This window comes from Zingiber officinale, chromosome 10A (assembly GCF_018446385.1).
Source record: "Zingiber officinale cultivar Zhangliang chromosome 10A, Zo_v1.1, whole genome shotgun sequence".
In the NCBI taxonomy this organism is placed as follows: domain Eukaryota; kingdom Viridiplantae; phylum Streptophyta; class Magnoliopsida; order Zingiberales; family Zingiberaceae; genus Zingiber; species Zingiber officinale.
The window spans coordinates 602,452-742,259 of record NC_056004.1 but is presented as its reverse complement, the minus strand read 5'-3'; the positions used below and the strand labels follow the sequence as shown (position 1 = coordinate 742,259).

The following is a 139,808-nucleotide window of genomic DNA, read 5'->3' as shown; positions in this document are numbered from 1 at the left end:
TGGATCCGTCCGACTCCGAAACCACCGTTGAGCCGATCCCGAGAGAGTTGTAAGGAAGACGCGGCACTTTACTCCATCTGTATATTGATGGAGTGTAGCTGTGTTATCAAACTTACCCAGATGATCATCCGGGTCCGTTGTTCCGTTGTACTCGCCGATCGTCGGAGGCACGTAGTGCTTGGGTAGAGGGTCTCGTAGAATAGCCTCCGAGAATTGGCGATTGATCCGCTCGGGAGATGAGTCCGCCCGGGGAGCTTTTCCTTTTCTGTCATCCCGCCTTGGCATTGCTTCAGGGGTGCGAAATAAGGCCCGTGGAATGCGACGGTGGCGGAGGTGCTTCCGCTCGGCCACCTGACGCAGATGTTGCATGTTGCTCAGGCCGCTCGGCTGCTGCTTTCTGTTTTTGCTCCACAAGTTTGGCGGCCCTTATCTCGACTAGAGCTTCGAGTTCTTCCGTCGAAAGCGCCACCGTGTGTTGTCGTCCAGCCTCGTCCATCGTTCTTGTTCGGATGCAGGTGCGTTCCCACAGACGGCGCCAATTTGATCCTGTCCGAACCAGGAGTCAACGGACACTTGGCACGTGGCGCTCTCTGCTGGATCCTTGAGCGCTCCGACGAACCTGCAGTAAAATCGAGCCGGGAGGGGTGTCCCGGCGACGGCCCTCCGACGCTCAAGTCAGGCGAGGAATAACGAATAGGTGGCCTCAAGATGAAGATTTTTGCATACCTCCGGTGAAGAAATGGAGGCCTTATATAGACCTCTCGAAGAAGCTTGGGCGCGTCAGTCGAAGCAACCACCTGCCTTTGACCATGCCCAGGTATGGGTCTGTCAGAAGGGCCATCCCCAAATATGGATCTGTCAGGCAGACGTCCATGAGACCATACTGCTACTGTATCAACCTTTCCATGATGTGACGGCAAGATCCTCTATCGTGCGATCTTGTGTACGGCCTAATCATCCTTCTGCTGATATCCCATATCCCGAGCTGAGCGCATAGGCCGCTCGGCCACCTTTGTACCCTCGCCCGTATTTTGGCCGAACGGACAACCCGCTCGGCCCTCTGGCCCCTGCCGAGCGGACTACCGCTCGGCCCTTCGATCCTCATACCTTGGCGTCGGAAACCCAAGCCCCTGGATGGGTTATCTCTAGCTCCGCTCGGACCTACCCATCTGCTTGGCGCGGATGTTAACCGCTTAGTCAGCCCTTCATCGGTCCTCAAGCTGAGACCCTTCAGGAAGTGGGTCCCCCATTCTTACTGCCGGATCAATTGTGAATGTTGACATTTTAATTTATTCTGTTACTTGAATTTTGTGTCATATAATTATTTTATGTGATTCTATGTTTTGATTGTTACTATATTTTTATTTTTAAGGATGGTAAAAAAGGACTTGTAAAGTAAAAATGCAAATGCAAGTGCAAGTGCAAGTAAGACGAATAATCAGTGTTTGAAATAAAGTAATGTATCATGTTTATTTGAACCAATATAATATAGGCAATAGAATTAGTGGAACCTTTATTACACATGCATTTGAAAAAAATTTCAATGAATTGAAAGTAAACTTTTCTGACAAATATATCTATAAGGTCAAGATTCAAAATGCGTGAAATAAAATATCATATTAGATCATAATTTTTATTGATGTCATTATATTTATTTATTTACCCTACTTTTATTTTCCCTCGTAGCACCGCCTCTATCGCTCGCCTCCTTTCCTTCCCTCATTGTAGTAGCAAACTTCTTCCCTCTCTGTAGCACCGCCTCCATCGCGTGCCCCCTTTCCTTCCCTCTCTACAATAGCAAGTTTCTTTCCTCTCCGCAACAAGCTTCTTCATCTCTGCAGCAAGCAAGGAGGAGCTCTATGTTGCATGGATACAGGTACGAGTATCATATCAAATATGATACGGATATGGCGATACGATAACTTTAAAAAATATAAGATACGGTAAGGATATATGATTATCATATCTTCTTATATTTTTTAAAGTTATCGTATCGCCATATCCGTATCATATTTGATATGATACCCTATATATATATATATATGATTATCATATCCTAGTCTTATTGTATCTTATATTTTTTAAAGTTATCGTATCACCATATCCGTATTATATTTGATACGATACTCATACCTGTATCCATGCAACATAGAGCTTCTCCTTGCTTGCTGCAGAGATGAAGAAACTTGTTGCGGAGAGGGAAGAAACTTACTATATGCTGCGAACCATGGCTTGCGGATTCCATATTTTTTTAAAAAAAAAAATTTGAGCTCCCGGTTATGTCAATTTGACTTTTTTATTTTAGGGTTTAGGAGTTTGATTATAGTATTAAGCACAAAAAATATCAAATTAAAAAAATATTTTGCTCAGAGTATGCATGGTAAAGTCCTTAGGATAACATTACTCTCTCTCTTTTTCTCTCTATATATAAGGCTTATATTTAAATTTCTAAATCAAATCTTTTTAACAAAATGATTAAGGTTTAAGCACTTTAAAGGAATGAAGTAGAATCAAAAATAATAATTTAGGACTTACATGTCAAACAGCGGCAGAAAGGGAAGCAAACAAAAAAAAAATTAGGGTTTAGAGTTTAAAATACCATAATTCAATTCATTTTTATTAATTATTTTCTAATTAGTCTTAGAAATTTTCAATTTTTTTCAATTAACCCCTAAATTTTTTTAAATATTTATAATTTTACCCAAACGTATCCAAAAAAATGTATCTTAGCCATATCCTTGTTGTGCACTTGCCCTTGTCCAAAATGTATCCGGCTAGTCAAACCTCAAAAAGTCCACATCACGTTTTTGGCCTTATCCGATATGCGTATTTGTGTATCGTATCCATGTCCGATACTTGAAAAAAAAAATTGGAGTATCCGTGCTATATAGGAGGAGCTCAAAGGTAATCCTAAATTTTTATTTCTCGCTAAAATAGAATCCCATCGAGCGTTAACCGTGTGAACGACGAATCGATTGCCTACCGGCCACCTAGCGAGGTAGGCAAGTAGCAGCACCCTCGTTTGCTCACACACGAAGCTACTCATTTAGTGGAGATGGTGGACAAGAATGTGATTTACTTCTCCTATGGCTGATTTTTGGAACATGATGTTGGTTTCTCTTTGTAATACTGGAATGTGCTTTGCTATTGAGCCGCATGGTATATTTATTTGGGTTCTCTGGTGGAAATTCTTAGCAAAGATGTAGCTTGGAAAAATACTACTATCTGTTTATGCTAACGTATTAGTGAAATCTATGTTTTGGAAAATAGAATATTTTATGCAAATACTTTGCTTGGTCTTGGGTATACCTTAATTCATCATCATCACAAGTCTTTTTCTTTTCCCGATTATTTGCCACTGGAGTGGAGGCCCTTAAATAGTTTGCTTTCGATTAGTTGTTTTTTGAAACTACATTAGGTAACTCTCACTTTCTTAGAACTTTTGCTATATAGTTCTCATTTTAAATATAAGTTCTCATTATTTTGCAATACATAAATGACGAAGCCCGTCAACCTCTTTCTAGGAAAGTATTATTTCACCTTCTAAGATATTGTTTATAGTTCTCATTATCGAATCACAAATATTGTCCGCAATGCATATATTTTATGGTTATTATCTATAATATGTGAGATATAGTTTGCTATTTCTAGGATGCTGGATTAGTTCCCCAAGTGGTTCCCTATGAATCGTGAAACCTAGCTCGGCGGACTATCCATAAGATAACCAATGCTAACACAAATTGGTAATTCTTGTTATTCTTGTTTACTTTGTATTTTCATTATTTTATTTCACTTATACGAATATATGCACTATATTTGTATGTGATAGATAGCTGAACTAAAAAAATATTATGATCATGAGTTATTAATTCAATTTTTTTTACAACAAAGAGATGAAAGAGCTCATGCAAAGTAATATATGAGATTTGTTGTTCTCTTTTGGACTTTCATGTAGATTGGTTGTTCTGTTTTGATCAAAAATTTATTTGATTCGATAAAAATTATGACAAAAAGGAGTGCTATATAGTATGGATACAAATATTATAGTAGGGAGACACACACTAGGACTAAATTGGTGTGAAATACAAGTACTAATTCTTCTAAGTGGAAAAAAAGGTGATTCGCTCACCTCCAGCACTCCTGCCAATCTGTTCTTAGGCCAATACGGAGGAGGTAAACCATGAATGACTACTAGCCATTAGTGCATGTGGCTAAGGCATGGGGGAGTCAAGTACTATTTATTCTAGAACCATAAGAGAATTTAATTGAACCTTATGATCTTTTATAAAGGTTTGAATATATACTTGGGGGAATGATAAATTAGACTTATCATCTGGTATGATTTTAACTTTTTAGTGAAATATTATTAATTTTTTATATTTATTGTGCTATTAAATTTTAAAACAAATATGAAATATATTTACAATTGATAATAAGTGAAGACTACTATTAGTGGATATGAAATAATACTTTATCTGTTTCTCATTTAGTATGATATTAAATCTTTTAAATTATTTTTATTAATTTTATATTTTCATTATTCATTTTACTTATACAAATAAATGCATTGTAGATGATAAATACTTGGATTGAGCTTATAATACGATGATTGAAGATAATTCATAGTAAATTAGTTGAGTTTTTATTTATTAAAACTTTGTAAATTCTAAAACTTAAAATTTTGAGTGCAGTTTATTAGTATATAGCTAGTTTTTATTGGTGCAGAGAGCACCAGATAATCTAATATGATTTTGATAATGACAAAGGTTTAAAGATAAGTTATGTTGTGATCTAACAAGGTTGATTAAATGCACAGGTAGCTCAACTAAGAAAGCCCTAGTAGGTTAAGCTCACTGGATATTAGCCAAGTAAAAATCCTAGTGGGTCAGTTGGATCAAATACTAGGCGGAAGTCTTAACAGATCGAGGACACTAGAATGGAAGTCTTGACGGGCTAGTGGACCGAACGTCTAACAAGTCGATGAGTTAGCGAGGACCAGACATCGAAAGGAAGCCCTGGGGTCGGATGCCAAGTAGGAAGTCCAAACAGATCTAAAGGACCGGATGTTTAATAAGTCAAGTAAACTCTCTTGAGAGGAGAGTGGGTAAGGTTGCTTTCCCTTGAAAGGAATAGTAGGAGTCAGACCGACGTAAGATTTCACTAGAAATCCAAAAGTAAAAATCGGACAGTTGTAAGACTATCACTATTTAGATTTATATATTATGTCTGTTTTATTAACTTTGTGATGTAGGAATTTGAAATTGAAAGTGGTTGGAACAGTGTACTCAGAGCAACCGAAGAGTTTCCAGGGGCCTGAAGATTCAGGCAACTGAATGGGGTCCACGTGTTCAGATGGCTCAAACACAAGCTAGATGAGGTGACACACTTTGATTGGTTAGAGCACGTTAGCATCCAGGCACTCGAAAGGGATTCAAATGTCCGGGAAGGGGAAACCTCGATATAGAAGAGGTAAGATTGAGGTTTTCCCTATGCAAAGTCACTGATGGTATTGTATCAGATAAGTTCAGCTGGAGGCGCCCGAGGCTGGTACAGGTGCCTGAAATGCTCAATAAAAGAGCCTTCGTACAATAGCCTTCGAATAGATTTTCCAACTCCTCTTCAAAGTGCTACATGTTCCGAAAAGCTATTACAACACCAAAATGCTTCTATGAGATTGACACTCAACTTTGATATCATTTTCTTGTTGGTATAATTAATTGTTTACTTAACTTTTTGTTCGTTCGTGCTTTAAACGGTAAGGAACGATAAACGTGTTACCGTTCCTCAAATATTTGTAAACACCGAACCTTTGCCTACGAATCGCTATTCGAATGAGAAGGCGTTTAGTGGATTGCCCATTGAAAGTGGTGAACGGTCGCAGGCCTTGGATTAGTAGTCGCTGAATTGTAAACCAAGTAAAATCAAAGTTATGTTTGTGTTGTGTTTTGTTTTCTTATCTATCTCCGTTGCTATGTTTGATAAAACAAAACAATTTTTTCCCTCTTGTGCGCTTTCACAATCCTACAATTTTGGAATCAATACTTTTACATAAGTATTATATTTATAAATTTGACTCAAATAATTTTTAAATGAATAAAAATTCATTGACAGTAGTGGATGAATTGTGATGGTATGGTAGATAAATTAGATGTAAATTTTTTCTATTCTACGTGGCGGGTGAATTATGATGTTGTGTAAATTTTGAATTAAGATTATATATTCTGCACAAATATTAGTGATAATTTTTAAGATCTTTATAAATTATTATAACTAACATTTAATAGTGTTAATATAGATTAATTCTATATTAAGGTGACCATGTAAACTGACATCATAAATGATTTTTTTGAATTTTTTATTGTTAACATATATCTAAAATTAAGACATTTTGAAATTAGCATAGATATTTTATAATAATATTATAAAAATATCAGGAATTCCAAAAAACCTAAGATAAAATTACATTTCAATATATATATATTTTTTTATAATGTTTTAGTATCACTAAAAGTATATTATAATTATTAGTATACTATAATAATGTTTATGTGTACCTTTAAAGAACATTATTCTAGTAGTGAATTGAGGTGCATTTCATGACATTCATTTGAATTTTCTCTTGTGATATTATCTATGAATAAATGTTTGATAGAATTATATTATAACTTGTAGATAAAATCAGAAGCGAATGGAAGATAGTCTATTCAAAATTATAAGAAGTTAGCTCAAGGATATGGCAAAAGATAAGATTACGAGACAATGTGAGCAAAAGAGAAGAGCTAACATGGAAGTGGAAAATAAGGTTAGTGGAATTCATTTTGATACTTATTGATGAAGTTGTATTTATAATATCTCAATAAGAAAACTATTTGGAAAATTCAAATGTAATTAATAAGGATGCCACGTACGATTAGAGCACACAAGCGTGCTCCTAAGCAAATTTAGCAAAGCGTGGGTCCTGGTGTTTAAGGAGGCAGCAGCCTTCTAATTCCGGCCTTCTGCTCCGGACTAAGCCTCGCCGGGAATTTGATATCGAACTTGATCCTCAGCTTGCCTTTCTTGGTTGGATCCTTGGGCAATGGCATGCCTTCGCCAGGAACAACCTCCTCGTAAACAGGATGAATCACGTTGTTTATAGGAATCGTGAGGCTTCTGCCATCCAACGTCGTCAAATCGACAGTGTAACCGGTTAATGCTTCGACGAGGGAGAGCGTTTGCACCGCAACAAGGTCGTTCCCTTCCCTCGTAAACACAGGGTGCGGCTTCTCGTCGATGATGAAGATGATGTCAGCGGGGATCATATTGGGGCGCTCGTTTCCTTTCTCCGGGAACGTAATCTTAGTGCCTTTCTTCCAACCGGGCTTTATCTTGATAGTGAGGATTTCCTCGATCGGTAGAGTTTTCCTGGATCAATTGGAGACGTTTGAGAAAATGAAACATGGCAATTCAAGTCGGATTGAAAGAGGACGGTGTCGACGGACTCACCCACTTGCGTCGGCGATCTCTCTGGAGATCTTCATCTTCTTGGAGGTGCCTTTGTACAACTCCTCCAGGCTGCAGGGGAGTATGTTCTCGATCGAAGCCGCCTTCTGCGGGCGACGGGAGTTCATCGGTCCCTCCGCCGCGCCAAACGCCGCCGAACCGAAGAGGTCGTCGCCGAAGAAGGAGTTGGAGAATCGCGTCCCCCCGACACGGACGCCCCCGTTGCTTGCTCCTCCACCACCCATGCCACCGAACGGGCTCGAGAAGCCGAAGAACTCCGCGAATATATCGTCAGCGTTCCTGGGGTTGAACCGGAAGACAGTGGGGCCGCCGCCGCCGTTGCCGGAGAAGAAGGAGGCGTTCCCAGAACCATCGGCCCCTGGCGGCGGAAACTCCCCCTTCAGGCCTTCTTCCCCGTATTGGTCGTAGATTGCGCGCTTCTGAGGATCGCTTAGAACCTGCAGGAAGAGTAAGGTTATAGATGTGATTTCGAAGACGAAAATAGGTTAAAAATCAGATCTTAAAGCCACAATTCTCTTACAAAATCACAATGATTCAGCTATCGAAAAAAAAAAAACAATCACCTCGTAGGCCTCGGAGATCTGCTTAAATTTTTCCTCGGCTTCCTTCTTGTTGTTAGGATTCTTGTCCGGGTGCCACTTCATGGCGAGTTTCCGGTAGGCCTTCTTGAGGTCGTCCTCCTTGGCGCTCTTGTCGACGCCCATAATCTTGTAGTAGTCGACGCCCATTTTTCCAAATTGCTTCTTCTTCTTCTTCTTCTTCTCTTCTGCTTCCTCCTTGCTCTCTCTATTGCTTAACTCGATCGGCGAGGTTGTGAGAATAAATCAGCGGCGCTCGGTATAAGAGAAAGCTGGACGAAGAGTCTGGAGCAGAGGAGGTTGGGATATTGTAGAACCTTCCAGAAAAGCCGAAGCTTCTGCGAATTTTCATATTGGCCCCTTTAAGCTTACGTACTTGGAAATTTTGAATTATTACCATATTCACGAGAGCCCCTTCCATATTCACCTATTCATCCATATCATCGATTTACCCAACGTATCAATGACGTGGCTGGCATTCCATGTCTGCTAATAATCTCCATAATAACACTAAATATTTTTTCCATAATAACATTAAATATTTCTTCCCAAATATTCATAATCACTGTCCATATAATTAAATATCTTATTTCTCAAATATTTTAAATTTCATAATTAAATATCTCCTCAATTAAATATTCATGAATCTCATCTATCAAATATTTTACTCTCAAATATCTCAAATTATATAATAAAATATTTCAATAATATAATCATTACCCTTTGAGACCCACTTACATACCACCTAAAATAAAATAATTTCTATTCACCTTTTAAATATCCCACCCAATTAGAAATGCCCTTACTGTTTTTCCATCAAGTAAATTAAAATATTATTAATAATTAAAATAAAAGTATTAGAGATAGTCTCATTATTCTAAAACTTTTAAATATTTAACAAAAAAATATTACCCAATATCAATTTGGGCTTAATAAAATACTAGTAAAACATTATCTGTGGGCTGAATACGGTTTCAATTTACTTCATAAGTTTTTGTTATTTCAAAATATCCTTTATAATTAAAATACAATTTGTAAAAATAGTTTAGTCTTTTTTTTTTATTAAACTAACTATAGTAATTCCAAAAAAATCGTTTTTAAGAACATAACTTATCCATATTCTATCTCAAATATCCAAATGTAAATCTAGTCGAGGTAAATGTCTTCCTAGTCATTATTCTAAAGGTTAGTAGTCGTCCGTGATTTACCTCCTCCGTGTTTGCCCTGGGACGGGTTGACGGAGACACTGGGGCGAACGTATTCACCTTTTTACCATCATGATCTCTCTCGTATTTTGATTTTTTTATCTCTTATTAATTCTCTCATATTTCATTATTCGATTAATTAAAAACTAGATTAATATCATTGACACATCACCTATGACATAAAAACAAGCCTTATAATTCGAACTAAGAGGGTGTTTGACTGAACTTGTAAGCTCTCTAAAATAGTTTATAAGTTATTTTGGAACTTATAAACTCTTCAAATTTATTTGATAATTTTTTTTTCAAACAGCTTATAAGCTGTTAAAATAAGTTGTTTTGGAGTTTATAAGCTGTTTTTTAAAAAGTATGGAAAACCCTACTTTTTTAAAAAAAAAGATCTTATTTTAATAATTTTTTCTCTAAAATATCCTTTTATAATTTCATAAATCCTCATTTTATCCTCTATAAATTTTTATAAACCGAATACCTTTCTATCTATGTCGACTTCTCTTTCAGCGTTGTGTCATCTTCTCCGCCAATGCCTCTTTCCAATTTTCTCTCCCTCGGTGCAGAAATTCGCCTAAAACCCTCTATTAATAATTTAATATAAAGCCCAAAACCCTTTATTAATAGTATTATATCCTTTTTGGTAATTTTATTAATAAAAAGATCTTATAATACCAAACACATTAGTACCTTTAAGTTTATTGTAATAAGTTCACCCAAATACTTTAACAGTTTATTTTTAAAATAAGATCTAACAACTTATAAGTTCCTAAAACAACTTATAAATTATACAAACTTATAAGTTTTTTTTAATAAGTTTAGCCAAACACCCTCTAAACTATAAATTATTGTTCCAAACTTAACTCGCAAGATCGATAATATGTTACATGTTTATATTTTTTTTTATGGGCTATTGACTAAAGACCAAAGATTTTACAGGTCAACTAACAATTATTTTTGGTATATCATGGATTTTTATGACAACAAAGCAACAATCATTATCTATATTTTTGGATTGTGTCTCCACAGATGATGTGATGGTTGACATATAAGATATTTATTGGAACCCCAAGGTTATTTTGGTGTGATCAACAAGTTAAATTAGATCCTGTATGTTTTTAACCTGGTGTCTAAGTGTGCAGGAGCTTAGGAGCACAGGTAGTCGAGTGGAAGACGCAGCTAGCGAGAAGGACGGCACGCGGTGCGCCCGAGGGACGAGGTGCTGCGGAAGAGTACATCGCCGGACGAGAAGGAAGCGTGCAGTGGTTCCGAGGGACGAGAAGCCGGAGCGGAAGACTGCTCGGGGAGCAAGAGACGCAGCTAGCGAGAAGGTCGGCACGGGGTGCGGCTGAGGGACGAAGATTGCGGATGAATATGCTGGCGGACGAGAAGGAAGCACGCGACGATTCCGAGGGACGAGAAACGGGAGTGCAAGCCTGCTCAAGAAGACCGAAAGTTGGGTTCGAGTGAGCCCTATTTCGGATGGCAGGGATCACCCAAGCGAATGGAATCGGAGTGAAAGACCCGAACTGAGGCGAGCGAACCCGGAGCAGAGGGGCCCGGACCGAAAAAGTCAACTCCTATTGACTTTGGGCTTCCGGGCGCCCGGAACCCTTCCGAGTGCCCGGACCAAAATTATATCCAGATCTCGATCAAACCAAGATCTGTGCATTGGGGATAAAGTTTTATCCCCCCAGAGCACCCGGAACACTTCGGGGCGCCCCGACCAAGGCTATAAATACAGACTTGGTCCAGAAACTTAATAATCAACTCAAGCAATTCATTTTCAACACTTGTACGCTTCATTTCTAGATTAACTTCGTTGTTTTTGCGCTTCACTGCTGTAAGAGGCTTCTCCGCCTGAAGGAGTATTTAGTACTACACTTTCCTTAGATTAACAACTTCCTCAGTTGTAAACAAGTAAAAATCCTTTTGTCTCTTTTTTCTGTTATGTTTAGTTAATTTATTTTGCAAGTGTTAGTTTAAGAAAAGTCTAGAAGGGTTGTGTTTTTATTTTTGTAGGCTATTCAACCCCCCTTCTAGTCGGTCGCCGCAATCTAACAAGTAGTATCAGAGCCAAGGCGCTTCAAGAGGACTAACCACCGAACGAAGCAACGAAATAATGGTCGGACCAAACATCTACCAGCCCAAGTTCGAAGGGAAATTCGCTAGCTGGAAAAAGTGAATGTAGGTATTTTTTTTAAAATCGATTTTGATTTAATGTTAATTATGGAATTCGAATTTACAGCACCGGAAGGTAAGGAGAAATACCACTGGACGAAGAAGGAGCAGACTGACTACGTGGCAAACGGCAAAGCAGAGTACCATCTACTAACCGTTCTTCCGCCACAAGAAGTCAATCGAATCGGCAACTACGTACGTCCCCGCGAATGAACTTTGGGAGAAGTTCCTTGAGCTGCACAAAGGAACGTCCGAAGCTAAACTCGTAAAACGAGATTTACTCTGCAACCAGCTCACCAGCCTGCGACTTGGGGAAGACGAGACAGTTGCGCATCTGCACTCAAGAATTAAGGAAATCATCACCGAACTCTCGAATCTCGGAGAAAAGATAAGTAACCGAGATTCGCTAAGGTACACCCTCAATTCATTTCCTAGAAATACAAAATGGACATCACTAGTAGATGCCTTTTACATTTCAAAATATTTAGAAAAAATTACAGTAGAAGAATTTTTTTCCCACATTTGAAGTGCATGAATCAAGATGTACAGGTACGAAGGAGCCCAAGCACAACATTACCCTCAAAGTATCGAGAGACGAACCTGAGTCAGAGTCCTCTCTCGACGACAAGGAAATGGTAATGATGGTAAGGCGATTTAAGAAGTTATGTAACTCTAGAAAGACTAACCATCTGCAGGGTAGAAAGAAAAGGACGATCCGCTGCTACCACTGCAATGAAGAAGGGCACGTCAAGGACAACTGCCCCAAACTGAGAAATAAGGGCATGGATAAAGGTAAGAAGCATGTTAAAAAACGTAATGCATTAAAAGTGACGTGGGACGATACGTCGTCCGAATCGGAAGTCGAAGTCTTCTCTGGACTTACACTAATGGTAAGTCATGAAAACGACGACTGCGAGTCAAACTCTTCCGAAATGAGCATCGGGAGCATCGATGAAGGGGGAGTCACGTCGGAAGATAGCAACTTGACAACAACTAAGGCAATGATCCTCCCCCCAAAAATCTAAGTGAGAAATGATCAGGAGCTTGGTTGAGTGGTATGCATGGTTGCCTTCTTTTAACATGTTTGCCTTGAGGAGTATTGAGCAATGAATGATCTGACATAAAGTCGTAAGCATATAGACGTTGAGTTTGTCGTAAATCAAAGTACCTGATTCAGGACTTGTGGTTCCCAACATATCCTAGAGCTAAGTTGTTGGTTGGAGTTAAGAGTTCAGAGCCTATCATAAGGCTGAAATAGAGGGGGTGTCAGCAACTGAGGTTACAGTATAAATGATATTAAGGATCTGAGACCAAGCAAAGCAATGTCATGATTTGAACTAGGACATGGAGGTGGGCCATTGAGGCCTAGTCCGAGTAGGTACCTCATTTCCTGGCAAACCTCATTCCTTGGACTAAGTTGCTAGCATAGGGCTAGAAGTTCCAGACCCATTGTATGGCTCAGATTTGTGTGACAATTTTTAATAGAGGGTGTATTCTGAATTGAAATTATACAAAATAAATCTCTAGACTTTTCTATCATAACAACTTAAGCGGATAATCTCAAGGTGTCAAGTAGGGACAAATGAATTGCTTGAAAAAACCATGTTGCCTTGTATGGCAAGGCTGAGATGTCCCTGGTCGAGCCTATCATAACGCTAAATCGCTAGCTCGGGGCTAGGAGTTATGAGTCTATCGTAAGGCAAAGCCATTAGCGAGTGGTTCTAAGAGGAGAAGCAGGGTCTCATTCGCTAACGTGATGACAAGTTTTTCGAGCCTATCGTAAGGTGGAGTCGTTAACAAGTGGGGTAACAAGGGCGGACAGAGTCTCAGTCGATAGCACGGTGTTAGATTTTCCTGGCTTATCGTAAGACAGACTCATTAGCAAGTGGAGCTAAGAGAGCATACAAAATCTTAGTTGCTAACATGATGCTAGATTTTCCTGGCTTGTCGTAAGGCTGAGCCATTAGTGAGTGGGGATAAGAGGGTAGACAGTCTCAGTCACCAGTGTGATGCTAGATTTTACTAGTCTGTCATAAGGCAGAGCCATTAGCGAGTATGGTTAAGAGGGCAGACAGAATCTCAATCGCTAGCACGATGCTAAATTTTCCTGGCCTATCGTAAAGTGGATCCATATACAAGTGGGGTTAAGAGGGCTAGCAGAGTTTTAATCGCTAGTGTGATGCTAGGTTTTCCTGACCTATTGTAAGGCAGAGTTATTAGCGAGTGAGGTTAAGATGTCAAGCAAAGTCTACCGCTAGCACAATGCTAGGTTTTTCTAGCTCATCATAAGGCAAACCCATTAGCGAGTAGGGCTAAGAGGACAGACATAGTTTCGGTCGCTAACTGATACTAGGATTTTCTACCCTGTCGTAAGGCAGAGCTATTAGCGAGTGGGGCTAAGAGGGAAAGCAGAATTTTAGTCGCTAGCACGATGCTAGATTTTCCTAGCCTATCATAAAGCAGAGTCATTAGCGAGAGGGGATAAGAGGATACGCAAAGTCTCAGTCGCTAGCGCGATACTAGGTTTCCTTGACCTATTGTAATGAGGTGGACCTGACACGCACTTCAATAGTCAAACTGGCATTGAGGAGTCCCGACAGACCATTCCGAGTCTCAAATTAGAGTTTGCTTAATATAGTATGCAAGAAGGAGAAGGTGGAGCAGAAGGATCGGACCAAGTGGAGTCCCAGAATGGGGAAGAAGAAGTCCTTTGTCTTTACCTTCTTTAGAGTATATATACTGTCAAAAGAGCATCTCCCCATTTGATGATGTAGAGGCAACATGCTTCTCCTTCATCCTCGTAAGAGCCAATGAGGGGGCCAGATTCGACAACTATTAATTATCTCACCACTCACCAAACGCCACGTGTTTGTAAGAGAGCATCTAGGAGACCAGATCTAACAATCTCGTAACAGTTTCTCCATTCATATACTGCCACATGTTCTTGGATATTCCCAGGGAGATAGTCTATTTGATGAGGCTATTATAGGCCAAGTAGGGTGTATGCCTAACACGAGGATAAGGAAATGGAGTGTATGTCAGGAGACCTTATGTATAGATGAAGTCGACAATTGAAACTGAGACAAGATGTCGAGATCCAAGGCTGAGACTGAGCCATAGAGGATGTCAACAACTGAGGCCGAGATGGATTGCTAGGAGCCAAGACTGAGACAAAGACATGGAGGAGGCTGGTAGCCGAGGCCAAGCCATGATGTTGGGATCTATGATTGAGTGATAGAGGATGTCGGCAGCTGAGGCCGAGACGAAATGTTGGGATTCAAGATTGAAACGGAGCCATGGAGAATGTGGGTAGTTAAGGCTAAGACAGGATGCTGGAATTCAAGATTGAGATTGAGTCATGGAGGATGTCTATAGTTGAGGCCAAGACAGAATGCTAGAATCTGAGACTGAGACTAAGTCATAGAGGTTATCAGCAGGTGAGGCAGAATGTTGGAATTTGAAACTGAGACTAAGTCACCGAAGATGTCGGTAGCTGAGGCTAAGACAAGTTGTTGGAATTCGAGACTAAGATTGAGTCATGAAGGATATCGACAATTGAGGTCGAGACAAAATATTGGGATCTGAAATTAAGATTTGTCTTTTAGCAAACCTTATTTAAGAAGGTATTTTGAACTGATTCGATCAGACCCTAACCTCATCTATACTAGGTTTGATTCCCTTTGGATCACGCTTAACTTACCTTAAGTGGCAGCTCAGTAAAATTTTCTATTCCACAGAATATACATGAGTAGGGCAGGATTTCACCAGATCACTGACAATGAGTCAAAACTCGTAAGAAAGTAACATGAACTAAATTATAACATGCATCTTTGATGCATTGTAAACTTTTTAAATTTTAAACCAGAGTTTGCTTACAATCTTTAATCTAGAAATGCGTAAGTTGATTTCTTTAAAAAATGAAAGTATCTACATATAAGCAGGCACACTTCGGATCACAGCTTATCTTTCTACGAGAAACTCCTTTTTGATTTGCCGGCAAAGAATATCAATTTATATATATTACAGCTCTCTCCCACCTTAACATTTGAAGCCGCATGAAATTATAAAAGAAATGGTTCATTCTTTTATATCATTGATAAATTCTCCATTTACTTTAAAAAAACGGGTTAGTAAAACAAAAGCAGCATTAATATTAAAGTGGTGTCGATGCCAACAGTTGTCTGGCGAGAAGAGGTCCCGGCATATAGAGACCATAGAAAAAGAAGTTGTTTGGTTACCATATTTGGTTAGACATCTCAGAACACCAAGCTAAAAGATACAGCGTGACGCAGCAAGGCACTGAAGTGAAGCCACGTAGATGAGCAGCAAATTTGGTCATCTCTTTTCAGTCCTCATCAGTGTGTCATACACGCAACTTATGAGACAGCGACCTCTGATTCTGATCACTGCCCGGTCGACTTCTCAAACAGCCCAAGCCTGTCGTCGCTCAGCCTTGATCCGTAAGCAGCCTTCTTGTACTCCTCCCATGTGAACTCCCTGTAGCGGCTCTGCTCCCCCATCCTCATCGCCTGTGGCAATGGTGCAATCCTCTCCCCCAGCGCTGGCCCGAAGAAGTAGATCATGGACACCCTGGACTCCCTCCCATCCGCCGCCACCCTATGCCTCACACTCCGGAATCTCCCATTTGTCAGAACCTGTACCCATCCATTTTGTCAATTACTGGCCTGATAAATATTTTAACTTTAATTTAGTTAGTTAACGGCGAGGACCTGTAGGGCATCGCCGACGTTGATGAAGAAGGATTCCTCGTCGGGGAGGATCGGAATCCAGCTTCCTTCCTTGAGTGAAATCTGCAAGCCTGAGGTGTTGTTTGATCGCAGAATAGAGATGACCTGCGGATCGGTGTGCTCGCCGAAGCCAGTCAAGCAAGAATTAAACTCATGGAGCAACTGCAACGGGCAGGGAGGGTAGTGGTTGAGCCTAAAGAGCCCGTCACTCTGCTCACCCATCACTAACTTACTCAACGCGTCTCGCGGCTGGATCGCTAGCCCTTCTGCCATTAGCTCCAGCACCCGCTGAGCCAGCTTCCTGATGGCGGATAAGTACTCCCTCAACGTAGAGCTGCATGCACACCATTGAAAACTTAATCACCGATGAGATGAGAGATGAGATGAGCGCCGCGCCTAAAACAGAGGCTGCGAATCGATTGCTCCCGCGTAACGGACCTGAATGGGTATTGCTTCGGAGTGACCGCGAAGAGGAGGTACTCGAGCCAGCCGACGTCTCCATTAGCACCGATGCTTTTGTTTCCGTAGCCACCGAAAGAATGGGGAAGGCATGACCTCTGCTTCTCGAACAGAGGCAAGGAGAAGAAACTCACGGCCTCCGCTTCGAGCCTCCGCATAAGCTCCAAGGAAACGCCGTGGTTGGTGACCTTGAACAGCCCCAAGTCTTGGCACGCCTTGACGATGAGCCGGGCCGCCGTGTCGTCTGGCTTCGAGAGGTCTATGGCGGGGACGACCGAGAAGGAACCAGCGGCGGCGGCGGCCTTAGGGGCTCGGATGAGCGGTATTTGATCCAGCGAGGGACTGGATAAGACGACCATCGTTGAAGGGAAGATGGAATATATAGAAACAGAGAAGAGCAGCCGCTTATATAGTGGCATGGCCAAGATTGTAACACTCTTTCTCATAATAAAATTTATTACGCTTAATTTAGAATCCCCTGGTTAATCATTTCCGGGACACTAAACTTTCGATCCACTATCAAAAGTATCCACGTCAGATCCAGCTCAGTCAGTCACATCCGTTAAGGTACAACTAACTCGACCATGTTGGTCTGGATTTGACCGAGACACCAGTTCACCATCCTTACCCTTGCTTCACATTTTATTTCCGACGTGGCAGACAATAATACGTCGGTATCAGACGACGTTGATAATTGGCCTTCTTTAAAAAACTTGTCAAATTGATCTGGAACAGGAGTTCCAAAGCAGCGAGACATGGTCGTCTCTGGCATTCGGTCCACTAGCCTGCCCCAAGACTGAATCCCTCGACACGAGTGCATACTGCGGCAGGTGGGTCCCCACGACATCCTCAGCGATTCAGTGCATGACATTACCCGGAAAATAAACCATGAAATTTATGTAACTCGGTACGTGCACATACGATTTATTATTATTATTTTCGTTATGAAATTATTGAATATCTAACTATAATAATATAGAATTATAGAGATCGAGAGATCTTTTTCTACCTGAAGGACGTGCTCAGTATCAAAACATGAAATGCGGTGTCGATTCTTTATTAAAGTGGAGAGATGGTGAGCTGTTGGACCAAAAAGAAGGATGCATAGAGGGGTAGTGGATAAGGATCTAACCAACTCTAATCATTGGATCGGCAGCGAAGAACGCAAGAGGATAGCGTACGGAGATCTGGAGGAATGGGAGTGCAGTGAGCTAGTGAGCTGGTTTGGTCATCTATCACCACCGAAATAATAAAGGGATAAGGTTCTGAGAAGTGAAGCAAGTTAAGCAGGAATAGGCGCAATAAACGAGAGTAGAACTGAAGTTTTGACAGCGAATCTACTTCGTTGCTCGATCGCAGTGCATTGAAGGAGGACGTGGACTCTTTCTTACACGTTGCCTGGCCCGGCCCTTTGATGGATCAGATTTGCGTACACATGGATGTTGTTGCTTGGACCAGCTGAGAATAACCCTATCGTATAGCCTTAGGAGAAGGACAATCTACCCGTGCTCTGCGTAGAACTGTGGATCAATCACTAATCTTGGATATGTCCAAGTCAACTTTGTTAAAGGAATCAATCAAATCAAGCAGGCAACTAATGACTCACTTCTGTAGCATAATACGCGTCAAATTATATTTTTAACTTGTGATCGGATACCAGAGTGATTGAAAACATGAGGTTGCTCTTTCGCATAGGTGGGTTGATCTCCAAATACTAAAGAAAACTAAGCAAAACTCGATACCACTAACATCACACTTGCTCTCGTACGATATTGAGAGCTAAGACGATCACACGGAGTAATTTCATCAAACACCGGAGCAGCAAATCGGTTGAGACTTGGCTTCGACAGCTTGCTCTGCAATCGACGGGTATTCAGGCTGTTACCACCATGAGTACAGTGACGAGCAGACTGAGAAGAGACGCGGCGCAAGCGCGCGTCAAAGTGACCGTGCTGGAGACGCCCCAAACCCTGACGTCGTCCACAACGGGGCCGCAGAGCGAGCTGTGGTCATCGCTCCTAGTGTTGTAGTAGACGCTGTAGAAGGCAATGCGCGTGCGTTCGGCGCGCGCCGTGAAGGTGATATTGGCCAGCTGGCTAGTGGCGTTGCCCGTGGGGGCGTAGTGGAAGTTCTGCGCCTGGTCGCTGGCGAAGGCCATGACCGCTAGCGGCGCTTGGCAGGAGTCTCCGGCGGCGCCGACGGTGAAGGTGAGGCTGTACTGCTTGTCGGGAGTCGTCTCCACCATCTGCGAGATGATGCCTTCCTTGCCGGAGAGAAGCTCGACGGCGCGCTTTCCTTGAGGAACGACGAAGTGGTTAGAGTCAATGTACCGCACCGCGCGATTGGACTCCACCAACCAGCCCGGGAGAGCCGACATGGCCTCCTCGAGGTTTGTGGGAAGAAGAACGCCGAGGCTGGCGTTTTGGAACATCCACGGACCTTCCTCAAAGTCCCCGTTCACGACGGCGTTGTCTGAGAAACAGAACAATTAATGGCCACGCTGATCCAAGGCAACACAATGACAATTGAACAGGAAAAGATCGGCACCTTTGGGTCTTTCGGGAGTGAAGAGCTTCTTAATGGCGATGCTGTCGATGATAGGGCCGCAAGTGGGATCGTCTTCCATTCCCGGATTCTTAAAGCTTAGCAGTGAGTCGGTGCCGTCGTCGGCCTCGGCCTGGAAAGCCCAGGCGTAGGCGTCCCACCCCTCGACGCTGTACAGCGTCTGCAGGTCCACCGTCGACGCTGCTGGAAACACCGACACGTTAAGCGACTCCAGTTGCGCGCATGTCCGCGCGGCGCTAAACGTGACCGCGTACGACGCCCCTTTCTCCAGCTGCAGACCCTGCGATATCTGCGCCTCGTTGCCCAGCCGCAGCGCACGCGATCCTGCATCGCCAAAGATTACAGTCAAGTAGAAAACAGAGCAAAACTTCGTAAACAGTGCCGTCGATCATCAAATCAGCAAATTTATGTAAGTAATTACCTTCAGGAACGATAAGAATCATGCCGCCTTGCTTTTGGCCTGACTCCACGAGCTCGACGGTGCCATTGACGGTCCAACCTGGAAGGGAGGTAATTCCTTCGCCCAGGTCACTGCCGGCGGTCCCGCCCGAAGGCGCTGGCGTAGTCTCGAAATCCCCGTTGCTAATCAAGCCTGCGCATCATTTAATCGCTGTAAAAATTGTCCAGGAACAAAGAAAGGGATCGAAGCCCACCCTCCACACTGTTCATTGTTCATCATACCGTAGTCAGGTAGCAATAGCATGCAGCATTATGAGCTACAATGGCATGGCGATGCCAGTGGCAGACCAAAAACACAAAAGAGCATGGGGAAGTGCGCTATTAGCCAAGCGCAGACGAATAGGCATTGCAACAAGTCCAACATTGCCTACTTTCTCAGTTACACGATGCAGAAGATAAAGACTATTTCTTTGTTTAATCTTCATCTCGATCGGCGTCAAGCTTTTGCTTTTTCTAAAGTTCACATTGTTTACATTGGTTAACCGGCAAGTGATACGAGTAGCTAAAGTTTGCTGCTTTTATGTAAAAAAAAGGATCACTTGAAACCCTGTTCTATGTTTACAAAACAAATGAAGGAACCATATCCGTAGGGCAGGCATGTCATTACCATTTCTTCAAACGCCAGATACGTCGCGGTTAATTAATAATGACACTCAGTATATGACAAAATGGTTTAGAGTAAATGCACATGAAGTAGAAATTAAAAGAGTAGTTGCAACTCAAGCGGAATACAATGGAACAATACATAATTATTATATATCAACAACTCCAGCTGCAGAGCTGCAACATCTCACGAAGTAGGTAAAGCAAGAGGACAAGAAGCAAGAGGGTTTGATGCTTTCAGAGCTACAAGAGATAATTGCAGGGATGGGCGAGCTGAAAATAATTTATGTAGCGAGTTAAGAAAGGTAAAAGGTACTGTGAATGCGAGGAGAGTTTATCGGACCGCAGAGTAAATAAGCTCGCGTTGTTATCAAACTGCTAATTGTTTCTTGTTCAGGAGCTGGAAAACGAATGATAACCAACCTATTCAACAACATCATCCTGAAATCCAAATAACCTTATCCTTCAGAAGTTCCGCAAACCAATCCAAGGAAATCTAAGACAAAAGATGAACTCACAACAATTGCATCAATGACACAGGGGGAAAGGAGGCATACCATCTTCCACTGCAGCTGAAACACAATGAGTGAGGAGGTAGAGGACAGTGAGATGTGGAAGACGAGCGAGTGGATTCATCTCCGGGAGACAGCAAAGTGAAGTGATCAGCAGACCAGGCACAGGACTCGGCCGGGGAGGTTCTTCCCCCCTTCGCTCTCTTCCTGCAGTTCCAAGGAGTGGAGTGGACACACACACCAGTTGGTTGGCTCAATGGCAGGCCTTTTATTACCACGGATTCCATTTCCTTTGGCACTATGTTGGCCAGTGTGAATACTTTAATTTATTTATCCTAGAAAAGTTTTTGTTTATTTTTATTTTTTTTTATTGCAAAAAAAAGGAGTTAGAAATATAAAGCAGAGTGAGTAAGATTGGAAGGAAAAATTAAATAAAAAGTGAAAAAAAAAATTCAGTAGTACTGGTGGCGACACTCCCAGTTTTCCGTACTGACTATAGACCCACCACTTTTTGTACCCAATGTCAAATCAGGGATTGTCTTTTCTTTATAATACAAACTTATGAAAAGGTTAAAAACAAAGAGCGCTGTCATGGGAAAAAAAGAAAACCTCCGGTCTATTGTTTTTTTTTTAAATATAATATTTTAATTTATGAGTAATGAAAAAAAGTTTGTGTGAGAGAGAAAGGCGACGGCGAGCAATGGGCTATTGATCACGCGGAATCACAGCTTCGATGGCGCACAGTTGTGACGCACTCTTCTTGAGGCTCGATATGGGTTCCACCTTTTAATTATTACAATGCTGTCTGCGGTGCATCTCATTTATCTGCCACTCCGCATTTGATGGATTTACTATTTCAGGATTTTTGTGCAAAAATTGAAGATTTTGGATCCTTCTGTTCATAATCCGGTTGGTCTGGCCAAAATGTTTTGTATAGAAATATCGGGTCTATTTTAACAGACATTTTTTATATTTACCGTACCCTATAAAATATTAATAAATAATAATAATTACGATTAATAAGCATCATTAAATGAAATAAAGCATCTTAAAAAATAGTTATTGATATTGATATATCAACAGAGTCAAGAGTCATATTAAGCTGTAAATTAAAATTAGGTAGGTCAAACTTGATTGAATCTGGTCAAGCTTGGTCAAGGATGAGCCCAAGGTAAGTTGAGTTAACTCAACCAGCTTAGTCCAAGGAACTTAGACCCAAGCGAGTCAAATGGACCTCCAATCCAGTTAGACTAAACCCCACCTCTTCAACTCGGTCACGTCCAACCTCTTCAACTCAAGCACATCTGGCCTCTTCAGTTTAGTCACGTCCGACCTCTTTAGCCCGGCCACAGTTGACCCCTTTAGCTTGATCATGTCCGGCCTCTTTAGCTCGTCCACGTTCGGCCTCTTCAGCCCAGCCATGTTCGACCTCTTTAGCCCGGCCATGGTTGACTGCTTTAGCTTGGTCACGTTTGACACCTTTAGTTCCATCACGTTCAACCCTTTCAGCTTGGGCACATCCGAGCCTTTTAGCTTGACCACGTCTGACCTCTTCAATTCGGTCAAGTCTGACCCATTTTGAGCACCTCTAGAGGTGGTCGCCAACTTCCTCCCTTTAATAATGGAGAACGTGGGTACTGTAATAAGCGAGGAATGTGTGGCGACTAGGGAAGTCAAGTAGGTCAAGGTTAATCGGATACTTAACGATGTTGGAAGTCCAATGAAAAATTAGCAAGGGAGGTTCAAGTGGTTCAAGAAGGTCTGATTACTTGACAATTGGATATCCAACAGGAAGTTGTCAAGAGAAAAGTCTAAGTGAGTTACGGAGGATCAAACACTTGGTAATCGAAAATTCAATGAAAAGTTGGCAAGGAAAAAATCCAAATAAAACCAAAGCTTGAACCAACCTGAGCTTGGTCAACCTTAACCCGAGGTCAATTGCACCAACAATCTTCTCCATTTTGATATTAACAATATATTTAAGTTAGGCTAATTCATTATCCCAACTTCCTTCTTCTCATGTCAAAATATGAATAAGAGTTTCCTTACTTAAATTCTGCATTCTCCCTCTTTTGGCATACATCAAAAATTTTCTCTCAAGATTCATTCATCTTATCCTTCAAACATTACAATGGAGTTCCCTTACCTTCCATTTTCCCCAATGCTCAACCTTGAACATTCATCCATTAACTTTCAAGATTACTCCTTTCTTATCCAAATCATGTCTTTAAGGAGAACCTCTCCTCAAATAATTCCCCAACAATGATTTGGAGTTCTTAAAATTTTAGAAAATCTCAAACTTTAAGTCATGAAGTTAAGAATTCAACCTTGAATCAAAAATCTCCTCCTCAGTTTCACATTATTCTCCTTTAACAATCACCTTATGATTTTTATCAAGAAAATTACAAGCCCCCCAAGCTCTGGTGCAGCGGCAGAGCATCCAAGTTGTCACCTAGGCATCCACGATTCGAGCCCCAGCTATGATGAATTTGCAAGAATTTTTTCTCCAAATGGAGCACGTAACTAAAAGATGTTGGGCCCCTAGGCTACCTACTACGAGCGTTTCCTGATTTACCTTGGTGGCTGGTGGGAAGGGTCAGACTGGTCACCCCAGACTCGACGTTACCTAGCCTGATTAATCATTTTTTTTATCAAGAAAATTACACATAAATGTTGATCCAAGGATTTCAAAGAGTTAGGAATAGTCAAATTACCTAAACTCCACTTAATTGATTGAAATAAACACATTTTAGTCCAAATCAACAACTATCAATCAATTGGTATTAGTTATCAATCGATTCCATCATTTGTTAATCGATTGGTGCTAGCTTCCTATTGATTACCACACGTATTAATCAATTGATAAATGATATCAATCGATTGTATTGGTGCAATTTTTCTCAGGTCGAGGTTAACCAGTTTGATAATACGTGAGAGATAAGTTAGGTAGGTCAAGGGAAGACCAGACACTTAACTAGGAAAGTCCTAACTAAAAGTTAGACAATGAAAAATCTTAATTGGAGATTAGGTATCAGAATGTTTAGTGGGGCTAGGCAGTGAAGATCTAGTTGGAAATTAGACAGTGAAAGTCCTTGCGAGGCTAAGCAATGAATACCTAGTTAGGAACTAGGCAATGAAAGTCTTAGCGGGGCTAGGCGATGGAAGACTTAGTTGAGAACTAGGCAAGGGAAAGTCCGAGCGGGGCTAGACAAGGGAAAGTCCAAGTGAGTCAAAGGTTGACTAGCCACTTGGTGATCTAAAATCCAACGAGAAGTTGGCACGATATAGAAAGTCCGAGTGAGTCAAAGGTTGACCTAATACTTAGTGAAGAAACCCTTGTAGATTAAGATTGACCAGATGCTAGCAACGAGAAGTCCCAACAAGTCACGGATGACTTTGGGATTGGGCAAAGGAATCCTAAACTTAGGTCAATTTAAGGGTTGAGCAATCGATTAAAGTAATCAATTGGGCCCAAAGTAATTGATTAGAGTAATTAATTAGGAGTTTTTCGCGAGAGCACAGTAGGGTGAGAAATCGATTGGGTAATGGATTGGCTTATGGTAATCGATTAGGATAATCTATTAGATATGTCATCACAAGAGCACAAAAGGTGCTGGAATCGATTGGACAATCAATTTCGATAATGTCAATCGATTAGGTCAATCAATTAGGCTATGTTTCTCTATAGAACGCCTTGAATTGATTGTGGCAATCGATTAAGATAAATGCCAATCGATTAGGTAGTGTTTTCGCGAGAACAGAAATTTTCTGAATTGATTGAGGCAATCGATTAGAAACTGTCGAATTGATGGGTGCGACTCATCAATCAATTAGATGAGCGAAAAAGAGTCATTCAATAGGTTTTGAATGGTCAAGCTGATGTGCCAATCGATTAGGGATAAGCCAATCGATTAGGAGGCATCAAAGTTATCCTAGAAAAGGGGTTTTTACGAAAATTTGAGGAACACTTGTTTCGGCCGATTATTAGAAGTTTTGGAGCAAAGAATTGTTGCATTTCCATCCATTAAGAGGTAATCCAAAGTAAGAAAAGAGCAAGTAATGCAAAGTTCCTCATTGTAAACCCTAACAGTCGTTCTTGATTGTATTTGGTGTTTGTGTTCTTGATTTCTTGTTGTATTCTCATGTTTGACCTTGTACGAGGCTTCTACCTTTGGGATGGAAGTTTTCATAGTGCATCTGTGAGAGTGAGAAATGGATCCTTGGATTGGTCACCTCAATGAGGTGGATACCAAGTAAAATCAAGGTGTTATCATTGCTTCAAGTTTTTCGATGCAAATCATCTTCAAAGAAGCAAGCGAAACTATTCACCCACCCCTCTAGCTCTCTACATATCTTAGCATATTAGAGTATATGAATTTCAAACTCTAATTCAGATCGAATTTTAGAAATTCATAAATAATTCTATGATTTAAAAAAATTATGAAATTTCATGTAGGCATTACTTATGTCACATACTATCGTAGAAAAATAGTTTTCTATAAAAATATATTTTATTTTTAAAGAAAATGATATAAAATTAGAAATAATTGAAAACTTTAATATTTTATTATAACTTTGTACCGAACTAATCAATGTTGATTTCTATCAATAAATAGACTTCACCAAGATTTTCCAAAATACTTTTGAAATTTTTCAAAATTAATTTCAAATTATGATTTATAGACTAAATGCATATGACTTGTATATTAGCTTTCCTCATGATTGGCTAACGTAAAAATGCATTTATTTTGATGAACGTAACTAAAATAGATTTATTTAATCAACATCTTGAGGTTTACTTATTATCATAATATCTCACTTATATCTAATGTATCTCAATACACACACAAGTCATCCTATACTCTTTGTGAGATATAAAATTGGTATTTCCCTAAAACTATGGGATCTTGCATCTTTAACTAAGGATTTTAAATTTGATCATCCTACCTACGATGTCAGCTAACATCATTATCCTTAATTAAGAAGAATTAAAAATTATGAATGTAAATGAATGACATAAATCAAATGCATAACTTTCAAACTAAAATCTATCATAACTTAATGATGCATGGATGACATGACATGTATCATTTTTTATGAAAAATATGAATGTATGATATGATATCATGGCATATGATTGGGCACACAAGTATGATATCTATCATAGCTTCGATCACTTTCCGTCATTGCTTTATATTCGTCGTTGAATGCGCAAAGAAACCTTGCTTCAAACTCGACTCAACATGTGCAACACCTTGGTTTACTTTGGTATCCACCTCCAAAGTAACTAATCCAAGGGTACACACTAACGATCTTCTTTCACTGTGAACTCTTTTTTTTTCGAAAATTTTCTCAAGGTGGAGAAGCCTCTACAAACTCATTCTTATAAGAACACACCAAGAAACAAAAAAAGTAAAAATCAAACACAATCGAAAATAATTTTACAATCAAAACTTTACTTGTTTGATCTCTTGTTGCTCGAACATACCTCTTGTTAACTTGGAAATGCAATAGCACTTGGCTTCAAAATCTTCAAAAATCGACGACAAAAATCCTCCTCGAAATCCCCTTTATATGGATGCTTTTAGAGTTGATTTCCGCTTAGCAATTGATTGACCTTACTAACCAATCAAGTGCCACATCAAATCCAACTGCTCAAACCTGAAAATGACTACTTTTCGCTCGATCAATCGATTGACTCAATTGATTCTGAGCCCTTATGTTCTCTCGAGAAGATTAGGCCAATTGATTTGTCTCAATTGATTGCATTAGCCTTTAATGACTTGTTGGGATTTTTCGTTTTTTAGCATCTGACCAATTTTGACCTGTTAGAGTTTCTTCACCAAGTGTTTGATCCTTCTTGACCCACTTAGACTTTCCTCTTTCTAACCTTCCTGTTAGAATTTTGACCACCAAATATTCGGTTCTCTTTGACTCACTTGGATTTTCCTCTTACCAACTTCCCGTTGAACTTTCAATCACTAAGTGTCCGGTCCTTCTTGATCTATTTCGATTTTTTTCTTACCAACTTTCTATTGGAATTCCGATTACCAAATATCTAGTCCTTCATGATTTACTTGGACTTTTTTCTTACCAATTTCCCATTGCACTTTCGATTGTCAAATATCTGATCCTCCTTAACTCATTTGGAATTCCCTTGTTAATTTCTCATTGGACTTTCAACATCGTCAGGTATCTAGTTAATATTTACCTACTTAACTTATTTCTCAAACTTAGTTAACTTAGTTAACCTTGATCCGAGATTGATTACACCAATACCAACCTCTCGACCTGAATGTAGAATTCATATCTCCCTTCGGGAAGACGGTATAAAAGGGGACCTGAATGTATAAAAGGTGCACAGACTCGAATAGGCTAGATCATTTTCTTTCTATTTGCTAACTTCCTGACCAATGGATGAACTATCGTCTCCACTGACCCTTTGGAGCCACACCTCCATTTTCGACGTATTCTCTGGTTGCTCTTTAGCTAGCATCTCATGTCATGCCAACGACACTTTTAATAATAAATGGCATTTAGGGATTGTGCAATTGCCGCACTTGATGTTCATTTACTACAGAAAGACAGAATATATACGGAAATGCAAACGCTTTTATAGCATCTTTAATTTATATGACCATCTTATTAAATCTCTATTTGATTATATTTAAAACACCAATCTACAAATATGAATAATAGATACTCGAATTATTATCAACTTTAGATATGTATTAACCAAAACTGCTAAAATTTAAATCACAACATTAAAATTATACAAGATTAATTGATCGAGCTGACTAGTGGTCGGTGATCATGTGCATGGTCGCGTGGTGTTTTATTAAAACTCTAATTAATGTGTGTTTGGTTGCTTATTAATTGCCGATCGAGATTTCAATGCCGAAGCTTATAAAAAAGGCATCAGCAAGTATATATAATACAGAATTACAGATGTTGGTTCTTATAATTAATAGAGTTGCTGTAAATTAAATTAATGAAGCCCCAACGATTCTTCACGTGTAATCGCGAACAACTCCAACAATTCCACTTCCACCAAAACCAACCGATCATATCGAAACTGATGTGTCGCAGTGAAGCTTCACCGAACCAGCTAGCTGTTGGTTTCATTGAATTGCACCAACAGTAAAAGTTTAAATGCAACGTAAACAAGTTTTGTTGCATGACAGACAACGGCCCAATCGGGCAGGATAGACCGCCATCAATCGTCGTCCGTGTTAATTTTGGGATGAGTTGACAGGGACATTAAAGGCGAACGTATTTATTTTTTACCATCCGGATAGGATAGACCGCCCGTCAATGAACAGTTAAACATTGTTTTCGATATGATTTTTCTGATTAAGATTTTGGACATTTTATTAAAATTAAATAGACGTTTAACAAGTTTAATTTGCCTCTCGGTTCATGGTAACGTAAATTTAATTTAATCATTTCTTAAACGAAGGGCATTACGAATCTTGAACAATGACTACGTTTTTTAAATTAATAAATCATACGAATTAGTCTCGCAATTCCTTTATCATACGGGAAGTAACGAATGTGAGGCAAGCGACGGCATCGGTGTTTATTGCTTTGGTATCATCGATGAGGATGATCGCCCACGTGATGATTGAATTTTGAATTAAGTTAAGGGACTGATTAATTAATGGCTAAACAGTGACTTTAATTTGTGTTCTACGTAAATATTAAACACAAAATTGACTTGAAATATATTTTTTTAAGGCAAATTAGGTGTTTAATTTCTTTCAATCTGAGATGGTTAAGTTTGAAGGGTCATACTTTTAAGTTCACGCGATATTATTGCACATAAATTTATTTGTATGTCAACTTGTAAGATATATATATATATATTTATAAATTGTTTTACTAATTAAAAACTCATTTAATTATTTTGCAAAATTTAAAACTTGTTAGCCTGCTTATTGAGCATCTCGACATCATGTCGTTACTTAACGATACTGTACATAAATGTAGGGTCTGATGATGTCAAACAATCAGAATTCAAAAGAATATGACAATCAGAATTTAAAAGAACATGACAGATAGAAATCAAGGGGATATGACAGTCAAGGTTAGTCAGAAGTCAAGAGCATGTGACAGTTAGCAGATAGAAGAGGAAAGAAGGAGTTAGGTCGCATGACGTCGTCAGCCGCATAATTCCCGGTCAGATATTGACAGATCAGGGTCGTCCCAGATATGAGACACAATTTGTAGCTTGGAGTAATGTTTGACCTACCCCGACTAGTCTGGTTTCCTCAACTCTGACCGTATAGCCAGGCTTGGCACTTTAAGTAAGACAACTCTTGGTCGGTCGGTAATCCAAGCATGAAAGGTGGGACTCTCACCACAGCTCGTCTCCCTCGTTTAGACTCGAGTCAGGGTGTACATCCCGAGCAGACCGTAGCCAAACTCGGGCGAAATAGAAAGCTCTATGCGACAATGATGTCAGGGAATCATAACCTCCTGTCAGAGAATAATTGTCATACATCAAGAAATGTTCCAATGATCTCTTATCATTCGTAAATGTAACCTTCTTTCAACCAATGAGAGGGCACCACGTATCCTCCATCATCTGACAAGTTTCAACACACGACATTCTCTGACAGCGGTTAAGCTCTAGAGGTACGCATTCTCATAGAAAAAGGGGGGGGGGGGGGTCCTCTCCCTTAGCCAGGTACGTGCATATTCGCACTCGTCTTCTACGATTTTTTTTCTTCGTACACGGTTCTTATGAGGAAAAGGTATATGACTTGAGCGTCGGAGCGCCTGCGCCGAAGACTTTTTCCCTGGTTTCTTGTCTCTAACGGTCTGTGTGATTTTCTGAGTGTGTGCAGAGCTTAGTACCACCGGTTTCATCACCACTATTCTTAAGCTCCATTTAGGATCCGTCTTTTTTGATGCACATATATTGAGTGTGTCCAAATCATCTATCTATCAATATTGATGTTATCTTAATCGATCTTCATCTCATTCAGATTTTGAATAAGATCATCTGATTTATTTATTAATTTAAAGATATGTTTTTTTATCATCCTTACTATGTTTGTATCGGCATAAGTTTATTCGTTTAAAATTAAAAATTTATGTAAAATTGGAGGTAACTTAAAAAAAGTCTTTTATGTGTCAGTTGATTAGCTATTAAAGTTGAATTTTGTTTTTTGATAGACTTGGAAACTAGTGGTAATTTAATTAAAAAATGTGGTTGATGTGACTTTGATAAATAAATAAATAAATAAACTAATAAGAAATTAGTTGAGCATGACTTGTAAAAAAAAGGGCAAGAGTTAGATAAAGCAAATTATTTCATGATTATAATTAATACGGTGATGAAGAGGGTCATTAAAATTGAGTTAAAGTAGGAAAGAGTGATTATCGTGGAGATTAAAATTAAGATAATAAAAAGTTCAAATCCATTGATTGGGTGAAGTTGAGGTTGATCGACCGTTCGAATGACCATCTTTTAAAAATGTGTAACTGGAGTTAAGTTTGAACAGTCATAAATTCTTCGACCTAACGTCCCCGTCGAGTAGACGACGTGTTCAATCGGACAAAAGGCTCCAACAACCAAATAGTTGAGTGAAGGAAAACAACTCTATTTAGTACGATCGAGCTGAGACGCCCCTGCAGAGCGGTGTTTGATAGGCCTATAGTGAGACCCCCTATATATTTAATCGTACCCTTTTAAGATTTGTGTTATTGATAACATAACATATCAAGTAGGTAAATCATATTTTAAAAACTTTCAACCTATCACATCAATGATTTATATGCTTCTTCAAGGAAAAATGTTAGAAATATTTTTTGACATATATTTTTCTAAGGGGCTTTACAAAATATACATATACTTTAAAATACATGCGTAAATACTATAATAATACTATAAAAAAAGATTTACATCCCCAAATAAAGGCATGCGAAATTTTATTTTCAATTAGGGAGTCTCTATCAAATTAACTGCAGAGTCATCTTTTTCTGTTTTTCATTTTCAGACGGGACCAGTAATGAAAACAGAATGGAAAAAAAAACATATACATTGCATACTCGAGTAGAAAGGTAGGAAAATGAAAGACGAAGCAGAGTTTTCAAGAAAGCAAATTATTGTTTTTGACTCTGGTTTAGAATGAATCGACGTCGCTAGACACAAATCCAGTGACACCTCTCGTTAGAAGTTCTCATCATACAAATTACAAATTATTCCCCAAAGAAACTCTTAATTACTACTCTGCTGAGGCAGCACACGGTACAAATTTCCCCCCAACACAATGGAAATAAATACAGTTAAGCAAACAAATGCACAATTAAACAATCAATGCCTACATTACTCGCTTGAAACAAAACAGAGAAGAAACTAAACCAACTGCAGTTCACAATTAATACATCGCTTCCCTCGGCATGCACTTCTGCATTATATTCTTCTGTCAGCAGAGCAATTCTTTCTCTGGAGCAGCGACGGCGACGACAGGTTCGGAAGCTGCTGTTCTTTTATGATTTTTATCCAGATTTTGCTCCTCGTACACTTGCCTTAGTCGCTCAATCTCCTTCTTCAACGCTTCCTGATGCGCTGCAGCCAGCGTATACATATAAATATAAAAAAACACCTACATTAAGCTTAATTTAATACGATTAGGAGTTACTGACCGTCCTTGAAAATTCTGTCCTGCGCCAGCGCCGCAATCCGCTGCTTGAGATGGCTGTTGCCCATTGTCAGAATGGAGCGCTGGTGATCGAGGAACGCCACCCGAGGAGACAGCGCCGAAACTTCACTCTGCGAGATTTTACAATTAGATTCGCCGTCGAATCTTAATGAATTGTACAGATTTGCAAATTATACGTGCTTGTAACGACGTCACGCTGCGCTCCAGCTCGGAAATGTACTGAAGCTTGCGCACTCGCGACCTCTGCGCCGACTGCCTGTTTGCTAAAATCCTGATCCATTGACCCCATCGTACGTGAACTCATGAATTTCGTCGATCGATCGATTGCGAATTAATTAAGATCAATCGGAATTCTGGTACCTCTTTACTCTCTTGGGGTCCACGGCCGGGTGCTCAGATCCGGCGGTCTCGCTCTCCGTTTTGCAGAGGCTCTGCGCCTCCTCGGTCCCCGCCGCCGGCGCCGCCGTCTTCTCCTCGTTGACGCTGTTGTGGTCCGACGGCGCAGTGCTGGAAGACGTTTGCGGCGCCGGGACCAGCTCGTCGGAGAACATGGACATCAGCTGGTCCTCGTCGACGAGGCGGTCGTCGAATCCTCCAGCCTCGTCGACGAGGAAGGCGACGGAGTCGTCGCTGGCGGAGCGGCGGCGGTGGCCGCGCCGCGCCGCGGAGAAGTCGAGGAACTCGTCGACGACCCAGGCGGGAGGCTGCTGCGCAGCCGCCAGCATTGCGGCCGAAGAAGGGACGTCGTGGCGAGGCAAGTAATTGGGCGCGGCGGCCGCGGTTGGCGATTTCGGCGGGAGCTGCGCGGCGGATCTCCGCACGTACATGCTGTTTCAGAAGCGGCGGCGGCGGCGGCGGCGGCGGAGGATAATTGACAACAGACACTTAACTCGTCGATTAGGTTTTTGTATTTGAAGCAATGCTGAGGGAGGAGGAATTGATGAGGGAGACAGCTAGCAACAGCTGTGAGGAAGTGGAGGGAGTCTGAGGAGAGGGGATCGACGGTGGCCGGTGAGCGACAGTTAAAATTTAAGCGCGACGCAGGCAGGAATCTGCCACCACGTGCCGCTGATGTGACCCAATTTGTTGCATTGCCTCATCATATATATCCACATAAATCTCCCTTTCATTTTCATATTATTATTGATAATTAATTAATTAATTTTCCTAAGAATTTTAATCAAATTTACGATTGACGCGATGAACAGATTGATCGATGAGGAGGAGGGTGGGGATGAGCTGTTTCAAATAATACTCGCTTTCAATGCAATAAAATACAATAAAATAAAATAATAAAATAAAAAAGAATAGAATTCGCAAGTTGGGAAGGGAGATTAAAATGATGGGGGTGTGCATGTGCAGTGTTTGTTCGCGTGCTGTGCCCACACTCCTCCTCGCTTTGTCGATCACATGTACCGCCCCAATTTGTCTCCTTTCCTTTCATTTCCTTTCCTTTCCTTTCCTTTCCTTTATTCATTATATATCTTCCTTTTGCTTTTATTTATTTATTTATTTAATTTTTCCTCCGATTAATATCTCTTTTGTCTGCTTTTATTTAATCTTGATGCATGGCCTTCTTGATTCGGCCGATGCAATTAAATTGGCTTCCGTCGCTGGAATTAGTAGATTGGGCGACACCCATTTATTTGCCGATGGCCGGCGGTTAAATGCCAACGTGGCACCGGGCTTGACCCGGCGTCCGCCGTGGCAAACCTCACGTTCATGGCATGGTTCAATTTTGCTTCAGCTCATGTTAGACTTAAGTCAAGACTATGTTATACACGGTTCGACTTGAGCCCGACAATCTTCTTAATTGGCACATCCCATATCGAACACCTCTAACACGGAGCCATGCTGAGAGCCCAAACTCCGGGCCTTTAACCTAACGAATGACTAGGCCTTGAATACGGGCCGAAATTCTATTCGTGGGCCCATTAATCTGTCCCTGCGCTATGTCTCTATAATTTACTACTGTCACTTACAGCCTTAATCTTCGTTATATTTGTAAAAATCAAGGAGCTTACTTTTAAAAAATTATTTTATACGATTATTTTTTCTAAGAAAATATATAACACACTCTATTTTTTTTTTTTTTAAAAAAAAAGCTGTAACTCGTTGACATTGGATAGCAACCTAAAGCTACTAAAATAAAGTTAGATTTGACAATATTTGATGATGACGATCGAGTTGTCCTTTTTGATTCTCCAATCCATTAATTTTGTCATTGTCCCATTAAAACTAAATATGAAATTAAGAATTATTGAATCCAAAATAATTTTATGAATTATATCCGCATAAAAAACCACCCATTAATTATTTACCTAACGTGTCGTGCACAGCAATTGAGCAGCAGCAAATGAGGGGAAAATTTAATCATAATATACAAAATAATTATTTGGCGAAATTTTATTGAACACTGTTACGGTTGAATCACAATCTGTCCAGATTAGACGGCAAATCTTCTGTTGATTCTTCCGGCGACCGCCGGCTCGACGACGACCGGCTCCGGCTCACCATCCTCTTCAGCGACGCGCTCAAAGCAAACCGCGACGACGCCGACCCGCCCTCCTTCGCTCCCGACGGCCCCGCCGCGGCCGCCGACAGCGAAGGTTCTCCGACTTCCACCACCTCGGCGTTGGCCGTAATCGGCTCCACCGTCGCGCGGCAAACCGGGCAGGTAACGTGCGATGCCAGCCACATGTCGACGCAGCCCACGTGGAACACGTGCTTGCACGCCGGAAGCCGCCGCACCATCTCCCCTTCCTCCACCGCGCTGAGGCACACCGCGCACTCTGCTCCGCCGCCCGCGGCCTCCTCCTCCACCTCCTCCCCGGGGGGCGTCTTCCGGTAGGGGAAGGACGGGAGGGCGGCGATGGCAGCGGGATCGAGCCCCGCGGCGTCCGGGTGCTGGTCGATGCCGGCGATGACTGCGTGGAAGCGGAACAGGTCGACGGCGGTGAGGCGGCGGCGGCTGCCGCCGCCACGGGGAATCTGGCGGCGGAGGACGTGGCGCACGTAGATGTGGAGGAAGACGAGGACGGCCAGGACGAGCGCCAGAGAGATGAAGCCGGTGGCGAGGATGCCGGTGCTCATGTTGTAGGAGTTGTTGCGGTCCTGGTCGGGCGGCCTCCTCCACTGGATTGGCGGCGGCATCGAATCGGACATGGCGGCGGTCGGAGATAGATAGATTCAGGGCGGAAAGAGGATATATAATCGAATCGCCGTCTGTAAATCTAGTGGGAATTGGGATCTCTTCAGAAATTTATCATTCAACATAAACGCAGAATCGTCAAGAATGTTGACTTAATCCCTTAGTTTTTTTATTTATTAAAACATTAATTGAAAATTGAACAAAAGTAAAGGGCAAATTAAAAACCGGCATGTTGGATGTTCACACGATTAATCGAGAGAATTGGGTCGGCACCGTCCCGAGTTCTGCTTGACTGACAGGCCCGTCTACCTTCAAACTTAACTCGACCAAATTTAAACATCTAAATTAATAATAATAATAATAATAATAATTATTATTATTATTATTATTATTATTATAATTATTGGAGGTGGATCAATCAGTCACTTTGCCAAGGAGAATGATGCGTCTAAAAGGAGGTTCACTCACTTTTTGCTCTGCTCACTGTTGAAACAGATGCTTGCCTGCCGGGATGGACACTGGATACGACACATGCCTGGCAACTTAATCAGGAGGGCACTAAAGGTGAAAGAGACTGTATCGGTTTCAATCATGGATGATATTTTCAGAATTGTGTGGCCACTTAATTCACAATTTGCCAAACTTACTGTGGACTCCGGCAACGAAAAACATAGCTAAAACGAAACTGAAGCAGCTCATTCGACTCTCGTGTAATTCGACGTGTATAAGATTTAGAAGATCCCTCCTTTTAATTAAACAATATTCGATAACTAACTAGCTCAGGCCCTCATTCCACACATACCTCCAACTTGCATTACAAAGCACTTTGATAAACTAATCTTAATCTTAAAATGAACACAACTACGTTTTCCACTTCAGGCAAACTAAACCAGTAAAATTGGTCAATTTAATGATTAAATACACCTAGAGACAAAAAAGTATACACACGATACCTAAGAAACCAATCTCTCTACTTTTTAATTTGGCCTCTTCCTCGTAATATAATCCTGTCTGTGAAAAAATAAAATTGAATGCGCATCCACCTGAGCACTGTAGATCCGAATGCACCTTAAATTAGTTCATAAACGATCGAGGTTGTCCTTAAATTCTTAATCAACAGAATGTATCACTATCTGGAGATCGAGTGCATCGACCCCATTCGACCAATTATTATATGTTAACTCTTGACACATTAAATATACATTAGTTGAATGAAGGGATTCTCTGAGAATACAAACGATGCGCGACTAGCTAGCTACATATATGATCTCTCTACTACTCTATAAATACAAACCTACCTAGTTCCCAGGCCTTACTGAATTATGATGAGAGCGGTGGTGGTGCCCTCCTTGCTCATACTCGTATTTACTGCAGCAGCATTCATGGCAGTGGCGATCACAGGTGCTGCTGCAGGAGCTGCAGGAAGTAGCCCACGAGTTTGGAAGTCAGAGCAAAAGCTAATACTACAGTCACAGTCACGCTCACGCCCACATAAACAGAGCTCCGAATTTTACGAACCTCGAGGGTTCGGCAAGAGAGCAGTGCCAGGAGGGCCAGATCCTCAGCACCACTTCTAGCTAGCTTTTTCCTTGCACTATCGATTCATCGCTTAAAACTAAATCCAGTCGCATCACGCTTTATATGCATGGAGGAATTGTGATATATACATGTGCTTTAAGAATTATATAATACTTCCTGCCGCATGCGTTCAAATAAATACAGAATTGAATGATTAATAGCTAGCTAATGGTGCATAACACATAAAATTGCTAATCTTGCAAGACACTTGATTTTCAAGCGGTTTGTTCCGATTAGGGCGTAAAAGCTGAGCCAAATTTTATAATATTCAGTCTTACTTGATAAGATAATTAATTCAAGCTAAGCGAAACCTAAAATAAATAAAGTCGTTAAAATGATTGTTCAAATTAGCTTAGTTTATTTAAATGTTAATTCAACTCTCAATTCAAGTTTATTTGATTGCTTCAAATTTTTACATTTTAAACTTATAGAATTAGTTATTGAGTTTGATAATAAATTTTTTTTTTCTCATTTTGAACATTTCTTTATTAATTTAGCGAGTTGATAAGAATTTTATTCACGAACATAGTTCAAGATATATGTATTCAAATTTATTCTTTTAGTTAAAAGAGTTATTCAAGGTTGTTCATTTAATTGATCTTGTATATATTGAATAAACATAAAAAAAAATTTATCAAACCGAACACTAAATTTATTCAAAAACTTTCAGTTCATTTACATCTCTAATTTCAGTCAAATACCATAGATGATCAAGTAATCAATCAATGAACAAGCTGACGCGTGAGTTCTTCGGAGATCATAAGTAAAGAGGATGAATGAACCCAAGCTACACTCCAAAAGAGGGTTAGAATGACGTTAGGGATGGATCCCGATAGGCCACTCCAAGTTTAGGGTTTAAGTTAGAGTTTGCGTGAGATAGTATGATGAATGAAGAAGACGGAGAAGAAGTATATAACTTGGTGGAGTCCTAGAATGGGGAAAAAGTCTTCATGAGTGCTTATATAGTTGTCATAGGCTCATAAGAGCATTTTCATGCTACAAAGATAGCATGCTCCTCCATCATCCTTGTATGTGTCGGTGAGGGGATAAATACGATTGCCATTAGTTGCTTCTTTGGCTCTCCATTCATTAAATATCATGTATTTGAAGGAGCACATTTAGGAAATCAGATTTGACATCTCTGATGCATTCATCCTATGACATGTGTCATAGAATATTTACAATCATTATCTATCTTTTTTTTTTTAGGAAAAACTATCTTATCTAGGCCCCGCATAGAGGAGATTCGATCCAAAGACGGATGAAGAAATAATGTTGATGTTGAGTGGTCTTAAGAGTAGATGATGTCGGTGAGGCCTAAACTGGGATGATGCCAGCGATTGAGTGAAGATTGAGACGTGGGAACATTGAGATCAGGAGCTAAGCCAGGAGGGAATATTGGCGAGTGGCGACTGAGACCGAGACATAAATGATATTGAAATCCGAGACACGAAGGATGTCGGTGATCTAGGTCGAGTCCTAGATGATGTCAAGATAGAATACTGAGTTGGAGGGGATGTTGGTGACTAAGGCCAAACATAGGTGATATTGGGATCCAAAACATGGTGGATGTCAACAACCTAGACTGAGACATGGATAATGTCAGGATATGAGATCGAGTCGGAGGAGATATCAACAACTAAGACAAAAACATAGGTGATACCGTGATCTAAAACGTGGAGGACATCGGCAACCTGAGGGCATAGATGATACCTTTGAGATGAGTGTATTAAATAAGTTTAATTAGACCTGAATCCCTTTAGGTTGAGTTTGACCTTAATTATCAAATTTATTTCATATTAATTTTGATCGACAGTTCAATATGATTTCTAGCCACCTGCTGGAACAGTTGAGGAGGGTATAATTATGCAACATCACGGTATACTTCATGCTAGAATGTAGAATCCCATGTCGTCATATCGAGTGATTGATTTCCATGTGCATTTCGAAAGGACCAATTACATTTAGTTGACCATTACAGCGAGATTGTTAAACTGTTGCATTTGATGATTGATTGCTAAGAGATTCTGTTTCCATAACTTTCAATAGGGGCATTGATGTGTCGGATTTCGAGTCCTCTTAGTAATAAATAAAATTATAATATCTATATAATATTATCTCAGATATTGCGAGTCCTCTTAATAGAAAAGTGAAATTATGCTTTCTCAAAAAATTTCTTCAGGATTTGTGAGGTATGGGGCCGTTAGGAGTAAGATCAGTCACTATAAAAAATTATCCTATCTTAGTTTTGTTGAAACTATTTATCCCAAGTGATAAGTATGGAGATATGTGTTGTCTTCAAAAAATTTCGATAGGTTTTTTTTTTTTTTTTTTTTTTTTTTGATATGGGACCATTTCAATGGTGGGATCGATTTAAGGGTTTTTTGATATGGAGCCGTTTCGACGATGGAATCGATCACTATAAAAAATTTACTTGGATAATTTTTTTTTGTCCCCGGAGCTATAATGTTGTAGTAGGATATCCAGATTGACACCTAGGCAGAACCCCAACTATGACGTATTTATAAGAATTTTTCTTCTAAATGAGAGATGCAACAAAAGGATTTTGGATTTCTAGATTGGTCGTCACTTGCGCTTCTCGATTTATCTTGGTGGTCAGTGAAAAATTTCTATGGGATCAGACTGATCATTTTAAAAATAATCAATGAAATTAACTGAAATTATTATTATTATTATTATTATTATTATTAGTTGCGGTAGCAGGGGGCATCGAACAAGTTTGATGAGCAATATTTTCTTGTTTTTTTACACTGATTTAAATCAAGGTGGCACACTGATTTAAATCAAATGAGAATGAAACATCGATCGAGCCCATTTATAAATATGAGCCTGATTACGAGCCCTGCTCTGCATTTAAAATTTTGACCAAAATTTTAACAAAAAAAAATGGTGAAAGTCGATAAGATTGGGTTTCATCAACCGAGGGGTCTCTCTTTTCAAATGGAACAGTTTGAAATTTGACTTATCGATATGTTTTTATTAATTCAATTCATGGATTGAAGGTCTGAAGGCATAGATTTAATCAGATTCCAAGAACAGTAATTCTTTTAATTAGACAATGATGATGAGAGGCTGCCCAGTGAGAGCTCCCCTCCACTAATTGTGTGTCTGTGTTAGCTTGCAAAGGGATTTCCCATGTGAGCCACCACCTTTCTCCATCTCTCTAATTATCTCTACCAATCGGTTCCCTCTATTATTTATTAAAACATCATTTCTTTTCTATATTCCTTTGTTAATTCTAATTTTATAAAACATGCATTTAATCTCTTGATTCCTGTGCAGTATAACACAAGCGAGGAAATGATTTGAGATTACCATGTGAAGTTTGAAAACCAAATTAACAGGATAATTAAATACTCGAATTTAAAATAAAATAGGATCCATGGATAATTAACGAACTAACGATCGATTTTTAATGCTCAAAGATCACTAGTGATATTTCAGGAGACCTCGGAAATGCTCTCCAAGTGCGGCCGCCACACCGCCGCCCTTCCCCTGCGCCGCCCTTCCGGCGCCGCCCTCTCCGACATGATCTCCGATAAGTACCTCTCGTTCACCAGCAGCAGCCTCGCCTTCTCGCCCTCCCCATTCACGTCGCCGCCGAGGGCCGCTTCCTTCTTCTTCCTCCGCCGCCGCCTGGTTCCGGTCCCGCCGGCCTTCTTCGCCGGCGGCGGCGGCGGCGGCGCGGGAACCAAGAAATAGATTTTGCCCCTGTGCAGGTCGGCGGTGGGCGGCAGCGTGACGGCGGCGTTGGGAGAAGCAGAGGAGGCGGAGGCGAGCATGCGGAGGACGTGATTCGGATGGGCCCGCATCACATCGGCGGCGGTGGCGGCGCCGACGATCTGGTCGACCCGACCGTCGGCGTGGACGACGCGGACGACGTCGAGGGCGCCACAGGGGAGGATGCAGGAGATGCAGCAACGGATCGTTTCCTTCATACTTCTCTTCTTCTTCTTCTTCGATTATATTTGATTTTCCTTCCTTGAAAGGAAAGGAGCAAAGGGAAGGAAGGGAAGAGAATTATTAAGCGAGTGGGAGAATGAATGAAAGTATAAAGATCGCTGGATTAGAATTATAAATTGTCAAATAATTAAGACAGTGAGATAAATAAACATGCATGCTTCTCGGAAACATGGCATCATCATATTCATACCTTTCTTTTGCTGATGGTGGATCAGTGGAAGGATGATGTGACTAGCTAGGAACATATAATTTTCTCTATCTATCCAATGACCCTATCTTTTCCTTTTAGTTATATGTAGATTCGCTAGTTCAAAAGAGATGGGTCTCTCAAGAGAATAGTAATTGAAAGTATATCAATTTTCAAGTGAGCCAATCCAATAAGTACAGACACGTCAATTTTATAAACTGTACAAGTACAACAGTGCTTGGAATTCTCCCAAAACACATGTCAAGTGATGCAAGCAACTTTAGTCGAATTGTGACCGTGCCTTGGCCTAAATTTTGTCTTAGGGCTTCAGTTACCCATCGCCCTCCCTTCTCTAACTCCTTAATAAAGTTTCACGAAAATCAAGTAGCACAATACTTAACTTTTTAATTACTGTGTAGGGTTCGTTAATTGTGATCCGGCCATGTGATGCGAATGTGGTCGATGCTAATCCAATCGAACAGAGGTAATAGGAGTTGTCCGATGAGAACCATACAACCAAATGATATCGACTTTTCATCATCCATGTGTTATGTTTGGTATATGCCCGCCTTCATTTGATGCCTTTATATCTTACATTAATTTGTTTTAATGGTTTGGTTTCTTTTAGTTGTCCATTTCTCTCAGAAATTTAAGCATTCAGGAGAAAATTAATAAATTTTAAAAATAAAATAAAATAAAGAACCAAGCAAAGCAAAATCATTACAAACGGCCAAATTGAAACTTCACGCTATTTTTATTAATTTATTTTAATTATTTATAATGTTTTTTTTAAAAAATTGATAATGAAATGGTTCATAATTTTTATTTATAAGAATTAATCCGATCATAAATAAATTATTATAAAATCAAACGATAAACTTATTTATAAATATTTAAGTTATTCATGATTCAACCTTCTGTGTGTCGACACCTTAACGACACCCACTCGCGGAGTCCTACTCACCCTTCCGAAACGTGGCGGGCGAGGCGATCTATATCTCGCTGGGAGCGCTCCCACGTCACGTGCTGCGCGCGGGGCCTTTTGCGGGGAAAGGCTCCCCACCTAACGAGCGCGTTGGCTTGCGATGGACAATGCGGGCGCCACGTCATCCGTTCGCTGAACCTAGCCAGCCGCATCCCCCGCCGTTTCGGTTACTGACACTCGATCTTTTGTCCCCCTCCCATTCATTCCACCATTTCGTAACGCATCCCTTCGTTCCCAACTGACAACGAGCCTAACTAAACCGTGAGCTAGCGATCGAACCCACCCACCGGATGCTGATTGCTGATGCATCCGGCCGCCACATCGACGACCAATGGCAATCGTAGATAAACCTGGTTGGAGACGGAGCTGGAGCAGCTAGCGGATTCCGGTCCTGTACTTTAATGAAATAAGAAATGGAGTAAGAAAATAGGGAAAAGGGGGTGCGGTTCCGAGGGAGGGTGGCCCACGGACACGCCTTGTCTTGTCGCCATGCGCAGCCTAAAGGCTGACGGTTTATAAATTAGATGGGCCAGGCGAAGTGGGAATGGAACGATAAGGATCGAATCGATGCCATGCCTCTGTTGCCGAGCCCGGTGGCGGCGAGCCCTGCGACGCAGGAGGTGGTGCGGCGGTACCACTGCCGGCGGACGGCGCCGGGGCAGTGTAGCTCCGTGAACGTGCAGTACGCGGCGGCGCCGGTGCCGGTGGTGTGGTCGCTGGTGCGCCGCTTCGATCGGCCGCAGGACTACAAGCAGTTCCTGCGCGACTGCGACCTGCGCGCGGGCGACGGCGGCGTCGGCAGCGTCCGGGAGGTCACCGTCGTGTCCGGGCTCCCCGCGGAGACCAGCACGGAGCGGCTGGACGCTCTGGACGAGGAGCGGCACCTGATGAGCTTCACGGTGCTCGGCGGGGACCATCGCCTGGCCAACTACCGGTCCACCATCACGCTGCACGGACGGGGAGAGGGCACCGTGGTGGTGGAGTCCTACGTGGTGGACGTGCCGCAGGGGAACACCGGGGAGGAGACCTGCTTCTTCGCCGACACCATCGTGCGATGCAACCTCAAGGCCCTCGCCAGCATCGCCGAGGAGATGAACCGAGGAGCCGCCTCCTCATCTAGAGCCGACGGCTTGAGACGCCTCTTCTCTTGATTAACCAAGTACAAGTAGTCTTTTATGCATGTGTTTACTGTTTAGTATATATGTAAATATTCGTAGCTGGAGCAGACGATCGAGAAACACATCGCCTCAGTGTTGATATTATAATTATAGCTCGCTAGCTAAAGGTTTTAGTGATTCTGTCAGTGCTAGCTCTATATATGTAAATGGAGAGATGGATCATATGCATATATAAAATAGCGTATAGACTACAGAAGCAGGGTGACACAAAATGAAAATATAGCTATCTGTGTTGTGAGATGCCACATTCATGATCAGTTTGAATTGCATAGGGCGGAGATGGAGATATAATAGGTAAGGCAGTACAGTTGTTTGATTGATTAAAGTAGGCGAGGAGTGTAAATTGGCAGGAAACCAAACAGGGATACGGAGCGAGGGGAAGGAAGCCAGTCGGATAAAGCACGCAGCATGCATTGGGGATTGGGAAGCAGCATCCGAGAGTTCGCCACTCGTCGACTGCTGGAGACGTCGACGAGCGTGGGCAGATTGGAAGGTTTGTCATGCACGCAGGCAGCCAGGTCACCCAGGGGCATGCATGACTTTGCTCATATATCTATCAATCAATTCAAGAATTACTTAGATAATAATTCGTTTTCCCACCCGGCTCAGCCTGGATTTAATTTGAAGATAAATCTAATCTAAGTCTAACCCCACCGAGTAGAATCGATTTTAAAGTTTACTTATTTATTTTAAAATATTACAAAATCTGTTATTGCAGCCAAGGTACCACTTGGAGACAATGTGAGTTTCTCTCCCTTCCTTCGGGTATCTTTAAGACAAGTTAGAGGAGATGCTGCAGCAACACAAATATAGAATGAGTCAAGGGCACGTTTTCATACAGAAGATGATGGACCATTTCATATACGAAGACTTCATTCCTTAACAAGCTAAGTAATGAATGAGACAAAAAAGTACCATGAAAACGGAACTCCAGAAAAAACCAATTACGATTTTGGTGGAAAGTATATGGTTTCAAAAATATATCACAACTGAGAACTGTAGGCCTGAGTTTCTGTATGTCTTCATTGGGTATTTTCTAATCTTACTGAAAGTTTACCAATATAAGTTCCTGTTTTCTATATATTAAGATCTTATATAATTGATCAATATGGTTAACCACGCTTTTGTTATCTATCAACGCTAGAAGATAGCTAATCTTGTGGATTGCAACAAGATCTTGCGGAATCAACCATGTCAGCTTCGAAAAAGCTAACTAAGAAGCTATTCCACAATATCATCGATCTCAGACAACTAGCATGGTCCTTCCCCCATCACGAAACACATTTCTGGGTTGGCCATATTATAATTGTTTTATCAAGGTAGAGCCATGAGCAAACTGCAAAGTATGCCCAAGCTTGATGATAGAAGTGGAGATTCTAACTTCTAAGTCCCTCAGAACCTAACTCTCAGACTCCTTTCAAGGACAACTATAATCCTACCATCACTTTATTCACATGGTTAATTCAGAAATATCAGCTTTTTTTCCCCAGATTTTTAGTCCTGGTTAATAATGTGTTGTTAAACTGACTGTTTGAGAAATAGCAGATTGGAAAACTCTGCAACTATACAGACTGGTAGGATTAAAGAAAATGATTTTCACATAACCATTAGGTCTCATTCCATAGTGAAAACATCTCCAGTATCGCTAGGATTATGGCGGTGTCAAAATCCTAATTAGTGTGTATGTGATTTTGCAAGTTGTAGTTAATTTATAAAGATCCAACACTACTAGTTTGCTCATCCTTCTACAGGTTGCTAGTTGAGCATAGATCTGCATGTGATTTAAAGTAAACCACTGCCTCAATTAACTTTATTTAGTACTTCTCAGTTCTCAGTAAAGAAATTATAATTTTTAAGCCTTTTCAACACATCTATAAATCAAAACCATGAAGCCAAAAAAAACTGGGTACTGAGAAATTATAATTTTTAAGCCTTTTCAACACATCTATAAATCAAAACCATGAAGCCAAAAAAAAAAAAAAAAAAACTGGGTATCACTGTGTATTAACAAAAAAAAAAACAACCAAGTTTGAGATCGATAATGGGGCCTGCTCTCATTGTTTGGTCAGAGGTAAAAACTCCTGAGCTTCCTTTTCCAGTAGTTGATTTAAGGACCTTCCATCAAGAGTCAAAAAGAAAAATAAATGTACCAACTTCATCCACCTCCACAATGGTAATACACAAGCATAGTTACCTATGGAAAGTGAAACCAACTCTGAGCCACACAAAAGAACTAATAGGCCAACATTTCAATCCAATAACACTGATTTAGTTTCCCATTCCGCCACACATATAGGTTAATTGTGCCAGTTCAAAAAGGCCTAATGGGAACCATCATCGACATAAAAATAAGCATTTTGTCACATGGTTTATGCAGTGATTCTCTTATCATGCCTGTGGTTACACAGCAACTCTTCATATATATAACCAAATAATGATGTTTAGCAATCTAACAGTTTAGCTTGGACATACGTATGAGACTTGTGAGTTAACTTGGAGAATGAAACAAGAATAACTAACTATTAACCTTTAGCAAATGACTGAGGTGTTGGGCGGGACTTCCTTGTTGCATTAGACTCATTTCGCCATATCAATTTTGAAAATGATGCAATGGTTGAGAATGTAACAGGGACAACCTTTGAGAGGATTGTTCCAACTAAAGATCTACTCCTATCCTCTGAAAGCCTGAATAGCAACATACAAGCAATTACCCAAAAAAACTATTGAAATATCCTAATCCACCATAAGCAAAATTAAGTCGAGCATACCTATATGCAGAAATCACAGAATCATTCCCAATGGTAATCGCACAATAGAAACGCTGACTTGACTGCCCAGTAATAAAGACAGCTGAATTCAATATCGGAATCAACTCAGGCAACTTCCAGCACAGTTCACATAATATGGTGGGAAACCTTTATTGAAAAATGCTAGAAAGGATGATGCTTCACCTGGAGCTCCAAGAGTGGCGGTGGCATTATGCTTGTGATAGCTGCATCAACACAACTTCCAAACTTGCCAACATTCCAAACCTGAAAAGGTATCCTCCCATATGAAGTCTCATCATCCTCTGACTCCAATTTATTAAGCCTATTCTCCCACATTCCTGTTTCGGACTTTTGAAACCATGTATGAAGTAAACTCTGCAAAGTGAAAGTTGAATTGTAGATATATGGGGGAAAAAACCCTCGGAGAAATCGTTTTATCAAAATGAACTCAACTGAAGGTGCAAAAATCATAATGACATAATTAAAATGATCAGTCAACAGAGGAAGCTTGTACTTTAGTTCGAAGTTAGGGTAAGAGAGAATTTCTACCCGTATATCAGAACCATCAAAGCGGGCAACCACGCCAGGCAATACCACACAAAGTTCCTCAGAAATGGAAGCTTCTCCAATTCCATCTGCTTTTGCAGTTTGGCGAAATCTAAGCCTCAATATATGCCCAGTATGAACAAGCTACGAGACAAAAAAAATGTCAGGCCGTGGACAAATCAGAAGGCAAACAAATAACCAAATCAATCCTGAATAAGATCGAGGAGATAAAGGATAAAATGGAACTCCGTTGACCTGCTTGTGGATCAGATCGCCTCCAACAGAGTAGATGAGGAGGAGTCCGGCAGAGGTGCCGAGTGCTAGAGCGAGGACGTCACCGAAGGGAAGCCACTCGAGGGCGGTAATACGGCCTTCGTATGGAGACAACACCGGGTGAATCTTGATTGGGTCTCGGACAGCGGAGGAGGAGAATCGATGATAGTGGTCCCAACCAAGGACTAGGGCAATCGGGCGAGTGGCGGAGGCAAGAGCGAGGGAGTGGTGGTGGAGAGCGGCGAGGAGGGAGGGATCATCGAGCCACCCCTCTCTCTCGCCTGCGCCGACTTCCGACAGCTCGTCGCAGGCGATGCACCCGATCTCCGTCAGATGTGATCGCCTCGCCATTGCTTTTCTTCGATTTCGCTTGCAAGAAAGAATACAACTAATTAAATTCTCCTCGCGTATAAAAAAAAACATGCGTTTGGGCTTCTAAAAGATCCATGGGCCGCCTCCCAAATCAAGTCTCCATTTGTGTTTTTTTAAAAGAAAATTAATGAAAATAAATATTTAATAAAAAAACATAGTTTTTTAGAAAAAATATATAAACATAAAATAATTCGGTATTTAACTTTTCAAACATATATATGTGTGTATATTCAAAAGAACAGATTTCTTCATTTGATTTTTTTTAAAGAATTTTAATATTCGAGCTTTGTCCAACTAATTCTAAAAATAGATACTTATGAAATAAATTCATAACACCACTTGCTACGAGAAGAAGTTGAGCAAAAAACCAAAGTTAAATATAGCCATTTACTTCCATGTCAAGGAAAACGACATCAAACAGATGGAAAAGAGTCATCTTCATCGATAGTCACGGCAAGACGCAGTTGAAGGATAATACAGAGAGTTTCTCCTCGACCCGACAACAAGATAATGACAAGAAGACAAGAAGAGCAAAAGCTAAATTGACTAGCAGCTACAGCCTCAAGGCAACCTACATCAGAATAAATTTTTAAGAAACGGTTGTTATTCACAGGCAAATTTTGTACCAAAACTGGTAAGTTAGATAGCAAATGCCTGCAAGGCTGAGAATGTTAACAGTAGTCCACGGTGACAATGCCATCTAGGATCTTGTCTACCATCGGGAGTCCATTCAAGCACCAGAGGCGCAAGTTCATCATCATTATCATGATCATCTTCATAGCCATGTGTGTGCCAACCACGCAGGGTCAGTTATATGAATCTCATCACCTCTATGCAAGACTATATTACTAGTAAAACAACACATGGGCGAGACCCTTACAACGATACTGGTCTGGTCTGTAGCTGTAAAACTCTTGCAAAATATATTCACACAAATCATATAACAAAGCAGATATACATGACTCCGGGCACTACTACATACTAGGTCTAAACAAACAAACGCACAAAAAAACATACAGACCTACATCATAATATACATGAATCATGCAAATATCCGGGAAATGGATGAGGACTGTTTGATCATAGAGAAAAGGTTAACTCGATGACTATTTGCTCCTTCACGAGCAATGAGAATGAAGAAAATTGCAAACAATCTCTTGCAATCTAAACATAATGCAGCAAATGCTTTGACAGGGGAGTCCTACCTCTTTGTTGGCTTCATGATTCAAGCAGATTCATCAAGTTAATCATGCTTATTCCAATTCGAGCCAAATGCAAAAATTGAAAGATAAAAGATTGCACAATAAAGAGTACCATCCTCAACTATTGTATTGTAGCTGTTGATAAAATGAGAGGTAGGGGTTTGAATATCATTGTTTTGACTTTTGAAGAACAATTAGCAATATCTACACAAGCTTTGCACGCCAAGTAACAATCAGAAACCAGTGATGTCGGTGGCGCTCCAGTAAAATTTTGGCATAACAAATAGTGGTGCTTTCAGATCAAGAATCCTACAGAACAAATAAAAAAAGAAAAAGAGAGAACAAGACATTAAACACAATCAGAATAAAACATTGTAATCTGAAACAATAATGTTGTTTTTTGCTAAGATGAGATAGCAACATTGTTATCCTTTATATCCATTCCCAGCTAGAATTTGTATTAATAAACATGACACTGACTTGGCAACTGCCTCTCAAGCACAAGAGATTTGGACTCCAAAGCCTAAATAAGAATTTCCACATTTTTTTAGTGCACGAGTTCATGTATTCAATACGCATGCCATGAATAAAGAAAGAAGATAAATTATAACCCACCTCTCCTATCAATTCAGCTTGTACTCTTCTATCAAAAAGCCTACCAACATTACAGAAGATGTTCTGATGCTCAGCCATCAAAAAACATAGAAACCTGGTTGCACAATTGTTTGTTAGATAAGATAACAGAAATAATGAATTAAACCAGGTAAATAGAAAAATCTACGAATTACCAATATTACAGAACATATATATCCCTGATGTGCTCAGTCATTGTAAAACATCATAACCTGGTTTCCTATTGCATTTTTTAATTTTTTTTATAAGATAGTGGACATCATAAAAGATTAACCAGGTGCTTATTGCACTTGTAATGCAATGAGAGTGGAAATGGTAAAGATGGAATTTTGATTTATCTATTTTTTCCAAATATCTGCTCTAGCTCTAATGAAGCCAATCTACTTTTTCCGATCTCTATCCTTCTAACACTTCACATCAAGCATTTTGAATCTTTTCAGTCTGGTTTTGCAATGAGAACTACCAACCAACTAAATTTGGAATGCAAAATATCTAAATCAAAGTAAGTTCCCTTCAAATTGATACTTGCAACAAAGAGAAAGGACAATACTTTTTACAAAGTTAATTCATGATCAGGACCCAATAATCCGCCATGCCCACAAGAGTAAATTGAGACCTTCATGAGATATTCTAATTCAGAATTACCTAAAACAAATGTGTACATGTATCAAATAAAATAGAATACTAAGTTTTAAAGGCTGCTGTTGAAGACTATTGTTCATAATGCTTAATTCATTGAAGGATAATTGCGCGGACACACACATACACATATACATATGTAATTTAGCACAAAAAAATCATCATAAAATCTAAAACTTTCATATATGACACTTAGTATATGCTCCTTAGAATATAACATAGATAACTTGCTCCTTCAAATCAAAGTGTAGAGATTGATAAGAACCGAGAGCATCATACAGCAAATTGCTAGCCACGATAATAGTTGAACTAAAAAATCATAGAAGGACCAAGAGCATCATATAACAAATCAGTGACCCTGAATTCTATTGAACTATTAATCATGGACGAATACATAACTGCCAAAATTGAAAACGGAGAATTTTTGCGATGGTTTTAACCAATGCATCAACCATCATGAAGGTGGTGTGCTCAAAATATAAAAATAAAAAGGAAAGGCAAAAAAAAAAAAAAATCGAGATCTTACTGCACTACATTTGCCTATCCAGTGCTGGTACTGGCTTTTGCGACGGGTGGTGACTCATAGACTAGATCTTTCAAGCCAGTCTTCAGCTCATTGATGCAGAATTCTTCGTACTCCTTTCCATCCCCAGCTTTCTTTTTCACTTCAACCACCACCATTGAAGGGGTTAGCTCATATATCTCCACACCAATCGTCAACGGGCCCTTCTCCCCCTCCCTTGTTCCTTCCAAGAAGATTCTGCAATCCTTCATCCTTACCTTAAAGTTTGCAGCTTTCGCAATCTCCTCTAGCTTGGATAAAATAGTGGACGTAGGCTCCTTGGAAAGAAACCTGGTCATATCCCCAGTTTCTTCAAACAGTCCGGAGAGGTCAAACCCCTTGGAAAACGATATGATATCAAAGGCTGTAAGGCTCGGCGGCCTCGGCAGCCCTAGCGGCTCACGAAGATCGTCCGAGAAAGTAGCTGGACAGGAAGCAACTGAGCAGTCCGACTCAGACCCCGATTCGTATGGCTCATCCGCCCGACTAGGTTCATCAACATTCCGCAATTGGTCATCTTCTGGTTCAGTTATGCTATGCAGCTCATTGTCTTCAATATAGAATCGAATGTGGCGGAACCCTTTCTTGAACCAGGGATTCTCCATTATCTCGGGGATGGTGATCCGAGTTTGGGGATTAACATCGAGAAGACGGTGTAGGAGGTCGATGAGTTCCTGCGAGAACCATCGGGGACACCTGAATACGCCCTTATAGATCTTGCGATACATGGCCACGACGCTTCGGTCGTAAAAGGGTAGATGGCCGGCCATGAGCACGAAGAGAATGACGCCGCAAGACCAAATGTCAACTTTGGCGCCGTCATAGCCTCGCTGGGAGAGGACCTCGGGCGCGACGTATGCCGGGGTTCCGCAGAAGGTGTGGAAAAGGCCGTCGCTTCGAATCTGGCTGGCGACTGCGGAAAGCCCAAAGTCGGAGACCTTTAGGTCACCTTTCTCGTCCAAAAGGAGGTTCTCTGGCTTTAGATCGCGGTGGTAGACACCGCGGGCGTGGCAAAAGGCCACGGCGGAGATGAGCTGCTGGAAGTAGCGTCGGGCGGTGTCCTCAAGGAGGCGGCCCTTGGAGACCCGGGAGAAGAGCTCGCCGCCGCGGACGTACTCCATGACGAAGTAAATCTTAGTCTTCGTAGCCATGACCTCGAACAGCTCGACGATGTAGGGGTGGCGCACGCGGCGGAGGATGGAGATCTCACGCTTGATGTGAGGCACGAGGCCTCCCTTGAGGATGGCTTCCTTGTCGAGGGCTTTGATGGCGACGAGCTCGTCGGTCCGCACGTTGCGGGCGACATAGACCTTGGCAAAGGTGCCGGCGCCGAGGAGCTTCCCGACTTCGAATCGCCCAAGAAGGAGCCCTTTGCCTCTTCCGCCGCCGCCTTTCTTGGCCTTCGCATCCTGCTCGGCCGCCGCCTTCGTTGCGGCCAGCTCCGCCATTGGGGATTGGAGGGATTCCAATTACGCTTCTTTCCAATTCTCGGCCTCCAAGAATTAAATTTGGGGGCGCCCAATCGCTCGCTCGCTGTTCCAAATCGCGATCGTCTATGGAAACAAAATAAATTAAGATTTGGGCGTCGGTGGGCGACGTGACGGCGAAGCTGTTGCCTTATTACGGCTCCTCTCTTCTTCTACTTTCCAACCGTGGTTGCCCTGTCACTATTTTTATTTTTTTAAATAAAAACACTTTTTTAATCACATCATTCGCTTTTAAAATAAGATCAAATAAAATAAAAATAAAGGATACCGTTTTGCGAATCCTAATGCATCAAGGATTGATCCCGTCCCTAGAAACGCATGGGACCCACTAACATCCGCATCGGCGGTGCTTGCGTGGCACCTAATAGTCGACCAGCAGCCCGCCCGTTTGTCATCCCTGCGTGCATTTCGGCGCTGACGTGGGTCTCACGATTGCTTTCCAACCTTAGGCGGGGTGTTTGTGGCAGGTAGATTTAAAACTATTTGTAATTAATTAATTAATTAATTTAAAGAAATACATATTTAATTAATTTGTAAATAATTTCCTAATACTCTCTCTTCTGTAGTGACGATACTAAAAAAGACATCGAAGGACGTTTCCGTTTTGTAAGGATGTGATATCTACTGGTCAAAGAAGAGTTTCCGTTCCGTTTTCTTCGGACGGAACCCGCCAGGATAATCACCCAAATTGTTCCGGCTGTTTGACCGAATAATCAACGATTCGTGCCCGGCTTATTCCACGCGTGACTCACGTAAGTAGTATTAAGCTTTTAGGCATCATAATTTGATTTTGTCAAAGTCAAAGCTGGGAGTTAAGCATTTCTATCTGCCAGCTATTTGATTTCGAGGTGGCAAAACATGTGATCGAAAGGCTTAATTTCGAAGAAAGTTGTGCTCAATAGCATGATGTCAATGCGCTCAATTATATCTATTCAGTGATGTGATGGCTGAAATAGGCACACTTTGGCAACGAAAACTCGGGTGCCTGCCATGCAATTGTAAATGGCATCACGAGGATACAAACCAATATTTTAGTTAAAAATAATGTGAGGGGCCATTCGGAAATATAATTTAGGTCCTCCTCCATCTAACTCTAGCTCTAATCTAGCAAGCTCATGGAGAGCTGGATTCTCTTTTGGTGGGTTGTAAACTGCTGTGTAAAGGATATATAAACAATAGTTCTGTCTCGCCACCACGTACATTACATATCTGACTTTCAAACTTCTAAACAGGGTTAGGTTTATCAACTTCTTAGAGCTTTCTTCTGGACTGGCAGTTATAGGGGAATTGGCCTGCAATGCATTGTCGTTCCACTCTGGCAACACCCCTTGTAACAACATTAGAAAAATACCGGGAGACAACTATATTGGGGCATTGGATTCTCCAGTTCACAAACCTTTTTAGTTACCTTCAAATGCAAAAGGTTGAGCGACTTCAACGGAACTGACAAGAGAATGAAACTCTTGCTGCATGAGATCCCTGGTGACAGAGATGGAAAGTTAATTTGTTAGCATGAAGAGCAATGGTTGGCTGAAATTAGATATAAAGAAATGCAGGTTCTTGCTTTGATTATAATTAAGGCTGACTATTGTTATTGTGTACATTTATATCGAGACACTCTTTGGATATTGTATGGATAATTATTTTATAAAAATAAATATTTATTATTAATTATTTATTTTTTATACGTATAAGATTAATAAAAAAGTTTGACGAATTAATAAGTATATTAATCTAAAAATAATTTTTGATTAGATAGATATCTAAATCAACACTGAATATAACTAGGTCGAGAAAGATAGAGAGATGGATATCTAAGTTATACTTAGGATATTTTGAGTTTAAATATACACTGAACATGATCTATTTGATCGATCACGTATTAAGCATCATTGGTCGTTCCTCTTATGAATGAGTGTAACTGATCTTTTGATTTGAGACGTTCATTTATTCTATGCATGGAGTTATGTGTTTTGACACCGTTAAAAGCAGTCTTTAATTGAATTATGAATAATACGACTACTGAATGTATGACAAAACGTAAAAAGAATAGTGTTGAGTTATTATAGTATTCATCACTCTTTTAGATTAGGGAGTTAACATCTTGCCGCTTGATAGAGCTATTAGTGACCCGAAATTCATGGTTATAAGAGGAATGATTTATCATTTAAGAGGAGTCTATTATATCTTAGAAATCAAGTAAAATAATTAATTAAGTTATGATGCATAGTACACCGAATTAATTGACATATAGGCTTAGATGAAGAGATTGAATTACATAATAATTGGTTCACGGTGATTTATATATAGTTTATGACTAATATTTTTCACGTTGGGTGACTAAAAACTATTGCTAGACGATTACCTTAGTCTATGTATAAATTTACACTACCTTCGTGTATAAAATCGAAAGGGTCGTATACATAGTACAGAGACATGAACATTATATATAAATAATTATTTTAGTGGATACTAAAATTAATCAATTTACTATTCCAGAATTACAATTAGTTAAATTATTAATTAATTCTAAAATATCGGAAGCTGGAATACATTAAGATCAAATTATTTGATCCAAACAAGAGAGAATTTCAATAATCACAATCATGATGATTAATAGAGAATTTAAACAACCATAATCATGATAATTGATACGACGATTGAGGTGGGGCCCCCAAGTCGAGTCAAAGTCAAGGAAGCTAACTGACATGCCAGTCAAAGAAGGGTCAACCTTTGAAGCTAGCACAGTCGATCATCACTGCCGAGAAGTTATTCGATTGGACCATTGGGCAGGTTGAATGGCGAGTCTATCAGGTTATTCAACCTGACCATTGGGGTGGTCGAACGCTGAATCCCTAAATATTGATGAATAATTCAAGACGAGTTAGCACTCCCCAAAGCCAAGACTTGTTTGCCACTTGAAGATAACATGATTAACTAATCTGGTCGAGTAGTCCAACCGATCGGAACTATAGTCCAATCGGACAAAATAGATGCCCAGTCTGATTGAACCCTTTGGCTAAACAAATAGGCCGAGTGAAGGATGAGTTCTCGACAACACTATATACATCCGATCGGCTAGTCCTTATGAGCCATTATCGAGTGGGTCAAGGGGAAACTCTATCAGCTGGCCATGTAAGCATATTATGGGCTCCTTAATCCAATGACCTTATATTATTTTTTGATGTTTTGTGCCATGGAGGACAGAGAATATTCTCTCAACAAATTGTACATTAGAAGCTTCCTCTCTACCAAACGCAGAGATTGCAAGTCCATTTTGGGAAAGGTGTCAGAGCAACTTTAGGATTTATCATTTTTTGGACATGCTTTGAGATTCGTGCAAATATAAACAGGAATATTATAAAAGGGGTCTCCATCTACATACAGAAGTATGCGATGCTATGCAGTTTTACACACTCATAGCTAATGTTCATCTACTTGACTCGATCACTGATTTGAGCATCGGAGGGCCTACATTGGAACCCCTTTCCTGGCCCGGTCACTAACACTCCATTTGACATGCAGGACTATTGGGAGCCACTTTTTCCTAAATCATAGTCTGTAGGTAGTCAATATCAGAGTTACCTTCCCAGTTAGCCATCGTCTCCACTTTCCAATGATATCAATGATTAATGGATAATTTGAACAACCACAATTATAATGATTAATGGAGAATTTGAACAATCATAATCAAGATTATTAATGGAGAATTTGAACAGTCATGCCTCTTCATCTTCCTTGGAGGATATTAGTAATCGTCCTTAGAAAATTCTTCATGGAACTCTCACTCCACTTCTCCCTTGAAAACATCTTCTTCCCTTACTTCTATCAAAAGAGATCTATAGTGCTTCCAAAAGATTTTATTGTGCATGGATACCGCTAGAGGAGTCACGCGTGAGACCCTCATTTGTTTGTGATATCGTTCATGTCTATCGAGTACTATGAGGTATGTTTTATTTCATATTATTTTGTTTAAAACTATATGTGTTAGTGCAGTTGACACTAATAATTAAACTTTGATTTTGATAAATAACAAATGTTTAAAATTAAATCCTAGATTCAGGAGCATCTGGGCGCTTGGATAGAGGTTTAAAATTAAATCTAAGCAGCTGAGTTGGTGCGCTGGGATTGGCCGACACACATTAGCATTTGGGCGCCCAAGAGTGGATAGAGGCTACTAGATAAAAATTCGCCATGGTAAGGCCACATTAGCAGTCCAAGTACCCGGAGGTGGAAAAATCGACGATCAAGCAAGATTAGATAGGTCTCGATCCAGGAACTTGGGGGTCGTCCAAGCGCCCGAAAACACCTATAAAAAGAGCCTCAACTAGCAACCTCAATATAACTTTGAAAGATCCGACAAACACTAATCCTTGATCGTCCAGTTGCTCCAACAATGTTCTCATGCTCTACTTCACCCGATCATTGTCGAAAGATTAACAACAACACACGAGCACATTCAGATCTCCATCTTTAGTGTTGGTAATGAATTTTCTATTGTTTTTTTTATCATACTTGCTTAAAAGAAGTGTAGATTGTTATGTTATCCTATATTTTTGGCGTACTCGATTACTTTACCCGGAGTTTACCGGTAAAGAATTTAGTGGATTGTCATCGATAGGTGTAAGTACTTCGAGATAATTTTGATGTGATCAACCAAGTTAAGTTAGATCCTGTTGTGGTTTAACCCCTGTGTCTAAGTGTGCAGAAACTTATGAGCATAGGAATTCGAATGAAAGACGCAGCTCGCGAGAAGGACGACACAGGAGAGAGAGACGATAGGCTCAGTGTGTCTGCGGAATAAGGTGCTACTGAAGAGTATGCGGGCGGATGAGAAGGAGGCCGCAACGTTTCCGAGGGACAAGAAGTCGGAGCGGAAAGTTGCTCATGAAAGCCGGAAAAAGGATTTGGGTGAGCCCTATTCCGGATGGCCAAAATCACCCAAGCAAGTGGAACCGGAGCGGGACACCCAGACCAATACGAGCAGAACCAGAGCGGAAGACCTGACCAATGTGAGTGGAACTGGAGTCGAAGACCGGGACTGAAGTCAACAAAATGTCAACTTTTCGATCCAGGTGTCCGGACCCCCGGGATAGCCCAGGGATGCCTCGACTCTACGGAGTCGCGGATGGCAGTTCAACTCGGCCCGGATGCCCAGACTAGAAACTTTTTCAAAACACGATGTGGCACAATCCGTTCTGACGGGGATAAAATTTTGTCCCTCTCCAAACGCTTGAAACCCTTCCAAGCACCCCGATCAGGGCTATAAATACATCCCTGATCCCAGTAGCTTAGTACAATCACTTGTAATTAATTCCTTTGTCTGTTATACTACTGTGTGAGCTATTAACACTGTAAGAGGCTTCTCCGCTTGAAGGTGACTTTGATAGTGAGATTTAATTGCATTGGATTAGCAATCATCTGATTGTAAACCAAGTAATCTCTATATTGCTCTTCTTTCTTTATAATCAGTTTGTTAATTACTTTTTATGCAAGTGTTAGTTTAATAAAACTGTAAAGTTCAAGAAGCGTTTTTATTTTTTTTTAATTTTTGTGTAGAGCTATTCACCCCATCTAACTGGCTGCCAAGGGGCTAACAATTGGTATCAGAGTCAGGACGCTTCAAGAGGACTAACCGCCGACTGAACTACAAGAGATGACCGGACTAAGCATCTATCTACCTATGTTTGAGGGGGAATTCGCGATTTGGAAAAGAAAGATGGAGGTATTCTTCAAAATGGACTTTGATTTATTACTACTATTGAAATATGGTTTTGTAGAACCAAAGGACAAAGAAGAGTATCAATGTACTAAGAAGGAGCAAACAGACTTTGTAGAAAATGGATGAGCTGAATTTCATCTACTGAGTGTGCTACCTCCACAAGAAGTCAACATAATCGGCACCTGCGAATCAGCAAAGGAGCTTTGGGAAAAACTCTTAGAACTACATGAAGGTAACCAACCGAGATTCACTAAGGCACGCGCTTACCGCCTTTCCTGAGAATTTTGAATGGGTATCCTTAGTATATGCTTATTATATCTCTAAGGATCTAGGGGTAAGTACTTTAGAAGAGTTTCAACATTTGAAGTTTATGAAACAAGATGTGCAGATATAACGAAGGAGCTCAAGCACAACATTGCCTTAAAGGTAAAAATGGATGAACTGAATTTCGAAACTTCTCTCGATGATGACGAAACGATATTCATGACAAGTAAATTTAAAAAGTTATTTAAAACTAATAAATTTAATCAAGTGCAGGGTAAAAGAAGGAAAAGAAAGATAAGATGCTACCATTACAATGAAGAAGGGCATGTGAAATATAACTACCCAAAATTGAAGAACGATGACAAGGAAAATAACAAGAAGCCAACTGATAACCATGATTTTGGCTATATTATGTTGATTCATAATGCATGTTTTTAATGATATTTTCATAGCTTAAATTCATATTTACTCTACATTTCATAATTTTATTTTATCTTGGACCTAATTGCAAATTAGTCTAATTTCATGGTATTTGATGCTAATATTTGTTTATTATTTTGTAGGCATCAAAAGGGTCATGGACTCGATCAGATCAGACCGCATTTGGGCTCAAATCAAGGGCTTAACGAGGCGATCAAGCTTTGGAGCATTCTGGACCGCCCATTGAAGATCAAGTATATCTGAGCCATTCGTTGAAGATCCGGCTCATCCAACCTAATGAGCAGTAGATCTGGACCATAGATGAAGATCGATACTGTTGGATCGGATTTTAGGCTATTTTCCACCGTTGATCAAGATCCGATGATTCTGAACCGTCCGATCAGATTGAAGATGATTTAAAAGCTTCGTGGGAAGCTACAGTGCGGTGAACTTGGCTCGCGATTTTTCCACTGTTCCTGCTTCTTCTCCTCCGTGACGCTGACGTTCCCATTCCCGATTCCAGATCCAGATATTCTTCTTCAACGACGGCGATTCTGAGCTTCCGGCGTCCATCTTCCGGTGATCAGAGAGTGTCGAGGGAGGTTTCTCGGTGAGTCTCGGCTCTGTTCCACCGCCGCGATCTTGTTTGAGGGAGGTTTCTCGGACAACGATTTTCGCATCCAACTGAGGTCAGAGGGAGGTTTCTTTGAGTCTTAGATCCGTTTCCGTTCTCCATTCCACAGCAAAACTTGGATGAATTGGCCATTTGATCCGGTTTGCACATTCACAGAGTTAAGCTCTATTTTCTTCGGTTGTTGGGATTATCAGGTGATTAGGAGTTTGAGGGGAGGTTTCCAAGGACGATGAGCATCTACTGGTAATAGTTGGAAGTTTGGTGATAGCTGTTGGGTGTTGAGGGGAGGTTTCCGATGCACCTTTGTTTTCACATCAGAGTTAAGAAGATAAGATCAGGGATTTGGTTGAGGAATGTTTTAGGGTTTTTGTTTTCATTTGAATGTTACTGAATTTGCCATGTCTATGCTCAGATCTATAGATCTGATAATTTCCTTTGCAATTTGAATTTCTGTTTGAGATTTTGTGTGTCTGATTTCAGTTTCTTGCTTTCAAACCCCAAATCTTAGATCTAATTTCTGATTAATTTAGTAATACTGATACTAACTGTTTGTAGGGTTTTGTGATTTAGTTAGCAAATTAATCTTTGTGACTATGATCTTGACTAAGAGTAGGATGCTTAATTTGATGTTTAGATTTTACTACCTTTGTTCAATGCTTTTGGGACTGAATTCTTGAGCTTGACTGATGAAATGGTTGTAATTGAGAATTGTATGTAGTTTGGTTTATTAAATGGGGTCAAAGCCTTGAGTTTAATTGTTACTGTAATGGTTAGTTGAAGAAATTGATTCCACGATGCTTGATAGATGAGAATGCTTAATAAACTTTGTTGAAGTGAGAAATCAATGTGAATTAATTCTAGAACACTCACACACTTACTAGTTAACCTTGGAAAAATACGACTTGGGACTCCTTACTACACATGTTATTTTAGTTTACAAATGGGTTCGAATCTTTATTAATTTGATGTGCCACGTGACATGTAAAATGGCTAACACCACCAACCCAGACCAAGTATAGAAATCTAAAGGTGACATTGGATGAAACGTCGTCCGAATCAAGGATCGAAGCTCTCGCCATACTTGCACTAGTGGCAAGTCACCAAGAAAATGAAGACAAAGCAAGCTCATCCAAAATGAGCATCGAGAGCATCGATGAAGAGAGAACAACATCAGAAGGAAGCAACACTTCAGGGGAAGCTTCAGATTATGGTATCGACAAACTAAGTCAGGTACGGTCTCTACCTCCTGATAAATTATTTTAGTTTATAAAAATATTATAAAAAAATTCTGTAAATAAAAAAAAAGAAAATGATAAATTAAAAGAAATTCTAGCAACATCTTGTCGATTAGAAGATTTAAACAAGATAAAAATGAAAAATGAAAAATAAAAAAATTGAAAGTAGAAATAGAAGATTTGAAAAATCGTGCATGCTCCCATATTTAACAAGTTAGAAAATATAATGGACTGAATTGTCAGTTTAGATACCATAAGGGCTAAATTAGAAGAATATCATAGAAGTATCTTCTTAGACAATTTTTGATTAATCTGGTAGGAAGGAATTTGTTTTAGGTTCCAAAGTCATGTTTAAAGTAAATTATCTTTTTGTGCATGCCGTATTTTTTAAAAGGTGGACCTAGGGCTTTTAGAAAAAATTAAATATTTAATTTCTTTAAGTGACTTTGTCTAAAAGTGGTTGTTGCTCCAATAATTAAGAATGCTTAGTGTCTCCCCACAGCTTGAAAGCTAATTACTGAAATGAATGTTTAATTGACTAACTTTAAGCATTTAACTATTATAAAATTATCAAATGCTTTAAAAAAATTGTTTTATAAAATTTATGATTGAAATAAATTTGATCTTAATTTTTTTGGAGAAAGAAGAGTTCAATTTTAAAATATTTTTCAAAATTCACTGTAAGAATCTAGATTTTCCGAAATTTATATTTTCCTAAGTTTCTGGATAATAGTCATTTTAGACTTTGTTTCCCTTAGACTTGATTTTAGTTTTATTTCCAGTCATTTTTAAAATACCTCATTTTTAATGTGATCAAAGAAAAAATTAGAGGTGAGTCGAGGGGAGATTTATTTATTTATTTTTGCATATTTTTCGTAAATGCAAAATATCTCTATTATTTATTTTTTTTTTACTATAACTTAACTTGGATTGCTCGCATCAAAAAGGGGGAGATTGTAAGTACCCCGAAATAATTTTGATATGATCAATTAAGTTAAGTTAGGTCCTGTTGTTATTTAACCTCTGTGTCTAAATATGCAGAAACTTAGAAGTACAGGAAGTTGAGAGAGTTAATGCATCATAATTATAATACTAACTAGATCAGGAGGAGAAAAAGAATCTTAAATAGAGTTAATACATCATAATACAAAGTTAACATTTCTTATAAAACTTCTAATTTAAATCTATGATCTAAAGCAAATGCAATTAAATAAATTTCAGGAATAAAATAAAAATATATTTTTTTCCTATTTTGCTTATAATTAATATACAAGAAGATAAAGATTCATTATTAATATGTTTATTTAAAACTAATACTATACTATAAAAATTTTCTAAAACTATATGAGTAGTAGGATAATAACATCAGAAAGTTGTTCGGTTGCATTGTTTTATATATATATGTGTGTGTGTGTGTGTGAGTATTAGTATTTTGTTCAAAAAATGAATATAATAATTCTTTATATTGAAATGAATCCTGTAATAATTGATATATTGAATTCTAACGTATTGGTACATCACATAGAAATTTTTTAGGTATTATTTCATTAGTTTTACAAAACCTATCTCACTATTTCATTATAGATGGATGCAATCATAAATAAAAAATTACAATTCTAATTGGTTTAATATGATTTTCTAAAATTTTTAATCCATATTGAACACATAAATTTAAAACATGACATACATAACCAATATGAAAAAAATAAACCACCAATAATAGGTTGACAAATAAATTTTAGATCTTCAATATAAATAGTATTAGAACTAACATTATCTAATGATATTAATAATATTTTATAAGTTAATCTATATTCTTCTAAAATTAGACATAATAAAGAGTTATCAACCCAATGGAAATTCATACTCATATACTAATTATAGGATCGAAAAGAAAAGGACCATAGGCTTCCCACGTCCGATCCTCGACCCACCAGGTCTTCCTGCCCCTCGGTCTACCCGACCTACTAGGACTTCCTGCCCCTCGGTCCACCCGACCTACTAACCCACCAGGTCTTCCTGCCCCTCGGTCCACCCGACCTACTAGGACTTTCCTTGCCTAACCGCAACTAGGACTTCCTGCCTGGTGTCTGGTCATCTTGATCCGAACATAGGAGCCCCCACTTTCTTTGTTCGAGGTCAATATTGTACTCACATGGTTCAATCAGACCATAGCTCTTGTGCATAGTCGGTGGTTAAACCTTCTGGCAGTCCGAGCTCTGATACCACTTGTAGGATCGAAAAGAATTTAGATATCTCCACAATGACATGATATTGTCCACTTTGGGCCTAAGCCCTCATGGTTTTGCTCTTGGGCTCTACCCAAAAGGCCTCATGCCAATGGAAATATCTTTTCTCTTATAAACCCATGATCTTTCCCATGTGTTTCCAATATGGGACTATGTTTGCAACCTTGCAACCCCAACACAAACGTGTTCGCCAATGATCACTCGAAATATCATAATATAAAGAAACTTTATTATTTAATCTACTAAACTCATCAATTAAATTTTTTTCCTTGTTTACTAATTTTTTAATTATACAAGTGTAGTCTTAGGAAAACGTTTAACACATAGATTAAGAGATTTTTTTATAAAAATCTTCATTTAGATCTAAAATAAAAATAAGGATGTTATACGGAAATAAATTTAACTAAGGATTCTCTTAATTTATTATCAAAGTATAAAAATAAATCAGAATCAGTACTACTGTTAGTTGAAGACAATCTAGATAATTGTGTTTGAGAGCGGTCAAGTCTATATTCCATCGGGTGCTTCATTTCTACGTGTTGTCTCAATGACCTATAGTTGTCGCCGACTTAGAATTTGTAGGAAGCATTACAGTGTTTTCCTTTTGCATGTAATTCTTCCGATGGAAGAATAACCTTCTCAAAATGTTTAGTGAAATTAGAAGATTTTAGAAGAATTTCCTGAACTTTAAAATTAATTATATCTGTACTTTCTTATGTTTTTGCCATTGGAAGATGCTCGGTCTCATCATTTGTGGATTGAATGTTGGGTACTCGTGCGGATTCACTATTTCTTTTCTCTTCTGAGATCGAGATAATGAACCTTCACAGCCTCCTTCCATTGTAGTTGAATGTTGGAAATGAAAGTGCATGGAAATGGAGACTTAGACTCGAAAATGTGTAGTGAATGAGAAATTGAGAATGAGAGTAAAGATGTGTATGAAAAATGATCCAGTGGGGTGATGTTTGTTGTAGTAATCAGCTATACGTTTCTAAAAAACTTGATCCTTTTGGTCATTACCAATGATTGCATCAGTGCTTATAGTTGCCCATGACTTCGCATGGACCACATCTTCATCGAGAGACCAAAATCTTCGTTTTGATTCATTTTCCTCTAGCTCAACTTCATGCTCCTCTTGTGATGAGTGTGGTGGCAACTGAGTTGCAGGAACAAATGATGGTGTTAGAGATTCTTTGTCGCTGATAAATGGATCAATAGTTGTCCTTCTAGATTCATTCGAATGTATGACAGGTGGTTGAGTAGGAGAAAATACGTAAGGATAATACATCCCAAGTTGGCTACCCATTGCTGACCAATCTTGGGATGGATATATACCAAATGGAGCTAGGGCGACGTTACTTGGATTCCAAGTCTGCAAAAATTTTGAGAACTTTGGGAATTTGAAAAATTTGGAGAATATTGTGGAACATATGAAATATTTTGAACATTTGGAGGATATTGTGGGTGAGAGAAAATATGAGGATATTGGATATTTGGAGGAGTGCGAGTATTTTGAGAAGATGTATTTCCTTCTGTATTTGAAGAATTCAAAAGATTCGTAAAGGAAGTATTGAGATTTTCATCCATCTCGAATACAAATAGGGAATGAAAGGAAGAAATGAGTTGAGAGCAAAGATTACAATGAAATTGATCCCATATTATAGATTTTTTTATATATTAAATAATGGAATAGACATGCTCTGTAAATTAACCGTTGCTCTCTTGTCCTTTTTTTTAATTATTAAAAAAATTTAAATATAAAAAAAATTAAAAACCACAAAGAAGCGGCTCTGTATCATGCGAGTGAAAAACCTCCCTCCCACTTTGGGAGGGAGGTTTCTCATTTATGCCACGTAACAGTGGGAGCTCCGAAGGAGCTCCCACTGTGGATGTTCTAATAGATATTAAATCATAGTCATTGATTAAAAAATGATCAATTAATCTTAACTGTTGAAAAAAATACTCAAAAAAATCATCCCCAACTTCCCCAAAAAAAATTGAATCAGCGAGTTGAATCGGGAGTTAATCGGTGGTCCGCCAATTTTAGAGGGTCTAGAACCGTAATTGACTTGGTATCAATTTAGCCCAACGACCAATATTAATGGACAACTGACCCATTGATCCAATTATGGACTCGGGCCAGATCTGACCCGGAATCAAGCCTAGCCGAGGTATACAATTACTTCACTATTATCGTTCACGTAAATTTTCATATCCTTGGCCTTAATGTCATATTCAATAATAATAGGATAATACTAAATGACTAAAATATGATCAACTAGAATATTTTTTTTTAATAATTTTTAAAATTATTATTAAGGATGTCCAATAAATATCATATTTTATGAGTTAATTGTATTTTTCTCATCTCTATTTTTATATATTCTTTAAAAAATAATATCTAATTTATTTTTATTAATAATATTTAATTATTTTTAAGATAGATAAATTTATTTTTTAACTGGTCAAATACGGGCGAACAAAATTTATAATATTAATAATAATAATAATAAATTGATTTGACATGTATATAGATCTTTGTCCTTGCACAAGGACACATTTAGACGATTCCGTATAAAGTTCCAACACGTCCATAAATGTTGATCCTATTCACCCCCATTTATGATTGCTTCTAAAAATGAGGCATCTGGATTTCAAACGAAGTGATTCATTTTATATGCATTCATGGGATTGCCATTCGCCCACACCATATTGTTTCAAAAATCAAATAGAAAAATAAATTGTTTATCTCTTTATTTTATTATTATTATTTTTTAAAACGCAACAAAATTAATTCATCTAAATTTTATTTACTAATCAGAATAAATCGAGAGGCCCAAGCCCATATGGCCCACCTGCCTCACCCAATACCATGCCATGCGTTACGACGCAGACAGGTCATGAACGAACCACGGCGAAGGTACCGAACTCGACGAATAGATGATTGCCACGCCATTCGATCAACGTGCTTGACCAATCATGGATTTGGTTCGGACAATAGTCGATCTCATTCTTTATGTGGGACCCATCGCTCCGAGCCAATCAGGAGAGGTCGGCTGTCTCTCTGGCCCACATTTTCCGATGTCTTCTTTTTATTCACCAGAGCGGGTTATAAACTTCGCTCCCGGCCTTCTCAGTTTGGCTCCCAAAGCCTTCGGATTTGTGCAAATGCACGGCAAGACGCCGGCGAGCGCCGCCATGAGCCGGAGTAATCACCAGAACCCGCAGGCGAAGGTGAAGACTCCGCCGCGCGCCATCTTCTCCTGCGGAATCTTCCGCAACTGCACTCAGTCAGTCCTCAGCCCCACCGCCCATCCGGCTTCTGCTTCTTCTACCTTTGACCCCTCCACCTCCCCGCCACCTCCCGCCGAGTCGCCTCCGCCTCCATCTGCCTCTCCGCTTCCGCCTGCTCACAAGCCATCTTTGGCTGCTGACGCGCCTCGGCCCACTGAACCCGAACGCCCTCCCGCTTCCTCATCCTCGTCTTCGTCCTCCTCGTCCACTTCCCAGAGCTTCACCCAGTGGAGGTTCCCCCTGCAGCACCACCACCAACAGCAACTAGCAACTGAGTCGGAGCGCCGCCCGTCGACACTAGACCCCGTGGTCCCCGCCTCCTTCAACCTCGCCGAAGCGTTCCACGTCTCGGAGCTCCAGTTCGCCTCCGGCGACCGCCTCCCGGCTCTGCGCTTGTTGGAAAAGTCCCTGGCAACGGACTCCTCCCCAACGCCGATTCCCTGCCCTCCAGCAGTGATGTCCGGCGTGGTAGCCTCACTGCGCGACCAGACCTCGGCGCGGCCGGCATCCAAGGTTCTCCTCGCGTTGCTTCTATCGGAGCACAACCGGCGAACCGCGGTGGACACCGGAGCGGCGTCCGCAGCAATGGAGGCCGTAGCGGCGTCGGGGCCAGGCGGCGCGACCGCGGAGCGGGCGCTGGCAGCGTTGGAGCTCCTCTGCACGGTCCCGGACGGCGCCGCGGAGGTGCGGAGCCACCCCGCGACAGCGCCGGCGGCGTAGAAAGATGACGGGAGGAGGGCCAGATCAGGGGCCGATGGCGGCGATATACGGCGGTGCGGAGCGGGATCAGCACCGGCGGAGGCGGGAAGAGCGGTTGTGGCGGCGATGCAGGGGGATTGCAGCGCCCGGGCGCGGCGGAAGGGGGCGCAGCTGCTGCGCGCCCTTCATGAGAGCGGACGTCTTGATCTCCCGACCGACACAGCCATCGGACGGCCGTGAGCGACGCTCGGTCCTACACATGGATTGGCGGGTGCAACGGTGGGTGCGACGGAGAAGACGAAGTGGGTAGTGTCAGATGCGGGTACGCGAGTGAGAGGGATATGACGAGTGGAAGGGATCGTGTCAGTGACAGTGGCTAAAGAGGAGATGGAAAGTTGTCAGAGAGTGAGCTTTATTTATTTATATATATATATATATATATATATATATATATATATATATATATATATATATATATATATATATATATATATATATATATATATATATATTTATATATTTATTGGTCTGCAATCTTTTGTTTTGGAAATTACTGTGGTTACTACTTTTCTTCTTCCCACTCGAATAACAATTCTCGGTGCAATGCGATGTAATGTAAAAAAAGCTACTTTGTCAGTATAATCGAAACTGCTAATGCATGTTTTCTGAAGATTCCTCCTTGCCAAAGGACAAGGTTGGCCATCTCCCATCTGATCTCAGTGTGGACCCACCCAATTCCATGTTGCTTGAGTCCGGACCATGCTCGATGTACCTAAACAGTGGTTTGGTATTAATTACCACTGCGTCGTCTCTTTCATGGCTTCGACAGTAAATCATGTCCACGGAGGCTTTGCTGTTTGCTTTGCTTTCGCGTACAAATCTCATCCGAGATGGCCTGTTTTCGAATTCATTAAATGGTTTATACTATTTTAATATTTATCAAGGACGCATATTTTTAAATATATTTTTTATTTACTCTCATGCTAAATTGGGCTTTTTCTAATTTTTTTCGGTGTCATTTTTTTCCCTATTTTTTTTCCCTATGCATACGACTTACGTTTATTTTTCCTCTCCAGATATATCATATAGATAATATTTTATAAAAATTAATTAATTTTTTATAATATTTTAATATATTTAAAGAAATCAAAATAAATAATAGATAACATATTTGAATTTCTTACCATCTCAGATGATCCGGTTATGTAAAGGGCAGAAAAGGAGATAGGAGAAAGTAGAGGGGCATTTAGGTCTTTTAGGGGAAGCTAGGGCTTTGAAAGGGAGAAAGAGGCTCGGGTTTAGGGGGAGGGGGGGGGAGCCGCCAGCAGCCATGAAGGAGATTTTTTCTCCTTCTCCAGCTCTTCGCCGGCGTCGACGAAGCCGCCGGCGATCCCTTCTTCTCCTCCTCTCCTCCCTCGCCGGCAGCCACTGCGCGCACAGCAGATCCTCGCCGGCAGCCACCGCGCGCACAGCAGACCCTCGCCGGCAGCCACCGCGCGCACAGCAGATCCTCGCCGGCAGCCACCGCGCGCACAGCAGATCCTCGCCGGCAGCCACCGCGCGCACAGCAGACCCTCGCCGGTAGCCTCCGCGGCCACAGCCGCCGCCGGCAGCCATTACTACCTTCCCCCGCGGCCACAGCCGACGCCGGCAGCCACTGCTGCCTTCCCCCGCGTCCATAGCCGCCACCGGCAGCCAACGCTGCCTTTCCCGCGGCCACAGTCGCCGCTGACAGCCGCATCTTCCCCATCTCGCATCTACTGCCGCTGTCTTTAGTGGATATCGTCACCTTCCAGATAGCCGCAGCTCGATACTATTTGGGTTATTCCGGCCATCGCGCCGAGGTTGGGTTCGGCCATCGAGCCGAGGTTGTTCCGGCCATTGAGTCGTTGGGTTTCACTCTGTGCATCTCTTATGATTACGAGCTATCTGTGTTATCCGGCCTGCGTGCCGCGTATCGGCCTACGAGCCATTATGTCTCGGCCTACATGCCGCTTTTCGGATCCGGGACCACGACGACTTGATCATTAGCTCGACCAGCTCATCCATCCATCCGAGGGCGCCCCCCTGGGCCAGGGTACGTTCTCGCACCTTCTTTGCATTTATTTCAATATTCTATTATTATCCGGATATTTATGCATTTGTGGGATTCGCCTCGAGCAGGGTACGAGGCAGGGGAACGATTGGATCTGATCTGATTGGGGAGGACTCACGGCGATCAGTCGGCGTGAGGATAGCTCATCGGCCGGGTCATGGGGATGCGGTCAACCTTCCGAACACGTCATCTGGCGGTTCGTTTTCTCGGCTTCGAGACGGGATCAAAATGGCGCGTCGTAGGGGCGCGCTTTGATGCGGAGCGTGAAGATGAGCGGCCGGATAGTTACGCCATCCTCGTAATCACGGTCGGTTTTACGGTATTTATCACATCGGTTATATGATGCATACTAGTCCGAAGGCCCGAGCCGTTGGTAGGAGGTTTATGTCCCGGCGCTTCGATGTGAAGGCCGGCTTCGTAGGGTATATGGTATCCGAGCCGGTGCTCGATGTGAAGGCGGCCGTTCGGTAGGGTATATGATATCCGAGCTCGATGTGAAGACCCGTTCGGTGGGTATATATATCCGACCCGGCGCTCGATGTGAAGGCCCGAGCCGTTCGGGGGTATATGGTATCCGAGCCCGGCGCTTGTGAAGCCGGCCCGTTCAGGGTATATATCTCAGAGGCCGAGCACCGTCGTTAAAAATCGAGAGTCGGACCGGCGACTATAAACCTCCGGGCGATCGACCAAGAGTCGGGACGCGATCGGACGGCGACTATAAACCTCGGCGTGACCAAGAGTGGAGCCGATCGGACGGCGACTATAAACCTCCGGGCGGCAGACCGGCGAGCAGGATCGGACCGGCGACTATAAACCTCGGGCGGCGACCAAGAGTCGGGAGCAGCGATCGGGCAGACTATAAACCTCCGGTGAAGACCTCTGCGGACCGGTATCGTGTATTCTATCTCCCGTTGGGTCGAGTTATCATCGAAGGCCCCGAGCCGTCGGCCGGGAGGTTTATATCAGAGCCACGGCTCGGTCGAAACCCCGGCGTTCGGTAGGAGGTTTATATCAGAACCCGAGCTCGGCCGAAAACCCCGACGTTCGGTAGGGAGGTTTATATCGAGCCACGGGCTCGGTCGAAAACCCGAGCCGTTCGGTAGGGAGGTTTATATCGAGCCACGGGCTCGGTGAAACCCCGGCCGTTCGGTAGGAGGTTTATATCGAGCCACGGGCTCGGCGAAACCCCGAGCCGTTCGGTAGGAGGTTTATATCGAGCCACGGGCTCGGCCAAAACCCCGAGGTTTATATCGAGCCACGAGCTCGGCCAAAACCCGGCCGATCGTAGGAGGTTTATATCCGAGCCACGGGCTCGGAAAGCCCCGAGCCGTTCGGCAGGGTGTATATCCTGAGCTAAAGCAGGCCCCCGAGCCGTTCGGTAGGAGGTTTATATCCGAGCCACAGGGTCGAAGCCCCGAGCCGTTCGGTAGGAGGTTTATATCCGAGCCACGGGCTCGACGAACCCCGAGCCGTTCGGTAGGGAGGTTTATATCGAGCCACGGGCTCGAGTGACCCCGGCCGTTCGGTAGGAGGTTTATATCCGACCCACGAGGCTCAGTCGAAACCCCGGCCGTTCGGTAGGAGGTTTATATCCGAGCCACGGGCTCGGTCGAGACCCGCCGTTCGGTAGGAGGTTTATATCGAGCCACGGGCTCGGTCGAAACCCCGGCCGTTCGGTGGGAGGTTTATATCCGAGCCACGGGCTCGAAGTCGAGACCCCGTTCGGCAGGGAGGTTTATATCCGAGCCACGGGCTCGGGCAAGGCCCCAGCCCCCGTTCAGCGAGCGAAGTCGAAGGCCCGGTTCACTCCGAGCCACGGCTCGAGCGAAACCCCGTGTGGATTCGGTAGGAGGGTTATATCCGAGCCCGAGCTCGAGCGAAACCCCGTGGATTGGTAGGAGGGTTATATCGAGCCCACAGGCTCGAAGGCGAAAACCCCGTCTTGGTTGGTAGGAGGTTATTATCCGAAGCCAAGCGCTCGGCGAAAGCCCCGGCCGTTCGTAGGGAGGACCGATATATCGGACGATATATCATATATCTATCTCCCGTTCGGGTCGAATAGCCATCGCGAGCATCTATCTCCCGTTCGGGTCGGCGAACGCATCCACCGGGCCGAGTGCGCGGACAAAGGCCTGGATCGCGGCGGGATCGTCCCCCTCACTCGCGACATGAATTGCCACCGCGGTCTGGCGCTGGCCCATCAGGCGGGCCTTCATCGTTTCGATCTTCACGCGTCGCATATCCGGGGTCAGCCTATCGCCGATCCGGTACCAGGTCGCAACGTCGCGCTGCACCTGCTGGCCGTTCGACCCGGTCGTGATCAGCCGCACCGCGTCGCCGCCCGCGATCCGGCCCAGATCGGCGACGCGGATCCGGTCGGTATCTTCATGGTCGCGTACTAGGCATCGCTCGTCCGCTCGGCCTACTTGTTGTCCAGCGTGTTGTTCGGTCTGCTATGCTTGCACTCGTCATGCGCTTGTTGTTTTACCGCTCATTGGATGTTTTGTCGTTCGCTCGGCCTCGGGCCGACTATCGACTTGATCCGCTCGGCTTGATTACTATTTCATTCGACACCACTATTATAGCGACCGTTCGAGCGACATCATATTATTGGTTCAGCGATTCGGTTTTGACATCGAGAGCGGTTTAGCTCTTTGCGATAGACTGTCCAGTCAGTCGGACTCACGCCTCCTTCGACTAGACTTGAAGGGGAGGCTTGTGATCCGGTTATGTAAAGGGCAGAAAAGGAGATAGGAGAAAGTAGAGGGGCATTTAGGTCTTTTAGGGGAAGCTAGGGCTTTGAAAGGGAGAAAGAGGCTCGGGTTTAGGGGGAGGGGGGGGGAGCCGCCAGCAGCCATGAAGGAGATTTTTTCTCCTTCTCCAGCTCTTCGCCGACGTCGACGAAGCCGCCGGCGATCCCTTCTTCTCCTCCTCTCCTCCCTCGCCGGCAGCCACTGCGCGCACAGCAGATCCTCGCCGGCAGCCACCGCGCGCACAGCAGACCCTCGCCGGCAGCCACCGCGCGCACAGCAGACCCTCGCCGGCAGCCACCGCGCGCACAGCAGATCCTCGCCGGCAGCCACCGCGCGCACAGCAGACCCTCGCCGGTAGCCTCCGCGGCCACAGCCGCCGCCGGCAGCCACTGCTGCCTTCCCCCGCGTCCATAGCCGCCACCGGCAGCCAACGCTGCCTTTCCCGCGGCCACAGTCGCCGCTGACAGCCGCATCTTCCCCATCTCGCATCTACTGCCGCTGTCTTTAGTGGATATCGTCACCTTCCAGATAGTCGCAGCTCGATACTATTTGGGTTATTCCGGCCATCGCGCCGAGGTTGGCTTCGGCCATCGAGCCGAAGTTGTTCCGGCCATTGAGTCGTTGGGTTTCACTCTGTGCATCTCTTATGATTACGAGCTATCTGTGTTATCCGGCCTGCGTGCCGCGTATCGGCCTACGAGCCATTATGTCTCGGCCTACATGCCGCTTTTCGGATCCGGGACCACGACGACTTGATCATTAGCTCGACCAGCTCATCCATCCATCCGAGGGCGCCCCCCTGGGCCAGGGTACGTTCTCGTACTCAATATTCTATTATTATCCGGATATTTATGCATTTGTGGGATTCGCCTCGAGCACCGAGGTACCAGAGACCGGGGGAACCCGGTCGCTGGATGCAGGTACAGTTGACCGGAGGAGGACTCCTGACGATCTGGTCAACGTAGAGGATAGCTCATCGACCGGGTCATGGGGATGCGGTCAACCTTCCAGACACGTCATACCGGCAGGTTCGTTTTCTCAGCTTCCAGACAGGATCATCAGACATTCACATGAACTAAAATAAGTGTAATCGGAATTTTCTAAGTTAATTATGAGTTTTTGATCAAAATTCACTGATTGATCTAGAGAGCTCTGATTACACCTATTTCAGTTCATGTGGATTTCTGAGGTTATAAGGAGTTTAAATATGCTATCCATTATTTATTTTGATTTCTTATGTGTTAAAATGTAATAAAGAATAATTGTCAAAATTTTCAAAACTCACTGATTGATCTAGAGAGCTCTGATTATACCTATTTCAGCTCAGGTAGATTTTTGAGATTGTAAGGAGTTTAAATATGCTATCCATTATTTATTTGAATAGCTTATTTGAACTCCTTGCAACCGAAGAAATCCACATGAACTAAAATGGGTGCAATGAGTCAAAATCTACTGATGGATCTAGAGATCTCATATTGTATCTATTTCAGTTCTGGTAGATTTTTAGGGTTGCAATGAGTTCAAATATGCTATCCATTGTTTATTTTGACTTTTCGAGGATGTTAAAATATAATAAAAAAGAATTGCTAAAAATCTCCATGCTTGACTTGATATGAAATCATTAATGATAATGAGTAGGAAGGATGGATGCTACTTTCTTCCTGTCTATTTCGAGTGGCTTGAATCTTCAAGTTTCAAAGAATCAAATTATAGTGGAACATTTTCCTGCTGTTGGTACAGGTTACACTAATGGTCTAACTCAGGTTTTAATGAATGACAAAGTAAGTTAAGTTAAGTTTAATGTGATCTAACGATTTAACTAAGTATGCAGGAGAAGTCCAGATAGGTCGACGGGCTGGCCGAATATCTGGCAAGAAATCCAGCTAAGTCGACGGGCTGACCGGATCGCTGGAACGAAATCCAGATAGGTCGACGGACTGATCGGATATTTGGTACGAAGTCCAACTTGGTCAACGAGTCGATCGGATAGTTGGCATGAAGTCCAAACAGGTCAACGGACTGACCGGATGTTTGACAAAGCGGTAAGTTAAGGTAAGTCACTGGAGGAGAGTGACTTAGTGAGGACGCGTTCCCCGTTTGAGGAAATAGTAGACGTCAATCCAACTTAGATCCATTTGGGAAATCTAAGTTGAGATCTTGATTAGATTCTGGACTCAAGGAGACAGAATCTAATTACTACTTTTGACTATAATTGTGCTAACACTTGTTTTACAGCATAATATAAGTTTAATTGTCTCGGACTAACTTTATTTTGTAGGAAATAAAGGCTACTGGAAAAGTTGGTCCGGACACCCGGAAGCGGTCCGGGCACCCGGAATGCCCAAAGTTATCTCGTCGCTAGCTTGGAGTGCATTGATTGGATAGACTGACGTCACGGTCCAGGCACCTAGAAGGGATCCAGGCACCCAGAACTGCCTATATAAGCAGCCTTTCACCAGGAGCAAAGTATAACAACTTTCTTCTACAATTGCCTTCTTGTGCGCTGCTCCAAGGACGCTCCTGCGACACTGTGAAGCTTCTCCGACAATCTGAGACTCTGATTTTTATTTCCATTTTGTCGATAATTCTATATTATAGTTCTTGTACTTATCGTGTAACCCTTTTTGTGAACTATTAGTGAATTGCCCAATAAAAGCACTCGACGAGTGTGGGTCTTGGAGTAGGAGTCGACAAATGCTCAGAACCAAGTAAAACTATTGGTACCCCAAGGTTGTTTTGATGTGATCAAATAAGTTAAGTTTGGTCCTGTTGTGTTTAACTTTGTGTCTAAGTGTACAAGAACTTAGGAGCACAGGGCGTCGAGCAAAAGACGCAGCTAGCGAGAAGGACGACATGGAGCGGAAGACCCGGACTGAAAAAGTCAACGTGATTGACTTTCTAGGTCTGGACGCCTGGAACCGAAGTTTATCTGGATCGCATTTGATCGCGATCTGTTGCGAAGGGGATAAAGTTTTACCCCTACAGGTGACTGGAATCCTTCCAGGCGCCCCGACCAATGCTATAAATACAGCCTTGGTCCAAGAAGCTAAAAACAATAAGCATCTTGAGAAACAACATTTGTACGCTTCTAGTTTTTGTTTAGCTTCATCTTTTGTGTGATCATTGCTGTAAAGAGGCTTATCCACCTGAAGGAAATATTAATGCATTCTACTTCCTTAGATTAACGACCTCTCCGGTTGTAACCATGTAAAAACTTCTGTGCGTTTGTCTTTTTGATTTCTTTATCATTTCTTATGCGAGTGTTCTTTAATTAAGTTAGTTATGCGAGAAAGATATTTTTTATTTATGCAGGAGCTATTCACCTCCCCTCAAGCTGGCTGGCAAAGGTCCTAACAAATGGTATTAGAGTTAGGACGCTTTAGGTGGACTAACCGTTGATCGAAGCACCGAATCAATGGCTGGACCGAGTATATACCCACCGAAGTTCGAGGGGGAGTTCGCGAGTTGGAAAAAGAGAATGCAAGTATTCCTTAAAACCGATTTTGAATTGATTTTAATAATGAAGTTCGATTTTGTAGCACCCAAATGTAAGGAAGAATATCAGTGGACGAAGAAGGAGAAGGCCGACCACAGGGCAAATGGAAAAATAGAGTTCCATCTGCTGAGCATCCTACCACCACAAGAAGTCAACTGGATCGACGCCTATAACTCAGCAAAGGAGCTTTGGGAGAAGTTCCTTGAGCTACACAAAGGGACGTCCAAAACCAAGCTCGTGAGACGAGACTTACTTCGCAACCAGCTCACCAACCTTTGATTTGAAGAAGATGAATCCATTGCACACCTTCACTCTAGGATTAAGAATCTCATCACCGGACTTTCGAATCTCGGAGAAAAGGTAAGCAACCGAGATTCACTAAGGTATGCTCTAAATGCTTTCCCTAGAAATACGAAATGAGCATTATTAGTAGATGCCTACTATATCTATAAGGACTTAGAATTTGTTATCTCAGAAGAGTTATTTTCAACGTTTGAAGTCCATAAATCGAGATGTGCAGATTTAAAGAAGGTGCCAAAGCATAATATTGGCCTCAAGAGGAAGATGGATGAACAAGAGTCGGAATCTTTTTTCGACAACGAGGAAACGATGATGATGATAAATCAATTTACAAAGTTATTTAAATCTAGAAAAAACAACCATCGCAGGGTAGAAAGAAAAGAAAAATCAGATGATACTACCGCAATGAAGAAGGGCACGTTAAAGACAACTGTCCTAAATTGAAGAACAAGGACAAAGGCAAGAACAAGAAGCCCGTCCAAACGAACAAACATTAAAACCTGAAGGTGACATGGGACGAAACATCGTCTAAATCCGAGATTGAGGCTTTCTCCGGACTCGTGTTAATGGCAAGCTATCAAGACAACAAAAACAAAGTAAGCTCGTCCAAAATGAGTATCGAGAGCATCGATGAAAGGGGAGCGACATCAGAAGAAAGCAGCACTTCAGGGGGAGCTACGAATAACAAGATCGACAAGGTAAGTTAGGTACGATCTCTTCCTCCTGATAAGTCATTTAAGTTTATAAAATATTTATTAAAGAATTGTTGCAAGCTAAAAAAAGAAATTAAATTGTTAAAATTAATTCTGGCAAAATTTTGTCCATTAGAAGAATTTGATAAAATAAAATTAGAAAATGATAATTTACAAAATGAAATAAAGAACTTGAAAAATCATGCATGCTTGAATGTTAGAACTCAAAATTATAATAGACTAAGCTGGCATCTTAGATTTCATAAGGGACAAATTAGAAAAGTTTCAAAGAAATATGTTCCTAAAAATTTTTTAGTTAATCCAGTTGGTTGGAACCTATATTGGGTTCCAAAGTCTTTTCTAACTTGAATTATAATTAGACTTAGCGCTTTCAGCGAGAAAATTAAATTTTTGAATTTCCTTAAGAGGCTTTGTCTTGAAAGTGGTTGTTGCTCCAATAATCAAGACGGCCTAGTGCCTCGCTATAGTCTGGAAGCCAATTAATGAAATAAAATGTTTAATTGACTAACTTATAAAACATTTAATTATAATTAAATAATACTTTAAATAGTTACTCTTTTTTTTACTCTTTTTAACTTAGGAATTTTAAAAAAAATATTTCTTCAAAATTAATTTTTACAAATTTGTTTAACTTATGAAATTATTAATATCAATTTTTTTATAAAAAAATTCTAAAATTATTTTAAGTGCTATCAAAATAATTTTCAAAAGTTTCAGAATTCTTCAAAAAAATTTGATAAGTTCTTCAAAATATTGAAAATCAGTTTTTTTAAACTAAAAGCTTTCCTATTTTTTTTTTGAAAAATTTAACCCTTAGATTTTTTTTGGTACCTCATTTTTTATGTGAACAAAGGGAGGGAAGGGAAGATTAAGTCCAGGGGGAGGTAGTTTAACCTTTTAATTTGTTTGCACTTTAATTGCAAATTTATTGTTTTTTATTTTACGTTGGTTTACCCTAACTTAAAGTTTCTAGGACAATGCTAAATGAATATAACCTACCAAAATACTTTTGGGCAGAACCTGTTAGCATAGCCTGCTATGTACAAAACTGAACCACAATAAATAAAACTCACAAACAATTTAATATTAAATACTTTAAAGTATTTGGATGCCCAGCTTACATACTAAATACAAGAAAACACTTAGGAAAATTTACATCAAAAATAGAAAATAGGACCTTTGTAGGATACTCATCAAATAGTAGAGGTTATAGAATATATAATAAAATTACACTAAGAATTGAAGAAACCTCAAATGTAATATTTGAAGAGTCCAACCAACACTTAGAACAATCCCAGATTCAACAAATTGATTTTGTTCAAAGTAACACTAGTCAAGGGGGAGCCAGTGAAAATCTAAGTCAAGAAGAAGAAGATCAACCTCAAATGAATGAACCTACTAGAACCATAAAAGTCAACCCAAATTATCCAATTGACCAAATAATTGATGACCCAGACCTAAGAGTTCAAATTACATTATCCTTCAGAAACTTAAGTCAGATATCCATAATCTCAAAAATTGAACCCAAAACAATAGCTGAATTTTTACTTGACCTAGACTGGATCATAGCTATGCAAGAAGAGTTAGCCCAATTTGAGAGAAACCAAGTCTGGGATTTAGTACCACCATATAAAAATAAAAAGATAATAGAAATAAAATGGGTATTCAGAAATAAATTAAGTGAAAATGGAGAGATTATTAGAAACAAGGTCAGACTAGTTGCTAAAGGGTTTATTCAAGTAGATGAGCTTGACTATGATGAAACATATACCCCAGTATCCATACTAGAGTCCATTAGAATGCTACTTAGCTATGCAACCCATAAAGGATTTAAACTTTATCAAATGTATGTAAAATCTACCTTTTTAAATGGGCTAATAAAATAGGAAGTTTATGTAGGTCAGACACATGGGTTTGGGAGTTTAGACCATCCTGATCATGTATTTAAATTTAAGAAAGCCTAATATGGTCTTAAACAAGCACTTAGGGCATGGTATGGAAGGTTAACCTCTTACCTAATTTCCAAAGCGTTCAACCAAGGACAAATTAACCCAACTCTATTTGTCAAATCAATCAACCAAGATATTTTTATAGCCCAAGTATATGTAGATGATATAGTTTTTGGGTCAACCAATTCAAAATTTTTATAAGAATTTATAACCCTAATGGAACAAGAATTTGAAATGAGCTTAATAGGTAAACTAACTTACTTTTTAGGATTACAAATTAAACAAACAAATGAAGGCAATTATATTTATCAACAAAAATATATTAAGGAAGTACTTAAAAATTTGGAATGAAAAATACTAAAGAAATAAAGACACCTATGACAACCAGCACAACCTTAGATGATGACCCAAATGGAATATCAGTTGACCTAAAATACTATAGGATCGTCATAGGTAGCCTTTTATACTTAACTGCAAGTCAACCTGATATTTAATTTATTTACAGTCAGTATGTGTGCTAGATACCAAACATGTGCTAAGAAATTACATTTGACTAACGTCAAAAGAATCTTTAGATATATCAAAGGAACATCAAATGTAGGAATCTGGTATCCTAAAACACCCAATTTTGAACTCATAGGCTACTCTGACTTAGACTATGCTGACTGTAAACTGAACGATAAAAGCACAAGTGGTGGGTGTCAGCTACTTGTCTCATCACTTGTCAGTTGGTTTAGTAGGAAGCAACATTGTGTTGTCTTATCTACTACTGAAGTAGAATATATAGCTATAGGAGAATGTATTGTCTAATTATTATGGATGATGCACACTTTAAAAGACTTCAATTTAAACTTTACAAATACAAAAGTACTAATTGATAATGTTAGTTCAATTAATTTAACTAAAAATTTTGTGCATCATTCAAGAACTAAACACATCGAAATTAGACATCAATTTATCAGGGATCATGTCACTAAAGGTGACATTGAACTCAAATACATTGAGTCCAAGTCAAACCTAGCTGACATATTCACTAAACCCCTCCCTAAAAGTGAATTTAGTAACTTAGGTCGACAATTAGGAATGTGCTTAATAGACTAGGACTCTTAATTTCAAAATTGCTTTCAAATTTTTTTAAAAAAATTCTAGGGTAAAATTCATTATTTATTTTTCTCAAAACTTCCCTTATTTTTAGAATTTTCAAAATTACTTTTAGCCTTAGTCTAGATCAACCCCTTAGAAAGTATGTTCCTATAGATCTAGGACTTGAGTATCTCACTAACACACTAGGACTACCTTGTTTGTATATTACTAAACTTAGAAAGGGATGAGGTGCATAGGCAGATTACCAGCTGGACTCAAGATGCTTATATCAGTACATCAATACAAGTCTGGCGTTAAATACCAAACTAACAGTAATCAGGTTAAGTTTTTTAGCTTAGTCAAACACTAACTGGATAAATTAACTTAACCTGACTAACCAAGTGAAAACTGCTATTTTATGATAGTTAGTAAGTAACTAATGGTTAGACAGTTAAGGATATTTTTTTTAGTTGTCTATTTTGAAATAATGTCAGGTTCTGAGAGAGGATTAATAACTTAAAAATTATTTTAAAAATTGCTTCAATTTTTTTTAGTATTTTTAAAGATATTTTTGAATATTCAAAAGTTACCTTAAACCAATCTATTTTCAAAATATTTCTTGTTTTGAAAAATAATTTTGAATTTCCTAACTTTAAAGTTATTTTTACAAAAACCTTTCTTTTGAAAACCTTATAAAAAAATTAGTATATTTCGAAAACTATTTCTAATTTTCTAATCTTTAAAGTTATTTCTATATAAAAAACATAGAATTATTAAAAAAAATTGTATCTTTTAGAAATTTTATATTTTGAAAACTTTGTAGTTTTGGAAAACAATTTCAAATCCTGATATAACTTTTTTACTTTCACTTTACAAGATGTCTTTAAAGATTTTCTTCAACTTCCCCAAGTAACTTATTTTAACTTATTTTCTAAATTGTTTTTCATTCTCCCAAGTAATCCTGAAAATTTTCTATTTTCAAAGGTTTTTTTTGTCAAGATACCCTTATAAAGGTTGTGGAAGACGCATTTCATAGCCTTGAATGCGCCTCTAACCTATTAAGTTTGATCCCGAACTCATTGCTCCTTATCTGTGATCTTGTAATAGGCGTCTTCCATGGCACTGAAGGCGCCTTCCATGAATAGTGTGGAAGGCGCTTTATATAGCATAGAAGGCGCCTCAAGCATTGTTCATCCGAGACCTTTTGTGCTCTTTTTGTCTTGTAAAATGTGTTAGTCCAATAAATCAAATAATAACTTACAAGACAGTGTTAGCACAATAATAATAAGGAGTAGTAATTAGATCCTATATCCCTGAGATCGAGATCTAGTCAAGGTCTCAATTTAGGTTTTCGAAATTGACCTAAATTGGACCGACACCTACTGTCCGTTCGAAAGGGGATGTGTTCTCACTTAGTCACTCTTCTTCAGTGACTTACCTCTACTTACAAGGTGCAGAGTTACCTTTGGGAATCACACATCCGAACTTTGGGAATCGAACATCCCGACTTACCGGAATCGCGCATCCAGTTTTCACCCATCGAAAATCAGATATCCCAACCTGCCGGAATCACACATCCGGTCTTCACCAATCGAGAATTACACATCCCAACCCATACTAGAATCCCACATCTGGACTTCAACCCATCGGGAATCGAATATCCTGACTGGAGTTAGTCAATCCTGTACACGCGATTGTAAGGTTAGATAGCAATACATCTAACTTTAACTTATTTGTCATTCATCAAAACTCAGGTATGACCATTGGTGACTGCACCAACAGCAAGGAGTTCAAATATGATATTCATTGTTTATTTTGTTTCTCCTAATATATTAAAATGTTATAAAAAATCAATTAAACCTTATAAAATGTTATCCATACATTATGTATGGTTGCAAAAGGTGACTACGCTCGCCTAGACCTGATCACGGTTCAGAACCGACGGTTCGAAACCGCCGGTTCGACGGTTCTAAGCAGGTCGACCCTTAACCTTAACCATCCAAGACGGTTACGGTTCACGGTTCAGAACCGCCGGTTCACGTTTCGGTTCACGGTTCGCCACGGTTCAAGATTAATATGTTAAAAAAAATTAAAAATTAAAAATTAAACATTAAACATTAAAAATTAGAAATTAAAATTTATTGAAAAAAGTGCTTGCACTTATTTAAGTTGCCTACGTATCCCTTTAGGGGAATCAAAGTCCACGTAGTTCTTTTACATTTTTATCCTTTTACATTTTCATTCACTTCCATTTCCTGTTCCTGTCGTATTTGTTCCTTCAGTATCAAAATCTTCAACTTCGTCATTTGAAAGTTGCATTCCTTAGATTCTTTTCTCCGCTTTGGTCCAATCGTCCAGTAATGCTTGGGCTTCCAATGAGTCGGGAGACAAAGTTAATCGTCGTTCATCTAATATGTTGCCGCCGGCATTGAACGTCTGCTCCACAGCAACAGTTGACACTGGACAAGCTAAAATTTCTTTTGCGATCACGGAGAGAACGGGAAAGCTTTGAGCCTTCTGTGACCACCACTTTAAGATATCGAAGTTTTCGCTATCTGCTTCATTAAAATCAAAAGAAGTCGTAAAATAATTCTCAAGTTCCTGTGTGGAATTTGAGGATCCTCGTGGACGTTTCCGCGTTCTTTTAATAAGAGTTGTGCTTTTGTAAGTTTTAAATTACTACTAGTAGTTTGTTGAATTTCAGAAATATTAATTTGTGTTCCATATTTTGCATAATATTGATTATAAATATCATATAAATAAATTCTAACATTATATATAATATTAACTAGATCAGGAGAAGAAGAATCTTTAATTAGAATTAAAGCGTCATAATATAAAGTTAACATTTCTTGTAAAACTTCTAATTTAAATCTAGGATCTAAAGCAAATGCAATTAAATAAATTTCAAGAATTAAATAAAAATATTTTTTCCATTTAGTTTTCATAGCTAAGATGCAAGGAGATAAAGATTCATTATTAATATGTTCATTTAAAACTAATACTATATTAGAAAAATTTTCTAAAACTAATTGAGCAGTGGGATAATAAACACCGGAAAGTTGTTCAGTTGCATCATTAAATACTTTTAAAATTTCACAAATACTACTACAAATATTCCATTGTTGTGAAAATAAATATATATTAGTATTAGTGTTTTGTGCAAAAAATGAACATAATAATTCTTTATATTGAAATGAATTTTGTAATAATTGGTATGTTGAATTCCAACGTGTTGGTACATCACGTGGAAATTTTTTAGGTCTCATTCCATTAATTTTACAAAACCTACCCCATTGTTTCATTATAGATGAATGAGACCATAAATAAGAAATTACAATTCTAATTAGTTTAATGTAACTTTCTAAAATTTTTAAACCATCTTGAACACATAAATTTAAAACATGACATACACAATGAATATGAAAAAATAAACCTCCAATAATAGGTTGACAAACAAATTTTAGATCATCTATACAAGCGGTATTATAACTAGTATTATCTAATGATATTGAAAATATTTTATGAGTTAAACCATATTCTTCTAAAATTAAACATAATAATTGTGCGATATTATGAGGATTATGTGATTCATCAAAAACTTTATAAGCTAATAATCTTTTTTGGATGTTCCAAGAGTTATCGATCCAATGACAAGTCACACTCATATACGAATGTGTTTGCCAATGATCACTGCAAATATCGGAATATAAAGAAACTTTATTATCTAATTTAATAAATTCATCAATTAAATTCTTTTTTCCTTGTTTTACTAATTTTTTAATTGTACGAGTAAGTGTAGTCCTAGGAACACGTTTAGCACATGGATTAAGAGATTCTTTACAAAAAATCTTCAAATGTTCATTTAGATCCAAAACTAAAAGAAAGATGTTCTACGAAAACAAATTTAGCTAATGATTCTCTTAATTTATTATCCGAATATAAAAATAAACTGGAATTGGTACTACCGCTAGTTGAAGAAAATCTTGATAATTATGTTTGAGAACGGTCGAGTCCATATTCCGTCGGGTGCTTCGTTTTTACATGTCGTTTCAACGACCCATAGCCGCCGCCGACTTGGAATTTGTAGGAAGCATTGCAGTGCTTACATTTTGCACGCATTTCTCCCGACGGAAGAGTGACATTCTCAAAATGTTTAGTGAAAATAGAAGACTTTAGAGGAGGAAGTTCCCGAACCTTAGAAGTAATTGCATCGGTACTTTCTTGTGTTTCGGGTGTCGGATTCGGAAGATGCTCGATCTCATCATCGGTGGATTGAATGTTGGGGTCCTCCTCCCGCGAATTCATTATTTGCTTTTCCTTCCAAGCTCGAGATGATGCACCTCCGCGGCCTCCTTCCATTGTAATTGAAAATTAAAAACGAAAGCGTGTAGAGATTAGAGAATACGAAAATGAGATTAAGAGTAGAGAAGATGTGTGTGAAAAATGATGAAATGAGCTCCCTATTTATAGAGTTTTGATAGTAACGGACACTAAATCATAGTCATTGATAAAAAAAATGGTCAAATGATCCTAACCGTTGAAAAAAAAATACCCAAAAAACCCTCCCAACGGCTATGAACCGCTGGTTAACCGGCGGTTCAAGCCGTTTAAAAAAAAAAAAATTGCGGCTGAACTGCCAGTTCAACCCGCCAGTTAACCGGCGGTTCGCCGGTTTTACAACCAATGAACCGGAACCGGCCCGGCAACTTGCCGGGTCGGTTCCGGTTCGACCCGGCACACCGGGTCAACGGGCAACCGGCCCATTTGACGCGGTTACGGGCCCGGGCCAGACCCCGCCCGGGGTCGGGTCTACGCTCGCCCCAGTGCCCCCGCTAATCCGTTCCAGGGCCAACACGGAGGAGATAAATCACGGGTAGCTACTAGCCTTTAGAATAGTGACTGATGCATGAGGGAAATTTGATCCCCAGACCTTACGATGACAACACCTCATGCGCTAGTCACTAGACCATTTCAAGAGGACTATTCATATATTATGTGGGCATGTAAAGAAGGAATAAAGAAAAGAAAAGAGAGGAAAAATAAACGGTAAATTATATGCATAAGAGAAAGAAACGAAAAGATAGAGAGAAAAAAAATGACAGAGAAAAAAAGATAGAAAAAGTCATATTTATCAGGAGGATGGAATGGAAAGTGCACTTGAAAAAGTACGCTCTTTTATAAATATCAAAGTAACATATAATGTTTGATCAATTCAAAAACTTAGGTGTTATTTGATTAGGGGTGAAAATTCGATTAATTTGATATAATTATTTTTATTATTATTTTAAATAAATTTAATTAATTCAGTATTAATCAAAATAATTAATTCGATTAATTCTATTTTAATAAAATTTTGATTTAATTCAATTAGTCAATACTAAATCAATTTTAATTAATTTATAGGTTAAATTAACCGGGCCGGAATGGGCTCGCGCTAATTGATATTTGTACGGATTAAATCTGGAGCTCTCTTTTTACTACTACCGAATGTTCCAGCTATAAAAACATAGTGAAACTCAAAGAAGAGAGGTCATGTCACGTGCTTTCATTTATTAAGTTCTTCTAGAAGCAATATAAATGCAATCAAATACAGGAGAGTTCATGTGCCGAAGGAACAGACCAAAAAAAAAAACATACAGACCAAAATGTTACCTGCTCAGAGATGGCATAGGGTTATTCCAAATTCAACCATATTTAGATGTTGATGATCAATCATACATTACCCATCATCAATGATGTTGATGATCTTAATTTATGAACAAAGTGAATACGAAAGGAAATAAAAAAAAATTAAAACTTGTCTAATGGATAACCTCTCGTATAGTTTGCATCTCTGACTTTTAGACCTTTGAAATTATTAAATGCTCCTAAAATCTTCACGTTCTTAATATTTTTTTTACTCGATGAGAAAGTAAAGTGAGGTACACTTACAAAATAATTTATTTATAGATTTTGTTTTCACTTTTTATTTAAAGGGAAATCATTTTCTTTTCAAAAATTCCTATTACGACAGTCGGAGAGGAACCTAATGTGGTTGATACATATGGTTTTTTGTTTTACCGTAGAAGGTGATTACTGTTATAAGTTTGTTAGAGCTGATCTCTCATTTACGTAAAAAGAGATAAATTAATTGACCGTCATATAGTTAAAGAATAAGAAGGGTTTTTTTTTTATAAGAACATGTGTCTATCGGAGTCAATTGTCGACTTTTTATCGAATACATATGGTGCGCTAAATAGAAAAAAATGTTAAAATAAGTATCCAGAGATAAGTAAAGATCCACATGGTAAACTCTTGATTAAGTTAACCAGGAAGACACGTGGCAAGGTCAAGTTCGGTCAATACAAGGACCATATGACACATTTTAGGACTCAGTCAAAATAACCTCCACTTGTCGTATCAACAATGACCGATTGGTTGCCCCCGCGGGCTGGATCAATCGATTAAGGCATGACATCCTTGCACAATGAGTCGTAGGGTCGAAGGTCCACGAACACGCACTGGATGAATAATCTGGGCCGGCTATGTTAAATTCCGGAGACACCACGCTTTACCCAGGCCAGCATTCATCGCTGATTTACCTCCTCGTAGGATCCCTGTGGGACCAGGCCTAGGAGGCCGCTGGCGACAAGACCCGCCTTTTGCACAACAATGACCGATTGGTTGAGTCGAGCTGTTCAACCATGTTCCCAATCTCCCAAGGACACAAACTTCTCGTGCTTCCGGGAGATTATGATTAATAACATTAAAGGATACACTGGTTACAAATGACACTCTTTAATAAGGTATTAAAGTGATATTAATTATGTCTTCTCTCTGTACATAAGACAATGGCAGGAAGGGGACTCTCTCTCTTCTTTCGGACTCCCTCAAACCCTACTTCTCGTATTTATCTTTTCTCTCTACATTATTGAAATACCATGCTGACTTAAATATCGGAGTGGTTTCGTTGAAAACTCCCAACAAGCTCTTTAATATTTTTTACTCATGGTAGAAGTTGACCCGCTCAAGGAAGGAATGTCATCATTCTTTATGTTAAGGTGAATTTCTATTGCTACCTTATTATTGTGAGATTTTCAGATCGGAACATAAGTCATTACCGAGAGATGATGCTAATTAAGAAAATAATGCTTAGATTCAGCGCTTGATTGCTTAGATCTTCCAATCGAGTAACTTCTTATTAAGGATGGCAATGGGATGGGACGGGACGGGGGACAGATTTATCATTCTCATCCCTGTCCCTAAATTTCATCCCCACCCTCATCTCCACATTTTCGGATTCGGGAAATCCCCAAACCCAAACCACTGGAATCAAATCCCCATCCTCGAATTAATTATATATTATTATTATTTAACTATTAATATTAATATTAATATTAATTGTATTATTAATATTTTAATTTTTTAAATATTAATATTATTATAAATGTTATTATTAATATTTGTAAAATAATAATAATAATAATAATAATAATAATAATAATAATAATATTATTATTATTATTATTATTATTATTATTATTATTTTCAGAGAGTTCGAGAATGAGGACAATATCCCCATACCCGTTCTAAACTCATCCTACCCTTGAAAAAAAAATCTCTGAACCTGTCTCTATCCTCGAATAAATTGAAGATTCCCATCCTAATTTTAAATTTTTCCCACGAGACCCTGAACTCACGGTAAAAATTATCTCCTTATTCTCTAGGATTGAAATAAGCCTCCTCGGCACATGGCGGGGTAATGGAATCCACTTAAGTCAACTTAATTTGATAACAATTTGTCGTCTCTTCTCAAGGTCTAGTTCAAAACGAGAAGCCTCATTTTTATCGAGCTGATGCGTGATCCTTGGACACCAAGAAACTTACAACGAACTAGGCCCAGTGTAACATACACTACTTGAAAAAATGGGAAATTTTTAAAGTCAAAAAAATTATCCATTGTGAAAGGATAAAATATAATAATTTAATGGATTCTTGGCCATTAACAGACTCGTAAAGACATGACCTAAAGAGTCGATCCAACTTTACCAAAAAAAATAAATAAAAAACCTAACTAAAAGAATCAATGTTTTTTAGAATTCTAGTTTATTTTTTTTTAAAAAACATAAATCTGAATTCTTTAACATAATCAATTAGTTTTGATAAAAAAAAATACTTAATAATTATGCTAAAAGTGTCTGAGCTCAAAATTTACATTCGGAATTCAAAGCAATTTGAACATTCGATAAAATGGAATGCATCCTTCCGTAGAACAAATCCAAAACAAAACATGTGCCGAAAAAAGCCCAAGAAATAACAAATGCAACTTTTAAGGACGAGTCTTTTCCTCATTACCAGAAATTGAACAATTTGTAGAGCTAATCCTTTTTTCTAGAAGAAGAAAGAAAAAAAAAGAAAAAAAAAAAAGAGAAAAATTAGATTGGCAGACATTTAACTTCACTCGGAATCACTGTCCAGGCTCTCCATTCCCTTCAATCCTCTTCGCTTCTGCTGCTGCACAATCACGGAACCCATAACAAACAAAGTTAAAATAATAATAATAATAATATTTATTATTATTATTAATGCCAAAAAAAAAAAACATTTAACCGACGACACAGATTACGTCAATCACGGAAGAATAAGAGAAGAATAAAAGTCACACATACGTGGCCTCACGTGAAAGGGCCAACGAAGTCATACAAGAACATTAATAATCGTAACAAAAAAAAACATTTATTATGCACCAGTGAAAATGAAAATCACAAAGATAGAAAGGGTAAACAATGAGACGGACGAAGTAAAACATCATCATACCTTCTTCACGCATTTCTTCTCTCTTACTTCGTACCTTCCCCTCGTCAACTCCGAAAGCCACATCCCTGGGAAGCAATACTGGATTCCAACAACCGAAAAAAAAATAAAAAGGAGTTAAATTTTGAAACGAGAAACATTTGCAAGATGCAATTTTTTTTTTCTTTATGAATTGGAGCGGGGTTTATTAATTTCATATACCTGCAAGGTCCTGTCAATGTTCTTGGCCCTCTTCTTGGGGCGCTGGGGGAGCTTGGTGCCCTTCATGGCTAAGAAATCGTCCTCTTTCTCCTTCCTCGAGAGGCAGAGCTGGATCCTTGGCCACTCGAAGTGATCCAGATTGATTCTTTCCTTCGCCGTGCTGGGCTTCGAATCGGATGCCAGCGGAAGCTGCTTCGGGTCCGGATCTGCCGCGTCGCTGCCGAAGGCGATGGGAGGCGATCTGAGAACCTTCTCTGGCGGGGATCGCTTCTCGGGTCGAGCTCGGCCTTCCGATCGATCTTCGACGCTCCTGATCATGGCAGGGGAATGAGGGATGGAGGTGAGAGGTCAGTCGCTGAGACTTGGGAAAGGAAAAGGATGCAGTGGTGGGCAAACTCTTTGTACTAACGAAAATAAGGATGGCCTCGTATAAATACAACCACCTGCTAAAAGCTACACCTGTTGCTTAAACCCACCATGAGAGAAAATAAACACGGAACCAGCACCGAAACTAGAGAAAATCTTACGAAGAAATTGGCAATTAACAAATCCGGATTGGGGGGAGCGAAGATCAGGAAAACAAAACGAGGTAAATAGCGTAATACATGAATGAAACCGAGACGGTCGAACAGATCTACACAAGAAGCATGATGGAAATAAACACAAAGGTAGGATCTTTATCCCAATTGGGCGAGGTGTATGATGATCCCTGATCCTTCTCGTCTATTCACCTTCTCTTTCAAAGAATGGTGAAAAAAGGTTGAGAATAGAGGGAAGGAGTTGATGTGAAGCAATACGATAAACAGAGGAAGAAACTTGTACCTGTTGGCAAGAGACGCCCTCGAGTCGCGGCCGGGATGGCATGGCCTCGTTCTGGTAGCGTAAGGCCCGCAGGGAGTAGGCAAGGCGAGGGCTGCAGCGGCCGCTGGGGCTGCCGATGACCTCCGTTGGAGCTTGACCATCTGCCTCGAGTGGGCCGGCGACTCGCTCCCTTCCGCTGCCGCCGGTGCTGCGACTGACGACGCGCGGGCTTCTGTCCTCAGCCAGCGCGACCGCTTCCGGTGCCCCCACTGGAAGAGGACGTCGCCGTGGCTCGCCCCGTTGACCTGGTGGTTGCCGAGATCCTTCGTCGGAGCCGGGAGGGTAGAAGTGAGGGAGGAGGAAGGTATGCCGTAGGTGTGCACCGCCGCCTCCGAGGAGGAGACATTGAAGAAGGGCGGATCGCGGCTCGGGGACCGGTAGTCCGAGGCGGCGTTGGGTTTTCCCTTCAATGCTTTAACTTCCAGCGGTGAGCAGCTTGGGAATCCGTTGTCCTCCACGGCGTCGTATTCCTCCGACGGTTTCAAGCCTGATTTTCTACCACTGCTGAGGACGACGATGTCTGGGCTGTTTAGTCTCTGGAATCTGCCATGTCGAATGAAGTGGGAACAGATCAGGAATGGCGATTAACACACAAAAAATCAACAAAAATCTCCAATATCCAAACAATAACTCGAAACAACGAAACGTAAACGCTAAAATTCTTCAGTCGAAGGGAAGAAAAAAAGGATAATGAAAAACACGACGACAATGATTTTTTGCTCAAACCAATCCGAGAATCAACCTCAAAAAGACTTGAATCTTACTATGCATCCATTTGGGACAACTAAGGATCGCCGATCCGCAGTAATAGTTCGCAGGAAATGAAGTAGAAATCAAAGCTTAAAAATGGGAAAGATACTCCTTTTGGTACAAAACGGAGGAGTAGGGATTCGATGGATCCGAAGCAGCCATCTAAGAACAAACCTAAAATGAAAGATCAGAAAATAGCCGGTAGCCACCTCCGAGAATTTTAACTCCATTCTTATCCAAAATTGGCTCTACAACCTCAGAATGATAGATGGGCAAAAAAAAAAAAAAAACACGGCAGACCTAAAGGATCAACACAAGAAGCAACAACGCGTTAACAAAACTCAAAACCGCCGACTAGATGATTAGGTCGCCGATCAGCAAAAGATGCTTGATCATATAATTGCAGATAGAAAGAACTCCAAACGATGAGGAAGAAAAAAAAGGAAAGTATACACAACAATGAAGAAGACGGATATTTCTACAATACGAGGAAAAACCACTTTGCATTATCTACAATATCTCTCGCCATGAAGCCACAGAAGATGCGATCGCCATTTCCTCAATGGAAATACTCTTAACGAAAGAAACAAATAAAAACCTCCGATCTGAATATCTTCAAAACGACAACTCGCCTTGTAAAGAAATTTGGGTGTCAAACCATCAAAGCAAGGAATTGGAACCACAAGATGTCAAATAGAAAACCACAACATCCTTAAGAAAAACTACAACCACCGGGTAGTCATGCTCCTCTTCGAGGAACAAAAGGACCAAAAACATAGGTAGAACAAAAGATGCATTTCTCGAACAGAAAAAAAAAATCGCAAATGAAGACATCATCGAGAATAAAAGCTACTGTTGCTCCAGGGAAGAAAAGCTCCGGAGTCGAGTCTTAGATTTCGAGAACGGCGAAAGCTAGCCTAAATCACCGCAATCCACTACCCTGATAGCCAAAAAAGGTATTTAGAAACATAAACAGAAAACAAACACCATCTACAGAACAACTTGGCGGTCGCATCCTCTTCAAAACACGATCTTTTCGAAACAAAAGGCACGAGAGACAAAAACTGCTCTCTGGCCACAAGGCCTCTGGAAAACACGCGCAAAAAACTCATGAATTGGAACCCATCAAAAGCATACAGAATAGGGAGGGATCTATGTAACCTCATCGTGTTGAACGGAAGAAGGATTTCAAGGTCCATTTCCCCCCATTCTTTGCAGTTCAATTCGTACAGCAGATCGTGTAGATTGCGGACTTTTCTTCGGCGAGACGCCCGATTCCTTCACTGATTCGTTATCCGGCGGACGAATTCTAGAAGCAAAGGCAAGCAATCAGATTGAGCCAGAGAGGGATAGTGCAGGTATTCAGTTTCGAGGGAGGAAGAGAGAGGAACGAGAGAGAGGAGAAGCCACAAGGGAGACGACGGGTTAACAATGGACTATAATAGTAGTTCCATCGAATTTGACGTCCCTAAAATACCCTTACTCGATGCACATCGATGGGCGTCGTTTCGTAGATTAATAAACAAAATGGGCTTAAATAAAAAAAATCCGAAAAGATTGAAAATTTATGCGACGCCGGATGCAATGCGGGTGAAGCGCCGAGTCATTTCCCGTGACCACAATTAACAACGCTTCGCATAGAACAGGCATATGCGACCGAAAGGATCCATCGTCCAATGTATCTTTTTCTCGCGCAGAGGCGAAAGGTTTTCCATGCTTTCAGATTCGCGTTAGGCCCTAGAAACAGCGACTTTTAGGGAATTTTCAAATATTTACGTGGCCCAACTTGGGCCCATTTGAGTACAGTGTCCTTATTTCGTTTCTCTTATTTTTCGACCATTGTGGGCTGGGCTCTTCACGACCTTAATGAGGATGCTTAGGCACGAATTTAAGAGATATTACCGTTCTTTTGAAGATTTTACTAGCTCTCTCTCTAGTGATTGCTGAATGGTCTTGGAGCTTTTACCTTAGAACAGCCATCATGGTCATCAATGAAACAGGCGATGGTGATTTTTGTCCTCATTTGACCAGTGTATTTAATGTGATATGATGGAAACGACTGATCACATTAATTTCACTACATCGCATGTTATCCAGATTGATAATGGATGTGTATTAGTAAGATCTGATCGACCCATCAGCAAATTTTACTTTTACTATTGAAAATATTTAACTTTGCACGTACTTGTTTTTTCTAAAGAGTGCTGTAACGAGTTCAATTCGAAGTCCTTTGGGAGTTGGTGACTAGGATTTTGAGTGCTGTAACGAGTTCAATTCTAAGCTTAACCATTGTTTGTCTGGCGCAGCGGATCGCAATCTCGCGCAACCCAAACCCGGCCGCTTCGGATAGACCACCGCGCTGCGCTTCTCTTCCCCTCCGAAGCAATCGGAGGGCCTGCGGCGAGATGCTCATTCTCAATCTTCCGCCAAGCGATGCCCTTCTCACCTGCAGGGTCTTCGCCAGATCACGCCGCCGCTCCGCCGCCGCCCTCCACCGGTCTCCGCCTGCCTTTCTCCCTCTCCGACCACCCCATCCCTTCCACCTATGGGGGAAAACGGTCTATGGAGATTGGAATCGCCGTGAGACGGTGGTACTCCAGCAGATCAATGCCCGTCGAAATGGAGACGCCGGTGACAAGGAGGATGATTTCGTTACTAAGGTTTTAAAAGAGAACCCTAGCCAGGTGGAGCCCAAATTCCTGGTCGGAGATCGGTTTGTTACGCTGAGGGAGAAGTACGCAGAGGCGAAGGGTTCGGATTCTGGATTAACTCAGCTTGTCAAACGACTGTTAGGGCAGTCTACGATTGGGAAGGAGGAGAGTGGGACCGGTGGTGGGAAGAAAGGCGAGGCAGAAAATCCGGTGTATCTCAAGGACCTTCTGAGGGAGTTCAAGGGTAAACTTTATGTTCCTGAAGAGGTGTTCAAGGAGAATTTATCCGAAGAGGAAGAGTTCGACAATAACATACAGGAGCTTCCGTGGATGAGTTTCGAGGATTTTCAGAAACACGTTAGTGCTGGAAAAGTAAAGTTGTTGACATCGAAGTCGATAATCGACGACTCTTCTGAATTCCAATACAGATATTTTGTTGTCCATTTGAAGGAGATTCCAGGTGACGAAAACATTCAAAAAACAAAATGGTAAGCGCAGTGTATTAATTCTTGTGTGTGTGTTTTCAACATTTTTGTGTACATTTTGAGAATTATATAGACCCTTTCTACTTGTTATTCAGGGTGATTAGGCTGAATTCAGATCAAGCACGGGTAGCATTGGAGGAATACAGAGGACCACAGTATGAAATTGAGAAACATACCACGGTTGTCTATCAATCTTCTATTCCTACTTTATGATACAAATCAAACAAGTCTGGCTGCACGCGTGCACGCACACGCGCTCACACTTTTATCATTTGAAACAAAGTTCTGAGTTCATATATCTGTAGATCCCATCTAAACCATAAATTATTTGTTTCTTAAACACAGTTCCGAATTCTTTTTTCTTTATATCTCTTGTAGCTCCAGATGATTTGGATATAAAAGATGAATTTCTAGGTAAGTTTTATTAGTATTCAATTCATACGGTGCTCCACATTACTATCAAAACACTTTTCTTTTTTATGAAGCTATATTACTTTGCACCTTTTGTAGTTGAATCATGAGTTCAAATTACTCAGTCTTGTTTAGAAGATGAATGAATAAGTGGATAACAACCCAAAATTGTTATTATTTTTATTTTTTTCAAGTAACTATCTCTTCCCATCCATTCGACACTCCTATGAAAATTTATTTTTCGGTGACACTAGTGGCTAAATATAAAAATATAAAATCAAATATGCTAACCAAATAGGAGCACCTAGATGCATCTTCATTGGAGATAAAATGAGAGAATATGTTAAACTAATATGAAGATATTCAAAGATGACCATCAATTTTATAGTTAACAAGTTGAATCAGTTTGAGTTGAAGGTGTGAGCAGAGAAAGAGACAAAAAAAAACTTCTCTAACACAAACAAAAATAATTTAAAAGTTCTGGAGATTATGTGTCTGTAAAATGTAGCCCTATATAAGGATAAGATCCATATAATGGGTTCCAGATGGTTGAGACTCAAATTCGTACGACAACAATGGTTACATATGCATAAATGTTTAACAGTATCTAGTTTCTTTACATGTTTTACTGACTATTAAATTCCATGTGCAGTCCTACATCAGCAAGTTACATGAATACCCACACCCTGTAGCATCTTCAATTACAAGCAGATTCTTGGTTGAACTTGGGATGATGACAGCAGTAATAGCTGCTGCTGGAGCTGTGATTGCAGGTTTTGCAGCATCTGCAGCTTTTGCCGTAACCAGTTTTCTGTATGCTGCTACTGCATATGTCGTATGGCCTCTATCTAAGCCTGTTGTGAAGTTTGTGCTGGGTATAATCTCCAGTATTGCAGAACGAATATGGGAAAATATTCTTGATTTGTTCACTGAAGGTGGATTTTTCTCCAGAATGTATGGATTCTACACTTATGGTGGTGTCTCTGCTAGCTTGCAAATGTTAAAACCCATCATGTTAGTTCTTGTTACAATGGTTCTCCTTGTCCGATTTACTCTGTCAAGAAGACCGAAGAATTATAGGAAATGGGTGATTACTTTCCTACTGCTTCTATACTGTTTTACTGCTATTTTGTTTTGAATGGTTCAATGTGATTCCTTGACCTGACCATCTCGTCTAATATGGACATGCTTTGGACAGGATATATGGCAAGGGATTGAATTTGGACACTCCAAGCCACAGGCACGAGTTGATGTAAGTTCATATGGGTGAATATGCTTTATTTTCCATTCACTGTTGCAATAAAGCAAAGACACACACAGAATTGTTATCTCGTTCTGTCTTCAGGGTTCTACTGGAGTCAAATTCAGTGATGTGGCAGGGATAGATGATGCAGTAGAAGAACTGCAGGAGGTTAGTGTTTGTACCAATATGCACTAAGGAAAAGTCATTTGTCTCTTAGATATTTGCTATTGCCTATCTTCATAAGCCATGTGAAATTTTTATAGCATCTCATATTTTAGAAGAAATGTTGATTAAATCTAATGCTGCTTCATTTAACATAAGTATTTAGGATGAATAAACTATTTAGCAGGCTAAATTTTGCTATTAGTATTTAGATGTCTTGGGTAATGTCTTAATATTCAACAAACTTTTTGTGATAATATTAAATGGTTCAACATTTACAATATGAAACTGAAGCTTAGCATTTGTGATAGTGCTTTTGAGAATTTCTGAGCTTGGTTTCTGAATGCAAGCTTTTTGTGATAATATTAAATGGTTCAACATTTACAATATGAAACTGAAGCTTAGCATTTGTGATAGTGCTTTTGAGAATTTCTAAGCTTGGTTTTTGACTGCAGAATTTAAATTGCTTGTTAAACACAAATACAATAGTTGTCTTGGAGTTTTAGAGCTTAGCTCATTGGACTTAGTTCATTGCTTGTTAAAATAATGTCTATTGGACTTGTAAGGAGTAAATTAGAGCTGAGCTTAATTCATATTTGGTTAGGTTACCTTAGCTGTGCAAATTCAATTGATTTCTAGGGAGTATATATATCGATCCAAAACATCTCACAAAAGTCATTGCTGGCTCACGCCATACCCTATCTTGAAATACCTTGTTTTGTGTTAGCATCTGTTGGATCGAGAAGTGCTTGGGGGGGTGGGGGGGGGGTGAATAGCGCTCGTGGCTTTCACTCGTTTCGGAATCGTAAAACTCGTTCAGAATAAAGCAGCGGAAAGATTAAAAGAAATAAGCACAAACATAGAAGACACCAAGGGTTTACTTGGTTCGGAGGCTTGAGCGACTCCTACTCCAAGGCCCGCGATCGTTGATCGCTTTCGGTGGGCAACAACTATAATATCGCAAAGTGTACAATTTAGTATTACAGTAAGTGCAATAAAAGAAACTATACCGACAACTCTAAAATAGAAATATTGAAGTTCCGGGTCGTCGGGGACTTATCGTAGCTCGTCCGAATTGTCTCGTTGGCAGTTTGTAGCTCAAAGATGTCTTGGAAGGTGATGTTCTAGATTGCTACTCGAGACCTCCTTTTATACACTGCTGAAGGCGCCTTAAAGCTCATCCAAGGCGCCTTCAACCCGTCGAGTCAGCCGTGTGGATCAACACTGATTCGGTCGCACCTCATCCACTTGAAGGCGCCTTCAAGCCACTCCAAGGCGCCTCCAAGCTCTGGTCCAAGGCGCCTCCAGCTCTGCTGCGCTGACTTCTTCTGGCTTGCACTCGAGGCGCCTCCAAGCTCCATGGAGGCGCCTTGGACACTGTTCATCCGAGGCCAAGTGTGCTCTTGTGTCCCTGTACAACGTGTTAGTCTACAAAATATACATATACCCTGCAAGACAAGGTTAGCACACATAGATATGATAAGAAAGATGTTTGACAATCTCTGGACTGTCCGGGTCTACTTCGGATTTCCAACCGGAAACCCTAGGTCGACCCGACGCCTACTGCTCCCTCTACGGGGAATGCGTCCTCACCTACTCCTCTCAGGAGAGTTACCTGTTGCCAGTGCAATCCTCCAGATCGACTGGACTTTTGCTCGGCTCTCGATGCTTCCGGACTTTCTGCTGGACGCCCGCTCCTCGACCCGTCCAGTCTTCCACCTGGTTCGCGACACCAGGACTTTCCACCTAGGGTTACCACCCCCTAAGACTTTTGCCTGAAGCCCTCGACCTGCCAAGACTTTTCGCATAGGGTTACCACCCCCTATGACCTAGGATTACCACCCCCTAGGGTTTTCCACCTGCCTAACCGCAGCTAGGACTTTTGCCTAAACACACTTAGGACTTTCCTACAAGCTCATTCAAAATGTTAGATAACAATTAAACTTAATTTTGAATCTCTTTGCCATAATCAAAACTTGAGTTCAATCGTCGAATGCTTCCCGCACCAATAGCATCATCATGAAAGCTTTAGGGAGATGTTTTTAGGTTTTGAATTGTTCCATGGGTCAGTTGATGGAAAAATGAAATTTTTTGCACGTTAACAGGGAATGGAATTGCAATCCTTGCACAAGCTACCTTAACTTAGGCTTGAGCATTTTGGGTTATCATAGAGCTGCCACTTCTCTCATTTGGGTTGCTTGTAAAAATTTAGTATCCGCACAAGCCTAGCCCTAGGCATTGTTAAAATGCTCCAACCAAAAAGAGTTACATTTGGTGGTGCAGTTCCCATTGGATTCAATTAAGTACCAGTGCAGGCCTTGCCATAGGCATTGTTAGGTGCTCCAATCAAAAAGGGTTGTTTGTGGTGGTGCAGCTCCCGTTGGATTGGACCTCATGTGCCATCTGAATAGGAGTGAGATTGGAGAACGAGTTACAATTTGGTCCTTATGGGAATGCCAACCCTTTAATGTGTTCTGGGGGAGGGGATTATGATTGGTGAACTATAATTTACTTTGGTTTAAGCATTTTGGGCCCTGGTCAAACCTTTTTTATGAATTACTCATGTTTCTCGTCTGGATGGATTTATACTCAGACTGAACATGTTTTTTGATATTATTTTCCTTGAAAGTTATTTACCAAGTTCTGTCTATGAAAACCAATTCGAGTTTCAATATGCTACTTTTTGTTATGCAACAAGTTAGTTTTTCTAACTTTGATAACTTTGTTTAGCTTGTGAGATATTTGAAGAATCCAGAACTATTTGATAAGATGGGGATTAAACCTCCCCATGGGGTGCTTTTGGAGGGCCCCCCTGGCTGTGGAAAGGTTTGTCACTCTTACAATTTGTTAATTTATTAATGAATTTACAAATCTGATCCACCTTTTACTGCTTCTTAGACTCTTGTTGCAAAGGCAATTGCTGGTGAAGCTGGTGTACCATTTTATCAAATGGCTGGTTCTGAGTTTGTTGAAGTTCTGGTTGGTGTTGGTTCTGCTCGTATAAGAGACCTTTTTAAGAGAGCTAAGGTATTGATGTCTTTACTTGTTAAACATTCACTTACATTAAAGACCTATTGACATTAACATGTGAAGTTTTATGAAGGCATTAACAGGTCAATGCCTTCAGCATGAACTATCTTTCAAACTTGTGTACTCACTCACTTCCATGTCTTCAACTTTTCTGAACCTATTTACAGTTGGAAATTACAGTAGTGTCCTTGGCTTAGTCATGGCTAGGAAATGCTAATTTGTTGTCAGAAGTTGCATCACGAATCTAAGAATTACAAATAACAGCAATCCTAACAGTATCAATTCAGAACAAATGCATATATCAAATTGTGTAAGCTTGAGTTAGATAATGATGAATCTATGTATGACTTGTGTACTTTGATGGTTAGTGAATTACTAAGATTCTGCTACGCAATCCAAACAAATCTATGGTTATCTCTTCGTTCTTTCTGCTCTATAAAGCAACAGTTGTCTTCTTGATTGTCTTGGGAGTGGTTGGACCACATGTGGTCAACAAGTTATGGTGTTTTTGTTGGAGTTGATAATATATTTGTTTTGGGAGAAACTCTCATGTGTAGAAGGGTTATGTTCATGGTAGCAGTCAAATTTGATCTGATAATTTGTGTATCCAGGTAAACAGACCAGCAGTTGTATTTGTTGATGAGATTGACGCATTGGGAACTAGGTAATGTGATTCTCTTCTGAGATCAATTTACTGAAATGTTGTCATGGTTTTATTTCTCCATCTAGTTTTCTATCAATTTATCACCATATCCTTTCTTAATTGTTATTGTGAACTATACATAAGTTACAAAATTGTTGTTTCATCCCCCTATAGAACCTACTTGTTTCACTTCTGCAGTTGGTAGTCTTGTTGTTATAATTTCATTGTTCCTTCGAGTCTATCTTGATGTTACAGTTTACTAAGAATGGTGTTGCTAAGAATCACAAGCTGCTTTATTGTAAAATGAGTGAAATGTGCACATTTTATAGTGATATGGGAGTAATGATGCCTTCTGCTCAGCCATGTTTTTGTATCAATGTTCTTGCCCTTATATTGAGGGTATGTAGTACAAATTTAGACATTGATTATATTATTCAGTGAACCATTCAAGTGAAGTATGGCCTAGCACATTATATGCAAAATTGCAAACTGAGAGATGGACAGATTAGCATTTACCTGAGTAGGAAAAGTTGTACTAATCTGACTTTTATAATTACATTTGGCATAAATGGGACCTTATGACTTCTTGTTGTTGCAGGCGCCAAGGAATTTACAAGAAAACTACCAACCACCTTTACAATGCGGCAACTCAAGAGAGAGAGACTACACTTAACCAACTACTGATAGAGCTTGATGGTTTTGATACCGGAAAAGGTGTGATTTTTATAGGTGCTACAAATCGTAGGGATCTATTAGATCCTGCACTTCTTCGACCTGGTCGCTTTGACCGCAAGGTTTTTTTTCTAGCCGAATGAATGTAGTTTGCTGTCTTTGATCTTTCACTGATCATCCACCCATCTTGATTTGTTTTAAAGAAATATTTTAAGTCTATGCTCATTTAGCTATCACTTATGTTTGTTGTTTCCTTCTCCTTTTAGATAAGAATTCGTCCTCCTGGGGCAAAGGGACGACTCGATATCTTGAGGGTTCATGCTCGTAAAGTTAAAATGTCACCAACTGTTGATTTGTCAACATATGCTAAAAATTTGCCTGGTATGACCCTCTGAGAATTTTTTTTCTATTTTCAATTTTCAATTTTGCCTTTTCCAATGAATAGTTAGTTATCATGTTGAATGAAAAATCATAATTTCACGAATGAAAAGATCAATGAAACATGCATGTGGATACACATCAATGACAATATTAAGACAATAAGGCAATTAGTAAACGCGTTGAATGTGATGCAGTAATCTAGTCCTGTAAAAGCATTGAGAGCTTAAGAATGAAATATAGATCCATCTTTATGATCATGTCATGTATTGGACAGTGAAATCATTTAATTTTTTTTATTAAAAGAGAAAATTTCAACAGTGGACTAGGAATAGCCTAGATAATGAGGTTTAATCCATTTTTGTCTGTTTCAACAACACTTTATTAAGGAATGCAACTAATGCTTTGCAATGGGATGACTTAAGGCACTTCTTGTTTGATTTTTCATTATTATTGCCGTTTCTACAACTTAAAATTGAGTCCAAATCAAAATGTTTATAGGATGGTCAGGAGCTAAGCTAGCGCAGTTGGTGCAAGATGCTGCCCTGGTATCAGTCAGGAATGGACATGAATTTATCCTTCAGTCCGACATGGACGATGCAGTTGATCGGTTGACAATAGGACCTAAGCGCTCAGGAATTGACTTGGGTCATCAAGGGCAATGTCGAAGGGCTGTTACCGAGGTTGGAGTTGCTTTAACTTCACATTTACTGAGGCGGTATGAAAATGCCAATGTTGAATTATGCGATAGGATTTCAATAATTCCTCGGGGCCAGGTGCTTCTTCCTATTGCTACTTTCTATCTTATAAATATTTATTTTACTGCATGCATTTAGAGGGTATTTGGTTGTGTTTAATTATGGCCACAAGCAGCACTTGCAGAAAAATAAATGCAATTACTATTTGATATGAGTTAAAGTATTTTAAGATGCATGTATAAGCTTTAAAAATATCAGACATTTTCACTTTTGGTATCCTTACACTATCTAATTTCAAAATAAAATATATAATGTCTAGCTAGACAATCTCCTGGTTGGCTGTATATTTGGACTCTGTTGCATCATCATTTTTATAGAACATTCTTTAAAACATTCACTTACATTTTTATAGATGTATTTGCACCTTGTAAACAATTTGCATAACCAAATGTTCTGGACTGATATTTGCCGGCAAGCAAACATCCTCTGGTTAATGTACTTCATGATCTTATAGAATAATCGCGCAAGTTAACTTTTTGAATAATACTTGCAGAGTCTTTCTCAAATTGTATTTAATCATCTTGATGATGAAGCATACGTGTTTGAAAGAAGGCCCCAGTTACTGCATCGGCTGCAGGTTAGTAATAAATTAGATAGCTATAATGTTTATTTATTTCTCAGTTGATCTATTTAAGTTCTTCCTTTTGCTTGCATCCCTTGATAAAAGGTATTCCTGGGGGGAAGAGTAGCAGAAGAGATTATATATGGACGAGACACTTCAAAAGCTTCCTTGAAGTACCTTCAAGACGCCACCTACCTTGCTCGGAAAATTCTAACTATGTAAATATACTCTGTGTTAGAATATATACATTATCTTTCAGGCCAAAAAATAGAATTTAGATTATCTTACTCTGAATCCATTGTAATCCATCGCTTTACTTTTATTGCCATAACAGTTGGAACTTGGAAAATCCTATGACCATACATGGAGAGCCAAGTCCTTGGCAAAAGAAACCCAAGTTTGTAGGTCCGCGCTTGGATTTTGAAGGCTCACTGTACAAGCATTACGGACTCATTGAACCTCCAATCAATTTGGATTTGGATGACAATGTTGCGCAGAAAACAGAAGAAATATTATGTGACATGTATGAACAGACTTATTCCATGTTGAGGAGACATTCAGCGGCTCTCGTGAAAACAGTCAAGGTAGAAATTTGTTTTTGTTTTCCCCTCCAATTTAACCATCTGTTTAAGGTTCTTTCAGTTAATAAAATTCTCCTTATTGTTTATTATCATGAAGGTTCTTTTGGATAACAAGGAAATCAGGGGAAATCAAATTGAGTTTATCCTTGATAGTTACCCTATAGAGACTCCGGTGAAGGTCGTCCTGGCGGAGAATAATCCAGGGAGCCTGCCATTCTTCGAAGAACATGGAGACAACAAGGCACTGCCTCCTGAACTGCTTCAAGTTGAGGAAGCTGAAGCAGCAGTGCAGTAAGCCAACCCATGTGTACCTTTGTTTCAATTCCATAGCACATATGAAACATCATGGCGTCTAGATATTTTATGAGACAGAGTTGACGTGCACAGACATTCACCTGGAACATCTGCTGGCCCTTCATTTAAACAGGAATTTTGTTTTAGTTCTGTGACCACCTCGAGGCATCAATCAAATGTAGTTTATTTGTTGAACCATATCGGATTGAGCAGGGGTTGCGAGGAACCCAAAATCTGATGTAAAATGCTATAGAGTTTAGTTCCCAAAGTACAAGCAGCAGAGGCAGCTAAACCAGAGCACCGTTGCATTAACGCGAGAAAAACAGCAAAGAGACAAGTGTGTGGAAGCGGAAGCGTGCTTGAGGCACTCGGACAAGCTACAGCACTGCGTTGAATGGCTTCTGGTAAAGCACGGACTGCGTTGAATGGCTTCTGGTAAAGCACGGGGTAGACGATGGTAGGTCGAATCGGCCTCCCCATGTGCGCACTGTACTCTGCTGCAGGCTGCAGCTTCCTTTTACTTTCCCTTTTATCGATACACCGTCGTCTACATTTATTTGTGGCTTTTGTTTTTGTTATCATCTGAAACATCCAATTGCTCGTAATAATGATTTTTCGCATTAAGTAACCATTTTGTCTTCATATCATTACACATTAGTGCACTGGGCAAACCCTGAATTGGATTAAAAAAAAAAGAAAAAGAGTAGCTTCAGTATCTGCTCCAAGCTCCGTGGTCTACTTCAGCATCCGGCCGCCGTCAACATCCTCGCGGCATGAGACCAACCCTTGACTTTTCCCTGTCGAACACCACCCGGTACCCTTGCTGCTGGATGTTGCCGATGATGGACACACCGCTGTCGGTCCCAGCAAACGCGAAGCAGAACGTAGCGCTGGTGTCGACTGGGATAAGGTAATTCTCTGCCGGCAGCGATACAGCCGAACCGCCGGCCAGGTGCAACACCACAGTCGGCACCTTCACTTCCGTCCGTCCAGAGAGGTTATAGCAAGTGTCGAAGAGCGAGAAACCACCCGGCGACGCCTTTAACCCTGTCGTCCCGGCCTTGAAGGCGTCGCGCAGCGCCTCGTACGCCGGTCGCGCTAGCCGCGTCACAGATGTTCCCGAGTCCACGATTACGCCTCCCCTCCCAGTTGATGGATCTAATCGGAGGTCGGACGTCAGGACTCCGGGCACGCGCGTTCCACCAACGCTCACTCCCGTGAGCTCGATGTAGTAGAAAGTGTCCACCTTGGGGTTCCGCAGCATGGGAGTGTAAGCCACTCGCGAGGAGGCTCTGGGCACAGCGGATTTTCCGAACACCACCGTGGAGGACCGGTTCGTAGCCCCGGCGGAGGTGCGATCTACCAGGCAGTAGGAAAACATGCGGCCGAACCTTCGGCCGATCTGGGACGGAAAAGATAGACTTCCCTGGCCAAGGCCGAGGAGACCCGCAGCGGCGACGAAGAGGCCCTCGTCGTCGTGCCCACATCCAAGAGCGACGCGCGGTACGCGGAAACTTCGCCGGAAAGTAAGCGTCTCGGTCGAGTACTCGCCCGTGGTGACGGATCCGTCGCCGTACGAGACCTGATACTGGCAGCTCCGGCGACGGGTGTTACACCCGGCAGCATCCAAGCGGCGGCACAGCGGGGCGCCGCAGGGAACGGCGGCGTAAGTGCGGGATCTTCGAGGGTCGAAGATCGGGTCAGATTGGGAGTAGCAGCGCCGGCACGGGGCGCACTGAAGCCAGACGATGTCGCTGCCGGTGTCGAGCACCATGTAGGCGTACCTCGGCGGCGTCCCGATCCCAATCCTGGCGAAGTACTCGCCGCTGCCCTGCGCGAGGCCGGACACAACCTTACTGCTGAACCCTTTCCGGCCAGTGACGTTCCGCGGAGGCGGAGCAGCCGCCTCCGCGAGCATCTGGCGGACGGATTCCACCCGCGCGTCGTCGCGATCGAGGCGGAGTAGGAAGATCTGCTCGGGGGAGGCGGTCTGAGCAAGGAGAGAGTCACGGTGGGAGAGATCGAAGTGGAGAGAGGAGAGGGAAAGAGTCGCTTCCGACTGGGAGCCCACCGCAGTGGCTAGGCTTTGGGCCTCGTACTCTTCTGGTAGGAGAGCTTCAGGACTTCTGAGAAGGGTAACGAGGAGGGTTCGAAGCTGCAGAGGCTTCGAACGTCCATTAACGTGCACAACGAGGAGGAGGAGGAAGAACAGCGAGGAGAGGTGGGGAAGAAACGGAGTGTCCGCCATGGATGAGTGAATGAGCTCCACGCTGCTGCCGTATAAAAAAGGGGCAAGCAGAGACAGGCGGACAATCTACCGCGTTAATGGACGGTGGTTGTTTTGTGAGTTGCGGTGTGCCTGAATTAATACTTTTTAACCCATCAATTCATTTTTTTTTTTACCGTATGAGATTTTAAATTATATATTATTATTATTATTATTATTATTTCACTATAATATTTTATTTGTTTTTTTTTTAATTTTTATTTGGAAAATATACAAGACGAGTCGAGTGAAAAACCGGCATTAGAGCTGAAAAGGAAACATAATGTGACGGTTGCATTTAATTTGGGAGTAGAAACATGTAGAATTTTTAGAATTATTTTTCTCCAGATTTTTCAAGATATTTTATTTTACCATTAAGATTTATTTGGTTTTTTTAAGTGCCTTAAAAATTTTTTAACGTTAATATTATTATCTTATTTAATAAAAAAGATATACCAAATAGATAAATTCTAAAATTAGTAATTTTATTTATATAAATTCTATTTATCTACAAAACGACCGTTATATATGAATCAATTGGACCGGAAAAAGAGATTTAATTGTAGAAAAATCTTCTACCTTTGATAAGTGAAATGAAATTGTTAGTGGGGCACCTGTTGTTTAGTACTCACCAATCGTATCTCGACGCATGCTGTGAATATATCTTCACAACCAATTATTGCGCACCGAACGCCTGGGTTTGTTGGGGTAGGATTCGGACAAGTGTGTCCGAAACAAGTACTAACCACGTGCAATGGCAGCGGAGGTCAGATGATCCTCCAGCAGTAACGAGACCAATTAACTACTTGTCGGTTCCCAGATTATAACTCAAATTATGGAAATAAAATTTTAATAATTTTAGTCTATAACCACATTTATATTCCAAATGATCCTGATAATTTCAAACGCAAGCGAAATGTTTTTCTTCGTACAGCTCAAATTAATCGTCGTGTTGCATTTACTTTGCCTGTGATAATTCAATCATCCATGTGCTCGCTGATGCAGTTAGTAAATGATAAGAAGCTCGTTTAGGATGATTTATGTTACAGCAGCGGAATGTCAGTCGATTGAATACACACACATGCATTAATAAAGCCCCACTGAATAAATTTCCATTAAGATCGAGTTTATTTGTTTATTTTTTTATCCAAAAAAAAAGGTATTTTGGTGTCAAAATGAGGACGAAAAATCACTTTCTTGTATCCTCTTCTTATTGTCACTATCGTCGTCCCTGTCTTGATACCTATCCTTTCCTCCGTTTGCTAGATCAGAGCTCCAACAACCGGAGAATCAAATTTTGGCCGGAGACAACAGTCGTGAGTAGTAAGCTATGAAGCCACTGGAGTGGATGATAAAGATGTAATAAGAGATGCGTTTGACCATCCTAGTTCTATTACTACATAGTAAAATGACATTAGTTTAGGGACTTTTAAGATATATTTTGACAATTTTAAAAAGGACAAAATGAAAAAAAAAATTCCAAAATAACGATGGCCCGCCAAATGCTTGCACTGCAATTCTCCCCAAAAGACAAAAAGGAAGAAGGATTCTTGAAGGTGGCACAGCTGTGGTCATATGCCCTACCACACAGAGCAATTATCAAAGAAACATTGATGGAGCCTCGGTGTTCAATTCCCCTGAATTGTGTAGATCTTGTTCTTTGCATGTTAGCTGGGAAGCAGCAAGGAGAAGTGTGAACATTAAGAAGCGTGAATAGATAGATGTTTTAAATGACAAGCTTACAAATTTAAGGTGGTCTCCTCATATACTTCATATGAACAAAATTTGCCGTGGGTTGAGTTCAGATACCTGACCCACTCGAAATGATCAAAACATGATTCTACAAGTCATATCAAAGCTTCATTTTCTAGAATTGCTAAACAATAGTCGATTTGATGTTAGGTTTTAAGGCTAAAATTATACTTGAAGGAGGTTGATAGTGTTCTCTTCGATGCTTAGTTAGTGCTAATTTTGACTGATTTCAAGCCAAATGTATAATCAATAGTTAGTGCTAATTTTGACTGATTTCAAGCCAAATGTATAATCAAAACCAGTGAATCACAAGGCCAGTCAAATATGACATCAGGTTTATCATACGCTTATCATACTGAACAATGGTGACTGTAGAGAATCCAAAAGTAGACCAAACTCATTCTGGAAAAGAAAAAGTGGGAACAGAATTGCATTAAATAAAGCAATAGATGGTGGCAAAAGATCTTGACCTTCCAGTTCTGCAATGAATCCGTGGAAGAAATAATCACAAGGATTAAGATTTAAGAGAAAACTACTTGAGAATGAATTCGCAACATGACAACCAAAAGACAACAAAAGTTAATGTAAACCCTGAACACCTTATCAATTAACTCTGACTGATCAGCATGCAGTGACAATGCAACGTAAAACAAATAACTTATTTTTAATTGAATCCTCACGCAATCCATGAACTTAAGACTGAGATCAGAATAGCAGAAATCAAGATGAGGAAACGGAAATTGCACGCTGCTCTCACTTCCCACCGAGGGTGGGGAATTGCCCAGGATCCTCAATGGAGGGAGCAGCAATTGTGAAGCTTGATGCTCCATGATCATATCCACCTCCGAATTGCTCTCCTCTGCCACTTCTGCCTCTACCACGCCCACGGCCTCTTGGAGTATAATATCTCTCTCCATCAATTGGCTTAAAGAACTCAGTGATACTCATTGGCTAACAACAATGGACTATCATCAGAAAACAATGCCTCTACCAACAATCAAGATAGTATGCAGCAACTATATTTACCTTTTTGCTCTTTTCATCCCTCTCGACATTTTCTTTCTTCTTTCCTGTGTCCTTACCAGTACCCTGCAAACAAACATTGCATCAACTATATAAAATAGACAAAATTGTCTATTTTAAAAAAGGTAAACAACACCTATACCAATTTAATGAAAACGTCATTGTTGTCTTTTTTCACTGAAAGTTGCTTCATGGACTGCAAATCGTCATCGAATTCAACTTTTCTTTCTTCACTTTTCATTGCAAGTAAAGCTTTTCTTTTCTCCTCTCTCACTTTCTCATACTCCTCCAAAGTCATCTCCTGTTCAGTAAGTCAGAAAAAACATGATGAATACGGTGCCGAATAAAGGTTTTTAAATGAGGTGGTGCTAGAGGATTATTAAACAAACAAAAAAGGCCACTGGATTAAGTGGCATTTTACACATTTTAATCTTACAGAGGCAAATAAAAAGAGAGGAATGTAAACGATGGAATGGATTGTATTGTGTAACAAACAATATCAAAATTTCCTTTCACATCATAAGGTTCTACATGGCATGGAAGATTTAAAGAAAAAAGTTCCATATGAGTAAAAGTTGTGTCTTAAATGCAACATTTGACCACTATCTTTTAGATATCAAAATCTCAGGGAGCTGAATTATGACATGTCAAAATCACTTCAGAATGGGATCCGTACATTCTAAACTACTACTAGAACAGGGTTTCTAGAATATCATTAAGAAAATACTCTTGAAGACAGTGATCTTACAAGCCTATAGACCAATGACCAAATCAACCCAATGGGGGATTGCCATTAACAGAATTCAATATCCATAGCAATGTTGTTTATCTTAAAACATTGCATCAAAACAGGATACTTTGACTTCAAATATAGCAACCGTCCTTGGAACAATAAGCTGAATAATTTTAAAAATAGAAACGATTTTATGCTAGTCAACATTCCAACTTCCATCTACAGCCACATAGGCATCTATTTAATTAGAAGACAAATTTCTAGAACCAATGATAATTTTCACCTCATTTTATCTCATAAAGGACACATTGTTGCAAGATCCCATCTTAGTCATCAAGTAAAAAAAATCTACAATCTTTTTGAATTTGCTGACATACAAAAGATCCACCAAAAGAACTTTAAAACACCCTACTGCAAAATTAATAGAATTCAAAGTCCACAGACATATGCATGACCAAGATAAAGATCTCCAAAAATCCTTTGCCACATGCACATGCAATATGATTAACACGGTGATTGTCAGTCACTGTTAAATGATTGAAAAAGTATGTAAAAGGCCAACAGCTATTTCTCATTTGGCCACCATGCCAGTTGCATGTTCCTCGAGTTTGAAACCCATGTAAGTATGCGGAATTTCAGAGAAATAACACTTTGGAAACACCAAGCTAGCTAAACAAGGGATGGATGAACAACATGAAAGTGCATGCTCAAATGCAGCAAAAATTCTTACATTGTATATATCAACAAAACCATCATAGTGTCTACAATTTACCAGTGACATTGCATGTTGGATACATAACCATGACCTGTGAGCAAGGTTTTTGTGCTTATAGGGATACATGAAAAGTCAAAAAGAAAACCTACCAACAATGAAGACATCCAAGTAGCAACAACCATTGAGCAAGATGTCATCATAAAATTTTCTAGGTAAGTATTTGAACAAAAATGCATACCTTATCCTCTTCCTTTTCTTCCTCATTGACTGTGACATCCTTTTTCAACTCAGATGATGGAACTTGATCCATCTCCTGCTTCTCAGTAACAATAATCTTTTCATCAGCATTAACAATTTCCTCTTTTTCACTGTATAAGAAAGCACAAGAGTTCCAATCATACAAACAAACAAATATACACTTATACCATACAGCTTCCTAAATTTCAAATTGATTACTCACAATTGTGCTGTAGTCTCATCAGTTGCTGTTCCCCAGTTTCCGCGGCCAGATCCCTCACGTTTCATCTCATTGCCATGGCCAGTACCACTCCTCCGTTCATACATTCTCCGTGGAGGCCGTTCAGAGTCTCCTCCAGCCTCCCAATTGCCGTAACCACCACGGCCTCCATAGCCACCTTGGTGTCCACCAATGTATGGCTGGCGTGGCTGGCGTTCCCTCCCACCATCTTCCATGCCTACAGGGCCACCGACACCTCCATACCCGTGAGAAGCACCACGAGCATTGTCATTTGCATTCTCACGATTGTAATTAATCCCATCTCCTCGTCTGCCCCTACCACGTCCAGGCCCACGGCCAGCACCTCCTCGTGCAGCCCCAGAGTTGTTCCTCGCGTCCCTTGCTTCTCTCACTGCAAGACCAATAGCAAATATAAGAAAAGCTGAGAAAAATGCAATATTTTTTCATCACAAGAGAGGTAACATACACGTCCAATTATGGATCCGAACGACACGACATTAACTCGAACCAATTTCTCGAGTAGCCGAGAAATATGGCCGAAACCAAAAGTGAACAGAAATCTATTTTCCCATATAATACTTAGCGACAATTAAATGAGGGCCAATAAGCGACTTACCGGCTTGGGTGGGAGGGAGTGGCTTACTCGGCAACTTCGCCGGCGGCTTAGTAACGGCGACAGTCACTGCCGGCGCATCAGGCTTTTTGGAAGCACTCTTCTGTTTCTGCGCAGCGAGAAGCTGCGACAGATCCTCGCTGTCGTCGTATCCAAGGAGATCGAAGGGGTTGGCGGTGGCCATCTCCTCCCAAATAGAAACCTCAAGCGCAAGGCTCGGAGTAGATCGAGAGATACTATGAGGTTGGAACTATACCAACGCCCACATCCACGCTTCAATTCCCATAGTCCCTGGTTTGGGTAGGCACGATCAGACGATAGGTCAGGGTTTCAATGGAGAAAGAGGGGCAGAGAGAACGCGTGCAGAAACCCTAGCCGCCACAAGAAAACGCCGACAAATTCTTCTGCCATCTCAGGTTGTAAATGGCAAAATCGTTCATCGCCCTTTAGCAGTTACTTTGATATTTATAGCGATGTTTAATGTGGATCAGCATCGGTGATCAAGTCCAATTACATCGTCGAGTCGTAGAATCTTGGCTGTTCGATTGCCATCTTGCGGACGTGATTTGTTGCATCGGCCGATGGGCGATGGCCGGCCCAATCTCCATCGGTTTTGAGAAGATTTTTCGATGTAGTGGCCTTCAATGTAGCCCAACGAGTTGGCCCATACAAAATCCATCAATTTAGCGGATGTAATCCGAATAATCGGACTCTGTAGAAGTTGAAACGGGTTGGATTCGGATTCTAGCCCTTGTACATCCAAAACCCGAGTCATTTCGGGTTACACGCATGAAAAGGAAACCAAATCTACAGCGATGCGATGTTAATTTCAAGGTATTATTTGCCAGATATTATATAAAAAAACATTAATAAATACAGGACGCGACGAAACCGTGCGGTGTGCGAGCCCACAGATAAGAGGGCCCACAATAAATCGGCGGTCCCCATTCGGCCACTCTCGCCACGTCCTGCACTTGTCCGTTCGCTGGGCACCACGTATCCTAGTCCATCCCTCCCGCCTCACACCTCGCATTCTACCTCCACCTCCATCTGCGGCAATTCAAAGCCAGCCACGACTTAAGTCACCGCTGAAGAGGCCCATACTTGTGTAGCCGCTGGCTGCTGGGACGTTTACACCGAACACTGGATTTTCGTGAACAGAGTCGTGATATAAGTGGAGTCCCTTCTTCCCCTACCGCCTTTGTCAGCTAATCGACGTCGGTTCCCAGCGTCACTATAAATCGAGATAGTTTATTCTTCGTTCATCTCCGGCATTCAAATCCCTTCTCAGTTCCCTAAACCCTAATTAATGGAGCCTGGTGAGCAATTCCACCGCACCCTGGCTTCTCACACCCTTCCCTGGTCACTCTCCGAGGACTACGCGGCCGGGATGCAACCTTACGCAGCCCTCCCCGTAGGCGGCTTCCCCGGCCTCCCGGACGACCTGCACCCTCATCTTATCGGCGACGTTTCACTCGCCCTCCATCGGTTCATCCCCTTCGACGACGGCTCTTCCCCCGACTCCACAGAGGCCGACGTGTTCTCCTCCGACTATTTCCGCATGTACGAGTTCAAGATCCGGCGGTGCCCCTGCGGGCGGTCGCACGACTGGACCGAGTGCCCCTACGCGCACCCGGGAGAGAAGGCGCGTCGCCGCGACCCACGGCGGTTCCATTACTCCGGCACTCCCTGCTCTGACTTCCGTCAGGGCGGGAGATGCCGCCGCGGCGAGGGCTGCGAGTACGCCCACGGTGTGTTCGAGACCTGGCTCCACCCGGCAAGATACCGGACTCAGCCCTGCAAGGACGGCGCTGCGTGCCTTCGCCGCGTGTGCTTCTTCGCGCACTCCCCGAAAGAGCTTCGCATCGTCCTGCCAACGAGTCCCGTGTCGCCGGGCAAGGGCAGTTGTGGAATACTGCTTTCTGCGTCACCGACGTCGACGCTGGCGCCTACCCCCATATCTCCGCTGTCTGATGGCTCTTCGCCGCCCTTGTCGCCCATGGCAATAGACGAGGTGGTGGGGACGATGACCAAGCGGCGGTTGAGCAAGCTGAAATCTGTGATGCCGTTTGAAACGAGGCGTACGGCTTCCGCTGCGAGGGCTCTACGGACGGCAGAGACGAGAGACATAGCAGAGGAAGCTGCAGCCGACGCTTGGAGTATGACGGCGAAGCTTCTTGAGTGCCGCCGGAGGGAGGAAGCGGAGGCGGAATCCGCTGCGGCCCCGGACTTGGGATGGGTATCAGAACTGGTGAAGGATTGAAGTGAGCTTTCGAATCAAAATATCCATCGTGAATTGACGTTTGCGTTAACTAGCTCATAAATAAAGAAGAAGCGAGAGATTGTGAACATCCTGAACCGAAAAGAGAAATTTTTTGAGTTGAAAAAAAAAAATCTCTTTTGGCAGCTCAGTAAACAATATTTATATTTTTCACGTATGCAACTTTTCTATTTCCGAAATTTTCTTTGCAACAGGAATTGTAACTTCTATTTGTCTCTTATTCAGTGCAAACAATTTAATTCTCCGCATCTGTCTGAAATTTTTTTATGGGCACTTTCCTGCAAACAAGTGTTCAAGCTGAATGGTAACTCTTTTTTCATTCAGAACTGTTGTTACATCTACTTTTATCTATTGTTTAATTTAAAGGTCTTTGCCTTTATGACTGATATTTTAATCTCTCTGGTGACTTCTTTTACTTCAGAAGCTTCTTCTCAGATGGAGTCATGCACAGTCGTTTGACTGAGTTAATTTTCTTAGAAATTTCTTGTCTCGAATCAAACTTTGATTAAAATTATCAATTAGGAAACGACAGGAAGCAGTCGTAGATCTGTCCCTATAAACACACAGCCGAAGCATTAGGTCGTAGTGGATCAAGAAAGCTTCCATTTTTTTTCCTCTGTTCTTCTCCTTTTCCCCTGTTCCTGTCCTTCTCTAGGAGAAGTACTTGGTCTTGAGTTGGTCCATCGATGGGGAGAGCCCCGTGCTGCGACAAGGCCAACGTGAAGCGAGGGCCGTGGTTACCAGAGGAGGATGCGGTTCTCCGGAGTTACATAGAGAAGCATGGAACCGGCGGCAACTGGATTGCCCTGCCCCTCAAAGCAGGTTTTCTTCTTACTAATTTTTGTTTGTTTCTTGCTTGCATTCGCGTCAAAATCCCTTTTTAAAACCGAAAGGACGAGGAGCTAACTAATGAATTTGATGCCCTATTCCCTTTTTGATTGTTGCTTAAATATTTCAGGACTCAATCGCTGCGGGAAGAGCTGCCGTTTGAGATGGCTGAACTATCTCAGGCCTAACATCAAGCACGGTGGATACACAGAGGAAGAAGACAACATCATTTTTTCCCTTTACCGTAAACTCGGCAGCAGGTGATGCATTCAACCATCTCAACAGTTTAATTGAAGAGCAATCTTTGCTAATATGTTTAGAGTCTTGAAATTAGGTGGTCGATCATCGCCTCCCATCTCCGCGGAAGAACAGACAACGATATAAAGAACTACTGGAACACCAAGCTCAAGAAGAAGCTGATCATGTCAAGTTACAACACAACCGCCGCGATGGATGCATCTACAACTCCACCGCCTGCTTTGCTCCCCGCCGCCGCAGTCAAGTCAGAGTCTAGTAGTCACACCACGGATTCCATTTCTAAACTGTACTCGCCACTATTTTCCTCCAATTACATTAACTCCATGATTAACGATCAAGAAGCTGGCTCCATGTCTTCGTCCACCATCACGGCCGACGACGGCAACGGAAGCAGCAGGCGTGACAGGAATTGGTCGGCCGGCGAGGAGGACACGCTGCTGTCAGAGTTTGACTTGGGATTTCTGAGCGAGCTGCTGGGTGACTACGGGAGCGGGGAGATGCTGGGGGAGGTGCCACCTCCTCTTCTTTGGACCGCTTCCGAGTTCATGTGTTCTCAGTAACGCCGTCTGACTTAATTGCTGAGTGAACCATTAGAGACTCGTTGAAGCTCGCTCGCACTGTTGAAATTGGAAATGAATTGAATTTAGATGGGAAAGAAAGAGATGGCTGATGCATGAGATTAATCCTACAACTCTGGAATATATTACATTAATCTAATATATTTTGTCGATTTACCAGAGGTTTTGGGATTAAAATTTAATATGTCTGAACATATTCTATCTTTTTTTTTTTTTTTTTTTTTTTTTTTTTTTTGGTTAATTTAGGGACGAATTAGTGGAGACGTTAGATGAGCGAAACACATTGGTTCCTAGTGTCTCAGTTAATCTGTCTCTAGATTAACACGAAGGAGGTAAATCCTGAATAACTACTAGTCATTAGTATAGATGGCTAAGACATAGAGAAAGAACTACTCATACGTGCTAAGTTTCGACTTCAAAATATTAAGTTTCGACTCCAAAATACCACTCCAAGGGAACACCATTTGTTGATTTATGGTGACAAAAGATGAATATGTTCGCCCGCAACACCCTCGTCAATTTGTTCCAGGGTCAACACGGAGGAGGTAAATCACGAGCGGTTGTTAGTTTTTAAAATAATGACTAACACATAAGGGAGACATTTACTTCGATTTTATCGAGATTTGAATCTTAAATTTTATGATGACAATATTTTATGTACTATCTACCTACATGATCATCCATTGTAAAGCATCACTTGCATGGATGGTTAAATATCCTTCTTTTCCCCATCAATTCAAAGGTGAAGATGTAGAGAAAAGACAAAGCCTGGCCATGGCAGAATCTTCTTCCACTTCTAGTCGTAGGCTTCTTTGTTGACCCTCTAGCTAGTTCCTTTCACACTTAAATTCTTTCGTTGAAATTGGCATGCACCGTTTTTTTTTTTTGTTTTTTTTGAGATTGTGCTGTTGGAAATGACCAAGCATTATCTAGCTTCGGGGAAGCTTCGGCTGTGTTCAACATATCAGTTTCTTGTAATATACAGAGAATAAAATTCTAAATTTTTTGACATATCAGAAGCTAATTAAGGTGGTAAGGGCTTTAAAAGCAAAGTGTCGCCAAGATCTTGAATTTAGAACTGACTTCATCACAAGGAGACTTGTTTCCGTACATTATTATCATAAAATACCACATTTATAAATACACTGAACGACCCATTCAATCCTAAGAAAATTTTCCATCGGTCATTTGTTCATTCACTTGCCTAGGTGGTCAAATAGCCTTTTTCGCGATCAGTTCAAAGGTGATGAGGTAGATACAGGACAAAACTGGGCCATCCAGATTCTTCTTCCACTCGTAGGTTTCTTCATTGACCCTCAGTTCCTTTCACACAATTTTTTTCTTTCATCGATGTTGAAATTGGCATGCACCGTTTCTCATAGCTTTGGAAGATTATAGTTGGCTTCGGCGAAGTTTTGGCAGTGTTGATGAATTAAACGTTCATAAATAAATTTAATATTTATCTTGATAAAAATTTATTTATGTTCGTTCAATATATATAAGATTAATTAAATAAATAATTTTGAACAGCTCGTTAAATTAAATAAATAAGTCTGAACTCATGTTTAGCTTGTTAACATTCGTGAACAATGTTCGTGAACAACATTCATGAACAATATTTACGAATTATATTTATTAATAAAACTCTTTTCAATATGCTAAATAAATAATAAAATAAAATAAACAAATAAGTTTAAATTATTAAGCTTAATAACCAATCAAACAACTAACCGTTTCAAACAATATTCAAACAAGTTTGAAGTGAGAGCTCGATAATATCTAAATGAACCAAGCTTGAACTAAGCTCAAGTCAAGCTTGAATTGAGAGCTCGATAACATCTAAACAAATTAAGCTCAAGTCAAATTTCAAACAAGCTCAAACTCATAAAAAATAAACTAAGCCAAGATTAAACAATTATTTAAAAAGCTTAGTTCATTTTAAGTTGGACTGAGCTCGACTCAGTTACTTTATCAAACAAACTTAAATATCCCAAAACTTGGCTCAACTCGGCTCATTTAGGGCCCTATATATTCAACATATCAATTTCTTGTAATCACCACAAAAAAAACCAGCGTTTCCGACGGGACTACCGACGGAATTAATATGCCGTCGGTAAACTCTACTTTTTACCGACGGAATAAATCATTCCGTCGGTATAACTGTGTGATACCAACGGAATATTAATTCCGTCGGAGAACTAACAATATTACCGACGGAATAAGTCATCCCGTCGGTAAATTAATGGTTTTACCGACGGAATTAGTAATTCCATCGATAAAACCTAAAGTGTACCGACGGAATTCATATTCCGTCGGCAAGTTCCCCTAAAAAAACCCTAACCTCCTGTTTCCCTCACACGCGCGCGGCCGACGGCTTCGTTCTCCCGTTCCCGATCGCTTCGTTCTCCCGTTCCCGATCGCAGGTTAGTTTTTGGTTTTTTTTTCCTTTTTTTTCGGCGAGCGGCAGTTGCCGCCGGCCTTCGCCCACACGCCTGCGGGCTTCTGCGCCCGCCAGCGGCCGGCGGTGGCCGCCTGCGACCTTCTGTGCCCGCCAGCGGCCGGAGGAGGCCGCCTGCGGCCTTCTGCGCCCGGCAGGCACGAGAAATTTGAAAAATATTTTGTCTTAATTTTTTAGCTAAATTATTTTTATTTTGTAAACAGGTAGCATTTGCTGCTTTTCTCCAGTTGACCTACACATATTCAGGTAAAATTTACTAAATTATACTGTATGTCATTTAACATGATTAAAGTTAGAAATATGTTATGTTAGTATGTTAATTTATAGCATAATATAGTCCGTTTGTTTGTTTTGTGTTAGTATCTTAATGTATGTTAATTTTTAGTTCTCAATATATTAGTTTTAGGTGAAAATGTCTATGAACAAAGCTTGGATGTACAATCGATTAGAAAAAGGATTTATCAGAGATGATTTTATTGCTGAAGTTGAACAGTTTGTGAACTTTGCTAAAACTCACCCTGAATGTATGAATGGTGCTGAGTTACGGTGTCCATGCAATCATAAAAAATGTCAAAATAGAGTTTTCCGTGATGAGGATACTGTAAAAATGCATATATGTAGAAATGATTTTGTGCCAAATTACTACAATTGGTACTATCACGGAGAACCTTATTTATATGAACCAATTGGACCTTCTGGTGGTTCGTCATCTAGGGCAACAGTTACCGCTCCTGAAGCATCAATTAATATTGATATCGCAATGCAATCAATGGTTCATGATACGATGAATGCTACAGTTGATTATTCTAATATAGATGAAACACCAACACCTGAATATCAGCAACTATATGAAATGTTAAAGGCTAGTGAAAGAGAAGTGTGGAAAGACATTCCCTCTGGTCATTCTCAATTATCAGCTACTGCAAGGTTATTAAATATGAAAGCAGAACATCATTTTTCAGAAAGATGTTATGACGACATTTGTCAGTTGATGTTAGAATTGCTTCCTGCTGATAACATAATGACGGATAGTTTTTACAGTACAAAAAAATTGATCAGAGGTTTAGGTTTGCCTGTGGAGAAGATTGATTGTTGTATAAATAACTGCATGATATTTTGGAATGAAGACAATGATCTGCGTGAATGCAAAATCTGTACACACCCTAGTTATAAGCATGATACTCGCATACCTGGGCAGAAGAAGAAAAAAATAGCTTGGAAAGTGATGTATTATTTTTCGTTAACTGTTAGACTTCAACGTTTGTATGCATCTGCTGCTACAGTGAGGATGAAGTTGAACTAAGCTCATCTAGCAATGAGGACATAGAAACTGTTAATGTTGACTAGTCAGATGTTAATGATGATTAAATATTAACATTATTATTTCCGTCAGTAAGTAGAGTTTCCATAATGTTCTGTATTTATATTATCAGGTTTTTAGACCTTTTTATGATGTGTTGCAATGTTATTTTGCAGATATTATCATGGCAGAGCAGCAGGTTGTGGCACCCCGTGGCCACAAGGTCCTTACCGTTGTCGGGGACTCGTAAGTATATTGTCTTATTAATTATTCAAGTTTATATATAACATTAGTTATAATATATTTCTCATAACCTAAAGGTCTATTTTTGTGCAGGTTCACTCCGGATGGGCACAGAGTTGCCACATATATCACTGCGAAATTTAAGGAACGAGTTAGCGCGTCTGGTACTACATGGAGGCATGTAGACCAGGAGATGAAGCTATTTTATTATAATGAATTTGTGGTAAGTAAATTTAATATATTTAATTCACATTCTATAATATAGTTATCATTTATATCATTTAAACTAAATGTTTAACTTATAATTATAGAAAAGATATACATGGGTGGACGGGCAAGAAGATCAATTTAAAGCTACATGGAATACTTATTGTGCCAAACTCTACAGAGATCATATGTATTACATGAGAAAGAAGGGCACTAGGCCTGCGTATGTTTCAGAGGCTATATGGAGTGCATGGATGGCCACCTGGGCTGCAGAAAGGTGGCAAGCTAATGCCGAAAAGGCAAAAGCAAATAGGAATACAGAGCCAGGTGGTCCGAGCACCGGAACCGCTCGGCATACGTCAGGATCCAGATCTATTGTTGAGCATACCATTGATCTGGTGAGTATAATTTAAAATTAAACTTTATAACAAATTTTGTATTTATTACCAACCTTGTATTGTTGAGCATACTAATTTTTTCCCTAATTTATAAATGTAGGAACGTGAGCTTGCCCGACAGCCTACATGTATGGAGATTTTTCTGAAGACCCACAAGAAGAAGGATGAGTCATTTGTTGATTCTCGATCTCAAACTCTACATGTAAGATAATTAACTTTATTACATTTGTTCATTTCTATCTTGATTAGTAATTAGTAATACATATCAAATTGGATATTATATTATTTTTTATGCAGCAAGAAATGACAGAACGGGTGGTTCAGGCATCTCAGCCATCAGCAGAGGGTGGAGAGTCACAGTCTTTATCCACCGACGATCTAAATGAGATATATTATGATGTTGTCGGTGGAAGGACAAAAAACTCCACCCTCTACGGCCTTGGCTCTCAGGCCAAAGTGGCATTTGATCGTTTGAGGAATCCAGTAGGCCGTGCTAGTTCCTCTTCTTCTGGTGAGATGCAGTCTTTAAGACGTGAAAATCAAGAACTGCGGTCTCAACTGAAATCAATGGATCAGAGGATGGCTGATATGGATCAGTGGAGAGCTGATGAGGAGAAGAAGAGAGCTGAACGTGACAAGAGTAATGAAGATCTCATGGCCCAAATGCGGGCAATCGTGGCTTCTTTCACCCAGGCATCACAGGGATCTGAGTCACAGGAGACTCAAGATCTATCAGACGGTGGTCGTTAGCTTTTTGAGGTTTGTTCAGCTATACTTTAGTTTTTTATTTATTATATAGAACATGAGCCTGTTTTGATATTATAACATGTTTATTTCTAAAGGTTTTATTACTATATGTTTCAGGAGTCACGTTCAGTCATATCTACATATTGGCTCTTCACTACATCATTTGCTCACTTTTTGTTCAGGTATTATTTCATATAAAATTCTTAATATATAAATATGCAAACTGTTTATTTAAACATCATTTTGTATTTGCCTTTTTACAGGATTTTCTCTATGATTTCCCGTTCTTGTATTATTTGGACTACATTTTAGTTCGGTATGTGTTATGTAAACTTGATTTTAGATATGGATATGTGTAGAATATATATTCTGTAGATTTAGTTAGCTATGGATTATATGGAATATGGTTTTTTTTGTGGATTTTATTAGTTTGTGATTATTATATGATAGATATATGTGTGTAGATTATATTTGATGTAGATTATATTTGCTGTGGATTGTATTTGTTTTGTGGATTGTATGAAACCATCGATTGTGAAGGTTTGTTTATATATTTGGAAAATGTATATGGGAATAGTGTGTAAATGAAAATAATCTGTCAATTTTTTTTTTGAAATTTCGACGGATTACCGACGGAATCCATTCCGTCGGTAATTATCGAACTTTAAGTTCGATAGATCACCGTCGGGACTACCGACGGAACAGCATTTTCCGTCGGTAGTTACCCAACGGAACATCATTTTCTGTCGGTGATTACCGACGGAATAGCATTTTCCGTCGGTGATTACCGACGGATCAACCTGTTCCGTCGGTACCTACCGACGAAAAATGCTGTTTCGTCGGTAATCTCCGACGGAAAATGCTGTTCCGTCGGAGATTGTCACCTCAATCGGTGATGTAGAATGTTGTAATTATACCGACGGAATTTATTTTCCGTCGGTATATTTACCTACAGAAACATAATTCCCGTCGGTATAAAATACCGTCAGAATTCTGTTTCCGTCGGGAATGGAAGCCGGCGGATATTTTATCGACAGAAATTATTCCGTCGGAAATCCGTCGGTATAGACATATAGCGACGGAATTCCGACAGATATTTCCGTCGATAATGCTGGTTTTTTTTGTAGTGAATATAGTGTAAAGTTTTCAACGTATCAAGAAGCTAAGGTGGTAAAGGCTATAAAAGTAAAGTGTTTCCAAGTTCTTGAATTTGGAACAGGCTTTCATCACAATGAGACTTGTTTCCATGCATTATTATCATAAAATACCACATCACAACATACATGTTCTAAATCAAACCAACTTCAAGTTTAATTGTTACATCACAAACCAATACAAGATATATCGAGCTTTCAAACAGCATACAACTCAATTTCTTTGCAATATTTTTTATCTCGCTCCTGGGGCAAAGAACGGTGGTGGTTCGACTTCAAAAGTAGTACTTATGGTATTAGTCTGGCTTCTCCCAGTTGAAAAGTCCCCAGAATAAGCACATTCTAATTCCAAACTCTCATTAAGCTCCTTCACAACATGAGCCATAGTTGGCCTCTGACGATGGTCTAGCTCTGTGCATCGCAATGCAAGATCAACAGCTTTCCAAATAGAATTTATGTCGTGCCCCATTCTCAAATTTCTATCAACAATGTTCTCAATGTCCTCTTTGGCAAGCCTTTGGCGTACCCATTGAACTAAACTGATAGCATTAGAATTCATAGCTCGCACCACAGGAGGCTGGCCTGTAATCAACTCAAGGATAATCACTCCGAAGCTATAGACATCACTCTTCTCACTGATTTGGTTGGACGAAGAGTACCTGTGTAATTAAGAGAGTTAGCATAGCCAACTTAGCTTCCATCTGGGGTTATGTATATAAATAGGTCAAAAGAACATGAAAATGATGAAAAGCAGGAACCTTACTCTGGATCAATATAACCAGGTGTACCAACCACTGCAGATGCATTGGGCATTTGAGTACGGTTGTCCATGTTGAAAGACTTTGATAGTCCAAAGTCTGCTACTTTGGCCTCTAGACTTTCACTCAACAGGATATTTGAACTCTTCACATCTCTATGGATGAGTGGTGGGTTGCATGCAGTGTGTAAATATTCCAATCCTGCGTATTGTTTTGTTAAGCTCACTATTTTGGGATCCCGAGGATAACAAAAGGCCCAATGAGTAGATATATAGGGATGGATAGACTAACAAACCTTGTGCAGCTCCAATTGCAATGTTAAGACGTCGCGCCCAACTGTAAGTAGCTTCACTATGAAATTTACCTATCAAAGGCAATTAGATCAATCATTCAACTAACAATTGAAACATGGGCATATTTTGTACTGTAACCCCAAATAGTTGGCTAATGACATAGCTTGATGATGGTGATAACATCAAGCCAATACTTGTGTTATTCTATCCCTAAATAGTTGTTACTAGCATGGCTTGATAAAGACATTGATGAAGATAAACATTATTCATGTCAAAATGGTAAAATCAGACATTGGATATCAACATTTTACTTGACAAAGTGCAACATTGGAAAAATGAAATAAGTTGAGTACAAATCAGGTGAAATGTGTGATTCAAACCTGTAAGATGATCTTGTAGGGTTCCTTGTGGCATGTACTCATAGACAAGTGCTAGGATATCCCCCTCCATGCAGTAGCCAAGCAAAGAAACAAGATTCTTGTGATGAATCCTTGTCAAGTTTTGAATCTGTTACAGAACCATAGTAAATGGAAATTAAGGGAAAGGATACTAACTCTTGAGGATCCAGAAATAGGCAATAAAATAGAAGAAGAAAAATCCATGTTACATATGGAGAGGAAGTTAAATGTAAGATCCATATGCAAACAGTACAACAAATTACAAACTTTACAAAGCACATTCTTGTCTGATGTTAAGAACTCAACTACTATATATAGAACTAAGTAGAGTTGGACTAGTACCTCAGCACGAAACTCTTTCATGCCTTGTGAAGATGATTGAGATAGCATCTTGACAGCAACTTGAACATTGTTTTGCAAATACCCATGGAAGACGGGACCAAATCCGCCTTTGCCAAGTTGTCTTTTAAAGTTATTAGTTACTATCTCCAACTCCTTGTAAGTGAACACACGATTCTCAATTGGCAAAGGACTTTCTTGAACATTATTTTCTTTTATCGGTTGCACAATATTCTGCTCTGGGTAGGTAGTTCTACTTGATCCTTTCAAGCACAAAATATTATGTTTATTAATGAGTATCCATTACTTCAAAACTAAAAACTAAATGCCTTAAATCTAGAAGCAAAATTTACCTAAGAAACACTTACCTCGTTTTTTTATCACTGTCCATACTATGATTATGGCCACAATAAGTAGAACCACAGAAACAATACATATAATCACAATAATAGCAGCACTTGAATGCTTCTTCTTTTCTTCTCCACATGAAGTCCCCCCAGGACAAAGATTTGGATTGCCTCCATGGCTAAACATCATTTTTTATTAGCATAATTTTTTCCAGAATAGTTGAGAGCAAATCATAGAAACAAAATGCATTATGGATAAGATACCTTCACAAGATAAGAACTTCTACCATAAATGATGCTAACAATAGAAATCTCATATTCATTCTAGTCCTCCAAAAGAATTCAAAGAAAAGCTAAACTTTAGACAAACATTTTAACTCTCTATTATTTCTAAACTCTTTCTATAAATATCTAGATTATGTTGATATAGATTCATATGTTGATATGCACTTTGAAAATTATCAACAATCCTATTATACTACTCAAGGTTAAGGAGGAGTGACTGCGCAATGTCTTAGTTAGTTGCTATGCACTTCCACAATTCATTTCAGGTTGTAATAGTTACAACCCATATAGACTCATTCCTTAAACTTAAAATTAAAACAAATGATTCCTTTACAACTACTAGGAGAACACATCACCAATATAATGTCCTAGAATATATAGAAACAAACCTGAACACCAAATTTTGTTTTTGAAGAAGGGAACTCGGGATTGTTCCGGTAAGATTGTTACCAGTCAAATTTCTGCAAGATATGAAAATTCAAAAGTTATACATAGTTTACTAATCATAAAATTTTATTATCAACAACTCATACAAAATTTGGAGTGATGACAACACTCCTAAAGCATCAGGTATTGGTCCCGTTAGGTTGTTGTAAGATAAGTCCCTGCCAAAAAAATTCAAGAAGGAATTACAATCACAACATAAATTGTATAACCTCTTAATCTAATAAACTCCAGATAAACTATCAAAATGACTAAAACAAATATTTTCACAAACCATAAAAATATCTTGCTATCATCCTTCCCCTTATCAATATTGTGAATAATATGTTAGAGATCTTAAATATTCCAGTAATGGGAAATATGTTCCTTAACATAGATACGAAAATTATTTATCACTATCCCAAAGTAAAATCTAAATGGACGAGTGAGTTCAAGTATAAAAGATAAAACTCTGCTGCAGAACTTCCTGAACAATGTCCTAATAGAGAGTTTTCTCAATTTTGAAAGTTTTGTTATGTACATGTCCAACCATGGTTTTATAAGGTGAACATAAAACTGATTGGTTTGGACCTTCTGAAATGCAATTACGTAGACCATCACAAGTCCACATTGATGTAATTAAGTTAAGTGTTACTAATTTGTGAATTTTATTAACCTACTAGTTGTCATTTGCCCAACTTACTATTTGAAGAAATCTTCAACCGAACACTTATAATCAACAGAATATATATATTAAATTGTTAAATCAATAAAATCTAATGGATTCTTAATATTTCTAGATGGGTTATCATTTATCTTCAAAACTTACAACAATGCCATAATACTTACAGGTACTTGATTGCTGCAAACATGTGAAACGAGGAGGATATAGAACCCGACAATCCACTCGAAGATAAATTTCTGCAGAAAATCCTCAATCACACATAGTTTATATTTCACAATATTGCACCTAGTTAATTGTGTTTTAAATTAAAACTCACATTGATATGATCCTTGCTGGATTTGTTTCGTAGCTACAATTCACTCCATCCCATGGGTACTGTTGGGGAACGCATGGGTCACCTATCCAACTTCTCTTAACCCGATATAGTTCCTTGATGTCATTGATGGCATCCACTGAGGTCCAAAATGATCAAATACCAAAGCAACGTTACACTTGTTTAACAGAATAATCAGACAAGAAGTTTCAAACATGCTAAATTTTTTTGAGCATATGAAATATGAAATGCAATAAGGCGAAGCATCAGAGAAGGTACACGAAATAGTCATTCTCCAACATGTTACTGGAAAGTAAATAGTCATCCTCCAAAATGTCATTCTCAAAGTAAAGAAATAAAGTTTAGATGTTATTGGAAAACAGAGCATCAAAATGCAATATGAAACAGGAGCATGGACGCACAAGGAATTATAAAGTGCGTGTATTAGTATACCATCGTTGGTGCTTGTCTCGATCGGATCGAATTGCATCGCCGTGAAAACCTCCATGGCGTTGAGGATCGGAGGAAGGCTGGACAGGCCCGAGGAGTTCAGAGCCCAGCGGTATTGCTGACTTGGTGTATTGGGACCGGTGTTGTAAATGTAGTCTGGTATAAGGTAGGGCGGAGTGTAGTTGGAGTAGCCCAAGTAGTCATTGAGATAAATGTTAAACGTCCTCGTGGTGTTGGGCGTGAACTCGGAGAAAAAGAGGTTGACGTATTCGTCGTTGCCGCTAATGCCCAAGGAGGAGTGATACCACCAGATCTCCATGATACTGGAGTTGTCGGAAGGAGTGGCGGCGCTCTGCATGACGATGGACGGCGGCTGGAAATGAGAATTGGTGCTGCTGTCGATGGATTCATCGGTGGTGATCTCGGTAAAGCCATTGGCCGTCCATGCTTCCCAAAGCCGGTCATAGGGATCTTGCGGGTACCTGCTCCAAACCACAAGGGGTGTGTCACGCCATTGTCTATGGCTTAACAAATTTAATTGGCATCTCTAACTCAATAATTTCAAAAATAAATAATTTTTTGTTATGTTTTTTTTCTAGGTCCTGCACTTAACAATTCATATATTTTAAGCAACATTTAACAATGAATTATTACAAATAATTTATTAAAACATAAAATAGTTAATAAATTAATTTTAACAAAAAGATAATTGTAAGAGTTCTAAGCAGCCAAATATTTTGACCGAGTTATGCTATTTTTCAAAAATATATATAATTATAATTTATAGGTGCCCATGCATTAATATAGACTAGTTGGCAAACACAGATTAAAAATATTAAATAAGGAAAGAAATAATAAAAGATTGGAACTAAAATCTGTCCATTTATTTTTATTCGTCAACTGGCTGTTTCTGGTGTCATCTGAAAACAGACAGTTAGACAAATTGGCAAGTTTTGATTAATTAAAATCAACTAACTGTTTTAAAAATTTTTTGGATATATAAAACAATAATATTTCTGTTTTGGTGAAACAAGGAACGTAACTGCTAACAATTAACTAGTTTCACATGCATCTCACCTTACGGATACAGAATTCAGTGGAGGTCCGACGTTACAACGCATGTTAGTGATTAGAAATTGCGTCGTGTTGACAGCCGGATACATGACGTCAGGAATCGGCCGGAACTCGAGCACCGAGATGAACGGCGTCCCCGATCCCGTGTTCACCAAACAAACCGAAACAGAGTCGGCCATCGCCACCGCGAGCACCTCGTACCAGAAAGCATAACTCGGATCCGTGATGTTCACCGTCCGCCAGAAATTAGCATCGAAGTAGAGATCGAACTGCAGGGGTCTCACGGTGTTGGCGCTGTTCTGGCCGTCGTAGTTCCCGTAGTAGAAGGTGCCCCGAAGCAAGTACTTCCTGTTCTTAATTACCGGCTTCAGGGCGTAGCAGCTCCGGGTGGCGTTGGGGAAGCTCCGAAGCGTTTGCTCCCCCTGCGAGGACGATGATCTGTAGCTGGAGGCGACTTGAGAGTTGACGCCGTCGTCGGTGAACGGGTCGTCGGTAACGTACGGTATGCCTGTGGTGGCGTCGGTGTAGTTCGTGGAGCCGCCGCAGTCGATGCTGATGAAGCCTGTCGATGAATTGAAAACATTAATCGACAAAGTTTCACGGGATTCATTGATAGTATTGGTGAGATATGATGATCAGAAGATATAATGGAGCATCACCTTGAGTTGAAGGCTGGCTATAAACTTTTGCGACGGCGATGATCTCGAGCAGAAGGAAGAGCCAGAAAAGCATTTTGGATGAGTAGAAGAGGAAGAAGATGCGTGCATTGCTGATACCCATTGCATGCATCTGCTTTCGGTAGAAGAAGAAGAAATTTTATTTTATGTCAATTTGTAGCGGCAACTTGCAAGCATGTACATGATGACGTGATCAACAGATTTAAATATTGTCAAAATATCTTTATAATTTCTAATATTATTTAAAAATACTCTTTCGCTCTCTTACGGTAAGGGAAGAAAGTCATCATATTTGACTGGGTAATATTAGAATCACAAACATACTGTGACCGTCTTTGTAAATATTTAATACATATGGATATTGATACGGTGATAAGAGGCTCATTAAAGACGTGGAGTTCAAAATTAATAAAAAAAAAATAAAGGTAGATTCGTTATCTTAGCGGTCTCTTTAATGTCAGCTTCACGAATATGGAGGGTCAAAATTAATAAAGATATCATTAAAGTTAGTCCAGTAGCTCGGGTATGATCGGACCGACGGTATGTCCAAATGGATGAGCAAGGTCAAACGAATATCATAAGACTAGGAGCCGAACAGGTAGTATGTCCGTTTGAGTAAAAGTCAATCCTTCGACGATGGAGAAGCCGAGCGAAGGGAGATTACTCTATCCAGCACGACCGAGCGGGAGCATCATGGCCAAGCGGACACCGATCGACCTACAGCGGGACCCGCCTCAGTATCTCCTTATACCTTTTTGAAAGTTTATGCCACTGACAACAAAACATGTTCCGTATAGTTAAATCATACTTTAGAAGCTTTCAACTTGTCGCATCAGATATTTGCATGCTTGCTTAACGAAAGATGTCAGGGACATTTTTTGACTTGTCTTTTCCTTGGACGTTTTGGAAAACATGTACACACTTGGAGATGTGTGCACAAACACCAGGAGAGTAGCCAAGATTTAAAATTACCCTGGGTTGATCATCGACGTTGGTGTTCTTACGACGGTGGTTACAACCAAGTCATGATGACAAGGCGTAGTCAACGTCACTTATGGTAGGGCGAGTGGGGATGACAAAACAATCAACAAGATAGCAATGAATGTGATGTCGTGGTGGTCAGGGAGGAAGATAGTGACGGCAAGGGTGGGGGTAGCGGATGCAGCTGCGATAATATCCCATAAATATAGTGTGCTAATAGGAAGAAGGTTTTTCACGGTTGTGCTAGTCAAGTTATGGCTAGACACCTGTGATGAGGGATAAGGAAGGCGGTGACACCAACTAATTAAAATTTTTGACAAACATCCATGTAATAGGGAGAAATAAGGATTAAAATAAAATTATGATAGAGGATATGGACTGAAATAAAATGACGATGAGACTGAAATAAAATTTTAATTATAATTTTTCAAAAATGGATGGGGCTGGAGTCCACCCTAGCCCAAGGGTGGCTTCGCCCCTGACAGACATTACATCGACACTATAAAAGGGGTTCCCATCTATAGATAGAGGTATGCAAACTTTATTATTCTACACACTTTTTACTACATCATTCTTATTATTCTCTACATCACTGGAAATTAATTTAAACGTCGGAGGACCAACGTTGGAAATTTCTTCGCGGCCCTGTACTAATATCTTTGTATTACAAGATCGTGTGGAATCTTCGCTCCTCAACCCTTCAATTATATTTTCAGTTTGTCATCTTCTCCATTTTCGGAAACTATCGTACATATGAATTTCCATTATTTGATTATTTTGTTTTGAACAATTGATATTATTTCCATGAAGATGACTAGCTCATTTACAAAGTCTTCCCACGAGAGAGTAACTCTTGTTTACTAAATCTGTTGATATTGTCTGCTTCTTTTATTTTAATTTGCGGTTGATAAAATAATCTCTTTATTTTTTTAAGTGGAAATTAATTTGGATGAAGATCTAGGAATTAGTCAGGGCTCATGTGCCTCATTATCCATGTGCGAAAAATTATGACCAGGAATTAGTCAGGGCTCATGTGCCTCATTATCTATGTACGTAAAATTGTGATCCTTAAGCAATGTACATATTTCTTAATTAGCTAGCGAAGAAGCTCATCTTCCTAATTAATTAAGTGACCAATGGTGAATTTATATTAATTTTTTTTTCCTTATTCTTCATCATTCTAGTTAAAAGTTGATTAAGTCAGAAAATTATCCCATAACCTTCTTGTTATTTAACAAAAAAAATACAATCATCAAATTATAATTTATTTTAAAAATAAGATATAATATGTATAAAGTAGGTAAAAGTAGGAGTAGAAAATAAAAAATAAGCGAACTAATTGATTGTCAAAATTTTAAGTTTTTATATTATTTTTTTTTAAAAAAATTGAATCAAAACAATATAAATATCGTGACTACCCTATTAACTAAATTATATCTTATATAGTTTATTAATATTTATGTGTTTTATATATAATTATTTAATATTCTACTTAATTTTAATTTTACAGAAGTTATGTGCTTATAATTTATGTCTTTTTCCTCTTTTATCTTTTGAATTTTCTTTTCGTTTTTCACCAATACATGATCTCATAATATATTTTCATCAATTTGTGTTTATCATTTGCCCTTATCTTCCTTGTCGCTTTTCTAACTAAAATATGTTTGTTTAATTTCTTGCCAAAACAAATGCGTCTTATATTTCTATTGGTAGATTTGTTTAATTATCACATGCATTAACATTAATTACTCCCATAAAAATGACTCATTAATTTAAAAAGTCTTCCCACTAGAAATTAAGTAACTCTTGTTTACTAAATCAGGTTGATGTTGTCCGCTTCTTCTTTCTTATGGTTGACAAAGAAAAAATCCATTTATTTTGTAGTGTGGAAATTAATTAAGATGATGAGGATCGAGGACTTAGTCATATGGCTCATGGATCATAATTTTTCACACGACGACCGGCATTGCCCAAGGATCATAATTTTTAGCACATGGTGCCACCATTACCATCGTGTGCGAAAAATTATGATCCTTGGCAATGCCGGTCGTCGTGGGACATTTTACATATTTCTAGTGAAGAAGTCCATCTTTTTAGATAATTAAGTGATCCATGGATTGGAATTGATAAGGAGATTACGTATTTCGATTTGAAATAATGAAGTTCACGCAGCTCTGACGATGGTGTACCTGATGCAACACTCACTACAAAATTTTTTTGATTTAGACTAATTTTACTTTCGAAAATTCATCGGTACATTTGGTTACCGACAACTTTATGACAGAAACTCGATTGGTCAGGAGATGATTTGTTGGAAATAGTTTTTTTTTTTTTTTTTTTTTTTTTTTGATGGAATTTAAATTTTTATTGTTATAATTTCCGACGGAATATATATTCTATTAATAAATTTCAAAAATATTTATCGATGAAAATAGTGTCTTTGTCGATATACACGGTTGGGAACACTGTTCCCATATGTTGAACAACCAACAATTACCGACAGAAACACGGTTTCCGTCGATACCAATAAACGAATTTTTCGACGGAAACTGTTGTTTCCATAGGTAATTACCGACGGAAACCACTAATTCCGTCGGTAATTACCGACAGAAACAGTGATTTCCGTCAGAAAATATTGATACACAGTAACGATACGGAATAGGGAATACCGATGGAAACAACGTTTCTGTCAGTATTTTGTTTGTAAAAAAATAAAAAAATAAACATTTTGTATTTGAGATCTATCTTGTTTATAATTTACATATCTATATAAAACCATCATAAGCGATGATATTTCATACATACAAATATCACATTTTACACATCCTAACAATCCATACATATAAATAAACACAATTTTAACAATTCATATATCATAAACACAAACAAATTTGTACTGACAAATAATCTTATGGATAGAAATAAATAAAAACAAACACAATCTAAACAATACATAAACACAATAATAAAAATAAAACACAAACATGATAATAGAAACAAATATCCATATCTAAATTCAAATATACAGACACTACTACAAAAAATTTAAAAGACAACGAATATAATCCGTTGTCGTTGACACTCCAAAACCATTGTAATTGATGGTGTTGTTAAAGGTACCCTTAACTACAACGGTTTTTAAACCGTTATCTTTTAATACTAATAACAACAGTTTCACAATATTTAAAAACTGTTATCTTTTAAATGCGATAGACAATAGTTCTGCAACGATTTTAAACTGTTGTCTTTTATAGAAGATGAATGAAAATCAAATCTACTTCAATCAACAACATATTATTAAATAAACGATCAATATAAGTATACAAATTATCATCCTTATACTTCTATAAAAAAACATAATTACTCGCACATAAAGAAATTTAATTAGAAGACACTCAAAACTACTCCTTCCAACTATATTTTATTGCATGAACTTAAAGGATCTTGGTAGATGCTACTTATCATCTTGCCTTGAATGTTCTTTGATCATTGGCTTTAACCATCTTCTCACTTAAATCTCAAATTTTCTTGCTAATTCTTCATACTTTGGTGTGGTTACTCGTATCCTCCTCATTGCAATCGTCGAAGTACTTGTCAGTCACATCATTGAGGTTAGATGCAATCCTTCATGTCAAGTCCATTATAGCAGTGCACTCAGTAAGTTTTTTGTTATGTAAATTAAAGAAAATTTAGTTCTTGACACAATATAGTTATGACATAGATATATCTCAAGTAGTTATCTTACCCAAGGATGACTTTTTGCATCAATGGTGTATTTAGAAACAAAGACAACTAAAGCAGCAACTAGAGATGACAAGAATCTGAGACATCCATAATCCAGCAAGCTCAACTAGAAAATGTCCTAAAACAAAGAACTAGATGATTGTTATAGTCAACTAGTTGTGATTCAAAAGTATAAAAAAAATGCAATGTAAAGCAAGCATTCGTATCCATAAATAACAATTATTAATAATAAAAATACACATCGCACCTCAACCAATCATAGAGTAACAAGGAGTAAGTCCAATATAATCTTAACCATCAATGCGAACTTGTGGAGTGCATATTGTTTGAAGGAATGTATAATGAGTTAAAAAATGCAAGTAATTTAAAGACATAATTTACCAAAGAAAATCTGAAACATAAAAATCTATGATACCTTTAGTAGATTGTTCTTTATCAGATATTGTCTTTCCAATCCTAGTCAACGCCTCCTCTTCAAAGTATTCTCGTCCTTCCAGTAAAATATTTAGATACTTGTAAATATTACTTTGTATCATCAGTTTCATGTTTTCCAATTCATTTTGAGAAAGCTTATTTCCATCCATAAACTTAGCTTGTTCAAATCATCAAACCATTAAAAAGAAATTAAATGACCATGAATGATTTTAGGATTTTTTGAGAGTAGACTTTTCTAAGCCATTAAGATTTACACGCTCGATCAACGTTAAACAAACATTTGTATTCCTGCAAGAGTAGTTGCTTAAATGAAAGACATTCCTATTTCTGAACATTCCATATACTATTTAGATGGATGCTGGATTAGAGTTGAACACAGAAATTTTATTGAAATTTATTGATTTAGAAATTATACAAAAGACTAATTAGGTTTATTGAGTCAGAATTATTACTAATCTTGTACAAGTTTGATTTATGTTGAGGTACCTGGAACATACATCTTCTGACAACGGAGTTCGCGGGAGGCGGAGTGACAAAATACAGTATGGACAAGATACCTTCACAAGATAAGAACTATATATGGTAAAGGATGCTAACAATAGAAACCTCATACTCATTCTAGTCCTCCAAAAGAATTCAAAAGAAGAGCTAAACTTTAGACAAACATTTTAACTCTCTATTATTTCTAAACTCTTTCAATAAATATCTAGATTATGCTGCTATAGGTTCATATGTTGATATGCACTTTGAAAATTATCAACAAACCTATTATGCTACACGAGGGTAAGGCGGACTGACTGTGCAATGTACTAGTTAGTTGTTATGCACTTCCACAATTCATTTCAGGTTGTGATAATTACAACTCTTATCGACTCATTCCTTAAACTAATTAATAATTAAAACAAATGATTCCTTTACAAATACTAGAAGAAAACATCACAAATGTCTGAGAATAGATAGAAACAAACCTGAACATCAGATTTTGTTTTTGAAGAAAGGATCTCGGGATTGTTCCGGTAAAATTATTACCCATCAAATTCTGCAAGATATGAAAATTCAAAAGCTATGCATAGTTTACTAATCATAAGATTTTATTATCAACAACTCATACAGGATTTGGAGTGATGACAATGCTCCTAAAGCATCAAGTATTGGTCCCGTTAGGTTGTTGTAAGATAAGTCCCTTCCATAAAAAGTCAAGAAGGAATTACAATATATCAAAATGAAAGATAAAAACAACAAACATAACTTGTATAATGGATGCATTCCTCTTAATCTAATAAACTCCAGATAAACTATCAAAATGACTAAAACAAATAATCTCACAAACCATTAAAATATCTTGCTATCCTTCTTCTCCTTATCAATATTGTGAATAATATGTTTGGGAAAATATGTTCCTCATAACTTTTGGTAAAATGGTTGATCTTAAATATTCCAGTAATGGGAAATATGTTCGTTAACTTAGATATGAAAATTATTTATCATTATCCCATAGTAAAATCTAAATGGCCGAAGGAATTCAAGTATAAAAGATAAAACTCTGCTGCAGAACTTCCTGAACAATGTCCTAATAAAGAGTTTTTTCAATTTGTAAAGTTTTGTTATGTGCATGTCCAACCATGGTTTTATAAGGTGAACATAAAATTGATTGGTATGAACCTTCTGAGATGCAATTACTATTTGTCATTTGCCCAACTTAGTATTTGAAGAAATCTTCAACCGAACACTTATAATCAACAGAATATATATCAAACTGTTAAAGCAATAAAATCTAATAGATTCTTAATATTTCTAGCTAGATGGGTTATCATTCATCTTCAAAACTTACAACAATGCCATATATAATACTTACAGGAACTCGATTGCTGCAAACATGGCAAACGAGGAGGATATAGAACCGGACAAGGCACTTGAAGATAAATTTCTGCAGAAAATCCTCAATCACACACAGTTTTTATTTCGCAATATTACACTTTATTAATTATGTTTTAAATTAAAACTCACATTGATATGATCCTTGCTGGATTTGTTCCGTAGCTACAATTCACTCCATCCCATGGGTACTGTTGGGGAACACATGGGTCACCTATCCAACTTCTCTTGACCCGATATAGTTCCTTGATGGCATTGATGGCATCCGCTGAGGTCCAAAATGATCAAATACCAAAGCAACGTTACCCTTGTTTAACAAAATAGTAGAAAAGAAGTTTCAAACAGCTAAAGTTGTTTTGAGCATATGAATTATGAAATGCAATAAGGTGTAACATCTAGCTAGCGAAGGTAAATAAAATAGTCGTGCTCTCCTACCTTAATATTTTTATCAGCTCAACATCTTCATCTTAGCATCATTTTACACGTCTTCTATATATCTCCAACATGTACATTATTATTATGTTATGGTTCACACGATATAATGTTTTTTTTCTCCGGAATGTCATTCTCGGATCTCATCTCTAATTTTGGTGCTCAATGAGATTGTGAAATCTTATTTAACAAAGGATCAAATTAAGTATATGACGCAGTGATAAAGGGGGAAGGTCTCATCCCATTGCCAGGGTGGAGGTCAGTGCCATGGCGGAGGTCAGAGTCAAGGTCCCCTATACCACCGGTCGATCGAGTAGCACGCTCGCCCAATCGGGATAAGGAATACTAGATCCGACATCATAATAGCTCGGCAAGCTTCCGATGCTCAGAAAGACTGCTAGGCATCTGCAAAGGGCACGTCGAGCGACTTCCTTGCTCGGCCTTATACATAGCTACGAGAATAGAATGGATTTACGACCGAGCTATGCAGAAACAGAAGAGCAACCGAGCGACTTTCACAAGACAGCAAAAGCGTCGGTCGAGCGGCCTTCTCGCTCTGCCAGATAACACACTCATCTAAGCCGAGCGGTTATCCCTCGAACGGCTATCCCGCTCGGCCCAGTAAAAGACACTGTTAGCTGGATATTATCTTTCTGGGAACATGTGTCGCTGACAGGGTCGGCGGCTGGTTCGGAAAGAAGATCCTACGACAGAAGCTTCCACTGTCACTTCAGATATATGCTCGGCTCGTTAAGGTATTGTGTCAGGGACACTTTACTGATACATTTTTTCAGTGAAAGCTTCGGGAGGCGTGTATACCTCGAGAAGCGAGCACGCGCGCTACAGGAGCTCTATATAAAGAGGGTCCCAGCTTCAGCGGAGGTATGTGATAATCTACTGTTGTTGCTACTATTCGCTACTTTGTTCTGATTCCACATATCGCCGGTGACTGACTTGAGCGTCGAAGGATTATCGTCGGGCACCCCTTCCCTGGCTCGACACTGACGCAACTGTGGTTGCAGGGTCTCGAGGAGTCAACACACGATCAAACCAGAGTATCACGTCCCTAGCTTCCGTCACCTCGACTATCGGACTAAGATTAATATACTTAATAAAAAAAACTACCTACTTGGGAGATTTTTTTTTTTTTCAGTTATTTTTTGTGTAAGTAAGATGCAAATGGGAAAGTATCAAACCAATCATCTCTTCAAATGTATCTAACTCAAAATATACTATAATTTTGCCTTAAATAAAACAACCACCTTTCCTAAAATGCGCTACACACGCACAAAAACAAAAAACAGAGCATCAAAGTGCAATATGAAACAGGAGCATGGACGCACAATGAATTATAAAGTGCATGTATAATTAATTAATTATATGTACCATCGTCGGTGTTTGTCCCGAGCGGATTGAATTGCATCGCAGTGAAAACTTCTTCCGCGTTGAGGATCGGAGGAAGGTTGGACAGGCCTGAGGAGTTGATAGCCCAGTGGTATTCCCCATTTGGGACATTGGGACCGGTGTTGTAAATGTTGCCTGCCCTAAGGTAGGGTGGAGTGTAGTTGGAGTACCAGATGGCGTCGTTGAGATAAATGTTCAACGTCCTCGTGGTGTTGGGCGCGAACTCGGTGAAAAAGAAGTTGACGTGCACGCTGTCGCCGCTAAGGCCGAAGGAGGAGTGGTCCCACGAGAACTCCATGATAGTACTGGAGTTGTCGGAAGGAGTGGCAGCGTATCGCATGACGATGGACGGCGGCTGGAAATAATCATTGGTGCTGCTTTGGATGGATTCAGCGGTGGTGATCACTGTAAACGCATCGGAATCCATCCATGGTTCCCAAAGCCGGTCGTAGGGATCATCCGGGTACCTGGTCCCACTACACAAGCCAGAGTGTTCAGCGGTGGTGATCTCGGTAACAGCACTGTTTTTAAAGCAGCAGTTCGACAAATGAAAAGCAAATGGTTGGCGAGTTTGATTAATTAATTAAAAATCAAGAATTACGAGTAACCACCACTGTTTTAAAATTTTGGATATATAAAACAATAATATTTCTGTTTTGGTGAAACAAGGAACCGCTTAACGATTAACTAACTAGTCTCGTATCTCACCTTACGAATAATGCAGGAATGATCAGTGGAGGAGGTCCGACGTTACGCCGAATGTTAGTGATTAGAAATTGCGTCTTGTTGACAGCCGGATACATGACGTCAGGAAGCGGCCGGAACTCGAGCACCGAGATGAACGGCGTTCCCGAACCCGTGTTGATCAAACAAACCGAAACAGAGTCGGTCATTGCTACCGCGAGAACCTCGTACCAGGAATAACTAATCGGATCCGTGATGCTCACCGTTCGCCAGAAATTAGCATCGAAGTAGAGATCGAACTGCAGGGGCTTCACGGTGCTGGCTCTGTTCTGGCCGTCGTAGTTCCCGTAGTAGAAGGTGCCCCTAAGCAAGTACTTCCTGTACTTAATCACCGGCTTCAGGGCGTAGCAGCTCCGGGTGGCGTTGGGGAAGCTCCGAAGGGTTGTCAGTTGCGAGGGCGAGATGCTGTTGTAGTTGGAGGCGACTTGGGAGTTGACGCCGTCGTCGGTGAACGGGTCGTCGGTGACGTACGGTATGCCGGTGATGACGTCGGTGTAGTTCGTGGAGCTGCCGCAGTCGATGCTGATGAAGCCTGTCGATGAATTGAAAACATTAATCAACAAAGTTTCACGGGATTCAATGATAGTATTGGTGAGATATATATGATCATCAGAAGACATAATGGAGCATCACCTTGAGTTGAAGGCTGGCTATGAACTTTTGCGACGGCGATGATCTCGAGCAGAAAGAAGAGCCAGGAAAGCATTTTGGAAGAGTAGAAGATGCGTGCATGGCTACCCATAGCATGCATCTGCTCTCTGCTTTCTGCTTTCGATAGAAGAACAGAAGACTAAATTTTATGCCAATTTGCGGCTGCAAGAATGTACATGATGACGTGATCTTTAAATTCTAAATCTTGTCAAAATATCTTTATAGTTTCTAATATTATTTTAACGTACTCTTTCGCTCGGAAAAAGTTATCATATTTGACTGAGTAATATTAGAATAAAAAATTTGACTATAGTTGTAAGTATTTAATGATATGAATTTTCAATATTTGATTTTTTTGTTTTCAATAATTAATATTGATCCTGTCTGGAAGCTGAGAAAATGAACCTGGCGGTATGACGTGTCTGGAAGGTTGACCGCATCCCCATGACCCGGTGGATGATCTGTCCGCTACGTTGACCGAGTCGTCTGGAGTCCTCCTTCGGTCAACTGTACCTGTATCCATCGACCGGGTTCCCCCGGTCTCTGGTACCTCGGTGCTCGAGGCGAATCCCACAAATGTATGAGTATCCAGATAATAACAGAATAGTAGTAAAATAAACAGATATCGAGTACGAGAACGTACCCTGGCCCAGGGGGGCGCCCTCGGATGGATGGATGAGCTGGTCGAGCTAATGATCAAGTCGTCGTGGCCCTGGATCCGGAAAGCGGCATGTAGGCCGAGACATAATGGCTCGTAGGCCGATACGCGGCACGCAGGCCGGATAACACAGATAGCTCGTAATCATAAGAGATGCACAGAGTGAAACCCAACGACTCAATGGCCGGAACAACCTCGGCTCGATGGCCGAACCCAACCTCGGCGCGATGGCCGGAATAACCCAAATAGTATCGAGCTGCGGCTATCTGGAAGGTGACGATATCCACTAAAGACAGCAGCAGTAGATGCGAGATGGGAAAGCTGCGGCTGTGGCCGCGGGAAAAGGCAGCTGTGGCCGCGAGGAGGAGTCAAAATCGGTCCAGTGGCAGCGGCGGCGATGAAGCCCGGCTCCTCTTCCTGTTGGCGGCGTTGGGGTGCGGACCGGATGAAAGGAGGGGGAGTAGAGAGGCGGCCGACGCCGGCAAGGAGGGAGGAAGAATCTCTTCCTGGCGGCGGACCAAAAAACGCGAGCAGCAGAAAAAACCCCATCTTCACTTCTCCTCCTTCTCTCCCTCGCGGCGGCTGCCACAAAACCACGAGCCTGCCCCCTTTCTTCTCCCACCCGTGCTTGCCTTAATCCCTTAACATGCATAATGACGGAAATGCCCCTCTACTTTCTCCTATCTCCTTTTGAGCCCCTTGACCTATCCGCATCACAAGCCTTCCCTTCAAGTCTAGTCGAAGGAGGCGCGAATCCGACTGACTGGACAATCAATCCCAAAGAGCTGAATCACTCTCGATGTCAAAGCCAAATCGCTGAACCAATAATATAATGTCGCTCGAGCGGTCGCTATAATAGTGGTGTCGAATGAGATAGTAATCAAGCCGAGCAGATCAAGTCGATAATCGGCCCGAGGCCGAGCGAACGACAAAACATCAAATGAGCGACAAAACAACAAGCGCATGACAAGTGCAAGCATAGCAGACCGAACGACATGCTGGACCACAGGTAGACCGAGCGGACGAGAGATGCCTAGTACGCGACCATGAAGATACCGACCGGATGATCGAAGTGCAGTCGATCGGATGGATAGATGCTAGACGAACGCTGTCGTGCGAGCGATCGAAATGACGCCGATCGGTCGGATAAATGCCGGGCGGACGATATCGCGCGTGTGGCTCGGCTATAAACCTCCCGGCCGAACGGCTCGGGGGCCTTCAGTGATAACTCGACCCCGAACAGGGGAGAGAATATATGATATGCTGGTCCGTGCAGAGGTCTTCAGCCCGGGAGGTTTATAGTCGCCGGCCCGACTGCGGCCCGACTCTTGGTCGGTCGCCCGGGAGGTTTATAGTCGCCGGTCCGACTGCGGCCCGACTCTTGGTCGGTCGCCCGGGAGGTTTATAGTCGCCGGTCCGACTCTTGATTTTTAACGACGGTGCTCGTCGGTCTCCGGCCGGAGGTTTATAGTCGCCGGTCCGACTCCGGCCCGACTCTTGGTCGGTCGCCCGGGAGGTTTATAGTCGCCGGTCCGACTGCGGCCCGACTCTTGGTCGGTCGCCCGGGAGGTTTATAGTCGCCGGTCCGACTCTTGATTTTTAACGACGGTGCTCGTCGGTCTCCAAGTGAGACTATACACCCGGCCGAACGGCTCGGGCTATACACCCGGCCGAACGGCTCGGGCCTTCACATCGAGCGCTGGGCTCGGATACCATATACCCGGCCGAACGGCTCGGGCCTTCACATCGAGCGCTGGGCTCGGATACCATATACCCGGCCGAACGGCTCGGGCCTTCACATCGAGCGATGGGCTCGGATACCATATACCCGGCCGAACGGCTCGAGGGTCTTCGGTCGAGCGACTAATACAGATCATATAATTGACAAAGAACAGGTAACAGAAAAACTGACCGAAGTCATGAGGATGGCAGAACTCTCCGACATCGTCCATCTTCACGTTCCAGATCAGGCATGTTCCCACAGACGGCGCCAATTTGATCCTGTCTGGAAGCTGAGAAAACGAACCTGCCGGTATGACGTGTCTGGAAGGTTGACCGCATCCCCATGACCCGGTGGATGATCTGTCCGCTACGTTGACCGAGTCGTCTGGAGTCCTCCTCCGGTCAACTGTACCTGTATCCATCGACCGGGTTCCCCCGGTCTCTGGTACCTCGGTGCTCGAGGCGAATCCCACAAATGTATGAGTATCCAGATAATAACAGAATAGTAGTAAAATAAACAGATATCGAGTACGAGAACGTACCCTGGCCCAGGGGGGCGCCCTCGGATGGATGGATGAGCTGGTCGAGCTAATGATCAAGTCGTCGTGGCCCTGGATCCGGAAAGCGGCATGTAGGCCGAGACATAATGGCTCGTAGGCCGATACGCGGCACGCAGGCCGGATAACACAGATAGCTCGTAATCATAAGAGATGCACAGAGTGAAACCCAACGACTCAATGGCCGGAACAACCTCGGCTCGATGGCCGAACCCAACCTCGGCGCGATGGCCGGAATAACCCAAATAGTATCGAGCTGCGGCTATCTGGAAGGTGACGATATCCACTAAAGACAGCGGCAGTAGATGCGAGATGGGGAAGCTGCGGCTGTCAGCGGCGACTGTGGCCGCGGGAAAAGGCAGCGTTGGCTGCCGGTGGCGGCTATGGACGCGGGGGAAGGCAGCAGTGGCTGCCGGCGGCGGCTGTGGCCGCGAGGAGGAGTCAAAATCGGTCCAGTGGCGGCGGCGGCGATGAAGCCCGGCTCCTCTTCCTGTTGGCGGCGTTGGGGTGCGGACCGGATGAAAGGAGGGGGAGTAGAGAGGCGGCCGGCGCCGGCAAGGAGGGAGGAAGAATCTCTTCCTGGCGGCGGACCAAAAAACGCGAGCAGCAGAAAAAACCCCATCTTCACTTCTCCTCCTTCTCTCCCTCGCGGCGGCTGCCACAAAACCACGAGCCTGCCCCCTTTCTTCTCCCACCCGTGCTTGCCTTAATCCCTTAACATGCATAATGACGGAAATGCCCCTCTACTTTCTCCTATCTCCTTTTGAGCCCCTTGACCTATCCGCATCAAATATTATTCCCATGAAAAAGACTCATTTACAAAGTCTTCCCACGAGGGAGTACTAACTCTTGTTTACTAAATCTTTTGATATTGTCTGCTTTTTTTAAAAAAAAAAAAAAAATTGAATCAAAACAATATAGTATATATTATTAACTAAATTATATCTTATATAATTAATTAATATTTATGTTTTTTTATATATAATTATTTAATATTCTACTTAATTTTAATTTTATAGAAGCTATGTGCTTATAAATAATTTATGTCTTCTCCACTTTTGTCTTTTGAATTTTCTTTTTGTTTTTCACCAATACATGATCTCATAATTTCATTAATTTGTGCTTATCATTTGCCCTTTCTTCCTTGTCGCTTTTCTAACAAAAATATGTTTTGTTTAATTTCTTTCCAAAACAAATGAGTCTTATGTTTACATTGGTAGACTTGTTTAATTATCACATTAACATTAATCCCATAAAAGTGACTCATTTACAAGTGTTCCCACGAGAAAGTGACTCTTGTTTACTAAATCAGGTCGATATTGTCCGTTTCTTCTATCTTGTGGTTGACAAAAAAAGAAAAATCCTTTTATTTTAGTGTGTGGAAATTAATTAAGATGAGGAGAAATTAGTCATGACTCGTGTGAAAAATTATGATCCTTGGGCAATGCCGGTCATGAGACATTATTACATATTTCTTAGCGAATTAAGAAGTCCATCTTCTTAGCTAATTAAGTGACCCTTGGACTGGAATTGATCAGCAGATTACGACGTATTTAAATTTAAAATAATGAAGTTCACGCAGTTGCTGATGATGGTGAATATGATGCAACATTATTGTCAAAGCTGAGCTAAATCCAAATATTTGATCTAGATGCATTTGACAATAAATAAAGTTAAAATGCGACGAAATTATATACTATCATCTTTTTTTTTTTCTTATTCTTCATCACTCTTTGATTCAATAGCAAATTATCTCATAACCTTCAATTGTTATATACTTATGTTTTTCCCCCTCTTTTAGCTAGCTTTTGAATTTTCTTTTCGTTTTTCACCAATACATGATCTCATAAATTTCATCAATCTGTGTTTATCATTTGCCCTTGTCTTCTTGTAGCTTTTCTAACTAAAATATGTTTGTTTAATTTCTTATCAAAACAAATGAGTCTTATGTTTTTATTGATAGATGTGTTTAAACTTGATAAACTAGAAAAATTTATCTTTTCATCTTATAGAAAAAAACAAAAAGAAGGAAAAAAAATATATGTTTGTTGGCGTGTCATGAGCGGCAGGATGGAGCATCATAATTTTCATCATCACCTTAATTTCCACACAA

The 139,808-nt window shown here is 40.4% G+C and overlaps 17 protein-coding genes across 28 annotated transcripts; 4 read left to right on the top strand and 13 right to left on the bottom strand.

Annotated features, from left to right (window-relative positions):
- Positions 1–6,803: 6,803 nt before the first annotated feature.
- Positions 6,804–8,369, bottom strand: LOC122028094 (dnaJ homolog subfamily B member 4-like). The gene is made up of 3 exons (XM_042587112.1): positions 8,067–8,369; positions 7,486–7,940; positions 6,804–7,404 (listed from the first exon to the last, which is right to left on the bottom strand). Exons 1-3 carry the CDS (start codon positions 8,229–8,231, stop codon positions 6,966–6,968), a joined length of 1,059 nt encoding a protein of 352 aa, XP_042443046.1. The 5' UTR covers positions 8,232–8,369; the 3' UTR covers positions 6,804–6,965.
- A 7,256-nt stretch (positions 8,370–15,625) lies between these two features.
- Positions 15,626–17,039, bottom strand: LOC122027861 (gibberellin 2-beta-dioxygenase 1-like). The gene is made up of 3 exons (XM_042586871.1): positions 16,660–17,039; positions 16,204–16,555; positions 15,626–16,128 (listed from the first exon to the last, which is right to left on the bottom strand). Exons 1-3 carry the CDS (start codon positions 17,037–17,039, stop codon positions 15,877–15,879), a joined length of 984 nt encoding a protein of 327 aa, XP_042442805.1. The 3' UTR covers positions 15,626–15,876.
- A 1,252-nt stretch (positions 17,040–18,291) lies between these two features.
- LOC122027771 lies at positions 18,292–21,071 on the bottom strand. Of its 2 annotated transcripts, XM_042586780.1 has the most exons (5): positions 20,865–21,002; positions 19,927–20,748; positions 19,667–19,837; positions 19,228–19,569; positions 18,292–19,152 (listed from the first exon to the last, which is right to left on the bottom strand). In XM_042586780.1, the coding sequence occupies exons 2-5, from the start codon at positions 19,946–19,948 to the stop codon at positions 18,554–18,556; spliced, it is 1,134 nt and encodes a 377-aa protein (XP_042442714.1). In that variant the 5' UTR covers positions 19,949–20,748; positions 20,865–21,002; the 3' UTR covers positions 18,292–18,553. The 2 variants fall into 2 exon arrangements, with proteins under 2 accessions (XP_042442714.1, XP_042442713.1); XM_042586779.1 differs by lacking the exon at positions 19,927–20,748 and having other exon boundaries at positions 20,865–21,071.
- Positions 21,072–30,966: 9,895 nt separating this feature from the next.
- On the bottom strand, positions 30,967–32,558 carry LOC122027486 (basic leucine zipper 61-like). The gene is made up of 4 exons (XM_042586471.1): positions 31,850–32,558; positions 31,670–31,760; positions 31,473–31,599; positions 30,967–31,395 (listed from the first exon to the last, which is right to left on the bottom strand). Exons 1-4 carry the CDS (start codon positions 32,314–32,316, stop codon positions 31,253–31,255), a joined length of 828 nt encoding a protein of 275 aa, XP_042442405.1. The 5' UTR covers positions 32,317–32,558; the 3' UTR covers positions 30,967–31,252.
- Positions 32,559–33,831: 1,273 nt separating this feature from the next.
- On the bottom strand, positions 33,832–34,928 carry LOC122027397 (RING-H2 finger protein ATL40-like). The gene has a single exon (XM_042586348.1). It carries the CDS (start codon positions 34,652–34,654, stop codon positions 33,920–33,922), a length of 735 nt encoding a protein of 244 aa, XP_042442282.1. The 5' UTR covers positions 34,655–34,928; the 3' UTR covers positions 33,832–33,919.
- Positions 34,929–39,636: 4,708 nt separating this feature from the next.
- LOC122026143 lies at positions 39,637–40,249 on the bottom strand. The gene has a single exon (XM_042584784.1). The coding sequence runs from the start codon at positions 40,175–40,177 to the stop codon at positions 39,680–39,682; it is 498 nt and encodes a 165-aa protein (XP_042440718.1). The 5' UTR covers positions 40,178–40,249; the 3' UTR covers positions 39,637–39,679.
- Positions 40,250–41,919: 1,670 nt separating this feature from the next.
- Positions 41,920–42,678, top strand: LOC122027537 (abscisic acid receptor PYL12-like). Its single transcript, XM_042586526.1, has one exon. It carries the CDS (start codon positions 41,947–41,949, stop codon positions 42,523–42,525), a length of 579 nt encoding a protein of 192 aa, XP_042442460.1. The 5' UTR covers positions 41,920–41,946; the 3' UTR covers positions 42,526–42,678.
- Positions 42,679–42,775: 97 nt separating this feature from the next.
- Positions 42,776–46,557, bottom strand: LOC122027976 (rab3 GTPase-activating protein non-catalytic subunit-like). The gene is made up of 7 exons (XM_042586990.1): positions 46,122–46,557; positions 45,870–46,010; positions 45,504–45,695; positions 45,321–45,382; positions 45,080–45,237; positions 43,254–43,345; positions 42,776–43,105 (listed from the first exon to the last, which is right to left on the bottom strand). Exons 1-7 carry the CDS (start codon positions 46,488–46,490, stop codon positions 42,776–42,778), a joined length of 1,344 nt encoding a protein of 447 aa, XP_042442924.1. The 5' UTR covers positions 46,491–46,557.
- An 893-nt stretch (positions 46,558–47,450) lies between these two features.
- LOC122026873 (CBL-interacting protein kinase 19-like) lies at positions 47,451–51,150 on the bottom strand. Of its 6 annotated transcripts, XR_006124188.1 has the most exons (4): positions 49,512–51,149; positions 48,329–48,422; positions 48,135–48,236; positions 47,451–48,022 (listed from the first exon to the last, which is right to left on the bottom strand). XR_006124188.1 is itself a non-coding variant. In XM_042585599.1 (2 exons), the coding sequence occupies exon 1, from the start codon at positions 50,993–50,995 to the stop codon at positions 49,526–49,528; it is 1,470 nt and encodes a 489-aa protein (XP_042441533.1). In that variant the 5' UTR covers positions 50,996–51,150; the 3' UTR covers positions 47,451–48,422; positions 49,520–49,525. The 6 variants fall into 6 exon arrangements, 1 of the variants encoding a protein (XP_042441533.1); XR_006124191.1 differs by having other exon boundaries at positions 47,451–48,236; positions 49,520–51,150; XR_006124192.1 differs by lacking the exon at positions 48,135–48,236 and having other exon boundaries at positions 49,520–51,150.
- A 34,971-nt stretch (positions 51,151–86,121) lies between these two features.
- On the bottom strand, positions 86,122–90,007 carry LOC122027797. 4 transcript variants are annotated; one of them, XM_042586807.1, is made up of 5 exons: positions 89,710–90,007; positions 87,760–88,341; positions 86,938–87,247; positions 86,740–86,817; positions 86,122–86,436 (listed from the first exon to the last, which is right to left on the bottom strand). In XM_042586807.1, exons 1-5 carry the CDS (start codon positions 89,745–89,747, stop codon positions 86,380–86,382), a joined length of 1,065 nt encoding a protein of 354 aa, XP_042442741.1. In that variant the 5' UTR covers positions 89,748–90,007; the 3' UTR covers positions 86,122–86,379. The 4 variants fall into 4 exon arrangements, with proteins under 4 accessions (XP_042442741.1, XP_042442739.1, XP_042442740.1 ...); XM_042586805.1 differs by lacking the exon at positions 89,710–90,007 and adding an exon at positions 88,723–88,854 and having other exon boundaries at positions 86,122–86,433; XM_042586806.1 differs by lacking the exon at positions 89,710–90,007 and adding an exon at positions 88,723–88,854 and having other exon boundaries at positions 86,122–86,430.
- A 785-nt stretch (positions 90,008–90,792) lies between these two features.
- LOC122027640 (probable inactive ATP-dependent zinc metalloprotease FTSHI 1, chloroplastic) lies at positions 90,793–100,616 on the top strand. Its single transcript, XM_042586635.1, has 15 exons — positions 90,793–91,687; positions 91,780–91,864; positions 92,748–93,182; positions 93,294–93,347; positions 93,441–93,506; positions 96,231–96,326; positions 96,399–96,527; positions 97,142–97,194; positions 97,772–97,967; positions 98,112–98,226; positions 98,725–98,999; positions 99,475–99,558; positions 99,649–99,761; positions 99,878–100,127; positions 100,222–100,616. Exons 1-15 carry the CDS (start codon positions 90,954–90,956, stop codon positions 100,417–100,419), a joined length of 2,883 nt encoding a protein of 960 aa, XP_042442569.1. The 5' UTR covers positions 90,793–90,953; the 3' UTR covers positions 100,420–100,616.
- Positions 100,617–101,013: 397 nt separating this feature from the next.
- LOC122027641 (aspartyl protease family protein 2-like) lies at positions 101,014–102,694 on the bottom strand. Its single transcript, XM_042586636.1, has one exon. The coding sequence runs from the start codon at positions 102,664–102,666 to the stop codon at positions 101,176–101,178; it is 1,491 nt and encodes a 496-aa protein (XP_042442570.1). The 5' UTR covers positions 102,667–102,694; the 3' UTR covers positions 101,014–101,175.
- A 2,256-nt stretch (positions 102,695–104,950) lies between these two features.
- LOC122027288 (RGG repeats nuclear RNA binding protein A-like) lies at positions 104,951–108,444 on the bottom strand. Its single transcript, XM_042586213.1, has 6 exons — positions 108,002–108,444; positions 107,368–107,776; positions 107,146–107,275; positions 105,602–105,760; positions 105,463–105,525; positions 104,951–105,387 (listed from the first exon to the last, which is right to left on the bottom strand). Exons 1-6 carry the CDS (start codon positions 108,180–108,182, stop codon positions 105,190–105,192), a joined length of 1,140 nt encoding a protein of 379 aa, XP_042442147.1. The 5' UTR covers positions 108,183–108,444; the 3' UTR covers positions 104,951–105,189.
- A 277-nt stretch (positions 108,445–108,721) lies between these two features.
- On the top strand, positions 108,722–110,348 carry LOC122028073 (zinc finger CCCH domain-containing protein 2-like). Its single transcript, XM_042587094.1, has one exon. It carries the CDS (start codon positions 109,308–109,310, stop codon positions 110,259–110,261), a length of 954 nt encoding a protein of 317 aa, XP_042443028.1. The 5' UTR covers positions 108,722–109,307; the 3' UTR covers positions 110,262–110,348.
- Positions 110,349–110,846: 498 nt separating this feature from the next.
- Positions 110,847–112,104, top strand: LOC122027307 (transcription factor RAX2-like). Its single transcript, XM_042586243.1, has 3 exons — positions 110,847–111,101; positions 111,238–111,367; positions 111,442–112,104. The coding sequence occupies exons 1-3, from the start codon at positions 110,966–110,968 to the stop codon at positions 111,923–111,925; spliced, it is 750 nt and encodes a 249-aa protein (XP_042442177.1). The 5' UTR covers positions 110,847–110,965; the 3' UTR covers positions 111,926–112,104.
- A 6,419-nt stretch (positions 112,105–118,523) lies between these two features.
- Positions 118,524–124,614, bottom strand: LOC122026921 (probable LRR receptor-like serine/threonine-protein kinase At1g05700). The gene is made up of 13 exons (XM_042585665.1): positions 124,475–124,614; positions 123,819–124,377; positions 122,745–123,223; positions 122,295–122,430; positions 122,143–122,214; positions 121,404–121,475; positions 121,260–121,331; positions 120,607–120,764; positions 120,242–120,501; positions 119,882–120,008; positions 119,504–119,572; positions 119,214–119,409; positions 118,524–119,109 (listed from the first exon to the last, which is right to left on the bottom strand). Exons 1-13 carry the CDS (start codon positions 124,602–124,604, stop codon positions 118,686–118,688), a joined length of 2,754 nt encoding a protein of 917 aa, XP_042441599.1. The 5' UTR covers positions 124,605–124,614; the 3' UTR covers positions 118,524–118,685.
- Positions 124,615–128,856: 4,242 nt separating this feature from the next.
- On the bottom strand, positions 128,857–135,740 carry LOC122026922 (probable LRR receptor-like serine/threonine-protein kinase At4g29180). 3 transcript variants are annotated; one of them, XM_042585667.1, is made up of 10 exons: positions 135,164–135,740; positions 134,741–134,920; positions 134,072–134,639; positions 133,346–133,884; positions 131,660–131,795; positions 131,508–131,579; positions 130,764–130,835; positions 130,621–130,691; positions 129,219–129,335; positions 128,857–129,097 (listed from the first exon to the last, which is right to left on the bottom strand). In XM_042585667.1, exons 2-8 carry the CDS (start codon positions 134,856–134,858, stop codon positions 130,685–130,687), a joined length of 1,512 nt encoding a protein of 503 aa, XP_042441601.1. In that variant the 5' UTR covers positions 134,859–134,920; positions 135,164–135,740; the 3' UTR covers positions 128,857–129,097; positions 129,219–129,335; positions 130,621–130,684. The 3 variants fall into 3 exon arrangements, with proteins under 3 accessions (XP_042441601.1, XP_042441600.1, XP_042441602.1); XM_042585666.1 differs by lacking the exons at positions 128,857–129,097; positions 129,219–129,335 and adding an exon at positions 130,161–130,209; XM_042585668.1 differs by lacking the exons at positions 128,857–129,097; positions 129,219–129,335 and having other exon boundaries at positions 133,346–133,839; positions 135,164–135,739.
- Between the last annotated feature and the right edge of the window lie 4,068 nt (positions 135,741–139,808).

Coding starts and splice junctions, on each gene's coding strand:
- LOC122027861 (XM_042586871.1), bottom strand. CDS start 17,039: ATGGTCGTCTTATCCAGTCCCTCGCTGGATCAAATACCGCTCATCCGA. Junction 16,556..16,659: donor CCGAAGCAATACCCATTCAG/GTCCGTTACGCG, acceptor GTGTGCATGCAG/CTCTACGTTGAGGGAGTACT. Junction 16,129..16,203: donor ACGTCGGCGATGCCCTACAG/GTCCTCGCCGTT, acceptor GGATGGGTACAG/GTTCTGACAAATGGGAGATT.
- LOC122026921 (XM_042585665.1), bottom strand. CDS start 124,604: ATGCATGCAATGGGTATCAGCAATGCACGCATCTTCTTCCTCTTCTAC. Junction 122,431..122,744: donor CGAGACAAGCACCAACGATG/GTATACTAATAC, acceptor TTTGGACCTCAG/TGGATGCCATCAATGACATC. Junction 119,573..119,881: donor CCTACAAGATCATCTTACAG/GTTTGAATCACA, acceptor TGCCTTTGATAG/GTAAATTTCATAGTGAAGCT.
- LOC122027976 (XM_042586990.1), bottom strand. CDS start 46,490: ATGGCGAGGCGATCACATCTGACGGAGATCGGGTGCATCGCCTGCGAC. Junction 46,011..46,121: donor GCGATCTGATCCACAAGCAG/GTCAACGGAGTT, acceptor TTTGTCTCGTAG/CTTGTTCATACTGGGCATAT. Junction 43,346..45,079: donor ACCTCAGTCATTTGCTAAAG/GTTAATAGTTAG, acceptor GTGTTGCTGCAG/CATCTCCTCTAACTTGTCTT.
- LOC122027397 (XM_042586348.1), bottom strand. CDS start 34,654: ATGTCCGATTCGATGCCGCCGCCAATCCAGTGGAGGAGGCCGCCCGAC.
- LOC122027307 (XM_042586243.1), top strand. CDS start 110,966: ATGGGGAGAGCCCCGTGCTGCGACAAGGCCAACGTGAAGCGAGGGCCG. Junction 111,102..111,237: donor TGCCCTGCCCCTCAAAGCAG/GTTTTCTTCTTA, acceptor TAAATATTTCAG/GACTCAATCGCTGCGGGAAG. Junction 111,368..111,441: donor TACCGTAAACTCGGCAGCAG/GTGATGCATTCA, acceptor TCTTGAAATTAG/GTGGTCGATCATCGCCTCCC.
- LOC122028073 (XM_042587094.1), top strand. CDS start 109,308: ATGGAGCCTGGTGAGCAATTCCACCGCACCCTGGCTTCTCACACCCTT.
- LOC122027797 (XM_042586804.1), bottom strand. CDS start 88,778: ATGGAGTTAAAATTCTCGGAGGTGGCTACCGGCTATTTTCTGATCTTT. Junction 87,248..87,759: donor AGGGCGTCTCTTGCCAACAG/GTACAAGTTTCT, acceptor TGCCATGATCAG/GAGCGTCGAAGATCGATCGG. Junction 86,437..86,739: donor AGAAGAAATGCGTGAAGAAG/GTATGATGATGT, acceptor GTGATTGTGCAG/CAGCAGAAGCGAAGAGGATT.
- LOC122027288 (XM_042586213.1), bottom strand. CDS start 108,182: ATGGCCACCGCCAACCCCTTCGATCTCCTTGGATACGACGACAGCGAG. Junction 107,777..108,001: donor ACTCCCTCCCACCCAAGCCG/GTAAGTCGCTTA, acceptor TTGGTCTTGCAG/TGAGAGAAGCAAGGGACGCG. Junction 105,761..107,145: donor AAGAAAAGGAAGAGGATAAG/GTATGCATTTTT, acceptor CTTACTGAACAG/GAGATGACTTTGGAGGAGTA.
- LOC122027771 (XM_042586779.1), bottom strand. CDS start 20,943: ATGAATCCACTCGCTCGTCTTCCACATCTCACTGTCCTCTACCTCCTC. Junction 19,838..20,864: donor TTCAGCTGCAGTGGAAGATG/GTATGCCTCCTT, acceptor AATGATGCGCAG/GCTTGATTAGCAACGGGGAT. Junction 19,153..19,227: donor CACTCCCGAAAGACCCAAAG/GTGCCGATCTTT, acceptor TCTGTTTCTCAG/ACAACGCCGTCGTGAACGGG.
- LOC122027537 (XM_042586526.1), top strand. CDS start 41,947: ATGCCTCTGTTGCCGAGCCCGGTGGCGGCGAGCCCTGCGACGCAGGAG.
- LOC122028094 (XM_042587112.1), bottom strand. CDS start 8,231: ATGGGCGTCGACTACTACAAGATTATGGGCGTCGACAAGAGCGCCAAG. Junction 7,941..8,066: donor AGATCTCCGAGGCCTACGAG/GTGATTGTTTTT, acceptor CTCTTCCTGCAG/GTTCTAAGCGATCCTCAGAA. Junction 7,405..7,485: donor GAGATCGCCGACGCAAGTGG/GTGAGTCCGTCG, acceptor CAATTGATCCAG/GAAAACTCTACCGATCGAGG.
- LOC122027486 (XM_042586471.1), bottom strand. CDS start 32,316: ATGTACGTGCGGAGATCCGCCGCGCAGCTCCCGCCGAAATCGCCAACC. Junction 31,761..31,849: donor GACCCCAAGAGAGTAAAGAG/GTACCAGAATTC, acceptor TCAATGGATCAG/GATTTTAGCAAACAGGCAGT. Junction 31,600..31,669: donor GCAGCGTGACGTCGTTACAA/GCACGTATAATT, acceptor AAAATCTCGCAG/AGTGAAGTTTCGGCGCTGTC.
- LOC122026922 (XM_042585667.1), bottom strand. CDS start 134,858: ATGCATGCTATGGGTAGCCATGCACGCATCTTCTACTCTTCCAAAATG. Junction 131,796..133,345: donor CGGGACAAACACCGACGATG/GTACATATAATT, acceptor TTTGGACCTCAG/CGGATGCCATCAATGCCATC. Junction 131,580..131,659: donor CCAGCAAGGATCATATCAAT/GTGAGTTTTAAT, acceptor GATTTTCTGCAG/AAATTTATCTTCAAGTGCCT.
- LOC122026873 (XM_042585599.1), bottom strand. CDS start 50,995: ATGGCGGAGCTGGCCGCAACGAAGGCGGCGGCCGAGCAGGATGCGAAG.
- LOC122027640 (XM_042586635.1), top strand. CDS start 90,954: ATGCTCATTCTCAATCTTCCGCCAAGCGATGCCCTTCTCACCTGCAGG. Junction 91,688..91,779: donor AACATTCAAAAAACAAAATG/GTAAGCGCAGTG, acceptor CTTGTTATTCAG/GGTGATTAGGCTGAATTCAG. Junction 97,195..97,771: donor ATTGACGCATTGGGAACTAG/GTAATGTGATTC, acceptor TTGTTGTTGCAG/GCGCCAAGGAATTTACAAGA.
- LOC122026143 (XM_042584784.1), bottom strand. CDS start 40,177: ATGAAGGAAACGATCCGTTGCTGCATCTCCTGCATCCTCCCCTGTGGC.
- LOC122027641 (XM_042586636.1), bottom strand. CDS start 102,666: ATGGCGGACACTCCGTTTCTTCCCCACCTCTCCTCGCTGTTCTTCCTC.